This window comes from Engystomops pustulosus, chromosome 7, assembly GCF_040894005.1.
Source record: "Engystomops pustulosus chromosome 7, aEngPut4.maternal, whole genome shotgun sequence".
NCBI lineage: Eukaryota > Metazoa > Chordata > Amphibia > Anura > Leptodactylidae > Engystomops > Engystomops pustulosus.
In genome coordinates this window covers 141,650,280-141,766,279 of record NC_092417.1, presented here as the reverse complement: position 1 = coordinate 141,766,279, position 116,000 = coordinate 141,650,280, and the positions used below count along the sequence as shown (strand labels likewise).

At 42.7% G+C, this 116,000-nt stretch overlaps 6 protein-coding genes across 15 annotated transcripts; 3 read left to right on the top strand and 3 right to left on the bottom strand.

The window, feature by feature from the left end:
- Window positions 1-25,447: 25,447 nt before the first annotated feature.
- Window positions 25,448-39,879, top strand: INCENP (inner centromere protein). The gene is made up of 18 exons (XM_072118024.1): window positions 25,448-25,637; window positions 30,171-30,315; window positions 32,770-32,880; window positions 32,972-33,729; window positions 33,827-33,875; window positions 34,494-34,521; window positions 35,339-35,447; window positions 35,600-35,633; window positions 35,758-35,872; window positions 36,127-36,276; window positions 36,981-37,090; window positions 37,168-37,288; window positions 37,813-37,935; window positions 38,025-38,179; window positions 38,264-38,375; window positions 38,468-38,614; window positions 39,103-39,259; window positions 39,366-39,879. Exons 2-18 carry the CDS (start codon window positions 30,179-30,181, stop codon window positions 39,578-39,580), a joined length of 2,631 nt encoding a protein of 876 aa, XP_071974125.1. The 5' UTR covers window positions 25,448-25,637; window positions 30,171-30,178; the 3' UTR covers window positions 39,581-39,879.
- Window positions 39,880-42,973: 3,094 nt separating this feature from the next.
- Window positions 42,974-53,991, bottom strand: SAXO4 (stabilizer of axonemal microtubules 4). The gene is made up of 12 exons (XM_072118023.1): window positions 53,787-53,991; window positions 52,266-52,401; window positions 52,013-52,166; window positions 51,793-51,921; window positions 49,989-50,046; window positions 47,602-47,708; window positions 47,196-47,264; window positions 46,202-46,288; window positions 46,029-46,109; window positions 45,865-45,953; window positions 43,160-43,291; window positions 42,974-43,058 (listed from the first exon to the last, which is right to left on the bottom strand). Exons 1-11 carry the CDS (start codon window positions 53,866-53,868, stop codon window positions 43,174-43,176), a joined length of 1,110 nt encoding a protein of 369 aa, XP_071974124.1. The 5' UTR covers window positions 53,869-53,991; the 3' UTR covers window positions 42,974-43,058; window positions 43,160-43,173.
- A 2,198-nt stretch (window positions 53,992-56,189) lies between these two features.
- On the bottom strand, window positions 56,190-61,417 carry SDHAF2 (succinate dehydrogenase complex assembly factor 2). 3 transcript variants are annotated; one of them, XM_072118022.1, is made up of 4 exons: window positions 61,291-61,417; window positions 57,450-57,640; window positions 57,218-57,327; window positions 56,190-56,428 (listed from the first exon to the last, which is right to left on the bottom strand). In XM_072118022.1, the coding sequence occupies exons 2-4, from the start codon at window positions 57,593-57,595 to the stop codon at window positions 56,298-56,300; spliced, it is 387 nt and encodes a 128-aa protein (XP_071974123.1). In that variant the 5' UTR covers window positions 57,596-57,640; window positions 61,291-61,417; the 3' UTR covers window positions 56,190-56,297. The 3 variants fall into 3 exon arrangements, with proteins under 3 accessions (XP_071974123.1, XP_071974121.1, XP_071974122.1); XM_072118020.1 differs by having other exon boundaries at window positions 61,210-61,348; XM_072118021.1 differs by lacking the exon at window positions 61,291-61,417 and adding an exon at window positions 61,110-61,245.
- CPSF7 (cleavage and polyadenylation specific factor 7) lies at window positions 61,380-76,835 on the top strand. 4 transcript variants are annotated; one of them, XM_072118019.1, is made up of 9 exons: window positions 61,380-61,509; window positions 63,972-64,178; window positions 66,482-66,585; window positions 71,010-71,155; window positions 72,308-72,737; window positions 73,823-73,938; window positions 74,032-74,179; window positions 74,313-74,453; window positions 75,997-76,835. In XM_072118019.1, the coding sequence occupies exons 1-8, from the start codon at window positions 61,456-61,458 to the stop codon at window positions 74,446-74,448; spliced, it is 1,341 nt and encodes a 446-aa protein (XP_071974120.1). In that variant the 5' UTR covers window positions 61,380-61,455; the 3' UTR covers window positions 74,449-74,453; window positions 75,997-76,835. The 4 variants fall into 4 exon arrangements, with proteins under 4 accessions (XP_071974120.1, XP_071974119.1, XP_071974118.1 ...); XM_072118018.1 differs by having other exon boundaries at window positions 74,310-74,453; XM_072118017.1 differs by having other exon boundaries at window positions 61,411-61,542.
- A 9,273-nt stretch (window positions 76,836-86,108) lies between these two features.
- Window positions 86,109-93,739, top strand: LOC140070923 (uncharacterized). 5 transcript variants are annotated; one of them, XM_072118009.1, is made up of 10 exons: window positions 86,109-86,742; window positions 87,632-87,694; window positions 87,862-87,893; window positions 87,971-88,045; window positions 88,132-88,223; window positions 90,097-90,210; window positions 90,462-90,516; window positions 92,577-92,639; window positions 92,782-92,837; window positions 93,543-93,739. In XM_072118009.1, exons 1-9 carry the CDS (start codon window positions 86,637-86,639, stop codon window positions 92,833-92,835), a joined length of 654 nt encoding a protein of 217 aa, XP_071974110.1. In that variant the 5' UTR covers window positions 86,109-86,636; the 3' UTR covers window positions 92,836-92,837; window positions 93,543-93,739. The 5 variants fall into 5 exon arrangements, with proteins under 5 accessions (XP_071974110.1, XP_071974111.1, XP_071974109.1 ...); XM_072118010.1 differs by having other exon boundaries at window positions 86,109-86,730; window positions 93,562-93,738; XM_072118008.1 differs by having other exon boundaries at window positions 93,562-93,738.
- On the bottom strand, window positions 93,685-103,824 carry TMEM216 (transmembrane protein 216). Its single transcript, XM_072118013.1, has 6 exons — window positions 103,691-103,824; window positions 103,480-103,496; window positions 100,983-101,076; window positions 96,935-97,027; window positions 95,012-95,213; window positions 93,685-94,000 (listed from the first exon to the last, which is right to left on the bottom strand). Exons 1-6 carry the CDS (start codon window positions 103,701-103,703, stop codon window positions 93,985-93,987), a joined length of 435 nt encoding a protein of 144 aa, XP_071974114.1. The 5' UTR covers window positions 103,704-103,824; the 3' UTR covers window positions 93,685-93,984.
- Window positions 103,825-116,000: the final 12,176 nt, after the last annotated feature.

Here is a 116,000-nt window from a genome sequence, read left to right as displayed (position 1 = left end):
AAAACGCAATGTTACTTCAACAAGTGATCAAGGCTGAAGCCTTTGGAATGCGTCAAAAACGCATCAAAAAACGTGACGCAATATATCCTATGAATGCGCCCTTAACCTCTTAGTGACGCAGCCATTCTTATGCGCCATTTTAAGGGTCATAACTTTTTTTTGCATGCTACCTTAAAATTTTTGGCTGTTTTTTTCCGGACACATAGAGCTAGTTAAAAAAAGTACTAAAAGTTTCAACTTTTTTTTTCATTTTTATTTGGGGTTAGTAGTGGGAAAAAGGCGCTTTTTGTAATTTATAGTACTTTTTAAACTTATTTTTCAAATTATTTTGGTTCGGTCATTTTGATATATAATATGTATACTTTCGGGCAAATGTGGCGACTATGGCGCTGTTTTTTGTAATGTAGCGGGGGGGGGGGTTCCCAAAAGATAAAAAGAGAAAACCCATCTTACAATTACAGTTATGCAAGTATAGAGACCCCCCACATGTGGCCATGACTTGTTTTATGGGCGCACAGCAAGGCGCTGAAGGGAAGGAGAGCCCTGCAGCTGCCAGGATTTTAGTTTACTCATTGGTCCCTTTTGTAGGCTATAACATTGTTACATTTTTGCTTTTTCGTTATTGGGGCCATTTGATGGGTTTTTTTTTTTGCGGGATGAGATGCTTTTTCCAGTGTTACCATTTTGGGGTTGGTATCACCTATTGTTGAAAATTTAGGAACTTTTTTTTGAGGGCAGGAGTAGAAATGCATCAATTTTGTACTGGATTTTTTACTTGTTTTTTTTGGTGGTCACTGTTTAGCCTAATAATCATGATATCTTTATACTATGGGTCAATACGATTACGGGGATACCAGACTTGAATATTTTTTATTACATTTGATTAAATTTGCCAAATAAAACCCTAATGTGGAGGAAAATCTATCATTTTTGCATTGCCGTCTTCCAAGTGGCATAACATTTTTACTTTTTTGGCTATGGAGCTGGTTGATGGCTTGTTTTTTGCGAGACATTATTATTCTGGAGTACATACATTTTTTGATCACTGTTTATTGCATTTTTTTGTGGGATTCAATAGGTAAAAATCATAATTTTGGGCGGGTTTTTAGCAGTTTTTTTTAACGGCGTTCATCGTGCTGGTTCAATAATTATTTACTTTTATTCTATGGGTTGTTACTGACGTGGTGATACTATATATGTGGGGTTTGTGTTAAGATTTAGACTTTTTTAGCGTAATATGTCATGTTTCAAAACGGAACAAAAATGGGACGTGTGGCATCACCCTAAGGCCCCTTCCACACTAGCGTTGCGTTTCACGTCAGGGTGCAATGCGTGAAAAACTGCGTGTTGTTAGCGTTTTTTTGCGTTTTCGGCGCATTTTTCACGCGCGATTCAATGGGAGACTCGAGCATTTTTCAAAGGGACCATGGTTTGGGATTAAAATGTGTTATTTAATTGAAAAATAATGTCTTCTGATAAATTGCAAACATCTGCGATCTATTCTTCACTGTTCCGCGCGTATATTATCTCCCGACAAGTTAGCAGATGTGAAGAACAGTGAAGAATAGAATAAAAACATTGAACACAGTGACCACAGGATCATTTAAGATAAAAACACAGTGCAGAACACAGTGCAGAATAGATTACAGATGTTCGGCACATCTGCTTACTTGTCGGGAGATACGCGCGGAACGGCGCGAACAAAATAGCATGTGAAGAACAATATATATGTGTGTGAAGAACACATTGCAGATGTTTAAATACATCTGCAATGTGTTCTTCACACATATATATTGTTCTTCACATGCTATTTTGGGCGCACCGTTCCGTGCGCATCTCCCGACAAGTAAGCAGATGTGCCGAACATCTGTAATCTATTCTGCACTGTGTTCTGCACTGTGTTTTTATCTTAAATGATCCTGTGTTCACTGTTTTTATTCTATTCTTCACTGTTCTTCATTGTGTTTTTTTAATTAAATGCTCGATCGCGAGCAGGGGAAATAATGTTATTCTGGTCACCTAGCAACCCTTACGTTTAAAACGCATTGCACTCGCATTGCACTTGCAATGATTGCGAGTGCAATGCGTTCTTGATGCATCTCCATAGACTTGAATGGGGCGTGAAAAACGCGCGTGACCCGCAAAAGTAGAGCATGCTGCGATTTTGACGCGCGTGAAAACGAACGCAAGCACGCGCGTTAAAAACAACGCTAATGAAGAAAGACCCATTGAATACAATGGGACAGAGTGCAATGCGAGTTCTGCGCGTCAAAAGCACGCGCAGAACTCGCGCGTGAAAAACGCCAGTGTGGAAGGGGCTTAAGAGCCTCAGTTACAGGGGAAATGACCACCTATTACTGGTGTTGCTGATCAGAGCTGGACTGGGTTTGGCTAATTGTCTCTGCTCCTCTCTGCATCATGCTTCTTCATGCTGAGAAGGAAGAAGCGGTAGAAAATCCACCTGTTATGTAAAGTTGTTTCAGATGCATAATTTAAAGGTACATACCAGTTTGTGTATCTTTATAGACTCACTTCATAGACTTGTTGGATTTTTCCTATGATGGGTCACTTTGAGGTCCATTTGTTGTTAGATTTTTAATATGAGCCCTAAAAAGTTTGCCAAATTTCTTCTGTATGTCTCCTCTGGCAGGATCCACTCTTGTTTTAGCTTCTTATGCCCTAGTTTTTACAAAGAAAGGTTTTTAAAATTATGCAAATGATCCTGAGGGGTATTAATGGAGCCTGAAGTCCCTCAGGCTCATTTGCATCATTTATAAAACCTTTTTTTTAAAAAAACAGTGGCATAGGAAGTTTAGACAAGGGCAGATCCTGCCAAAGGGAGAAAACACCAGTATGCCAGCGTGCTTTGTTTACAATCCTTCATCCTGGTGGTAGATGTTCTTTAATTGATTTTGACTGTATTGCTCCAAATCGGAAGGAAATAAAGAGAAGCATCTCAAACATTTCCCCTAAAGCTACCCTATTGTCTGTGCCTATATTAATTATCAAACATCATTGCACAAGAGACTGCACGAGACTGCTGACTCATGATTACCTGTTGTGTAAGCAATGATAGTGTGAATTTAGCAGTTGAGACAGGTCTGGATTAAGAAAGCATAAAGGTGTAGTTCGCTGACTGTCATACATGGTATTTTCAGTGTCCACAAAACAGGTTTATTAAAGTGCTTATATCTAAAAAATCACCACATGATCTAGTCCACTACTTAAAGGAAATTTACCAGTAGATTCCCTCTTTACTAACCATTAACCAGCAGCATGATAAGAAATATATATTTATCAGGAGCTATGTTTATCCTGTACTTTTCTTATAAATTAATATTTTTATTTAAATCAAGGACAAATGCTTTGAGGGAGATATTACCAGAGCCCCTGTGGATTCTGGGGTCTCGGGCAATTACTCCCCCCATACACAACTTCTCCCATGCCTCCCTGCTCCTTCAGTGCCCCCAGCTCCTGCTACCTGCTGAAATCTCGGGGCAGCACATGCCGGCCGGTGCTGGGAGATTGGGGAGGAGGGAGTGGCAAGGGAGCAGGGAGATTGGGTCACAAGTGCTTTGGGTGGCATGTAACTGCCAGAAACCCTGGAGGGGCTGTAGTGATGCCTCCAAAGCACTTCTGCTTTATTTTTAATAAAGATGGAGTTAATTTTATAAGTAAAGTACAGGAACACAGCTCACAATAAACATGCTGCTGGGTTAATGGTTAATAAGGAGGAAATCTACTGGTAGATTTCCTTTAAAGGGAACATGTCAGGACTATTAGCTATTAGGCTACGGTTAACCACCATATAAAGGCGAAGTATCCAAAATTGACTTATATGAACATTGTCAATGCTTATATTAAATCTGGGGCAGCTGGAGCCAGGCAGGCATAAATATTTTAACTTTTTTTTTTTAAAGCAGCCAAGGACAAAGTTCATAAAAGTCTACCTGCAAAGGAACGTTGTACAAATGGGCCATAAAAAGCCTGCATGCAAACCAGGTGGTACTCATTCCTTATTACATGTGTTTCAATGGAAATGTATATGCAATTGGGCCAAGCCCCTCCACATTTTATTTGAACTGTGTTTCAAAACCCAACTCAAAGCCACGTGTGACCTTCCCAATTCAGCTATATTCAGGCCTTTGAGGGAAAGCATGTTTGTTGTGAGTATCCTAAGGCCACTGTCACACTTGTACCTTTTGGTCACTATTTGGGATCAGAATATATTAACAAAAACCAAAGAGGTCCATTATACTTTTTTCAACTTAGTTTTAGCTTGGTTTTGGCATGCTAACAGCAATAACAAACTATGGCAAAATGTAACCTAAATACAAGCTTTACCTCTCATCAAAAACATTACCAGTAATGATAGGTTTCCAACAGATGCACATTACCCTGGGGCCTCCACCACTCCTCCTACACCAGTATTTCTAACCTTAGGATCTTGTAACTCATAAACTCATCCACATTCTTGATCAGTGATTAGTTCAATCATTGGGGAAGATTTAACAAAAGGATTTATGGTTAGTCTAGTCCTAAACTGCACCCAGATGTCCACTTTATAAGAAAGGCCATACCTCTTTTTTCCATACTTATTGTAAAAGGGTCTAAAACTGTTTTAAAAAAAAAACCCTGATAAATCCTTTTGGCCAGTTACAACTAGTGATGAGTTCTTCTTAGTGATCTGGATCATTAGGCTCCGCTCACTAAGAACAGCCGGCTCTTCTGGTTCCTGAACGGCTACCTATTAAATATATAATAGAGGGCCTCAGGCCAATCAATCACCCCACTCCACTTTAAACTCGATTTTATCCGATGAAAGAGGGCGTGGTGATTCAATTATGGGCGGGGTTAAGTGAGCTATTGGCTCACTGAAGGGAGCTGACTCCCATTGTTCACGCCGACTCTTTGTGCAGGTTCATTTGGGAACAATCCATCAGTAGTTACAACATATTTTCTGTCTTGGACAGATATTTCTACTCCATTTTGTGTTACAGTAAACCATCATTCCTGACCTTGATCTATCCATGAGCTCTGCTGCTGTGTTTCATGGGGATATGCCCCTGAACCTCGATCTTCATCCTATGGTTTATGTTTTTAAATTATAAAAATTATTTTTGATTTTGAAATTATTTGAGTAAACCCTTGGCAAACCCTTCTCTTGGATTCATGTGAAAAGGGTATTCCAGTCATTTAGTAGATCGTAAAGATCTGCCCACTGAGGATTCTATACTGTGAGGCCACATCACACTGGTCCTTAGAATAGTGTCCCATTTTTGATGTCCCATTTTTGATGGATGAATAAAACAATTGAATGGGCAGAGGCACTGCTGCCCTATGTATTAATAATGGTACAGCTAGGGACAGTGGCATAACTAGGAGAGACAGGGCCCCCTAGCAGGCTACTGGATGGGTCCCCCTTCCCACTTAAAAAATATACATATTAGTATACTCACACATACGATTTACAATCACATATAAATACACTCATGTGCACACACAGCATACACACACACATACAGTGCCATATGCAACATACTCACATACAGTGTATACAGACACCATATACACATCACAGATACTGCATATATACATCACAGTATATGTTATATACATATTATGCTGGACAATGTGCAGTACAATATAGATATAATGGTGCACATCCTCTATATTTTATTGTGTCAGGTTAGATGATGGGGCCCCCTGAAACTGCGGGCCCCATAGCGGCTGCTATGGCTGCTACCGCTGTAGTTACGCCCCTGGCTAGGGATAGCTTTACTAGGCTATCTATGACAGTCCCTTTAGACATGACGGGAGAGATCCAGATAAAAACAAAAAAGATGTTGTCCAGCTTCCAGGCAAAAATGAAACCAGAAATAATACTATTTAAACATGGTTTTTATTCTTGTGAAAGCATAATGGCGCCACTAAGGGATCTGACATAATTCAAACTTTAAACCTTTTAGTCATAGTTTTTAGGTGAACAGAAAGAAATCACGATTTTTCTCCTTTTATGAATAGAATAGGCAACACTTCTGTGCAACAATTCACAAGAGATGGATCCCAACAATCAGCACCTTATCACCATTCTGTAAGTAGCCCCTTTTGTAAGATGTTTGATTCCCATTCATGCAAAACATCATTTTCAATTCTTATTTGGAGCTTCATTCTACCTAGAACAATTATGAAGGAAGACAGAACAGTTACTCATCTAAGTAAATTCTCTGTTGACCGGAAAAACCTGCTTCTAAGTTTTATTATTTTTCATACACTATTTGATTTGCATAAATCTATAACCTGCTCTTCAGTCAACAATGTCTAACACGTAGTGTGCCAAGTCTTTGTCTGTAGTGAATAAGCACTAGAGGCTCAGGCGGCAGGAGGACATAGTATGTACCGTATATACCGGCGTATAAGACGACTTTTGAAGACAGAAAAATCTTCTGTCTTCTCTGGGGTCGTCTTATACACCGGTAATCGTCTTATACGGCGGCGGTCGGGTCCCGGTGCATGGAGAGGGCTCACGGGCTGAGCCCTCTCCATAGCCGGTAAGTCTTTGCTGCATATTGCAGCAAAGGCTTACCGGTAACACCCGCGATCAGTGCTAGCACCGATCGCGTGTGCTTGCACAGCGATGGCTGCCGGCAGCCTCAAAAAGACATCGGGGCGCATACTCACCCTCCGTTGGCCCCGATGTCCGAGCGGCTCGTCTTCCGTGCCGTCTTCTTTCTTCTGCTGGGCGCCGCCATGCTTTTCCCCGGGGCGGCGCCTAGTATGACGTCAGCAGCGGCGCGTCATACTAGGCGCCTGCCGGGGAAGATCAATGGCGGCGCCCGGCAGAAGAAAGAAAACGGCGCGGACATCGGGGGAGCAGCGCAGCACATTGGGGCCACCGGAGGGTGAGTATATAAGTTTTTTTTTTTTTTTTAATGCTGGGCTGGGCTGTATACTACTGGGGGCTGGGCTGTATACTACTGGGGGCAGTGCTGTATACTACTGGGGGCAGTGCTGTATACTACTGGGGGCTGGGCTGTATACTACTGGGGGCAGTGCTGTATACTACTGGGGGCAGTGCTGTATACTACTGGGGGCTGTGCTGTATACTACTGGGGGCTGTGCTGTATACTACTGGGGGCAGTGCTGTATACTACTGGGGGCTGTGCTGTATACTACTGTACTACTGTATGCGACAGTTTTCCTGCTATATACCTGCATGTCATAAGAATTTAAATTAAAAAAAGGACCATGTTAAATTCAAATCTGTTTTTTTTTTAAATTTTTACCGGTGTTTTGTATGCGTTGGAAAAGGGGTAGTCTTATACGGCGAATATATCTTAAACTCTATATTTTAAACAGGAAAGTAGGGGGGTCGTCTTATACACCAGGTCGTCTTATACGCCGGAATATACGGTAGCTGTACAACAGAAACATGAACCATTTTTAGGAATATATAGTTATAACATTACTTACCAATGAAATTAGAAGTGAACAGTAACTCTTAGGTCATAAATATGTAAAGTCAAAGTATTAGCTTGTCAACTACAGTTACTATGTATCTATGTATACTGGAGACAACATTGGCTGTAATCTTGTATTGAAGTAGTTAAAATATATTAAGATTTGAAAGGAATTGTTCAATTAAGACCAATATCCATGTGCAGCATAAAGTTAGGGACAAATGTGGCACAATTGCCAGTGGTTAACCCACAGTCGGTGGAACAGTGGGTTCAGGGGGCATTTAACCTATCAAATGTACAGACATGCCAAAAGTTGAATGGTATCAGATCATAAATAGAGGAAATGTGGGGGTGGTGTAGAGCAGGGAAGGGCTTGTTGTATAGAGGAAGGAGGGATGGCCCTATGTGGAGGGATGATTTATGCAAATCTATCTACATGCTGCAGAACTGCACATTAAAGGACATCTACCACCAGGATCAGGCATTGTAAAGCAAGCACACTGACACACTGGTGTGTGTCCACTCTGTCAGGATTTAGCTTTTTATTCCCAGTTTTTTTTACAAAAAAAAAGCTTTTAAAATTATGCAAATGTGCCTTAGAGGCTCCAGGTTCATAAGTTTTAATGAAACCTGGAACCCCTCGGGCTCATTTGCATAATTTGCTAAAGCCTTTTATTCTGAAAAGCAAGGGCATAAGAAGCCTAAAGCAAAGTGGATGCTGGCAGTGGGGGCACACATCAGTATGTAAGTACTTGGTTTACAATCCTTCTTCCTGGTGGTAAATGCTCTTTAAGAATCTTAACTGACATGCTGTAGACAATTACACAGGAAACAAAGGGGTTGTGCGAAACAAAATGCTAGGGGTAGTATACAGGGGGTGGAGCTTGTAAGGGTGGGCAGAAAGAAGAGAGGAAGATGGGAGAGGGATTGGTGATGTCCTCAAGGAAGGGATCCCTGAGAGATCCAGGAATTAAATAAATGTGAACTCTTAAAATTCAACGAGGGTCTCCATATGGTATATAAAAGCGCTATCCTGTTGTCATCTATAGCTTTCAGCTCTTCTATCCTCATAATATAATTAAGGGCGGAGGCACAATCAGCACGAGATGGCAGAGCTAAGTTTCGCCAGCACCGAGGTATGACGGGCTGCAATGAGAAAATGTCTCAGTAGGCCCTTTATGATTTTGATATGGGCCCTGGGAGAAAAGAAAGTATGTCTTGTTCTGGTGTAAAACTTGTGTTGGAGTTGGTCAGAGCTGACACCCTTCTTTTAGCTAAAAATTGTTTTCCTTGCATCTCCATGAATAAACTTTATCTTATATTATCCTATCCTTTACACGTACTCCTCCCCATGTCCCAAGCCTCATCTCAGCATGTCATGTGACCAGAGTGATGTCATCAAAGGTCCTTTACCCAGTTAAGTTTTCAATATCTACCCCATGTATGTGTCTGATCACATGAAATTACAGCATGCCTGCTTGGACTCCTACTCCTCTCCATCCTCCATGGAGGCTGCTGTGATTTCATGTGATCAGATAAATACACGGGGTAGATGTTGCAAATGTAACAGGACCTTAGATGACATCACCCTGGAGACATGACATTAAGTGCCCAATGATGTAACAGAGCATTTTCTTATACTGGGCACATGGAGGCAAAAAACTATGTCTCTGTCTGCCAGTATTTTTCATTGTATACACTGAGCTTATACAAAAGGTGAGGTGTGAATCTAGTCTTATTCATCTGCACAGCCTGCCCTTTCATATATTTTAGGACAGCCGTGTCCAGTTAACTTTTAAATTCTTGATTGCTCACTGTGGTCTATTGGAAGTTGGACTCTTCTTCCTATCATCATTAATTCAATGTTCAGGAAGAGGGGGTCAACCAGATTATAGAAAAATGTTGTTTCATTTATGCTCAACATGATAACTGGGAGCTTTTTATTCAACTGGTATTATAATAATTCTGAGAGTTTGGTTACACTAAGTTCTTCATTGTGTACAGTCAGCATTCTTAGGTTCTCCTTAAAGTTCCTGCTTCTTCTGAGGTACCAACCACCAGATCACCATTTGTCAGTATATTTCAATTCTGGCAAAAAACAACTTTGTAATTGCTAAAACCTTGTCTTAATAAAGTAAGGAAATAGGAGACATTGGGGCTTATTTACTAAGGGTCCCGCAGACGCATTTTCGTTGGGTTTCCTGACTTTTCGGGGATCGCGCCGGAGATTGTGTCGCATGGGATCAGGTTTTGGAGCATCGCACTGGCTTTCATGCAACAGAAATCGGGGGTGGGCCATCGGAAGATCCGACGGATTCAGAATAAGCGCAGGATTTAACATTTAAATTTGTGTCGCATCCAATGCACTTACATACACCGGGAAGAAGATGGTGAACTCAGGCCGACCTGATCGGGAAAGCGACACAAGGAGGAAATCGTGCGCACAATCTTCTTGGATCACGGCAGATGTGCATTCCGGATCGGGGATTACGCAGGACCGGGTAAGTAAATGTGCCCCATTTATTCCTTTTTTCTCTACAGAGTTTAGCATTCTTTTAGAAATGTTTGCTTAAATGGAACACGTTGTGAGAGAGGTTATTTTTACCTGAATACAGGTTCCAACAGCCGATGGTATGTTAATTAAAAAAAAAATTCCTTTGTCAGCAATATGAATAAATCCAATGATTATTAATAAATTATTTTACATTACTTGGCTCCCTGCCAGTATCATGTGGTGAGTCCTGCAGAAGAGAGTTCAAATGGCACAAGTCTCCTCAATCTCTACTCCTCACTCATGGCCCTCCATCCCCCTCCCTCAGCCTCTGTGGAGGGGAGAAGGGATTGAGGAGAAGACAATTCAGGATGTTTGAACTGCCCCTTCCCCCCAGGACTCACCACACACTACTGGTCGGGAACCAGGTAATGTAAAATAATTGATTAAATAGTACTGGATTTATTTATATTGCTGACAGAGGTATTTTTGAAGTGAACATGACATAAGATTTTGGAACCTGTCTTCAGGTAAAAATAATCTCCCTTATGACAAGTTCCCTTTAACCATTTCTTCCTATAATTTTTTTTCTTGCTTTGTGGGTTCCATCGAAGCCTTAAAACAAATGAATGCTGTATCCAATAAACTTGTTTTTCTCCTGCCGTCCATATTCCTAATTATTTTAATGCTGATTTTCTCAAGTCATTGATCCTTCATAACATATCTGCTTCGGTGGTGTGTGAAAGACTCCACATAGATTGTAAGAAAGCTGAAATCTTTTATTTGGTAGTTTGGAAATGTTTGGAACATTAAAACATGGATCATAACATCCTGTTTCATCAAAGACGAGGGGAAGTAGGTAAAAGCAGTAATGTTATGCTGGTAGCATGCGACCATCAATGTTCGCCTTCTCTTAGTGGTCACAGCAGTTGGGTTACATACCCTTCAATTGTTCCCTGGCTACATTTCTTTATCTTTTACATTTCAGACCTTCTGTTCTCCTTTGATGATCCTGGCAAGAAGTAATGCCCTGATATGTCCAAACTTTTAATATGTTAATGGATTGTACCTTGGAGAATTATATATATGTATATATTCCTTGACTATTGTGTACTGGGCTTTGAAAAGTTGAGAAACACTGGTCTGATGTGTAGATCCATAAGACACTAGGGTTTGAATATGGTTACTAAACTACCATTGTGTGTTGCTACAGATGATACACTTTTTCAAGGATGTACTACACTGTCCTACTATGACCTTGCTTTTCCTGATAACATTACAGAGTCAATTCTTTGCAATACCACAAGAGTAGGATGTAATGTCTCAATTATATGTCTGGGTTCTGTGAATGTCTTGGAAGCAAAATGTTGTATTTAGCAATCTGCATGGCTGTGGGTATCATTAGGTATGAGACATACAACAAAAAGGAAGTGTAGGTCAGTAAATGTACAGAAAATATATGTTGCCAGGGAAAGGTACTTTTTAATGCTGACATATGGATATGAAAACTGAAAATTTGAAAAAACATGCATCTCTCTTTGAGTATAAAAGAATGCATATAGCATTAAAAAAAATCTTATTCGGATATATTCTGGCATCCGGAACTTTTTCATCCGGAACCTTTGTGAAAGGTGTAATTTTGCTTGTTTTCATTGTTTTCATTGATACCATAACAGCACTGTAAGAACTTTTGATCTTATAGTGTGGCAAAATGGAGAAAAGTGTAAGCTTTCTGGAGTTTGGACTCCGATAAAGCTAGCAGACACTGCCACAATGTACAATAGGAATGCCGGACCGAGCTCAAAGTGGTCAAACGTATTCATGAGTGGGCGGGACTAGGAAGTGGTGACTGCCTCTTCCTGGGGTGGTCCCTGGAAGAGGAAGCGCCTCGGACCGCCCCCTTCTTGAATACGCTGGACCGCTTTGAGCTTTGAGGGTTTCAATAAAGCTAGCAGTGTAACACTGCTGCATCTGAGATAGCCCTAGGACAGTGATGGGCAACCTTTTGAGCTTGGTGTGTCAAAATTCGCCAAAAAAAACTGAGCATAACTAGGGTGGTGTGTCACCTTTAGAAAAAAAACTAATTTTGTGATATTTGTGTTTAAATAACAAATATGTATAACTAGTTAAGCCATCACATGGCCCCAATAATGAAAAAACAAAAATGTTATAGTCTACAAAAGGGGCCAATGAGAAAACTAAAATCCTGGCAGCTGCAGGGCGCTCATTCCCTTCTGCGCCTCGCTATGCGCCCATAAAACAAGTAACGGCCACGTGTGGGGGGGTCTCTGTACTTGGGTTTTCTCTTTTTATTTTTTGGAAATGTGTAAATTTTAGGCTAAATGAACGTATAACCGACACAATTTGACCCCCTTCCCTAAAGCAGTGCACATTAACCCCCTCTGTCTAACGCCCTTAGACAGAGACAGGACTGGCAGTGCTCAATTCCTCAATTAAGATCCCCCCCAAAAAAATAACAAAAAAGCAGTGTACCTTTTAACTAGTTTTAAGGACATTTGTTTCCTGAGAAGTGCCCCCCATAGCAGTGTACATCACAGCGCAGCCGGCAGAGCTCAACTCAATAAATTCACTTACCTAACTGGCAGAGGTTCCAATGACGCCTCCGTTACTCCTCTTCAGCCCGCTTCAGCTCCTGTGTAGAAGATGTTCCCGCATCTGTACGAGCCGGGCTGCTCTGTCTCCACGCTCCACTCTGACATCATTGCGCGGCCTACGCAGAGCCGGATGGGAAGACAGGAACAGCAGTCAGTCAGGAGCTCTCTGACTGAGATGCAGCCGCTGACTGCAGAGCACATCACTGGCCGGACCGGCCCCAGACAATGACGACCGGCGACAGACAGCCCCGATCAGTCCGGCCCTGCATTATAGCACGGTGGGCGCCGTGTCACTGAAAATGGCTACAGCACTGACACGCGTGTCATAGGTTCGCCATCACCGCCCTAGGAGCTCCTTACTTTATTTATAGGTGATAGGTCCTCTTTAAGAGATAAATCTGGTATTTTATGACTGGGGATACCTAACATGTTAATAATTACAATTATTAATTTATACATGTATTCCACAATTCCGGATCCCCTTGGGGGGCAACTCTACTGTATTGAAGCATATTGTGTCGACATTTTTTTTTCACTGGCAGGCTGAAATGGAAATGCCTAATGACTGGCGTGAAAAACTTCAACTGTTTCAAAATGCATTGCAACAGCTGGAGAGAGATTTGCCTAATTAAACAGCTGTTAACATTGTGTTTACAAACGTTAACACAATGTTAACACACAGGTTAATGTCACGTTAATGCATGCGTTAACAGTTGCATTGTGTAAAATCTCTGTTTAAATCTCTCTTCAGCTGTTGCAATGCATTTTGAAAAGCATACGTTAAACGCCATGTGTGACAGCACCCTGACAGATTATTTACCACTACCAATTGTGACAATTAATGGCAGGTGTCTGCAATATAATCCAGGAGTCAATAAACCTCTACAGGGATGAAGCCAATAGACCCATAGTGGGGGAAAATTCCTTCCCAATACCAAATGTGTCATAACATCAAATTAACAAAAAGTTTTAGTCCCATAACCCCTCTCTCTAGGGGGAGAGGGTTCCCCTTTGCTTGGCCAATGGTATGGCCTAGTTTGATTGTTCATGTTGGCTTAGCCAGCATAGACACTTGCTAAAGTATGTACTCGGTCCGCTTACTATTGCGAATAGGTAGGCTGGTAGTGGGGCACCTACTCCATCCAAGCTTCAGTCCTGGGTTTTTTGTCAAATGACTTCATGTCAGAATCAGTAGAGAAGGCACCATCTGAATGCTGGACTGTGTTCATACAGCAAAAATGTGCCACCTCATGGCTTTAACACCCTATTCTCACCCTGTACAATGCCCCATTCCCTTCTTATTTTGGTCTCTTTCTCTGCCCCCCCCCTTTCATTGATCCCCATTTCTCTGCTTTCCTTCTTTATTAGGCCACCTTTGCCATCTTTGCTCCCCTTCCTACTGTACCCCCTCTCTGCTCCTCTTTTTATTGTGCCCTCCCTCTTTGCTCTCGTTCTTATTGTGCCCCCTCACTGCTCCTCTTATTGTGCCCCCCCTCTGTTTCTTTTCTTATTGTGCCCACCTCTGCTTCCTCTCTTATTTTGCCCCCCTATACTCCCTCTCTTATTGTGCCCCCCTCTCTGATCCACTTCTTACTGTGCCCCACTTTTTGCTCCTCTTCTTATTGTGCCTCCCCCTCATCTTTTGTTGAATAAAAATTAATGAACTTTACTCACCTTACCTCGTTCCTCAGCTGCTGTCCTGCCTCTTCCTCCACCACGTCTGTACTACAGCAGGTGCACTTTGATAACGTCACTGCGCCTACCAGGCTGCTGTGTACAGCTGATGGATTTCTGTATCTAGCAATTCATCTAACTCTATCGGGGAGCAGAGGACACTGATAATGTTAAAGTCCGGGACCATACCTCCCGACCAGGCGGGACAGAGCCCAAAATTCGGGACTGCCGTGCTGGATCCAGGATAATTGGGAGGTATGAGAAAGAGTTTATCATTAGCCTCCTTATCTTTTTGAAGTGGATGTAACTCAGAGGGCTTTCAGATGTACTGCTCACTACAAAAGAAAGAGCAGATACAAGGAAGCTTCTTTACTCAATTACGGTAAATATATTACAAAGTTTACTATTATCACTTGCTCTATCAATTTCTGAAATTTTCTGAAAAATTATTAGTTACTCTTTAAGATTTTCATGTGAAATTAGTGATTTGTTCCCACTATGTTGTTGTTTTTCAGTTGCCAAAATGGTAATCCTCGGGAAAAACTCATTGCCCAGACAGCAATGAATGAATTGCGGTTATCGTTACGTTGGTATTTATTTACAGTTCAGAAATAAAAAAACTATGACGTATTTACTTAAGCAACCGTGGCTTCAATAACGACCTTGTCCAAGAAATATCCCCCTCCCCCTTTAAGCTTTCTGTGGTCAGGAAGCTAAAGAAATGAGCAATCGCCTTCTCATATAACTTTAACCACTTGTGCAATGTTACAAGACATAGTGACTTATGAAATTCCCCATTAAGAAAGTCCCAAATTCTGCCATTCTGTATTGTTTAGAATTTGGAAAATCTCAGACTTTTCCAAAAAGTGAATGTTCAGTTTTCTAATCATTATGAGTGGGACATAAGGTCAGATTTCAGTGAGTTTCCATAGCAGCTAGTCTGCAAAACCCATTTCTGAGTTTACATTTTCAGCTGCCACAGCAGCCAGTGAAATCGATACACATTTATAATTGAAAGTGCAATCTGATGCATGTTTTTGCCTTACTTATGTACTCTAAAATATTGATTAGAAGAAGTGAATGGTAATGTAGACATGCTATGGTGGTGGATAATGACTATAAAGAGCCCCTGCAGAAACACGTCAGTCAAAATCTGCATTTGTAGGCATAACTGCGCAATTTGACCCAGTGATAATCAGTAAGTGGGTGTATTTATTATTCACTGGCCCATGATGCAACAGTGTGTGATGTTAATGCAGCCCCCTTTAAATCCCTATAGGGTTACCCTATAACCTCTGCCCGTGGGCCACCGGGAACTCCGCCACCGGGAACAGCACGTATTTCAGCGCTTAGTTTTCTGGCTCTGTGTTAAATCTAACTACCTGTATGTCTATAAACATTGATAGAAGGTAAGGTAAAGAAACTAATTCCCAACAGAATACAGACAGGAGATGAACAGAGTATAATGCACTTGGGTAACTGTACTCCATTGAGAAAGGGAAACCCCCAGTGTCATTATCTTGTTTAAGTTTGCATTCACATATTCTGCATCAAATGCGTTTTGAAACACATTTCAATCAGAACAGGGAGGTGCTTGCCCCAAACGCATATGCGTTTCTGATCACATGCGTTTCAGTTATCAATAACTGATCACTAAAAATGCAATTTAACCAGAAGATATAAACATAGCCTAGAAAATTAAATAAACAATTAACAGCAAGGAAAGTGATATTTGGCCAAGTTCTCACCTGCCTTCGGACCTCCATAATTATTTTCAGTCAATAAAATAATAAATGAAGTTTAAAAGGTCTGTTAAAATATCCATTGATTTCAATGGACTTCCGTTAGTGTCTGTTTTCACCATCTCTGTTACTGCTTTCGTTATTCGAGTGGTGCATCTCAGGCATATACAAAACACAAATGTTAACCCTGCGTCAACAAATGCATGCGTGAACGCAATGTTAGCGCATGCATTAACAATAGGACAGATTTACTTACCCAGTCCTGTCGTGATCCCGCGGTGCATTGTCCAACGAGGATTCACTAAGGTTGTGCGTCCAATTTCCTGCATGTGTCGCTTCCGCGCTGAGATCCGCTGGAGTTCACCTTCTTCTTCCTGGTGCATGTGAGTGCTGGATCTTGCGTCACAATTCCGGTTTTTAAATTTTGTGGTTTGTCCAAATCTGTCGGGTTGTCCGACGGCACGTCCCCCCGATTTCTGTCGCATGGAAGCCGATGCGCCACAATCCGGTCGTGTGCACCCAAAACCCGGGGCAATTCGGCGCAAAATGGAAATATTCGGTAAACCAGACGGAATCGCGTGTTAACAGCTGTTTAATGCAAATCCCTCTTCAGCTGTTGCAATGCGTTTTTAAACGCATGCGTAAAATGCGACCGCACCCAGAGGGTGTGAAACTGGCTGCTTCAATTAAGGCATTGTGTTGTGATTCATAACAAAATAATTATTTAGTGACATTCATGTACTGTTAACATGAAACTGTCAGTAAATAATAATTTTGTTATGAATTACTGGCACAATAACGTAATGGATGCCCAAACTCCATCATGGCCGCTATGTGGCCTCACTGTCTATTCACACCCTTAGACCCATACTGATCTGATATCAAAGACCTGTCCTATGGATATATATAAATATATATATATATACAGGCAGTCCCCGGGTTACATACAAGATAGGGTCTGGAGGTTTGTTCTTAAGTTGAATTTGTATGTAAGTCGAAACTGTATATTTTATAATGGAAGTTCTAGACAATTTTTTTTCTTTTGCCCCAGTGACAATTGGAGTTTCAAAATTTTTGATGTAATTGGACCAAGAATTATCAATAAAGCTTCATTACAGAGATCTTACAGCTGATCATTGCAGTCTGGGACTATAGTAAAGCATCCAGGGAGCTTCAGCAGAGGTCACAGTGGGCAGAGGGGTCCGTCTGTAACTATGGGTTGTCTGTAAGTCGGGTGTCCTTAAGTAGGGGACCGCCTGTATAGAGAGAGAGAGAGAAAGTGAGAGAGAGAGAAAGAAAGAGATAGATAGATGAACAATATAAAAATTGCCTGTACATTGCCATCTGCTGTTCCAGGATACTAAACGCTGTAAATGAAAACTGCTACTCTGTTCATATGTGTACAAAACAATTTTTTGTCACAGATATGTTTGCAAAAACTCTTCCATGTGAGATTATTCTATGTTACGTTTTGTCCATGTTGATTTTAAAGAGTAAGGCTGCATTCACACGACCGTAGGGGGCGTATGTATGGCTGCAAGCCATACATACATCCGCTATAGACCGACAATGGCCGCACGGAGCCATACGGTGCCGCACACGTACCGCTCCATACATGGGAAAAACATAGGACATATCCTATCTTTCCCTGTGTTACGGGCCATACGAAGTGCATTGCTATGGAGAGGGGAGGGACATTCATGTGAATGCAGCCTAAGAAGGTTTTGCAGTATAATTATTGAAACTAAGCATCCTTTATTTAACCATTGCTCAAGTACATGGATAGAACAAGGGGACAACCAGGTGTGCATGGATCAGTGTAGTTTAATGGCAACGTATTGAGGGAGGACATTTTGTTGTAAGAATCACATTGTACATCCCTTTTATGTTGAAAGAATAAGGTTCCTACAATAATATATACATATATATATATATATATAATATTTATAAACGGCAGAGGAGAACTTTAGAAGAATGTTCATTCCTCCACCTAATGCATCCCTCCCATCAGGCATAACTGTCACAATCCGTGGCTCTACACTCTCATGATTCCAAAAAGTCTGTTGCCTTGGAGTCATCTTTGACTCTACCTTATCCTTTAAGTCTGATAGTCCGTGCCCTCATCGTCTCTCACTTGGACTACTGCAATATTCTTTACCGTGGTCTCCCAGATAACTGTCTAATACCCCTCCAATCTATTCATAACTCTACTGCCCGGCTAATCCATCTATCTCAGTGCTTCACCTCTGCCTCTCCTCTGTGCCAGGCTCTACATTGGTTACCCATTGTACAACAAATTCAGTTTAAAATATTAACCATGACTTGCAAAGCCGTCCATAACATGTCCCCTTCTTATATCTCTGAACTTATCAGTCAACACTGTCCCACAAGTAATCTCCGTTCCTCACAGGACATTCAGCTTCACTGTATTACCATCTGCTCCTCTCACAACCATCTCCAGGACTTCTCCCGGGCATCCCCCATACTCTGGATCTCTCTACCAAAGCATGACAGACTATCCCCCACCTACCAAATTTTCAAATAGAATCTGAAAATCCTGATAACCTACAACACACAATGGGACTTATTTACTAAGGGTCCACAGAACGCACTTTCGTTGGATATTGGAAATTTTCGGGATTTGGGCCGCTGTGACAGCTATTTAGGAGGGTATTGTGTCTCACGCAATCGGATTTTGACGCAATCGCGCCAGCCTTCATGCGACAGAAATCGGGAGGGGGGCCAGCCATTGGACGAACTGACGGATTCGGACTGAGCAGGGGACTTAACTTTAAAATTGTATCGCAAGACAATGCACTTACATGCGCCAGGAAGAAGAAGGTGAACTCCGGCGGACCTGATCGGGGAAGTGACACATGCAGGAAGTCGGGCGCAGGATCTAAGTGAATCGCAGCAGATGTGCATTCCGGATCAGCGAAAGCGCCAGGGAGTGGTAAGTAAATGTGCCCCAATAACTGCACTGCTCTGCTCCCTCACCTCGTGTCTCCATCCACCCTCCCATATAGATTGTGAGCTCTCAGGAGCAGGGTCCTCCTTCCACTTGTTTCAGATCTCTTTATTTTTCGTACTAGCATTTGTTCTTGTCTTAATGTAATGTATGTGTATCCCTTACTAATTGTACAGCACAATGGAATTAATGTGCTCTATAAATAAATAAATGATAATAACCTCATTTAGTCACAAATGTCTTGTTGTGTAGTGTACGGAGTGAATTTTAATTTGGACAATGTAATTTTATTTGGTCAAGACTGCACCCTGTAAATGCATCCTTACTCTTGGTATGGCACTCAAAGTTTCCATCATGTCATCACATTTGCAAGGAATCCACAAGGAAGCCCTATACATTGCAAAGACATTTCAAATATGTTATATGAGTATGTGCTCAATCTGCTATGAAAGTGTATAATGCCGCTCCCGCTGTCATTATTTGTTGCTTCATGCAGGAGCCACACCTGGGACAGCAGCTGGAGTAAAAGTTATGGAGAAGCACTCTAATCCTCTTGCCCACAAGCAAGTGCAGTCAGTGTGAATATCGCTCCATGTGCTGAAGGGATCTCCCGAACTCGGACCTCTGATCACTGGAATGAACTGACATGCCGAGTCCATTCCTGTGATTCCTAAGGCTCACAGAGTGATTTTCAGTTACTGCACGCGTATATCCAGACCAGATGATGGCGCATGCTCTATCTTTTCCCTATGCAAACCGCATGCTATAGGTTCCCAGAAGCGGTACTTTGCCATATACATACCGTATTTGGCAAAGTACCGCTTCTGGGAGCCTATAGCTGTCTATAGGGATGCATATTTGCGGACGGATAAACGCCCCCCACACGGCAAGCGTGAAAGGTGCCTAATAATGTGTTTTGTGCTATGATAATTATATATACTGTAGGCGCGTGTTAATGTATACCAGTAATTGCTGACACTCAATTATTTAAATTAGATGGTGACTCATGGGTTTATCTGTCTTTATTGCCACAATCAGTTCCGAATTAACTGTCCCATGGGCCCCGGGCTGTTCACACGACAGGGCCCCTCCCCCCCCCAGCATCCAAACCAACATGTCCCCTGATGTTAGCACCTAAGTGCAACTTTATCCTTTATATACTCTATATCCTCTATATATCCTTAATCTTATACTATTCATAAATGTAATTTTAATGATGAACTACTATCATGCTCTTGTAAACCATCTATTTAGGAAAGCCAATCACATTCCGTAACTGCATGAAACCATCCACCCCGACTACTGTCCAGACCAGATCTGCTGCCCCTGGCTGTAACTAACAGCTGACACCCCAGGTTGGAGTGAGCTCTGATCGCAGGTTTTTAACTGGTTAAATGCCGCAGTCAATCCAACAATCAGATGATTGTTGTTCATGTCACATGGTGGAAATGATAAAAAAAAATGTTATTAAATAAAAAGTAAATTAATAAAAATTTCCATAATCCCTGTTAATACATAAAATGAAATGTAATGTGAAATAAAGTCAAAATCATTACACAATCCCCACACATATAGTATCACTGTAACAACCTGTAGAATAAAAATAAATAATTATTGAACCCGCACAATAAACGTCGTAAAAACAAACTGTTAAAAACCTGCCAAATATTATGATTTTTACCTATTTCATCGCACAAAAAAATGCAATGATACAAAAAAATATCTACTCCAGAATGATACCGGTGCGAGGTACTACATGTCCCACAAAGAAACAAGCCATCAGTTAGCTCCGTAGTCAAAAAAATAAAAGTGTTGTGCCATTTGGAAGACGGCAATGCAAAAGTTATAGATTTTTTCCCTATATTAGGTTTTATTTTGTGAAATTTTGTAAAACGTAAGAAAAAATGCAACGTAAGAATGGCATCCCTGTAGTCGTATTGACCCATAGAATAAAAATAAGACTAAAAAGTAAAAAAAATCAATTACATAATTGATGTTTTTTTTACTCCTCCACGCCCCAAAAAAGTTAATATGTTTTCAACAATAGGGGATACCAACCCCCAAATGGTATCACTGTAAAATACATCTTATCCCACAAAAAAACTTGCGCACACATGACCCCACTAACGGAAAACCTAAAATTGCTGCAGGGCAATCCTTCCCTTCCCATAGAAGAAGTAACAGCCACATGTGGGGTGTAGGGGTTGTCAGCCTACATTCCCATTAGCTGGCCGGTAAACAGGTGGGGGATTTTCGCACTGAATGTTCTTGTTGACATAAAATGTATTAAATTGTTTTATTAATAGCTGGAAAATATAACAAAAAAATATTTCAATATATTCAAGAATTCAATTGTTAATTTCTAATAAAGCTGTGGCCGACCCACAAGTTAACTTTAAGAAATGTCCCTGTATGTTTTATCATCGGTGGCTGTTGGTTTGGGGTTAAAGGGCTTGAGCTCCTAGTGTTTGGGCTAAATTTTATTTGTGCAGTCAATATACTTCTTATATATACAGGGTCAATGAATACAATGAATTTAATAATTTAATACATTGCCCCTCCCCCTTAATTAATTGTTTAAGATACTGCCCCCCAAAAAAAATTATTTTTAAAAAATGACCCTCAATATACTATTTAATATACTGCCCTCCCCCATATACTGGGGCCCCTTCAGTAATGAGTAAAATAATTTTGCTTCTGTCCACCATGTGAATTATTTTATATAATGGGGCCCCCACAATAATTTTTCTGCTGTTAGATTTAAAAAAAAATCCTGTAGTTGCCTCTGCTCCCACGTCTTCTATAGTCTTCCTGCTGCCAGAAAGGAAAGGGTGCATCCTGGTTCAGAGTGCGATGTGCGCCGGGGTTGTCTTAAGCCCCTTCTACACTGGCGTTTTTCACGCGCGAGTTCTGCGCGTGCATTTGACGCGCAGAACTTGCATTGCACTCTGTCCCATTGTATTCAATGGCTCTTTCTCCATTAGCGTTGTTTTTGACGCGCGTGCTTGCGTTCGTTTGCACGCGCGTCAAAATCGCAGCATGCTCTATTTTTGCGAGTCACGCGCAATTTTCACGCCCCATTCAAGTCTATGGAGATGCATCAAGAACGCATTGCACTCGCAATCATTGCACTCGCAACCCTTAAACGTAAGGGTTGCTAGGTGACCAGAATAACAGTATTTCCCCTGCTCGCGAACGATCATTTAATTAAAAAAACACAGTGAAGAACAGTGAAGAATAGAATAAAACCAGTGAACACAGTGAAAACAGTGACCACAGGATCATTTAAGAGAAAAACACAGTGCAGAACACAGTGCAGAATAGATTACAGATGTTCGGCACATCTGCTTACTTGTCGGGAGATACGCGCGGAACGGTGCGGCCAAAATAGCATGTGAAGAACAATATATATGTGTGAAGAACACATTGCAGATGTATTTAAACATCTGCAATTTGTTCTTCACACACATATATATTGTTCTTCACATGCTATTTTGTTCGCACCGTTCCGCGCGTATCTCCCGACAAGTAAGCAGATATGCCGAACATCTGTAATCTATTCTGCACTGTGTTCTGCACTGTGTTTTTCTCTTAAATGATCCTGTGGTCACTGTGTTCACTGTGTTCACTGGTTTTATTCTATTCTTCACTGTTCTTCACATCTGCTAACTTGTCGGGAGATAATATACACGCGGAACAGTGAAGAATAGATCGCAGATGTTTGCAACTTATCAGAAGACATTATTTTTTAATTAAATAACCCATTTTAATCCCAAACCATGGTCCCTTTGAAAAATGCTCGATTCTCCCATTGACTCGCGCGTGAAAAATGCTGATCATTGGCGCTTTTGGGGCACCAGGCCGGGAACTCCTAATGAAATTGCGGGGCCCGGTGCTGGTGCTCCAAGAGCGCCAATGTTTATCTGGCTCTGGTCAAGAGCAATATTATTACAAATAAGGAGGAAAATTAAGAGGTGCAAATTTGAAAGAGATTATTAGACCTTTTAGGGGGCACAAAGCTGGTCTAATGTATAGGAAGTTCCGTTCATTTGTTCCATCCATTGAATGGATTACTAAAAAGAAAGAGTGAACTGTCAAACAGCTGCATTCTGTGTTTTACTGAAACATGGCTGCATATGTAAATGATGGTATGATTTATGCCCAAGGTTTTCATATGGACAGAGGAGATCGCTCTCTAGTGGGAATAAGAAGGAAGGTGGGTTGATATCTATAAACAATGGCTGGTGCTCTGGAAATCAGGTTTCAACAAGAGGTAAATACTGCAGTAAGGATGTAGAGATTTTGGCAGCGGTAATTATGCTATACTATGCTCCAGGAGCTCCAGGCAGTGATTTTTGTGGTGACCTATATTCCCCACTCATCTTTAAGCAGCTTGTGAGGTGTTGCAGCATGAGGTGGGAAGCAGCATTCATTATAACTGGTGACTTTAATCAGTTAAAATTGTTTCCAAAATTTTGCCAGGTGGTAAACTGCCCAATTAGGTGAGACAGGATCTGCGACCTTGCCTATGTGAATGTACTAGATGCCTATAGATCAATGGCATTCTCACAGATTAACAAATCATGGGTAACCCTGGATCTGAAGAACCTCCTGAATAAAAATAATTATGTGTTTTTGGGTAAAAATGAAGATGAATATCGAGCCTGATAGATTTTCATCCGACAGCCCTAACTTCTCTAGTGATAAAGATAATGGAGAGAGTATTGTTAGATCATCTGTTAGCCAGGGTGGAAAATTCTGCTGACCCTCTTAAGGGTGATGCCATTTATGACGTTTGAACCCCTTTTTGGTCCGTTTTTAAGCAGTCCGTCCAAAAACGCATGCATTTTTTGAAAACCCACCCCAGTTTTGACAGGTTTTACCAATTACCTTAATTAAAACTGGTCAAAAACGGATGCATTTTAAAAAAAACGCATGCGTTTTTGGACGGACTGCTTGAAAACGGACCAAAAACGGGTGGCATCACCCTAAATTTGCATACAGCTCGGGCCTTGGTGTTGAAGATGCACCAATGCACGTAATTCGACGGGTTTACAGCCATCTTATTGTTAAACATCTCCAAAACTAAGGAGTTGGTAATCGACTTTAGAAGATCACGGATTAGATCTTGTGACCCCTTGTATACAAATGGAGAGGAGGTAAAGAAGTCCAAAACTACAAGTATTTAGGGGTATATTTGGACAACAAACTAGATGGTGCATACATGTAGAACATCAGATTAAGAAAGCCAATAGTAGACTCAGGGGCGTAACTACAGCAGTAGCAGCTATAGCAGCCGGGGCCCGACCCGACACAATAAAGAATGGAGGATGTGCCCCATTATATCTATACAGTATTGTACTGCACATTGTCCAGCATAATATGTATATAACATATACTGTGATGTATATATGCAGTATCTGTGATGTGTATATGGTGTCTGTATACACTGTATGTGAGTATGTTGCATATGGCACTGTATGTGTGTGTATATACACATGAGTGTATTTATATGTGATTGTAACTCGCATGTGTGAGCATACTAATATGTATATTTTTTAAGTGGGAAGGGGGGCCCCATGCAGTAGCCTGCTAGGGGGCCCTGTCTCTCCTAGTTATGCCACTGAGTAGACTATATTTTTTACAATCGTTTTGATCATTTAATATTTGCAATCACTTGCTGAAATGTTTTACATGTAATATATGGATTATAGGGCACATTTACTAAGAACAGTGCAGTGTGTACTGTGTGCAATTTGCCTGTGTAGTGTGCAGGGGGCGCCAGATTCAGGATTTCTGCACTGGAGGAGGAAGTTCTGGTGCTCAGTTGGACTGTACGCCACATTTAACAACTTCCGACAGAATTGCGTCACACGCCCTATGTGTTGCACCTTTATAAATCTGGCAGCCCCTGCACTTCTCCGACAGATTGCACCCCTTCAGTGCAGAAATTTGTGTCGCATGAAGAATAGTGCCGCAGTACAGTACCGTGAGTGAGACGGAGAAAAGTATAAAGCATGTCCAATTTTCTCCAGTATTTCCGTTCTGTACGCCCTACAGAATTCTATGGGATTTTATAAAATATGGGTGGGCAGGATCCAGGGACATTAGAACCAGCAGGGGGTGCATGCTGCCAGCCCACTGTATTTTATGTATACGGATGAAAAACATCACATATATACGGGTTAATATGGATTCATATAGCACAGAAATACCGAGAAATGACAATGCGGACCCCTGAGGAGTCTCCTATAGCGCTCGATAAACAGTATATAAATGACACATGAGGCTGAGCTTAGGTGCATCAGTATAACATATAACACTATCAGGCACATCGTGAAGCACATGAAGGGCGCCACCTTGTGCCAGCCACTGAGCTTGCAGTTATCTCACTCCCAGCATGCAGCGCAGGACAGCATCGTCCCCGATGATTTTGAGTGGCACCTACTGTCACGTGACCGACGCGCATTCTTATACGACTCTCTAGCCTATAGACAGGGCGAGTCTATGGTTTCCATAGCTCCTCCCACCGACGTCACGGCACCTCCGACTACAGCCGTTAGGATTTGAACTATTTGAACGGTTTGGGCGGGAGAGGAAGGAGCAGCTCCAGCGCCGGGGAGACTGGGACACGGGATATACACAGCGACCGGGAACGTGTAACTCGGGACACCGGACCCGGGACAGGTAAGAAGCGGAATGTGCTGTAGTCTGTTGTTGACTATGGAGACTATGAAGCGTCTGCAAGTGGGAGCTCAGCCGCTATCGCCATTACTCTGCTCCGTGTAATCCTCTCCTGGCGTCTGGAGAAGGAGGCTGTGACGTATCTTGTCACATATATACGTCCTGCAGTGCGTCTGTTATAATGTACAGCCCTGCAGTGTATGTGCAATGCATACTGTATATATCGCACTGTGTAGACAATGCCCTTTCAGATTAGCTATGTTAGTAATCCCTAACCAGATGTAGGTCCCCTCAACCCCCAGCATGACCTACCGCAGGTCCTAAGGAGCCGTCATGTATAGTGTGCCCGGACATGGTGCTCCTGGCTTCTCCTCTTTATATCGGGGTCACTGATACCTTGGGGGCTGTCAGGTTTGGAGCCCCAAACCCTCACTACACAAGTTTCCCTTTAAATCTATTGTATGTCCTATAATGTGTTAATAAAATATAATTTCAATAGTCGCCCTCTGTAATAGGCATCTGACATTGCAAGCTTCACATTGTACACTATGTTGTCCCTTATGAGCACAAACTACAATGTCCTTGCTAGAGAAACTGTCTTCCATCTGTCGCTTTTTAGGATCATTGGAATAAACGGGTAACAAGTGTCTGATCCCTGCAGCATCCACTTGTCTATATAACGACCTCATATGTTAGTGTACCCAGGATAGCAATATTGCACATTTGTTGATGAAGCTCCATTAGGTATAACGATAGATTAGTTCTTGCTGGGCAGATGTTATAGAAATATAGACCTGGACACCTATGTGCGCTGTAGCATTAGAGAAGCCGCCTGCTCTTGTTATGTGTGACGTGTATGACTAAATATTTTTATTTTGTCTAGTGGTTGGTGGCATTGTTGTGATGTGAGAGAACTGGTAACGTTGTGTTTATATAAATTTGACTTGCTCAAAACCTTACACTTGAAATGTGATCACAAAAGAAGTTGGTGACATATTGTCTACTGTAGGAAGTTACTGCCTGTATTTCTATTAGAAAAGTGGTTTTGGTAAAATTTGAATTGCTTTATTTAGCCCTTTCACTGCCAGGCATTTCTGGCGATTTTGTCATGTTATTGGCCAGAGCAATTTTTTTCAATTTTGTTTACGATTAAAACAAAAATTACAGCAAATAGCATTATGCTAAACGCCAACAAACCATATATTTACTGAAAGCAGAAACTTGCCCCATTTTCAAAACTGGATTAGTTTATAGACATGGGCGCCTTCATGCAATTTTTATTCAAAGTGTAAAATTGTATTTAAAACAAACAAAAACATAAAATTTGACTTTGGCTCCATACAGAAAATATTTTCTTTCACATCTCCGAAATATAATAGGTGGGCATGTGTATAGTTCAGAGATGCCTCATAGTATCATATCAATTTAAAAAGTAAAGGCACCCCTGAAACCTATATAATAAAAAAAAAAATTTTTTTGAAAGCAGACAACCAGGCGATTGCATTTGCCTTTAATGGTTTACAGCCTGTACCGCCCGCATGTAACTTCAAAACAAACACACATTATTAAACAAAAATGCATTGAAATGCCATTAAAACAAGTTTTTACATAAAACTCACACAAAAGCTGAGGTTTATGCACAAATAACACAGTGAGCAGATATATATATCACAATGCACAACATCAACAAGATTTTACTCTCCTAAAAATGTTAAAACAAAAACCATGTTATATTTGGTTGTAATTCACAAATTTGTTTAAAAATATATCGCACACAAATAAGCTCCTGTCAAACTTTTTTTTTCATAAATTCATACACTACCGCCTTCATGCAACTTTGAGGCAAACAGTAATAAAATGCAAATATTGCAAGAAAACTCAAAATTTCCTATAAAACATGTACTAATCTAGAATGCTTGCATAAGAATATCTACTTTCCTAAAAACAGTCAAATGTGGGGAGTTCAAATACCCCACGTGTATATTCGCCAACATATATAGCAAACGGAACAGGGTTATCTGAGTTTATATAATATAATAATAATCTTTATTTATATAGCGCCATCAAATTCTGTAGCGCTTTACAAATCATAGGGAACATGTACAACTATATTACATTACAAAGAACAAACAGTCAATAGGAGTGAGGGCCCTGCTCACAAGAGCTCACAGACTGAGGATGAGGGGGTGATACAAGAGCTTGTATAATGGTCCAGCCATTCTTTATAAGGGAACAAGATAAAATAATTTGATTTACTAAACAACGATGTTGCTGCTTGAAACAGCCATCAGCCGCCATCTTATGTACAGGGTCCTAGGTGAAAAAGACTGCAGAGAAGCCGGGAGCTTGGTATATATCTGCTGTTTGCCAGATAACAGATGGGAGATAGGACATAGGATGGATTAGTAAAGGGAGAGTTGACATTTCAAGCACTTAGGGAGTGTGATAGGCTTGTCTAAAGAGATGGGTTTTAAGAGCACGTTTGAAACTTTGGAGGGTGGGTATTAGTCTGAGAGTCCGGGGAAGGGCATTCCATAGAATTGGAGCAACTCGGGAGAAGTCCTGGATACGTGCATGAGAAGTTCGAATTAAAGTAGAGATTAATCTAATGTCACTGGCAGATCGAAGGGCGATAGACTGAGAAGAGAGATAGGGAGGTGCAGCATTATTCAGAGCTTTGTGGATCACGGTTATTATTTTAAAGTGAATACGGAAGGAGACAGGCAAATAGTGCAGTGATTGGCACAAACTGGAGGCATCCGTGTAGCATTTGGCCTGAAAGACGAGCCTGGCTGCTGCATTAAGAATAGATTGTAGAGGAGAGAGTTTAGAGAGTGGAAGGCCGATTAGTAGGGAGTTGCAGTAGTCAAGTCGAGAGTGAATAAGTGCAACAATTAGCATTTTAGAAGTTTCAATTGTCAGAAACGGACAGATCCTGGAGATGTTTCTGAGATGCACCCGGCAAGAGCGAGCAAGAGATTGAAGATATGGTGAAAAAGAGAGGTCTGCGTCCAGCACAACACCAAGACAGCGGGCCTGCTGCCTCGGTGCTATAGTGATCCCACAGACTGAGATAGAGAGGTCAGGGTTGGTTTGGTTAGTACAGTGATTTTCAACCAGTGTGCCGTGACACATGGTCGGGTGTGATGCGGGGAAAGTTCCCCAATCTATGGTGCCCCCTGTGTTTTGTTTCCCGGCAATGCGCAGTCACGGCTTCTTACAATGTAGGGGACGTGTACAATAACACTTGCACAAGCTTTGAACCTCGTGTGACAAAATGACGTCACCGAGGCCGGCGCATCATCCTGAGAGTGGAGAGACTCTCACATTTAAATCTCCTTTATTCGATTTTCAGGGCATCCATCAGATAAAATACAGGTGGCGTGGTATAATCGTCAAAGCGTCTCTAGCACATACAAGTGCTCTTAATATTTTATCTGATGGATGCCCTGAAAATCGAATAAAGGCGATTTTAATCTGCACCTAGCTGGATCCGGAAATTTCTTTTTTTGTGGACTACATCGCCCAGCAGCGGGGGGATCCGTGCTAGCGGACTAAGTTGTCGCATGAACCAGGTGAGCTGGAGGACTTTTTGTATATAGACTCTCCCATATGCCCACCAATAATGCTGACTACATGAGCTTTTGCCTGAGTATATGAACTGTTGGCAGAATACTCAGCATATGAGCTGGTACTTTTAGTACTCCAGCAGTATACTGCATATAACAATGAGAAATGTAAAATGAGAAATACTATAGTCATGAGGCTGGAGTACTAAAAGTACCAGCTGATATGCTGAGTATATGAGCTGGCACTTGTACTCTGGCCTCATGGCCATAGTACTTCTCATTGTACCCCTTTATTTTGCAGTATATGAGCCACATAATAATCAGCACCATATACTAAAAATAGGGAGAAACTGAGAACTGTTGAGGAAGAGCTTCGTGTGTGTCCTTCCACCATTCCTGCCAGGATATCCCTTTTGTGTTTATCGAAACAGGCCCAGGTTTCACACTGAATGAGTAAAATAAATTTAGAATCTAAATTATTAACTATATGTATAATATGACTGGTTGAAAATCACTGGGTTAGTAGATGGTGGAAAGACAAGAAGTTCAGTTTATGAAATAATTTTCATTGATTTAAAAGTTTAACAGCTAATCATTTTAACCTGGGACTAAAGTCATCCAGAGAGCTTCACCAGAGGTCACAGTGGGCTGAGAGGTCTGTCTGTAACTAGGGTGCCTTTTAAGTCGGGGACTGCCTGTAATGGGCTCTGTCAAGTGTCTGTTGTAGCCTGTGGTTCAGTAGGGCCCACAGATTTTTCAAAGAAATCTGCATGAGCGCTTGATAATCCATTGTTGCACATGTGAGCATGGTTGTGGTCAGAATTGAATTTGACTCTATGAAGATGCATCTTGCTTTTGTTGTGGATTCCCCCCATATTATGGTTAGATGGCATTGTTATTGTTTTGTTTTTGGTAACCTTTCTCATGTACCCTCATGCGCAAACTTGTATCTCCACTTTTTGTGTAGGCGCCATCATGAACGATCCGGAGAGCCTGTCGCAGCTTCTGCAGGTTTGTTCTCGTAAGACTGAAGATTTTGTACGACTTCTAGACAGCAAGCATATGGTATGGCTCCAAGAGATAGAAGAGGCAGCCAGAAAGATGTTCAGCAGGTAAGTCAAACTGCTTGGAAATGCAACTCCAATACCATTTATTAACGTTAGAGTACCCCACACTGTCACTGCTGCTGTGGTATAATTTATTCAGACCCGGGGGCGCATTGCACGACCCCCAAGAGTGTTCTGAGAGACAGTGATGTCACGGCTTTTTTTCAAATCTCGCGTTAGACATCAAGCCACCACCGTGTTGACTGCAGCATTTAAATGGTTAATACCTGCAATCAGAGCTCGCTCCATCCATGGTTGTTAACCCCTTACCGAAATGTGACGTAATATTACGTCACATGCCATGTGCATGAAGAGGGCTCGCAGGCTAAACCCTCTCCATAGCCGTTAAGTCTTTTCTGCATATTGCATATAGTGTTTTCCCGCCATCTTGCCCAGGTTCGTCGCACCCCATGACGTCATCGGGGAGCGGTGATCCATCGCCATGACAGCCTCAGCTCTTCCAAAGACCCGAGGCTGCTTGGTGTTAACCCTTTCATTACAATGTGCTATCGGCACATTGTAATGAATGAGGAAAATCCCCCACATACTGCCATACTGTAGTTTGGCTGTTTATGGTAGGATCAATCAGACAACCTTGGGGAGTCTAAAAAATAATAAAAAATTAAAAAGTTTTTTTTAAAAACCATACAAATTCCAATCGCCCTCCTTTCCCTAGAACTGGTATAAACAGTAAAAATTACATTAGGTATCGAAGCGGACGAAAATGCCCGAGTTATCAAAATATAAAACGTTTTTCACTGCGTTTAACCCCGCAATGAAAAATGGCGCCCAAAGTCAAAAATGGCACTTTTTTGCCATTTTAAGAGTATAAAAAAAATTCTATTAAAGGACACCTGTCATCAGGTCTGTGTCACTTGTCCTGTCACTACTACCTGTTGGAGCAGCTCACAAGGATCCCATCACAGCCTTTATCTCGTTATTTCATACATTATTCATTGTAAAATCATCTTTTCTTTATTATGTAAATGAGGCTGGTCACATGGTCAGAGGCAGTGATGTCACCCCTGTAACCCCTCCCCTCTCCTCTTCCTGCTCATGTCTGTGTGTAATGTATAGTAAAGCATTGCTGGTGTGTGCTGCATCTGCTGACATGCTGCATCCTCCTAATATACAGGTGAGAGACACAGACATCAGCTACACATGAATCTGACAAGTTCTGCTGTAACATGGGTGCCTGGAACTGCTGTATCTCTCCTAAACACACACACATGCACACACAGGCTGCAGGGGGCGTGGCCACCAGCACCAGGAAGCACATCATTATACAGCCTCACACCATTATACAGGCTGTCAGTCATGCATTGGGGGTGTGGCTGTGCCGCCCACTCATGAATAGAGTGGACAGCTTGAATATGCTAATGCTTCATTGGACATTTCACAGGTCATTTACATACAGCTTTAGGACCTCATTGCTTAGGTTTACAGGCATGTAGAGGGACAATAAAGGGATAGTGGCAATGCTCTCTAATGGCAGTTTATGAAAATATATTTAGTTTAGGGGGGTTATTTTGCATGACGGGTTCTCTTTAAGTGCTCAAAAGGTCGTACAGTCCTAAAAATGATCACATTGTAAACATCATCAAAAGTATTTAAAAAAAAAAAAAGTTATTAGCAGAAGAAGGCAAAATACGAAAACTTTTTGTGCAGGAGGTTTTAATTTTTGTAAATATATGAAAACATTATAAAACCTATACAAAGAATAAAGTAGACATGTCATGTGGGGCGTACAGTGAAATCCATAAACTCCAAGCCCACAAGAATATGGCGCGCATGCGGGTTTTTCACCAATTTCATTGCATTTTTTTTTTTTCTGCTTCCCAGTCCACGGCATAGAATATTAAATACCATCATTTTGAAGTGTAATTTGCTCTGCAGAAAATAAGCTATAACACATCTCTGTACATGGGGAAACTTAAAAAAGTTAAAAGGTAAAAATGAAACCGCAAAAACGAAAAAGAGCATTGGCAGGAAGGGGTTAAACAGGGATGTTGGCTGAAAATGATAGCTGACGCCCTTCGTTTCCTGATGCCGTTTCGGTTCCAGTGAAGAGCTGAACCGGCATTGAGTCCTTGACGTACTATTACGGAAATCTCTATACTGTATTAGTTCCCCACCTAGCACAATCGGGTTAAAGGGAATCTACTAGTTCCCAAATTACCCCACGGGTAAAAGGTAATTTCTACCTCTGTAAGAGATGCCTACCTCTAAATAAATAGCAGAAAAACTAATGTACAAAATATCCTGTTAATGGAGTCTTTTGACCCTGAGCAAGGTTATAGGCAACCTCATAACACAATACTCTATATTCGAATAGCAGCATGAAGTCTTCATAAGTCACTGGAGGAGAATTTACAGAGTGTCATGTTAAAGTATTAGTTTGGACTTCTCTAAAGGTCTATTATTTTTTTTTTTTTTTTTTTTTTTTTTTTTTTCCATCAGTGACTTCACTGCTGAGCCAGAGCTGATGCCAAAGACGCCATCTCAGAAGAGACGAAGGAAGAAGAGAATATCAATTGTGCCTGATGAAAATCGAGATCCTAGTGGGCGCAGGTGAGCGGAATAGCTAAATTTAACATGAAAAATTATTTTCTATAACTTTATTTGGTTTTCCAGGCATAATCACTTATCTTTGTTTCTGCAGGATATCCAGGAGAAGAAGCAGCGTCAGCTGGAGTACATCTGTACGAAGACTATCTTCTCGACATGTGTCTAAACCACTTGATACATCTATTCAGGAAGAGACTGAGCAGCAGCCTAAGAGAGTGACCAGAGCTAAGGCACAAGCTGGCATAATGTGTGTGCCCGTAGCTGAGAAACCACTAGAAGAAATCTCAAATATACCCAGTGATCGCCTTCTGCAGGTGAATATTAGTGCGGAGGACCGTCGTAGTGCGGAGGTGCAACTCTCAGAGCTTACCAAGCCCGACAAAAAAACTGGATTAGAAACTGTTGTGCCAACTTTGACTGCACCATCTATTCCATCTGCTCCCCCAGTCCCTGAGCAGTCCTCAGCTACTTTCACCCCTGAGAAGAATGGACGCAATGCAGCCAAATTAAAGATTGCAGACAGCTCCACACCTAAGACGCAAGCAGCTGTTGTTGGGGAAATAGATCTAACACTTGAATCTCCTCAGCCTGTTGGACAAGCTGCCAAAGAGCTAGCACTGGAACTGTCAAACTATAGTGTGACACCCACAGGCTCCAAATCTGACCGGCGCTCAGTCCGCCGCAGCATTGTTGGGCGGAAATCAACCAGCTGTCGAGCATCTCTGGCTAACCAGTACTCTCTTGCAAGCAAGCGTGAAAGTATGACCAGAGAAGCTGTGCGCAAATCCATCCGCCGCTCAGTTTCCCGGAAGAAGGCTACAGACGTTTCATCATCTTCTAGCTATAAGAGCTGTAAGTACCTCATTTGTTGATGTTGTGCTGTGTGTTACTCTCTAGATATTTTTCCAGATATTTTTCCTAACTACCTTTTTGTTCTTTGTATGTTTAGATCAGAGCTCTGTTGAAATAGTGGATGAAGAGGTTACTGTGAAAATCAGGTACAAACAATATCCTGTATTTGTTTCTCTGCCAGTAGGATGGCATGTCTTTCCTACCCCAGTATGGAATTATGACTCCGTAGCTTCAAGGATTTATCTGGACATTGCTCTGCGCACAAAGCAGCGTCTATTCTATTTTTGCTGTTAAATCAGTTTGTAGAACACGCACCCATTTGTTTATACAGCATTTTAATAGAAACTTCTATAAGAAGGCTGTATATGTCCATGTATTAGGATCTGTTATGGGGTCAAACTTCTGTGCAGTGGGCTGTAAATTAAAAAAAATAAATAAAATGGACCCTTCCCTTCTGTCTGATCTCCCTCTATCTTGGAGAGCAAAACTGTTCTAAGCAACCGATCAGATGCCAGTTTTCTTTTTATAAGCTGCTGAGAGGAATTTAAAGCTGAGCTGTCGTCATTGGGTCCCCCCCAATAAATTTTAGTTTTGTTAATCGACTTATTGAATCTAGTTAATGCTTTTGTGTTTTCATTTTTAATAGATTAGTTGAGCTGTGGGGCACCTCAGTCCTCCTGTGGCTTGGGCCTAACTTGTTTTGTAGGAAAACCCCTCTAAAGAACACCTTTATCACATATTTAATAATTGTTACTCTTTTACAGACCAGAGACTGCAGAACCTGTTGAGGAGGTAAGAAATAAGTTGCAGTAATTGGCTATTTTTTTTTTCCTTCTTCATACTTCTGTCATGTAGGAGAACTTTGCTTAACTCTTTAAAAGGCCGTTTCTTTGCTTCCCCCTGCCCCCCTCTACCCAGTGCTTGTTGTCTAAGGGCTCTTTATTTACAATATTTCTATCTTAATAGGCCTTTTCACACTCCAGGTTTTTTTCCCACTGATTCAATGTTGTCCGTGACAGGACAACATTATTCACATTCTCTGATCAGACTTGATAAGTACCACTCACTCTGCTGGGGGACTGAATTGATATATGATGCAGTAACTATTTTCCCTATATATAGCTGACAGTCCCCTTTGCTGCATATCCATGGAAATAAGAACTCTGTGCATAATATTGACATGATGCATGGAGTTGAGTCCATGGCATTAGTCATTTCCATGATCATGAAATATTGTGGAACTGACCTAAGGCAGATTTAGGCTGGTGCCACACGTAACGCTTTGTCTGCGTTTGCAAACGCACACAAAGCCACACCCACCGCCTGCGATCGGGAACGAGCCGCCGGTGTTTTGCATTAAATTACCACCAATACGATAGAAATGCCGATGTGATCGGGCCGCCCCGGTGGGTGCGGCTTTGTTTGCAAGCGCAGACAAAGTGTTACGTGTGGCACCAGCCTTATGAAACTGCATCAAAGAAAACCAGCAGCCATTCGTTTTCGGATAAGACTTGTATATTTGATATTGTATTATTCATTTACATGGATCCAGAGTTCTTTCAGTCATATTAACAAATGTAATTGTTTGCACATTTTGCTAATTTTCTAGGTTAGACGTTCTCTGCGAACAAGGGCCTGTAACAAGATTGCCATTAGCCACCACCCTGAGACTGAGCCAGAGAGAATGGTCACTAGACGGTCTTTGACCCTGAATGCCGGTTAGTATATCATGAGTACAAGGGCGTTTTTCTGTGATCCCGGAAAGTACATTTTAATGCTATATAGACTACTGGAGATCAATCAGTTTGTAGTCCACAGTTGATCTCGTTGCTTTTAAAAATCTGAAAATTGTTCTTTCTACTCTTCACAGAAACTGTCCCTGATGTGGATGATCAAACCATAAGGTAAATATTTCTATGGAAAAGATGCTATTTGATACCACTTGTTGCTCCTTAAATATGGTAATGCCATGGAAGGAGCATAAGGGTAGTAAACTTAAAGGTGTGGGGTTTTTTTTGTTTGTTGCAGGAGGAAGAGTTATAAACGAGCAGTGGATGAGTTGTCTGATGACCAATCCGGTGATGAGCAGGTGAACTCCCCTCCCAGGAAGAAGACTCCTTCTCCACCATGTCCTCCCAGCAAAGTATGTGTTTTTTTTCGTTGTGTTTTTTTTTTTTTGTTTATAACCATTTTCACACCAGTGTTTTGGTCAGAATTTTGCACCAGGGTTTGTTTACACAAAAATATAAAGTTCTGTATGTTGTCTGTGTTTAGGACCAATTTTATGACTTTTGGTGTCTGAATTCTGGAGCAAAATACTGATGGGTGAAATGGGTAAAATTAAAAGCAGTTGGGCTTTGATGTTTACAATTTCTTTATTTTTAAATTTTTTTTAAGGTTATAAAGCCGCCACCTCCACACATGAAGACTTTCCTGCACACAGTACAGAAAAATCAACTGCTAATGATGACTCCCGGATCTATTGGGAAAAGCCTCATTGCAAAATCCTTCATAAAACGTAACACTCCTCTGAAATTGGACCCCAAGGTATGTAAACCAGGCAGACTTGCACACATAACATTCTATATTAATGTAACCTAGAGGAAGCTGCACAGGTTGAATCTTCTCCATGGCTTCAGTTTGTAGAGTGTTCAAGTACAGCTCTAAATCTGAAAGCATTCCTTAAACAGTCAATACTGAAATAAAGGTGACTTTTTTTTTTTTAGTCAGAATTTAGTACTCATGTATTATCTAACAATAGACACTTTAGAATATTGTCTTGCTCCCCCATTAGTGCCATATTTTACCAGAAAATGGTGTGGGTTGATGGTGTAAACTGATGCTAGAAAGTGTTCAGAAGCACATCTCCAGCTCATCATATATGCGTGTCTGAAAACGAATCCTTTTATTTTGGGACCCTACCAGCATTTCAGGCTTCTTGTAGTTATTGCAGCATTAATTTGATGAATTGCTCCCTTTCTGAGGACAAGCAGTTGCTTGTTTGTGTATCTTTTGGGGTTTTGTTTGTAGTGACTTACTATGCAACTTTTTTTTCTTTTTATTATTTCCCTCTGCTATATCCAGACAGAAGTAAGTACTAACCAACACAAAGGTGTCAGTGGTGTAGTTCTTTCAGGTTGAGGGAGGTGCTGGTCACTGACAGGTCTTGGTGCGGCTGTTCTATTGTATCCTCAAGCTTTGTATTTTGCAGTTTGGGTGTACATATTAATATGCCTAATGCAATTTCTTAGGAGAAAGAGCGCCAACGCCAGGAAGCACTTCGCAAGAAAGAGGAGGCTGAACTTCAGCGCAAGCAGAAAATAGAGGAGGGAAAGAAACGCAAACAGGAGGAGATAAAGTTGTGAGTAACTTAATCTATCATTTTTATCTAGAAATATAAATATTGGTGAGTTTCCATATAACATTTTTGTTATGTAGGAGGAGAGAGGAGCGTCAGCGTAAAGTTCTGCAAGCTCGTGAGAGAGTGGAGCAGCTGGAGGAAGAGAAGAAAAAGAAAATGGAACAGAAATTTGCACAAATAGACGAAAAGAGTGAAAAGGTAATCTGTTTGATTAAGTGACTTTCTTTTATTTTGAATCCTACACCTTAAAGGAAACCTACCACTTCTGAAGGTAGGTATGAGATGTAAACACCGTGCACCAGCTCAGGGTGAGCTGGTGCCGGAGCTTACCATAGCTAGTGTTTTAAACCGCGATATAGCCGTTTAAAACACTAGCTATGGTAAGCTCCGGCACCAGCTCACCCTGAGCTGGTGCACGGTGTTTACATCTCATACCTACCTTCAGAAGTGGTAGGTTTCCTTTAAAATGCAAAGGGAAAATTCTGGCGTACGAGTCATAATTCCTGATAACCTATGCCACCCTCAGCCAAGTGGATTGGTATGTGGACAGGCCTAGCGTAGAAGTAATTCAGCCACACAATGCTGGTGCATTGTGTACTTGGGGGGGGGGGGGGGGAGCTGCAGATTCCACCCAAACCAGTCTGAAATTTATAGCTTTCACTGTACAAATGTAAGACCTCTGAATTCAGCTCATGTTCATTGTTGAATTCTGTCATTTACAGGTGAAGGAGGACCGCTTGGCTGAGGAGAAGGCTAAAAAGAAAATTACTGCTAAAAAACAAGAGGAGGTAGAGAGCAGACGACGACAGGATGAGGAAGCTCGGAAACTAAAAGCTAAACAGCTGGTGAGTTTTTGTAGACTAAGCCAGGGTGAAGCTTGGCTGAATTAAAATATATTTTTGTATAGCAGCTATAAATGCTTACTTGTGTATAGGAGGAGGAAGAGCGTAGACATCAGGAACTTCTCCAGAAAAAGCGGGAAGAGGAAGAACAGGAACGACAAAGAAAGCTTGCAGAAGCCAAAAAATTGGCAGAATTGGAACGGGAAAGACAACTAGCAGCTGAGCAAGAGCGTCTCAGAGCTGAAAAGTAAGCGGCCATTCTTTCACAGTATAGTTCCTATGCCTCTGATCTGTTTCCACAGTAGCATAATCTTGTTTTTGGCACCTACAGGGAAAGGGAGCGCTTGGAAAAAGAGAGAGCACTTCAGTTACAGAGGGATCTAGAGCGAGCAGCACAGGAGAGGGAGCAACAGCGCAGAGAAGCAGAAGAGCGTAAGCGAAAGGTGAGTAGTATTGAGGTGTCGCATTGCATTCAAATGTTCTACCCCCTCAAGTCTTGCAACTAAATGTAATGGTTTCCTTTTTTTTTCTCTAGGAGCAACAGGAAAGGCTAGAACAAGAAAGGTTGCGTAAAGAAATGGAAGCCAAGAAACTAGAGGCGCAGAGACAGCAGGAAGAGCAGGAGAGAATGGCTAAGGAAAAGCAGAATGCTCTACCACTCAATGTCACGGTGGATTTAGGGGTATGTGCAGGCAATTTGTTTATTTATTTTGTATGGATCATTTTATCTTCTCCCAAATAAACCCAAAAATAAAACCAGTAACATGTAAAGCGGGCTCCCATCCTCTCTGGTCAGTCCATGAAATCCAGCCTGTGCACGCCAGTTCTTCACAGGCTTCCCATGTTGATGTGCTGCCAGCCTAAGGCCCCATGCACATAACAGTATTGGAGGACGTGATCTGGCCGCACAAATTGCAGTGTCTCGCACCCGTCCTGCCCGGAAATGGCCTCCCCCCTACACCCAGCCTTCTGCTTGTCCTGGCCTGGATCAAGCACACAGTCGTGTGCATGGGGCCTTAGAGTAGGCAGTTAATGGATGTGGATGGAGGGCATGGTGTACTGTATCCCAACAGTTGGATAAATATATACAATCCATTAGTAGTGGATGTAACCACATTACTTTATGAATGACTTCCTGCATTCCTGATTACCTTATTTCTATCCTCCTAGAACTCTCCAGCCTGTGAATCCTATGAGATGACTCCAAAGGGCTACAAACCTCCATCTGTCAAAATCAATGCCGATGACTATGGCATGGACTTAAATAGTGACGATTCCACTGATGATGAAAGTAAACCACGCAAGCCTATTCCAGCCTGGGCATCTGGTGAGTTCCATTAAGTCACTCTTGAGGGGTGTGATGCGTTTTTTTTTTTTTTTCTCTCCTCTCTTCCTCTTGTTTGGTATATAATCATTTCCCCTCCTTTCCACAGGAAATCAGTTGGCTCAAGCAATGTGTCAGCAGTACTACCATCCAATAGATGTGGACAAATTCTATGGCATCATCGACAGCCCGAAATTAGAAGACATGTTTTACAAAAGCAAACCACGATATTACAAGCGCACTAGTTCTGCCGTATGGCACTCGCCTCCACTAAACAGCAACAGGCAGCATCTTGCTGTGGGCTATGGGTTGAAGAAATACTGAGCTGAGGAACTGCAGGCTGACAGTCCCACAAACTACTGCACGCTGCTCTTACACTTGTCTGTCTGAACGTCAATTTTATCTGTTTTATGTATAACTTTCTTTTTGTAACAAGCAATCTACTATATATGTATGGTAGGGATGTCTCATTTTAAAAATAAAGATTCTTTAAGGATTAGTAAAATTTCTGCATTTAATGAGTAGTAGATGGATTTGCAATCAGTAAATTAGATTGATATCAATATCAGTCCTACTGTTCATTATAATATTAAAGATGTCTTCTACACAGATCCATAAGAAAATGCATTTTGTTTAATCTTGTACATAGAACATTGTATTGGGTGCTGGTCACATGGGACTTCAGATGTGTCGCGTTTCACTTTGCTTAAACATTTTTTTCTTTGGTTAAGTAGGTAAATTAGTGTTTTTTTGGGGGGTTTTTTGTTTGTTTTTTTTTTAAATTAATAAAGGTCAATTTGTATCAATATAGCTGCAATCCAAAAATATGTTACTTCTACCCCAGGGCTGGATGTACTGTTTGAAGGAGCACGTATGCTTGCAATAATCTTAGTTCTATTAGATCAAAAGAACGTCACGAACCCCGAATGTGTAAGAATACACACAAATAATTCCTCACAGACAAATGTAAGTTATGGTACTTGTAAAGTGACAATGGAAAAATAGTTTTAATTATAGAGCTGAAGATCTAAAAAAATTAATCTTATAAATTTTGTATTGCTTTATGCATACCCAGAGAACTTATTTTGGTGTTTTTTGTTTTTTTTTTTGTTTTTTTTTTTTTTTTAGGTTAAATAATACATCTCTAAAACTTTTACTAGAAAGTCAGATTTACTTATTTTTTTTGCACATGTAGTTAATAATTAACCAGTAGGATATATGAAACCTAATATTGTGTTTATTAACCCCTGACCGACATTTGTAGTAGTACGTCACAGGCAGGGACATGCCGCTACGTTCCGCTTCTGGCATCGGCTGCCAAACGGAGCCGGTGCCAGAAGCTGCCTCTAACGGTCTCAGAAATAAATGACTTTCTCTATTAGTTGTTTTTTTTTTCAGTAAAATTATAAGAATATATGAGGTATCAACATCATAATCGTGATCTATAGAATAAACATAATATATTATGGTACAGTATATGGCCACAAAAAAAACAAAAATTGACAATTTTCTTCCATACATTTAAGAGATAATAAGCTAATGACCCACTAAAATGATCTGTAAAGCGCATCCAATGTTGCAGAAAATAAGCCCTTATTTGTCCAAATTGCCAAAAATATAAAGAATATATAGCCCTTAAAGTGACAATGCAAATCTGCTCTGAATGGCGCAGCTTCCCTTCAAGGCCCTGGCGTGTGCCTATATAGCAGGTTACCAACACATGTGGGGTATTGTTATACTCAGGAGAAATTGCGTATCAAACTTAGGAGAGTTTTGGTATTTTATCCACTGAGAAATTGTACATTTTATTTTTTTTTTTTTTAGAAAATTACATTTAGCCAAAAAAAAAAAATTTAAATTGCACATGAATTTTTTTTAACCCCTGTAAAACAAGTTTTTTTTTTTTTTTTTTTTACATATGTTGAGGGTTGTAGTTTCTATAATGGGATAATTTATGTGGTTTTACTATTATTTAGGCCCCTTAAAGTGACCTGAAATCTGAGCAGGTCCCTCAATAGCAGGATTTAGTTTTTTTATGAGAGAGTGAAAAATTGTACATAAAATCCGAAGCCCCATAGGACTGAAACGCATTACACAATCTTGATCGGCACACCTCCCGATCACGTATCAAACACCTAATATTATCACTGCACAAATCTAACCCGACTTCACTTACTATAAGGTGGTGATTGCCACATATGTACTCGACATTTTCCATAAAAGCTAATCTTGGTTGTGGGTTGAGATGGAGCTGGAAACAAATCCTGCAAATGCACTCGGTGTGTTTTGGTGTAAGACAACCACCCCAATCCGGGTGTCTGAGGTATCACATCTCCAATACATGTTACTTAAATCCTGGCTGGCTCATCAGCCTTGATAATGGTTCCCGGGCCCTCTAGCCCTGCTAATAGGTAAACCAGATTTGCCTGATATACTAGTCGCCAATACAGAGATCTTTGAAAAAAAAATTTATTTTTTTTTTTTTATAAAAGGGAGGCCGTATATTATAGAATACGGGAGCTGCTTATGTTATAATAAGGGGTCTGTATATAATATAACTTGTGGGTAAAGCATTATATGGGAGGGGGCTGTATTTAAAAGGGAGGGTGGTTTATATGGGCTCTGTATGTTATTTGAGTGGGGCCATGATTTAAATAACATTTTGGGGCAGTAAATCTGTATGTAGTTAAACCTGGGAGAATCTGGATATAGGGGTCAGATTTTAATTAAACTATAGGAGCTGTATATAATTTAATTGGGGGAGAGGAGCTTTTATAATACATTTTTAAATAAATGGAGAAGGGATTCTATATCCCCTCTGTGTGTGTGGTGGGGGGTCCTCAAAAATGGTGAGATGAGTATTATTACCTTTCTGGAAAAATGTTAGTGTGACCTCTGCTGCTTTCTTCCAAAAAACGCTGCACGCCTGCCCATGGCTAGTTGTGGTATTGGAGATCTTCTCATTTGTATAGAATGGAGGTTGGATACCACAGCTACCACATGGCTGCTAACAACCCATTTGTTATCCTAAAAACGATCTTTCCTTAGCTTTAGTATTGTTCGTTCTTGTAATGCCGGTTATATTGAACACATTAGACGTTATCACTCCATAGCTATGATGAAATAGATAACACTACCTCCTTAAAAATATTCCATGATATTATCCTCAACAAACCCCTCATGCCCCCTGGGAAACGAAGACTGTACTCTTACGATGAGCTAAAATAGGTTTCAAAACACTATTGATGTACATCATGTGAATGCGACTGCGTCCGTACATGCAGGTCTCTTTCAATTGGCACCGACCACCCATTTACAAGACATCATTTGTTTCTTTTGCTCTATTCGTGGGAGCAGGACTGGGCCTCCAGCTGTCAGAGACCCTAGGGAAAAGGCAGAAGTGGTTTATAAAAAAACTAGACATAGGTAAGCTGTCTTTAAGAAAACTTTAAACAATCACTTAAGGATAACTGCACCCATTGGCCCACATTTACTAAAGAACGTGCACCAGTTTCTGCATTTTATGTGCAACTGCTCCTTCTCTATGGAGAAGGGAGGGGTGAGGAGCGCAAATATATACGTTGTGTGAATGCACCCTAACTGTCCCTGGTTTTTCATGCATTATTTTGATGGTAGATTTCCTTTAACACATTTGGTCTATTGTTTCTCTTTTTCTCTCAAAAATTCATTTATTTTTTTTCGGAAAACACAGAAAATGTACACAATGTGAATTTTATTTTTGCTTTAGGTCGTATGAGTAAAGCAACATTGCAGAGGGTCGAGCTCAAAATCTTTCCTCCACCTGCAGATTAAAAAAATAATAATAATAAATGTTGTACACTGCGAGTAGAAAGCATTACAGTCAATGGTACGAAGAAGTAAAAGGGTATTAGGGCTTCTTACTTGCTAATATTGGTTCAGATGCCAGTAATATGACCTTCATTATTGACAGTGAAGCCGCTGTGCAGTTGTTTTTGGATGCCTCCTCGTGTCCAGCCTTCTCTGTCTCTACCATGAAGTACAGGGTCATAGAACCTAGAAGAGATCACACATGGTTACACAGAGGATATGTACTGTGTCTGGGCAGTCTGATTCATGTGTTTACTGTCAGTGCTATGTCATCTATGTAGACAGAAGCAACGTCTTTTTGAGCTGCTGCAGTTTTTCCTAAAGAGAATGTGAGCAAAATGTAAAAATAAATAACGGAGCATGTCCTATTTTCTCCAGTATTTCCATTCCTTTTGCACCATGGAAGTCTACGGGAATGTAAAATATGTGTTGCATATGTGCTGCATACAGTTCTGCACTGTAAGCTGCAGTATATACAGTACAGAAAGTTTGGACACACCTTCTCATTCAAAGAGTTTTCTGTATTTTCCTGACTATAAAAATTATAGATTCACACTGAAGGCATCAAAACTATGAATTAACACATGTGGAATTATATCCTTAACAACAAAGTGTGAAACAACTGAAAATATGTCTTATATTCTAGGTTCTTCTAGCCACTTTTTGCTTTGATTACTGCTTTGCACACTCTTGGCATTCTCTTGATGAGCTCCAAGAGGTAGTCACCTGAAAAAGAGATGCTTAGCACTTGTTGGTCCTTTTGCCTTCACTCTGCAGTCCAGCTCACCTCAAACCATCTCAATTGGGTTCAGGTTTGGCGACTGAGGAGGCCAGGTCATCTGGCAGAGCACCCCATCACTCTCCTTCTTGGTCAAATAGCCCTTACACAGCCTAGAGGTGTGTTTGGGGTCATTGTCCTGTTGAAAAATAAATCATGGTCCAACTAAACGCAAACCGAATGGAATAGCATGCCACTGAAAGATGATGTGGTAACCATGCTGGTTAAGTATAAATCCCCAGCAGTGTCACCAGCAGAGCACTCCCATACCATCACACCTCCTCCTCCATGCTTCACGGTGGGAACCAGGCATGTAGAGTCCACCTTTTCTGCATCACACAAAGACACAGTGGTTGGAACCAAAGATCTTAAATTTAGACTCATCTGACCAAAGCACAGATTTCCACTGGTCTAATGTTTATTCCTTGTGTTCTTTAGTCCAAACAAGTTTCTTCTGCTTGTTGCTTGTCCTTAGTAGTGGTTTCCTAGCAGCTATTTTACCATGAAGGCTGCTGCACACAGTCTCCTATTACTAGAGATGTGTCTGCTGCTAGAACTGGTCTCTAATCTGAGCAGCTGTTAACCTGCGATTTCTGAGGCTGGTGACTCGGATGAACTTATCCTCCGCAGCAGAGGTGACTCTTGGTCTTCCTTTCCTGGGGCGGTCCTCGTATGAACCAGTTTCTTTGTAGTGCTTGAAGGCTTTTGCAACTGCACTTGGGGACACTTTCAAAGTTTTCCTAATTTTCCGGACTGACCTTTATTTCTTAAAGTAATAATGGCCACTCATTTTTCTTAGCTGCTTTTTTCTATCCATAATACAAATTTTGGCAGTCTATTCAGTAGGACATCTGTATATCCACCTGCACAAACCTGACAGGGCACCTATGATGTGAAAACCTTTTCTGGTGACTACCTCTTGAAGCTCATCAAGAGAAGCCAAGACTGTGCAAAGCAGTAATCATAGCAAAGTCTTATAGAATATAAGACATATTTTCAGTTGTTTCACACTTTCTTGTTTAGGATATAATTCCACATGTGTTAATTCAGCAGTTTTGATGCCTTCAGTGTGAGTCTACAATTTTTATAGTCATGAAAATATAAAAATGTCTTTGAACGATAAGGTATGTCCAAACTTTAGTCTGTACTGTACGTGCAGTATCTCGGGAGACCAGAACCAGTGGGAGGTGCATTCTGTCAGTCAGACAATAGACAGGCAGCCATCATCTGCCAGCCCACCATATCTTATATGGATACGATCCGGATACAGTGAAATACAGATTAAAAAGTCACATATATATGGATCCATTCAGCACAGAAATAAAGGACAGTAGACAGTAGTACATTTCTGTAACAGAGGCATAAAATGAATGGCCATGTATGGACATACTGCATAGGTGGCCGTTTTATACGTTCTTGTGCATGAGACCTCATGCAGCACTGAAATACATGACCGGAGAAATCATACATTCTTGTGAAAGAATGAATCTGTCCGGACATGCGCAGAGGGATGCAGAGACCGACTGCCTGGTATCCGCTTCCATCTGCGCATGTCCGGCTGCAGATCTAGATAGATGCTGATCACATAAGTGCGAGAATTGCCTGACGCGGTCAGCGAGATGAGGAGACGGCTGGCAGGCATTGTATGTATGATGTCCACAGTAGGAAAGCGATGGAAGATGGGAGTTTTTTTAATTTGAAAAGGATGCATAACGGAGTGGTTTCCTCTCTAGCCATGCCCAGGGGACAAGGGACTAGTCTCTGCAAGCAGTACAGGTAATGTTTGATTAAAGTTATTTTTTTTTGGTAAATTTTGACTATTTTTATTACAAAAACTCTATGGCAATGTATAGACTATTCTCTGAGGGAAAGACAAAAAAAAAAAGGGTTCCCTGTGACAGGTTCCCTGTAATGCGAACCCCTTATTGATTGTACAGGACCATGGAGTTAATGCTGCTCTATTGATAATAATAGTAATAACCTTAGGTTGTAGTTGGTAAGATACTGTTGAGGGAGCGCCTTCCCAGACTGTACATAGGTGAGATTATTGTTACTGAATCCAGATGCCTCCTACAAAAAAAATGTACATGAATGTCAAGTTCTAAAAGCATTACTTACCGAGACATAGAATGTACATCTACTTACCTTCTTACCAACGTATGTCCTCCCTAAAACGTCATCTAAGTTCTTATCTTTATCATCTGAATAGAAGCCATTGAATGGAGCCTATGATGTCATTTTTAACAGAGAGAAAGAAAAAGTCCATGTTGACAGCAGTCAATATAAGATACGCTCAAAATTTGATGTATGAGCCTTACATTGGTACAAAGAACTTGGTCCAGTTCCCTGGAGAATCCACTGTCTCTGTCTGAGTTTCTAGCCAAAGCTGGTAGTGGCTCTCTACCCTGTTATACATGAGAAGAATAGACATTTTTTTACCCTACTGAACAATGTGTCTAGCTGGTTCTCTCCCATTATCTGTATCTCCAAACAGACAGTCCCAGCATGGAGCAACAAACTTCAGAACAACAGCTACTGTTGGTGTATTCACATTTATTATCATGGCGATAAGTAGCCACATTTTGTAGTATAGTGTCACATAGGGTAGAGGAAGGCTAGTTGGCAGTTAGGAGTCCTTGCAGAGAGGGGCATAGAACTGCCCTTCAAATCAGTCATGGTAAGTATTTAAAGGGAACCTGTCAGTAGAAATTGACCTAATAAACCACGACCAGTATGTTGTCAAGTAGCTGAACACCTTTTAGGTTTCTATCATGGTCCAGTGTGGCAGCACAATCCAGAAAATCTACTTTGAAGTGAGTACAAATTGGCTGTATAAAGTCAATGAGGCGGAGATTTTCACACTAAAGTCAAGCTCTCTCTTTTTGAGAATGCCACCATCATTGTAATTGATGGTCCTGAATCCAGAGACATTACTATCCAGATCTCCAGAAGTCCTGTTCATGATGTTAATCACAAACAGGGGAGGAGGCATACTGAGGTAGGGAGAGATTGACTTTGACATTAAACTCTCCGCCTCCTTGACTTTATACAACCCATTTCTATATCACTTTAAAATTGATTTTGTGGGTGATGGAACCAAGCTGGGTCATGAAAGAAACATGATCTGAAAAGTGTAAAACTGCTAGGCAACATACTAGTAATCGTTTTTTAGGCTATTTTCTAATGAAAGGTTCCTTTTAAAGTGGTTGTCTTGCTGCATTTGAGCAGTCAGACAACCCCTTTAAGAACATGCTTCCATAACATGCTTCTCTTTTCACAGTCTAATGGTTACCTCCAATGTCTAATGGTTACCTGCAAGATAGAAGTTGGAAGATAATCTGTCTTGGTAATGCTGTGCCCCATCCATCTGTGGTACCCCTTCTACGGAATGCAACAAAATTAACATCGATCAGTCTGGTGACTAAAGTAATACATAGCAGAAAACAAGGCAACTGATTGCTTTGGGAAAATTGGTGCAAGCCTTGGCGGGGTTAACCATTGGATAATGTAGAATTAATAGGTTTGACTTGATGGACCGATGTCTTCTTCTAACCTTATTTACTATGATATGGGAACCAATTTCACTGGTCTGAATTTTCTACATTATGGCATATACACATGTATACACCTAAGAATGTTTCAATTTATTGCATCATGTTTCAATCATTGAATGACTTTGTTAAAAAAAAAGCCGAAACACAGCATTGTAAAATTTTACCGGTACGCGGTACTGTGAATAGGGATCATGAGTTATGGGTTCCAAATTTGATTCTTCAGTGAATCCAGAATTTTCCATTTCTCCAATTACTGCTGTTTGGGATCTGCCTGTTACGGAAGAAATTGAGTTTACAAAGAATTAGGCTACATGCACACAAATGTTATTTTAATTGCACACTGTCCCATGTATTTCTATTTGATAATACACAAGACCTTGATTTCCATTGTCATGTGAGTGAGGTGAGTACCAGAGCCACAAATTATGGAGAAGGTCCTATCCCAGCCCATGCTTGAAGTTTTTCTATTGTCATCAGTGCGTGAGTGGACCTCATATGCTGAGGCACTTGTTTGCAGCTTGCATTTGCACATGTTCATGTGTGGGTAGGCTTACACACAAATGCTATGGATATTTGAGACCATTCTGTCCAGAAGTGGATATTCTGGAAAATTAACCCTAACGTTGGAAAGTACAATGCACAAAACCCACAAACTTAGAATCTTCAGAACTCAGTTAGCATGTTAAATGTTCAAGTTCAAGATCGGACAACTATAGCTTGTTAGGAAGGATTCCCAGGAGAATAATAATAATGATAATAATGATAATAATAATAATGATAATAATAATATTGAAAGCCTCTTTAAAAAAATAGAGAACATTGCAGCATGGTTTAAAGCCAAAACCAACTGATATACAAGACATTTACCCAAAGTACAGCTGCAAATCTACAACAGAAAATCTACCTTCAAAATCGAGCATAATAAACCAGGGACACTTACTTATAGATCCAGGCCCGTGACTGTAGTACTCTTCTTATATTTGTTATCCATGGCCTCCTTCCATCTACAATAAACTTTTCAAATTATGGTTTTGGGCTCCAGAGCCCTTGAGCGCTGCAGATTCATAGGCTGTTACAATGAGTAGAACATGTCTCCCCCCCTCCCCTCTTTCTCCTCCCCCTGCCTGCGCAATCTAGCAAGAGCATGAAGTGTGGGGGGGACACCTGCTCTGCTCATTGTAACAGCCTATAAAGCTACAGAACTGGGGTGCTCTAGAAACAGCCCTTCAGGGTCATTAGTATATTTCAAAGGTTGACTTTGGAAGGAAGAAGTCCATGGATAACAAATATAAGAAGATTACTACATTCACAGTGCCTGGATCTATGATTAAGTCCCTGGTTTATCATGATGGATTTCCTTTAGCCCCTTACCAACATGTGACATATTAGTATGTCACAAGTTGGCTGCAGGTGTATGGGACTGAACCCTCTTCTTGCAAGGTGGGTGTTTGCCGCATATTGCTGCAATTGTTAACTCTTCGTTTGCCACCTGCAAAGCTGCAGGCAGCAGCAAAAATCCATACTGGTTTGAATCATTGATCCCCGTATTGTCATCAGGTAGCGTAGATCTGTCTTCATGACATACACTGGATGTCAGAAGGGCAGTTCCTCTATATATTCAAAAATCCAAATGTATTAGGAAAGCAGAAAACCTGTTTTTACAACACCAAGGACCCAAGAAGGGTGAAAAAACCTGTAGAGCCACTCTGGCTAGGTGCATAAAGCTGACAGTTGAAAAATGATATTCGCTAAGTTGACTCCAGTCCCCACTGTATGTCAAAATCCATAACAACGTGTTACGGCCGCATGGTGGGCAGAGTTGGGTCATATATCCTTGGAACAAATTTATAAAGCGACCACATGGTCTTCAGGATCAACCATCATAAAGCACTGCAGGCTTGAAACTCTCTTAGCAGAAGGGGCTAACTTTGGAAAAAAAGGTGTTCAAGTTGGCATCCGCTATCCCACCCTCTTAATTATTGCTTCCTAAATCCCAAGTGGATGTGCTACTTGAGGGCGATCAAAATTCTTTTTACCTGAACTTCCCTTTCTTGGAGTCTGAAGGCAGCACAAGACTCCCTTCTTCTAATAAAATCTTTATTGCTGCATTATAATACACTGTGGCTGGTCTCTGTTCGCTTTATATAGGGTTGTATGCTGTGTGATTGGCTGTAAGTCAATTAGTTAATTAAAAGTTCTATTGCTTTAACCTGTCTATTCTGGTTGTACCTAGGGGGCTGAAACCCAATTGTATGTGCTGCCTTCAGACTCCAGAAAATGAAAATTCCATTACAATTCCAGGAGAATTTTACACTGTTCTGTTCTTCATGTAAAGTTGTATTTGCATTAAACTTTCCAAGGACCAGATGTTTCATTTTAAGTTGTTTTTTGTCCTTAAAAGTCAAATCAAAGACTTCAAATAGACTGAAGTTTATTTTCTTATTACTATAAGTCACTGAAGGACAAAGGAAAGATGATCGGAGATAGAGGAACATAGTTATTTTGAGTATTTTTCTGAAACATCAGCTCCAAATACCTATGTGAGTCTCACCTGGAGTTGCCTTTGGTGTGAACCTGGTTTTGTATTCTGTAGACATAAAGGATGGACCCTGCAATGATAAGATAACTTTATTATTGCTAGAAAAATGCAGGAGAGCCATCATTCTTCTATCGCATAAAACACAGTCTCATAATTGTGAATCGTAGCGTATGAGATATTGTGGAGTATGTAAACCTATATTTATTTCGTGTTTGGTAAGAGATTACATAACCCGGAGTGCGTCCGACTGATGTATAATAACATAATGTATATAACTCTATATCGCCTAAAACGCGGCATCTAGGATTATAAAAAAAGAGAAGCTCCGAGAACAACAATTCATCACGAGATTGTAAGTAGGATCAATCTACCATCAGTGAAACTTTAAGAACTTTTAGTGGCATAAGGTCTCCTTCCCAAGACCATGTGCGACCAGATCACTGCCCCGAAACGGCCGTGTGAATGAGCCCTAGGGCAACTACATGGAATGGCTGTAGAAGACCTTTTTGATTATTAAATTACCCTGCATTGGGGCTATAGGAAAATGAACCTCATGGTGCCAATGAATATTAGCATGTGGATAATACTGTATAGGTTTCAGCTGCAAAACTAGCCACTATTTATGTGGAACTGTTTGCAGAAAATAGAGCAATTTCCTTAATCTGGGCAATGTCTAGGCACAGTGGGGGTCATTCATCAATTGTGGCGATTGGTCCGTGTTTTTTGCGAATAAATTGATTATTTACACACCCACAAACAAACATATTCTCTCTCTCCTTATTCATAAAGGTGAAATAGACCATTATTAAGCTAATCTTTTTGTGCACTAAAAATTGTAAACGCAAAGTGTCAGGAACTTAGAAGCACAAGTAAAGTGTTGGGAATACCAAGCTGGGACAAATAAAGCAACAAAAATTCAAAATAAGGCGTGAGTGTCGGGAAAGGACCAATATTGTGGTGCCAACACTTCATAAATATGGGGCAGCAAGGGAAAAAAATCACAAAAAAAATGTTGGAAAACCAATAATGAATGCCCCCCAGTGTCACCAGATTTTACCTAAATAAACTAGCAGCCACCTCAGGTAGGGTATGATATTTCTTTCCTTTCATGTCTAGAATTCCCTGTTTTATGTTAAACCATTACCTGCAAACAATCACCTCCAAAGGTTTATGGAAATGACCTTAAAGAGTCACTTTTTGCCTGAGATGAGTCACGCTGAGAGCTTCCCTTCAGATGCCCATATCTTGTGCTTTGTTGTTCATTTGTATTGTATAAAAGATAAGAGAATCAGCTCACAAATTGCAAGTGGTTCTGAAAGCTACAGAACCAGAGATTTGAGCTGTTAAAAACATAGTTGCAGATACAGATCTTACTTACTCCTTTAACTTTGTGTATCTCAGGTTTTGTAGAACAAAGAACGACAAGAATGATGCAATTTGTTTTGATATTGTTAATATGCAACCAAGGGCATTGTTTGAGGTACTATAGAACGTAGGATTGGGGTGTCTTTAGTGATGCTTCCCCTCCAGCCTCTAAAATTCACCTTGGGCAAAAAGTGACTCTTCTCAGCTCATTTGTACTATAACTATAGAGGTGTTTTTTAATATGTAAACAAGGTACATTTCATATAAAGGGGGGGATGCTAGAAAGGACACTTCATCCCCTACATGAGGGGACATGTAGTTTAGTGGGGTAAAAGTTGGTGACAGAGTTCCTGCAATTATAAAGCATTGTAAATTGTCATTTGACAGTGAATATTTCCACTATACTTAATAACTAGTAGAGCGATTGATAAGAACTTTGCCATTCACTTACATTTTGGAAGTTTTCGCTGTCAGGAGAACCCTTCCCTTGTGGCACAAACAGCAGTGGTCGATGTTTTGGTAGGATCCCAGGTATGACTTCAGAACCATGATCCCGAGTGTCAAAATGAACCGATTTAACCTTTTGTATACAGGAACAAAGAACCCCATTTAATATATCCATACATTAGTATTACACATTTAATAAATTTGGCATAATTCACATTATTTACAGCTCTAGACTTGGGGTTGGTAACTTCACTGCTATTGATGTATCCACTTTGTGGGTTGTAAAGCTTATGGGGTAAGGGCTCGGCACCTGTCACTTGTTGATGTGGCTTGAAGTCTCTGTTGGTGATTGATGTGTAATTGTTCCGCAGGATCAGACTGAAATAGAGAAAGAGAAGACTCAATATTTCTATCTGATTGTGTCATACATGTGATCAATGTGTATATTATAAAAGGAATAGAAAGTAACATTCTCACCCCATATGCGGGTTATCCTTTCTGTCCAGGTTGGGGGAGTAGTACACAGCTGGTCGAAAATTGGACTGGTACCCAGTACTGCGATGGGAATTAGTGCCGGCATACAAAATGCTGGCAGGAGGAAAGTCTGGCCGACCTGTGTGACAACATTAAAGACCATGTAAACTTTAATAAAAATCTATTTAATTAAAAAAAAACATGTAAACAGCAGATACAGGCAGTCCCCAGATTACATAGAAGATAGGTTCTATTGGGGACATTTATCATACGCCAGTGTATGTCTATAGATCTTTACCAGATGTCACAGTGACCAGAGAGTTCAGTTTGTAAGTATCTGTACATTTTGTTTTCCAGCTACAGCTGAATGAAGGGAAAAATCGAGTGTGAGTGGCCGTTACAAAAATAAGTAAATGGCAGAAGAATGAAGATGAATATAAGGTATACAGATGAGATATGAAGAATAGGAGGAGCCAAAATAGTTTGCTAAACTTGAAGCTTGAAGGGGTTGTCTGAAGGTATAAAAAAACCCTGAGTGGCCGGGAAAAAAAATAAACATGTACTTACCTCCCAGCGCCCTCCCGGCCTCTGGTGCTACGTTCTCTGCGGTTCCGCATTGAGCTCAGCTCCGGAAGCTGAATGCTTGCATGCCCCTGTTTGTTTACATGGGGCACGAAACCGGAGAAATCGCAGAGATCGCAGTACATATTTAGTTTTTTTACCCGCCCCATCCCGGCCACCTAAGGATTTTTTTATACCCTCGGACCCTTTAACATGTTTGTTGTGGTCAGGTGGAAGTGAGGCATACTTGTTCAAGGGTTCAATGCTGTATCCTAGATAGTGGGCCTCATTTATCAAAACAGAACTGCTGTAAGTTGCTCCTGGCAACCAATCAGATCACTAATTTCAATATATAAGCTGCTGCGGCAAAATGAAAGCTGGGCTCTGATTGGTTGCCATAATCAACTAAAGCAGTTTTGCTCTGAGACACCTAAATCTCCCCCATTATGTCAAATGACCCTGTAAGCAAGAGTACAGATGTAGCCAGTTTCTCTCTCTGAAGACAACAGTATCCACCATACATTTCAAATATATTAGATGTGATATTTGTTTGCCTATTTGGAGACTTTGTTTTTGTACATGCATGTTTCCTGCCATTTTTCAAGTCATATAGAATCTTATAATTAAAAACACCAGAAAACAGAAAACAAACTCTTGGGTTTCTGAAATCAACAATTCACTAGAGATGAGAGGAAGCCCCCCCCCCCCCCCCCCCCCCCCGTGTGGCCAATCCTAGCGCCATTCTTTAGCCGTATTGGCTGTTCGGCCAATTAGTGACAATATAACATATATAACACCATAAAAGCAGAAAACAAATGATAAATGTCTCCCCTTGATTTCAACCAAAAACAATGGAAATCCTAGAACTATATATAGACTAGAATGTAATCTCAAATATTAATAGACTTTGCAGATAATTCTAATTGAAATTATCTCAAAATTTTTCTCCTCTCGTTCACTCACCATATGAGGTGTTATAATTGGTACAATAGAAGTTAAGAGGGTCACAACTTCCTCCTGAACTTCCCCGAATCCCTGGAGACATTATTCCAACAGCAAGACGTCAGTGACAGGGAGAATGCTCAGACCTTTCATTTACACAGGATGCCTCAGCACATTGTGGCAACATGAATAACCAGGCTACGGTGACTATGGTAACTCAAACAATATGGCAACTGCAGTGTAGGATTTCAGTCACAAGAGGTCAGACTCCACTTCACACTTCTGTCTTCACCACAAGTGAAGAGTAGAAAGATATTTCTTAAAAGGGTTTTTCCCACCAAGGAAAGTTAGGCCCTATCCACGGGACCGCGAGCCATAAGGAAAGGGGGGAAGAGACATCAAGGTTGGTCTGAACCCTGGACTAGGGCCATGGAATGCAGACCCACAACCCAGTCTAAGCATGAGGGCCCATAAATAGACCCACAGAGTCAAAGGCCTTACAATTGTCTAAGGATAGAATAAAACCAGGATCAGGTGAGCCCCCAGCCTCCGATATGTTGAAGTGTAATCTCTCTATGTTAATGCCAGTTCCCCTACTGGCATAAATAACGTCTGATCCCAATGTACTTAAGTCTTATGGCCAAGATTTTCACCAATATTTTAATGTTAGAATTTAAAAGGGATATTTGGCGGTAAGAATCGGTAGTAAGGGGTCCTTTCCTTGTTTAAGGAAAACTACTATAGGAGCCTCACTGTCAGTATCAGGGGTAGCAGACCCACTGTACCACTGCAAGCAATGTCGTAAGCCAGGGGTCAGGAACCTTTTAGGCTGAGAGAGCCATAGCAGAACCTCAGCACATTGCTAGATAAAAATGATAGACAATAGCCCCCTATGTGCTGAGGTTCTGCTTTCTATCTAGCTGCGCACACCTTTAGGGATAGTAGTCTGTGGACAGGTTGGCTGCTGCTAACCTAGTGTGATATTTTGAGCATAGGGCTAGATGCGAGTTAGCACTGCGATGCATGCCCAAATTAGGGCTACTGCAGCTAAAGAACAGTGACAGTTTTCTGTATATAATTGGGATCGATCACGATCTCATGTTACAGAATTTGGTGCATGGGTTTAGATGATAATAATCCAATGCACTTTTCATCAAAACATTTAAACTGCCAACTCTGATCACTCGTTACCGCATCTCTAGCCCTGCAAGCACCTCTGCAAATTTCTGCTCTAGCACCACAGACGGATCAGGAAGGTCTAAGACATCCGGGGAAGCATCTGGCTGCACAGGGCTTTGGGAGCCCTCAACATGGGCGAAGTGGAGCACGGAGACCCCTGACGAGAAGACAGTTGCATACAGCTTTAGGAACTGATAGTTTGAGGTTAACTTGCTTGACAGGTTCTCTTTAAAGAAATGAAGACTTTGCCCTGTGTAAAGCATGAAGGGGGTCCTGGGTAAAATTGTGTTCAATATTGTGGAAAATATAAAAGGTTGCGTGCAGCAGTTCTACGAAAACTATGCAACGGTGTGTGTAGTTTCGAGAAAATTTGCAAGGAATTTGTAAGGGAGTTAAGTCTTAATATAGGGGTTGGTAGGGGCCAGTCAATCCGTTTTTATCCTGAAAGCGGTTTCCAATAGTTAGCACGTTAAACCAATTAAATAAGCTTCTCATACAGTACAGTTTTTATACCTGTTTTTTCTTACTCTTATTTACCACAATGCTGCATAAATCACACCACATATGCACGGCACAACAGACATTAACCCTTTGGCCCTTTTTTATTTTTGTGTTTCCATGTTTTGGTTTTATTTTTCTGTGTACATAGCTGTGTGAGGGGTGTTTTCTGCATAATGAATTGTACTTTTTAGTGCCAGCATTCAATATTCCATATTCCATTCCATATAAGGAAGAGGGGGAAAAAAATCCAAAATCAATAAAACTAGTGGAAAAATGCATTTGCAACATTTTTTTGTGGCTTTTTTTACAGCTTTTTCACGGGGCACTTAAAATGGTGAGCTTCCTTATTTTTTGGGGTGGGTACGATAACAGGGATACAAAATTTATATAGGTTATATTTTGTTTTAATACAATTTAAAAAATTAAAACCTTCTGTACAAAAAAAATATCTCTTCTGCTGTCTTTTGACACTAATAACTTTTTCATACTTCAGTGTAAGGTGTCAATTTTTGTGGGACGAGCTAACTTTTTAATGCTACTAGTTTGGGGACTGTATGACATTTTGAATACTTTTCATAAATTTATGTCTTGCAAAATGGCAAAAGGGTGACGTTTCGGACATTTGTGCTCCATTTTCAGCTATGGGGTTTTTATATATTGATAGGTCTGGACTTTCGGGACGTGGTGATACTAAACATATTTGCATGAAAATAATAATAATAATTGCGCCATTCACAGATGATATATTGTGTATATATATGATTTTATTTTTTACAGCTTTATTTCAGGTTTATCCATACAAGATACTAGTTACAAGGTACAGCCATCAGCTGTGAGGATCCCTTCTCTTAGTTACTGGGCCTCTTTAAATAAATACTCCAGGTCTGGTTGTCTCAGACGTTGTTCCATATCTCTGTTCTTGGCAAATTCCTGTAGTAAGTTCATGATTTCATTGTTGAACTCCTCAGGTGGTTCCTGCGCCCCTGTAAAGTAATGTACAACCGTTGAGTAAACCTGTGCTCAATGGGGTTCATACAATAAGTACACACTTTTAGTATATCCTGTTAGTTCTGTTTATAAGAGAGAATATACAGCCATATTCATGTCTAGGGATCTTGTAATAAAGGTATACCTTTTAAACATATTCCTTAAAGGGAACCTGTCACCAGGCTCCTCCATGTCCCCACAGACAATAAATAGCTTATCCCCAAACATTTTTTTTATAAAACTTCTGGCATAAGTGGCTAAAACAATAACTAATATTAAAGTTTACATCGCTCACTGCCGGCTTGTGTCATGTGTCCCAGAGGAGTGTTCAGTACGAAGCAGGGTCCCCCCACCCACCATCCATCCTCCTCTGAAATTTTGAATCATGGTCGATGAGATTGTCAGACATAGTTGAGCGCTTTGCTCTGCAATTTCTGATCCTCCCATTGTAATGAAAGGAGCAGCAGTATGCATGCTCAACAACTCATCAATCAGTCAAAATTGGGGATTTGAGATCCATGGGAACCAAACCAAATTGTTACCCTTTTAAAACCCATTTTATCTGGCTATATATATTAGACTAACTTTGGCCAAATTCACCAACTATCCAATCCATACGTGGGGTGGCAGACTGGTAGGTAGATAATGATTGCGCTGTAGGACATCAATATGCCTGATCTGTTAGTTCTGAGGGATATAAGCCACCAAAAGGAGGAACCAGCTGTAAAACTCTACCTCATTGGTTACTTTTTATAGCTGTAGTAGATTCATAATTCTAACTGTACCTGTGACCCAGTAGTATATATCCCAGTCGTTGCTAGGCTCATTGATAAGTCGGTCATACTGAGCCATCTGTGCATCAGTCATGGTGTTTAGGTACTTTTTGGCAAATAGACTGTAAAGACAGAACATTGTGCATGTGTTTTTAAGGTTTGATAGTATACAAGAACATTGCTAATACTAACAGTCTATCAGAAAATCAGCTAAAGCGGAGAGACAAGCAGACTGAGGCGCTACCTGAGCAGGATACAGTTTTCCAGCATACCCCTCTTCCGACTCTCATACAATAGTCTCGCTCTCTTGACTTCTGAAGTTTCATTTTTGCGCTCCTTCCAAACAGGCAATTGGATTTCGGCATCCCTTCCCGTATCACCACTTGTCATAAACCGTGGGGATTGGCGAATAAACGTACGTGTGAAAAGTGCACACTGTTAAAACAAGAAATAATTGGTTATTTCCATGGTCCTTGAAGGTAGATATATAAACTTTTGCATTTTAAGTACAGAGGCAGCAGCGAGGGCTTGGTTGTCTTGAGTGTCTGTTCTATTTTTATCGGTCTTACGCAGGCTCTGTATGGAGATGAACTATATGCAGAGGATATAGGTAATAGACATTATGGGGGCTTAGGCCTCTTGATGTATCAGGTAAGGAGCGAGGCCAGTGGGCACAACTGCGCCAGTTCCAACCTGGTCTATTTTTGTGTAAAAAATTGCAAACCAAAGTTTGCAGGTTTTTCAAAAGTACGCAGGCACGTGGCGGGAACACTCAATGCCTGTCTACTCAGTTTTCTGGCATAGAAGCAGTGAGAAATCTCCCCCCATGCCACCATTGTAAGAGAACTAGGAACATTTTAAATGTTTGGATGCCAACTAATTGACTGTTTTGTGACCCCCCCAAATAAGCAGAACTGTGTCTATGTGAAACAAATGTGATATATGTGTGAAACATATGCTGAATATGTATAGTGAGATAGACTATTCGCAGAGGGAGCAGTTTACACTTTTATCCACCAGCATCTAGCAGGTTACCACCTCCCCCCCCCCCCTGCCCCCTTGCCCCCCGGACTATCGGTTTCGCTTGCTGCTAGGATTCCCTCTTTTACGTGAAATCTCTTCCACTTCTCTTAGATCATTTGAAAAATCTGTTAAAGAAATGGGCGGGCATTGGATCTTTATTTGTAGAGAAATTTCAAAATTTATCATGACCTGCGTCTGTAGCTCACAGAACCACAAGCCTGATGTTATCTGTTTCTTAATATTGATCCGTTTCTGTTGCAATCAGGTTTTTTTAAGGATAAAACAGGGGAGATTTCATAGAAAAGAACATACTAGAAACATCATCTTCTACCCGAGGGTCTGGTGGTAAAATCTGGTTCTCATCACAAAGCTTCAATAATAAAACCTGTTCCCCTGTAACCATTAGCTTTCCTTATCCACTCTATAGCGCCACACGGAGAGGAAGAAAATGTAGACATCACTATATCCCCCATCATACACATCCTCTTATTGATCGCCAAACGGTGTCTATTGAACCACTGGCTAATGACAACTGTCCCGACATATGCGTTTTTAACGGACTGCTTAAAAACGTCCCAAAAACGGGTTCAAAACGCCACGTGTGCCGCCGGCCGAAGGCTACTTCCCCTGGCTTGTTATATGATTACGATTATATTATTTTATTCCCATTACTATACTTCTTGATGTTTATACTCAGTAGTTTAAATGTTGTTAAATTATTTGTGGTGTTAAAAACCTTGACAACAAGAAATAAAAGTGCCAATTCGTACTTAATGGTGCATAAAGCACTACAACAAGGAAACGAATAGGAGGAAAATTAAAGAAAACAGAGTGGGAAGCGGCACGAGAATAACAACGCATGAAATACACTCACCGGCCACTTTATCAGGTACACCATGCTTGTAACGGGTTGTACCCCCTTTTGCCTTCAGAACTGCCTCAATTCTTCGTGGCATAGATTCAACAAGGTGCTGGAAGCATTCCTCAAAGATTTTGGTCCATATTCACATGATGGCATCACACAGTTGCCGCAGATTTGTCGGCTGCACATCCATGATGCGAATCTCCCGTTCCACCACATCCCAAAGATGCTCTATTGGATTGAGATCTGGTGACTGTGGAGGCCATTTGAGTACAGTGAACTCATTGTCATGTTCAAGAAACCAGTTTGAGATGATTCCAGCTTTATGACATGGCGCATTATCCTGCTGAAAGTAGCCATCAGATGTTGGGTACATTGTGGTCATAAAGGGATGGACATGGTCAGCAACAATACTCAGGTAGGCTGTGGTGTTGCAACGATGCTCAATTGGTACCAAGGGGCTCAAAGAGTGCCAAGAAAATATTCCCCACACCATGACACCACCACCACCAGCCTGAACCGTTGATACAAGGCAGGATGGATCCATGCTTTCATGTTGTTGACGCCAAATTCTGACCCTACCATCCGAATGTCGCAGCAGAAATCGAGACTCATCAGACCAGGCAACGTTTTTCCAATCTTCTACTGTCCAATTTCGATGAGCTTGTGCAAATTGTAGCCTCAGTTTCCTGTTCTTAGCTGAAAGGAGTGGCACCCGGTGTGGTCTTCTGCTGCTGTAGCCCATCTGCCTCAAAGTTCGACGTACTGTGCGTTCAGAGATGCTCTTCTGCCTACCTTGGTTGTAACGGGTGGCGATTTGAGTCACTGTTGCCTTTCTATCAGCTGAAACCAGTCTGCCCATTCTCCTCTGACCTCTGGCATCAACAAGGCATTTCCGCCCACAGAACTGCCGCTCACTGGATGTTTTTTCTTTTTCGGACCATTCTCTGTAAACCCTAGAGATGGTTGTGCGTGAAAATCCCAGTAGATCAGCAGTTTCTGAAATACTCAGACCAGCCCTTCTGGCACCAACAACCATGCCACGTTCAAAGGCAACTCAAATCACCTTTCTTCCCCATACTGATGCTCGGTTTGAACTGCAGGAGATTGTCGTGACCATGTCTATATGCCTAAATGCACTGAGTTGCCGCCATGTGATTGGCTGATTAGAAATTAAGTGTTAACGAGCAGTTGGACAGGTGTACCTAATAAAGTGGCCGGTGAGTGTACATTGACTGGATTGTATCATATGTTTAATGCTCGTTTTCAATGACAGAAAATGTATATATCCGCCTTGATTTCTCAATTAAAAAGGTTTAAAAAAAAAACAAAAAAAAAAAAACATAAAACCTGTAGAAATATATCACTGTGATTGTACCGAACCGAAGAATAAAGTAGATGTGTCATTTGAAGCGCACAGTGAAATCGTAAAATCTGAGCCTGCAAGAAAGCGACTCAAATGTGTTTTTTTGCCAATTTCACCACTTTTTTTCCAGCTTCCCAGTAGACGGCATGGAATAACAAATAACATCACAGAGAATTGCAATTTGTTAGGCAGCAAATAAGCCGTCATACAGCTCTGTGCACGGAAAATGAAAGTTATAAATTTCTGAAGATAGGGGACAAAAAATTAACAAAAAACCGTTGTGATGCAAAGGGTTAAGGTTGACAGTTTACTGTTTAGGAGTGGGGCAAGCAGCGTTATAATTGGGGCGTGGTTTCTGAAAGGTAGGGACTTTTTTTTCACTTTCTCTAACCCAAAAGTTAGATGTAACATACAACATGTGACTGACTGCGGCTACATCCACATACTTCAAACTTACCATCTGGATTTCTGACCAGTGTATTACAAAACATCGTTGTCTAAGGTTTAAAGCATTTGCCTCCAACCTATTGCTCTAAAACACATTCTCAACTACAACTCCCAGCATGCCCCTGCAGGGCTGTCATAGCCACAGACAGGCAGTGCATGCTGGGAGCTGTAGTTTTCAGCACACTGCCTGTCCTATGGGTAATCACCCGTGAGGAGGGCAAGTCAAGGGCTAATCTCCAGGGTCCTCTCTGTGTGCAGTGGGATTAGCAGGACGTTAGGGAAAGCAGATATACAGGAGCTCCCTACCCGGGCTCGGATCCCCGGCAGCATCCTGACGTCACTCTCACCGTTCGACCCTTAGAACCGGAAGTGTCGGAGTGTGGGTACCTCGCAGGCCGGAAGTTCCGGTGAGCGCGGGATTGTGGGAGCTGCAGAGTTCCTCTCACGGTGCCGAGAGACGAGCGCGGGATCTGAGAGCGGCTGCAGCCCGGCGTGACGTCACTCACACGGGGAGACAGAGCCGGACTCGTACATCCGGGTCCCGTGCCGGGTATGGCGGACGGGGCGGATCTTATAGATATTTACGCCGATGAAGAGTTCATGCAGGTGGGGGAGACCCGGACCGGCGCACGGAGAGATGTACTCATATTTTTATTCTTCTTGTATGTTGGGGGGAATGGTCATGTATCTGCATGCACACTGCGCTGGCTTTTTCTGTTATCAGCCGCCCGACCCGGGGGAGTGGCTACCTGTAGTGATGGGCTGAGCTGCACCCACTGCAGGAGGGGCACCCCAGGATATTTTTTTACAATATACATCATGTGATTCTATTAATCCCCCATATTGGCTGCGATGGATCACATGATCCCTGCTTCTACCCAGTCACATAAGCGAGTACTAGCCAGTTGTGTTTACCTGCGCCTTGTCTGTGTGTGTTTTACCTCATCCGTATTTTGTGGAAAGAGGCTGCAGCAATGTTTACAGATTCCAGATTTACAGCGCCACGTGCCACACGTACAAATGGTGTCCATGTGTTCTCTTTGCCTTCCCATTTACCCATATCCAAGTCTAGGATGCAAACCACACTCATGCATTGACAAAGCTTGTATAAATTTGCACCATCCGCTATGTGAACCACTATCATTCGCCTATTGGAAATGAATGGAGCAGGTCATAGTACACTGTGTAATATATTTCATTAAGTAAATCTGCTCCGCTGTGTCTTTGTCTTCTTCTTCTTGCTCCGTGATCAGTGCATAGGAAATCCTGCTGTGCTCTGTGCACTTCAGAGAGATACGGAGAGTAATAAATGACTCTTTCCAAAGTTAGATAATATTTCCCTTAATGATTCAGTTCTGTGAGATTATCCAAGGACTGTCTGTAAGGAGTTAGGGCTCATTCCTACGGACGTAATGGGAACCGATATGCAGCTGCCATTGACATCTTTGGTGTCTGGCTACGGTGAGGGGAGGACACGTTGTCCTGTATTACGCCCTGCTCTGCTCCAGTGCGGTGACGTGTGCCCGCCCGGCTCGTGTGAATGTAACGTTATAATATATTATTATGGAAGGAAATCTACTGTCAAAATTGAGCATGGATATGCCAGGGACACTTACTCATTGATCCAAGTAATTTTCTAATATTTCTTATCCATGGCCTCCTTTGTAAATAAATCAATAGAAAAACTTAAAGGGGTTGGCTACTGTTTAACATTGCCTATGTTCCTTTACTGCCTTTATAATAATCCCTGAATTCTCACCAATTGATTCATGATCCCTGATGCTTCATTTAGTGCTGTGTGCATACTATCTGTGCACTCTGTAGGATGTTTGTTTACCTGCAGCAAGAGATTGACTCATCCTGCCCCCCACCTCCCTCCTCCCTGTATCTGTCAGTAAGATGGAAAGAAAAAAAAAAGAGACACACTGGAGTCTGCCATTACAGACGGACTGAAGTAGGGAGTTGTGTGGTGTTGCAAAGTGCAACATGGGGAGATCAGGTAAAGGCTGAAGCTCTCACCAGAGGCAAAGGTACATATACATTCAGAGACCTGTCTTATAGAACAGATTTATTGAAAAGTGGCCAAACCAAAAAACTGAGATATATTTGGTCAGAGAGTTTTCTTCTTTGATTTTTCATCCCTTCAGTCTTGCCAGCAGGACAGACAGAATCTTACTGAGGTGTTATATTGCATAGGGGGTGGGGGGCAGAGTCTCCTCACAGTAGCTCAAAATCTATTAGTTAAAGAAGACCTGGTAATGGCCAGAACCTACTAATATCCACGTATACACACTGGACTCCAGGTTTCTGCAAATGTTGTTTTCAGGTCCGCTACCCTTTAAGGAGTGTCATTCTCCATCAGTTCATCATATGATGATTAGTTTGGTGGGAACCCAGCTTTCTCTAATACAATCTCGCTAGTTTGCCACCTTGTGGAATGAGGCTGCCTCCTCCCCGCACATCCCTACGCATATAGCTGAAAATTAAAAAACAATCCGCACAACTCAAGGGGAGGAAAGGGACAAGACCCACAAAGTCCTCCATTAACAAATTAGAAATTAAGCAGCATATGGGGTGATCCACACCCTGAAATGGACAGCTCCCGGACACCTAACGATAAAAGTCCACATTTGCAAGTAATTTACATGATGGCAGCAGCCTATGTACAGGGCAGAGCTTTAAATAGACCTGACATTGCTGCTTAGGAATCAATAGAATAGTCAGGGCTCTCAGTTGTATTTCTGTCCAGAGGGAGAAGATACAGTTGATGAGACCCCATGATCTTTGCAATGGCTCCCTAAGTTTAGACCTAAAAGTTAATTGCAAATGTCTTCACCCTTAGGAACCATATTTTATCTACTATCTACAGCAGTTTTCATTTCAAGTGCGCATGCGTTCGCCCCCCCCTCCCCCCCCGTACTACTAATACCATATCCACTAGCAGAATAACACCCTCTTCCGCCCAGAAAGTCTTGCCTTATGGCCTTATGGCTCATTTTGGGGTCCTCTGCATGTTGCCAAGTCCTTCGATTTCTGGAATCATAATAGTAGTTTTACCTTTTCCCCAGGAATCAGAATTTGCTGCCGAGCAGGTAGACTTGTATGATGATGTCTTGGCAGTCGCATCTCTCGGCTCATCTCACGGTGATGGAAAGACTGACCCAACCTCCCCGGTACATACTAACTCTGGCGAAACCAACAAGAAGCCTGCTGTCTTGTACACGTACAATAACATACGCAAGAAGGCCTCTGTATACATAGGGAACTTCACATGGGTGAGTATTGGATATGGTAGCACAGGAGAGAGGAATTCCATCCATTCTTTTAATCGCTTAGTCACAAATAACTACCGTATAAGCCGAGGCCCCTAATTTTACCACAAAAACCTGGTAAAACCTAGATTTTTTTACTCAAATATAAGCCGAATTTGGGTTTTCAGCACATTTTTTTGTGCTGAAAAACTAGGCTTATATGGTATATTATACACACATTAACTACTATTCACTAAATGTCTTTTAGCTAAAATCCCTCATAAATTTTACTTTGTAATCTTACCTAGTCACATCTATAGCAAGTTGAAGGGGGATCAGCTCCTCCCCATGTCTCTTCTGGGCATTCAGGTACCTGGTCGGGTTAATTCAATGCTAAATGCTTAGTCCCAAACCAGACATAGGGAAAAAATCTCTATATCCTTTGATAAAAAATGGAATTTATAATTTATTTTTACCATAAACCAATGAACATTTAGCCCATAAAAAAAAATTGATATGTGAGACGTGTTTCTGATCTGAACTAGATCCGTCATCAGTTCTAGTGTATAGACGCCCCTGTATGCAGCTTTTTAAAATCTTGCTCGAAAACTTTTTTCATATTAAATCAGTGTTTCACATTATAATTCTATTTTGAAGAACATAAAGTATTTTTAGCAAGTAGTGAAATGAAATTTGTAGGGATGCACATAGTGTATTCCCTCATCAGCCACTAGAGGGCAACGTGTACATTGGAGGAGATACAATGTTGTTTCCATCATGTATTTGTAGTGTAGCTCAAGTTATTAATTAAATATATTCATTCAGGAAATATATATTTGGGTTATATATTAATATATATTTAATGTGTGCCTAATGAACTTTAGATGCATAGAAGGGGAGAAGGTGGGATTGTCTATGTCCCATGATGATGCAGATTGCAATATAGGTAATACATATTGATAAATATAGTTGTACTTGATGTGAGACATTTTTGTTGTGAGTATTTTTATTTGTTGCATCTCTTTAATTAAATTCCAAGGGCATATGTAAGAGGGCGTAGTACAATAAATATTTACATTGTATCATTACTTAGGTACAGAAGGATGGTCAAAATGGGTATAGGTACTCCCTATGGTACCTATTATTCACTACCCCTTCCCCCCCCCAAAAAAAAAAAAATTGTAGATGCCACTCAGTTTGAGTGTTATAAATATCCGTGACTTTTATCCGCTATATCTTTACTAATTTCTTGAATGTTGCCTAAGCACGTTTGGGGCTTGTCTCACATAAAGTACATTTATATTTAGCAATATATACCCACCTATATCGCAATTTACAGCATCATGGGACATAGACAATTCTCTGCATCTAAAGTTCAGTATTCACAAATTAAATAAATATATAGAAGCCAAATAAATATATATTTCCCAAATGAATATATTTAACAACACAAACTACACATTAAATGGAAATAACATTGCATCTCCTTTAATGTACACATTGCCCTCTAGTGGCTGAAGAGGCAATACACTATGCACGTTCCTACACATTTTATTTCACTACATTTGCTAAAAATACTTTGTGTGCTCTTTATGACAATATAATTATGAGATAGGGAGAGAGATAATAATGTGAAAAACTGAATTTATATGAAAAGTTATGAAATATTGATTCAGATAATATACCAGTACGTTTTTTTTCATGCCTCAAAGCTGTATATGGCGGCATCTATATACGATCTAGTTCATATATCCAAAACGCGTCTCCAATATCAAGGTTTTTATGGGCTAAATATGGTTTATGGTAAAAGCTCTTTAGTTATGTTTCTTATGTACTTTTTTTTTTTATAACTTAAATTAAAAGCGGCAAGTGGATATAGAGGTTTTTTTCCCCTTATGGTCCTGTTTGGGACTGAGCATCCAGGAATGCTGAGGCATAGAACGTGGGGAGGAGCTGCTGGATTCCGCCGAGGAGGACATGCTTCCTTCTACTCGCTCTAGATCTGACTGTATAAGATAACATAGTTGATTTTATGGGGATGTGAGGGAAACTATTTTTAGCTAAAAGAAGAGTGGCATATATTGAATAGGATTCTCTGAGAACATGTTACTAGTTGTATTTGTTAAAAATGTAGTGAAAGGTTCCCTATAATGTTGACATAGCAGGTTTCTGATTTGGGAATCGCTATGATAAGCCAGAGCACTATGTGCATTGCAAGTATTATCAACTCAACGGGACAAACCTGCTGACAGATTCCATTCAAGCGGAAGCAGATCAGTACATTGTGTTAATTTTGTAATGAAAATAATTTCTCGTTCTTTCACCAGTGGACGACAGATCAGCAGCTCCTCTCCGCCATTCGCTCGGTTGGCATCCATGATCCTGTGGAACTGAAGTTTGCGGAAAACCGAGCAAATGGAAAATCAAAAGGGTGAGAATAGAATATATATTGTTAATCCAAGTACCAATGTACATTTTGTAACATTCACAAATAAGTTTGGATCCCTTAAAGGGATCTTTTGCTGGGTCATGTAAACCTCATGGCCTTGTTGGTAAAGAGTCCTATATAAGGAGATATTTTTTGCTATAAGTCTGTAGCAATAAGGCCTTGTGCACATTAATGCCTGGTCTGTGGTTTGCAGCCGCTCTGTCATTGGTGTTTGATGTCTGCTCACATGGCAATGATTGTCCGAGCTTGAATAGGACCTGCTCTGTTATCTGTGCCTCAGCATGCAGAATACATTGGGACTTGTGCGAACCATTGAAACAAACTTATGTTTCTGTGGATGAGCCCGTAGTGCTAGGAAATGTACCTTTTTATATGCAAATAAGCATTTAGGCACAATTTATATGAGGCGCAGCCCCATTGGCTGGTCTCTCAACTGGGCAAAGTCGTCCAAGACTAAGTGATATGTGCTGGATGGTGTAACTAGGCAAGAGAGGGTGTAAAAATGAAAACTTTTTGTACAGAAAAATAAATTTGTCTTGCCATATCCTGAAACACATAACTTTTTCATATTTCTGTGGACGGGCCCGTGTAATTTTTTGCGGGACGGGCTGATGTTTTCATTGATAGAATTTTGGAGACTGTATAACCATTTGATCCCTTTTTAGATAATTTTTTGAGTGTTGCGAAACGGTGAACGGCATTTCTAGGGAAAGGGGGTGATTTACCAATCTTTTTATACTGTTACAGATTGTGTTGCATAACAGGCCCTGGAGTCTCATAGAGACTACAGGCTGTCATGGGAATAAGTTTTCGCCCCCTGATGACCTCACACTGGGTGACAAGCCCCAGCAAAGATGGCTCTGCAATTCCAGCACCGATCCTGGGTGTTACCTTTAAGTGTTTGCTTCATAATGCAGCAAACACCCAGTATTTTTGTTACATGTTAAGGTGTTAAATGTGACGGAGGAGCTGACAGATTTCCTTTATTCTAAATGTTCACCTGGACCATTAAAAAAAACAAAACATTTGTATTAAGAAATACCGTATATACTTGAGTATAAGCCGACCCGAGTATAAGCCGAGGCCCCTAATTTTAACACAAAATACAGGGAAAGCCTACTGACTCGAGTATAAGCCGAGGGTGGGAAATGCATTGGTCACAGCCTCCCCAGTATATAGCCAGCCAGCCCCTGCCCCAGTGTATATAGCCAGCCAGCCCCTGCCCCAGTGTATATAGCCAGCCAGCCCCTGCCCCAGTGTATATAGCCAGCCAGCCCCTACCCCAGTGTATATAGCCGCCAGCCCCTGCCCCAGTGTATATAGCCAGCCAGCCCCTGCCCCAGTGTATATAGCCAGCCAGCCCCTGCCCCAGTGTATATAGCCAGCCAGCCCCTGCCCCAGTGTATATAGCCAGCCAGCCCCTGCCCCAGTGTATATAGCCTGCCAGCCCCTGCCCCAGTGTATATAGCCTGCCAGCCCCTGCCCCAGTGTATATAGCCTGCCAGCCCCTGCCCCAGTGTATATAGCCTGCCAGCCCCTGCCCCAGTGTATATAGCCTGCCAGCCCCTGCCCCAGTGTATATAGCCTGCCAGCCCCTGCCCCAGTGTATATAGCCTGCCAGCCCCTGCCCCAGTGTATATAGCCTGCCAGCCCCTGCCCCAGTGTATATAGCCTGCCAGCCCCTGCCCCAGTGTATATAGCCTGCCAGCCCCTGCCCCAGTGTATATAGCCTGCCAGACCCTGCCCCAGTGTATATAGCCTGCCAGACCCTGCCCCAGTGTATATAGCCTGCTGCAGCTGGCGGACAGATCGCACAGAAGATATGCAGGGGTATTTATTTTTTTGACTCGAGTATAAGCCGAGTTTGGGGTTTTCAGCACATTTTTTGTGCTGAAAAACTAGGCTTATACTCGAGTATATAAGGTAGTTACTCCCTAATATTACGCAGTTATCCACATCTCTCTCTGCAACTGCAGGAAAACAAAGTATTTATAAAGCATTTACAGTATATATCTTGGCATTTTGCAATGCGTTCATTACCATAAAGTCACGTTTGGTGAGAGTGAAGGGTCGTTGCTTTCATTACAAGACGTAAAGGGATCAAATAGTTATTTTTTCCTGGTTATCAATAGTTGGTGTTAAAAAAGGTATAATGCAAATAAGCTGATGCAACCCTCTTCCATTTTTTTATTTGTTCTTTTCTAAAATGTCTATTTTGTGTCTACTCTTATTCCTCCTGGAATAATATGAATAAATTAACGGGTTAGTACCATACCCATTGTCCCATAAGTGAAATAGTAGCAACCGGTTATGAGAAGAAATACTTCATAACTGTTATTTTACAGATAATACCATTTATATCGCAGATATACCAGGAGAGGCAAAAGCCATGCCTCTTATGTGCGTAGTAAGTATCATCAGGACTGTAAAAAACCTGGGCAGAAAATCCGCACAAAAAATGTAACTCTAAATAGACAAATCTGCATGAAACCCCCATGAAAAGTGCACATAAATAAGTGCATATTGGACGCAGATTTTCTCCAACAGAAGGCCTAATGGGTATCTCCAGCAATGTCTCCTTACCACGCCTCGTAGGCCCCATGCCCATGTCTGTGCTGTGAGCCGCAAGCCGGCTGGAGAAGGAGGGGGTGAGCGCTGCTCTCTCCTCTCCATAGAAATGCGGCACAGTGCAGTCAATGGCTGCCACCATGCATGCTCTGGGCCTTCACACAATTGTCCTGCAACACAGTGGGAATTACTTAATGTAGTACTTTACCCTTTCGTGATTGAGGGTCATTGATGGCTGAGTGTCCAGGTGAATTTTAGCAGTTCTGTTATGGGCTTCTGTAAATGACGATATTTCTAAAAAGCTTTACATATTGAAATATTTTAACTTTTTTTCATGACATGTGAAACTTTAACTTGATAGGATAGTTTTATTAATTATATATTTTTTTCTTTATAAAAGTGGTTCATAAATTACTACAAATGTAGTCATTTCCCCATTCGTTTTTTCTAATAGGTAGAAAAACAGAATAAATTTTTACCAAAACATGTTATAAATATGTACAGTGTCATTCCATCATCCTTTCCCCAAATTTAGCTACAAATGCAGAGGGTGCATGTACTTACAATTCTTCAAACTGTAAGCTAAGCTGGACGGGGCACATTTCAAATGCTTATATCTCCTGCACCTTGGCACATAAAAACACAATTCTGAATACACAGGAGATGTCCCCTCTTAAAGGAGTGTTCCCATTTTAGCAAATTATTGTTATTGTTTGTATGATGAAAAGTTATACAATTTTCCAATATACTTTCTGTATCAATTACACATGGATTTCTAGATCTTTGCTTGCTGTCATTCTATAGAAAGCTTCAATGTTTACTACTAGTGGACAGCAATCTGACCATGGTCACACAGGTGCACGGCTCGTTATATCACAGACAGTAATCAGAGCTGTGTGGTATAATGAGCCGTGCACCTGTGTGACCATGGTCAGATTTCTGTCCACTAACAGTTAACATTGAAGCTTTCCATAGAATGACAGCAAGCAAAGATCTAGAAAACTGTAAGAAATTGATACAGAAAGTATATTGCATAACTTTTTATCATAGAAGGAATGACATTAATTTACTGTAACAGGAATACCCCTTTTAAGATACAATCAGAACTCTTGGAACTAGAAAACTGTTTATAAAAGTAAATTAAAATGTACTACAACTTTCAGAGTGGATTTCTCTAGTACTGTGAGGCTTCCATACACAATATATCACATTAAAGGGGAGATCCTCTTCTTTAATATGACACCAGAATTGTGTTTCTAGGTGCCAGGGTTCAGGATTGGTCATGATGTCTATAAAGGTCCTATTCGCACAGGGTAATTGCAAATAGGATGTATATAGCTGTATGGCATTTGTGAGGGGGTTAAAGCCTAAATTGTCCTGCAAAGTTTTTGAGGTAGTTGCTGGTAATGCAGCTCTAAGCCTGTAAAGATCTAGCGAATGACCTTTCTAGGAATAATAGAAACTTGTTAATGCAGTTTTCTTTCTGCTTATTTTTGTAGCCTTCCAGAGAAAAAAAACCTGGAGGTTCAACTAAAGTGTCTTCATTTTTGTGTTTAGTTGTACTTTGAGGCAGTTGAACACAAAGGAAGCAAATGTTCCTTTATCCTTCTCCGGTGAGAGTCTATGAATGTGCCCATAGCCAGTGAGAAGTACAAAGGAAACCCTGACTTCGATCTGGAAGCCACACAGAGTTCTCTATTTCTTAAATCTCTCTGAGGTATGGAGACGAGAACGTGCACTTTTGTGAATGTTACCAAATGTAAAGCGGGAATACAAAGCAGAGATTTGTGGTAGACTTTTTCCTGTGTACACGGTTGTTAATGGTCCCTGTAATGTAGGTATGCTGAGGTCGTCGTTTCTTCAGAAGCTTCTTTGAGTCACATTTTGGAACAGTTGCCTACAAAGAAAGTAAATGGGAAGAAACTTGATGTTCGACTGGCCAACAGGCAGAACCTTTCATTCTTTGAGGCAATTGCACGAAAAAGTAAGAACCTTTCACCCACTTGAAATATCATTGAAAAAACAAAATGGTCCCATGCTGCTTTTAAATCAAAGCTGTCAGGAGGTTTGTTCATCTACAGGCACCATCTCCCTCGATGTTAAAGGCTGTATTAAAGGAGTATTGGTTACTTCAAGGTAAAATTGAGCCCAAGTAATGGGATTTTACTTGCCTGAACCCCACTCAGTAGAAGTGAACTGATGACATTGGCTTAGTCCGGCTGAGTGGTTTCCAGGCTGATAAGTCCACCCAATTCACGGAAAGGGCTTCATGGTGACCCCGCAGGCCACAATCACACGCCGAATTTGAATTGCATATGGAAACACAATTCAAGTGCATCGGGCAGGACTATTCAAGCGCAGCGTGTGAACGTGTCCTGGGGCTAAGAGAAAAGGGTAATGCATGAATACTTGGTAACTGAAGTGAACGTGGTGCTTGGCCAGCAAGATGGTGATGACAATCTGCTCATAGATAGCCCATTGCTATGCTACTAAAGTAGATTATGTTTTATAAAAGCTCAAGTATGGCTCTTGTTATGGAGATGTTGTGTGTGTTTTCTTCTCATAAACCCTGATAAATACTGTACACGTCTTCCCAGAAACCTAATGCTTGTAGATGACTACTGTGTCACCATTCTCTGTCCCAAGCTTTATACTGTGTTTTACATCAAGAAAATTCATGTCCATCTGACCTCCTTTTACACTTGTGGATGTACCGACCCAATCTGTGGACGGATCTAGAGCCCCAAAGGCCACAGGAGAAAAAGATTGGTCCAGCTCCAGAAGAAACGATAATTATTATACTTTATTCAGATCCATTAAAACAAAACACCAGGACAAGAAAGACACGTTTCACTTTATCACTGTCTATGATTAAGCCGTAAGGTGAAACACGTCAGTCTTTCTTTATCTGCAGGATTTTAATGGATCTGAATAAAGTAGTATAATTATCGTTTCATCTGGAGCTGGACCACTTTCTTTTCTCTGCAAGCTTTATACTATAACAACTAAATTCATAGTCATTGGGGTGATCTTCTCAGACTGGATTTTCATTGTTGTTTTCAGTTATTTCTCAATGATTTAGTTTTTTTAGGTATATGCTGCTTCTCATACATTCTTTTGTTTTGTCTCCTTACAGCTGAGGGTGTCCCTAATTCAAAGGACTCGGTTGACCCTGCAGATGGTTTCGCCAGCCCCACTGAACCAGCGCTGTCATCACCACGACCAGAGACTCCCAAAAATGTTGTGCCGTACTTTGCACGCCCACCGTTTATGGAAAACAATTCCCGCATCCCTGTTATGTCCATCCCACGTCCCCCGATATCAGTTCCTCCGCCTCCTTCATCTGCCTTACCTGCTGTATATCGAGCCCCTCCAATTCCCCCCCTGCATTACGCCCACCTTATGCCCCCACCTCCAAGGCTGCCACCTCCACTTGGGATGCCTCCCCCGGGCGGTGTGCCTCCAGCTCTTCACCTAAACCCGGCATTTTTCCCTCCTCCGAATTCTTTGGTTGGTCCCCCACCTGATCCGTACAAGATGCTTTCTAATCCCTATTTACAAGTCCGGTAAGTGTTACATACGTAGGCTTAAGGATGTTCAACAGAGTTTTATTTGTGTCTTGTGCAGCCTATTTGATCTTTCTTCTCATCTTCTAAAATCTTCTAAAATGGCAAACGTTACAAAATCCTTGCCCACATCTTGGATGGGTAGTATTCTTGTAGCACCTGGATAGACAACAGTTATGGGGCTATCCTCCTATATTAAAGGGGTTGGCCACTAAATATAAGACCCTAACAGGGTCACCGATATCATACTTACCAGGATAAAATTTCTCTGTAGTCCATGGGAGTTGCGTGTCACATGACCTGATGGCAAAAGCGCTCAGTAGTTCTTGTTATGTCCCGTATCCTACTGGCAGTGGTTATGGGGGTAACCACTCCCATATCAGTGGATGGAGGATTGTGTGATGTCGGGCCCCTCCAACCACTGACATGAGAGTGGTGTTATCACTGAGGGGTCATGTATATAGGAAGGCCCACTTCACCCACTGGAAGCCAGCACTTGAGACGGACATTTGGCAGATTTGCACCACCAAAAAAAACTGTATAAAATGCCTTGTACCACATTTATCATGGCTTTTAGACTTTTTTGGCACTTTTTAGACATGTCCGCCTTTGAAAAACGGATGTGACCTCACAGGAATAGGGCTTTGTTAACAGAAAATAGTGTGTGTGCGCCTAAAAATTCCAGTGCACAGTGACCAACTAAAACCAGGTCTAAAGTAGGAACCGACAGTCTAATACTGCACCAGAATTCATCACAGTGATAAATCTGGGGCATCAGGAGAACAAAAGCAGTAGCCTTATGTGGCGAATTAAAGCTTATGTGCCTCATAAGATGAACTGTTTGTTGGTGCCTTGCATTGAAACGCCAAAGGCCAAAAAATTCACAAAATTAATTTCGTATTTAAGAGCCACGTGCACGGTATATAGCGCTGCTGTATATAAAATGGGCTTGTCTTGCCAACTCTCGGAGCGTTGCTAGTGACAGCCCGTGCATCCAGTGACATGCACCACCCCACCTCACACATCAATGTGTTTCCCTCTAAAAGAACAGCACAGCTTATCCTCTGACCTTTTTATGTTTCCAGGGACATGAAGCTCCAGCAGCCCCCAGTCAGTGAAGCAGAGTTTGAGGAGTTAATGAACAGGAACCGAGCGATATCAAGGAGTGCACTTTCTAATGCTGTATGTGGGGCTACATCAGGTACAAATTTGTTTCTTTATGTATGTACTTATTGTTGTCTCTCTTCTTTACATTTTCATTTTTTTTTCACAAAATGTTTTTTCTCTCTTACAGGAGATTATGCAAACGCTATAAAAACCCTAGAGACGGCGATTGCTGTAATAAAGGAGTCTCGTGTAGCTAATGATGATCGTTGTCGTGTCCTCCTGTCCTCTCTCAGAGATTGCCTACATGGAATACAGGACAAGGCCAACTCTTCAAGGTTAGCAATGCTCTAAGCTTCCAGTGTCTGGACCAGTGACTCTGTGAAGCTGCACGTTCAGACGGTAGTATTTATGCGACCGTATAAACAAGGAACTGGGTATTAAAAAAAGCTTTACCTATTGTCACAGCAGGAAGCGGCACCGTTCCAGGGATAGGTCACCTAGTAGGTCACGGGAAGGCAGCAGTCGACGTCACAGAGACCCACATGAGGATCGATCAGATGATTATTATCATGACCGGCATCGTGACAAGGACCGACATCGTTAGTACAGGTGATGAGGGTTGGATAATGTTATTTGCTGTAAATGTTTTCACTGATCTGAAACTGGGAAGGAGTATTTATCTATTTTGCCCAGGCCTCAACTTTTTATGTAGGATTTCATTTAAACTGATAAATTTTTTATAAAGATGGACATTTAGGGAAAATTTCCACAGTCCACATTACATCCTACCATAAGGACTTCTGCAGGAGGCAAATATTTTGCTGTGGACATGCTCCAGATATCCATAATTCCAGAGGGGGGGGGGGGGGGGGGCTGCCTTATATGCCCAAACAGATTTTATAACATTTCTGCCATTTTTTTTTAAAATCGACAATAAACTTTATTTAAGGGCATCTGGAGATGCAATGCACATGGTAGATGAAGGGCCCCACATATGTGCTGTAAGGCCAAAATTTAAAAAGAGAAAAATACAGGATACAATTATACAGTATGCATACTGTCCGCTATCATAGACGGATCATCTCCACGGTAAAGAAAAATACATGCAAGAACATCAATCATGCGTGTAAACAATGGGTTCAAATAAATTTGCCCTTGTAACGACAAACAAACCATGTCGCACCATGTCCACACCCCAGGCCCGCCTCTAATGGTATAACCAGGTAAGGGCAAGAGAGACCCATACATATAGGGGGAGTGTGTCTAGGATGGAATTTGGGGAACAGCAGTAAAGAGCGATTCAAGCCATTTCTTCAAGATGGCCTAGACCCCCCCTGTCCTTCTTCCTATGTATACATAACCACTTTTTTGAGTGGGAGAGTATTAACTGTCTTGATCCAGTTGCAGAAAGAGGGGGGATGTGCAGACATCCAAAATCTAGTTTCTGTCTTCCTAGCATAATTCAAAGTTTCAGTAAGAAAAAGACTGTTTTGCTGTGGACTGGAACAATTCAGGGTCTACCTGCAGGAGACGGAGCTTAGGGTCATCAGCGACAGCCACTAGTATTTTATCGAACAGAAATTTGCAAACCTGTTCCCAGAACCCTTTAACCACGGCACTTCACAATAGGTGAGGAAGGTACCAGAGGTCTGAGCACTTGGGATAGAGGTCTGGAAACCCTGTGCAAAATCTACTAACCCTACTAGTAGTTAGGCAGAAAAATACTGACATCCTGCAGAAGTCCTTATGGTAGGATGTGATGTGGACTGTGGCCATTTTCCCTAAATGTGCATCTTTATAAAGAATTTATAGAAAATGGAGGTGCTCTGCGCTACCTAAGTTTGAAAAATTGTGGGTTCCCTGGTTAGATACTGATCCTAGTCTCTGGTATTACTGAGGATACACTTTTTGCTGGCCTGAGTGACCATTGCACTGCAGCATGTTACTATACATGTATCGCCCACTGTGGTACAGTATTGTATCTAAGCTTGCCGCTCCCTGTAATACATTATTGCTGGATATCGGGAGCCAGGATGGGGGGAGGGAAGGGGCCGTGGGTGATAGTTGGGGGATATCTATGTTATGTATGTTTGTAAATGTGAAACATTTCTTTTAATAAAAGCATATTTGACCTCCAATCTTCTCTCCACAGGATGATGCACAGTTTTTTTTTTTCTTTTTAATTACGAGGGACAATTCTGTTGTTGTGACCTAGAGATTATGCTTAACCCTTCAGCTACAAATTGTCGCAGCCCCCTCCTGGGATTTATTCCATTTCATGCAGGGACCATGACGTCTCCATGACGAAGCACAGCTCTCTCCATCTGTTCCCACGTGCACCTTCCCCAGAATCTCTCAGAAGACGCAGCCTCTCCACCGGGCCAGGACTTTCTCTATCGATTCTCTAGAAGAATTTTTTTGCTTCTGAAGATCCGTCACCATCTCACCACACGATAGTTGATTTCCTTCTCCATGTGTTTTCTCTTGTTCTTGTTGCAGTTCGTTCATATAAAGAGATTATTTATATAACGTGAATCTAACTTCTATCTGGTGACCCATGTAACCTGGACCTCTGTCCCATCCGTGCACTGACTAGATACTGCTTTATTCCTCCTCCTAGCCTTTGTCTTCTGGTTGTCAGACTGGTAAGATATTCTGGTGGAAGTCGCGGAGTGTTTTATAATATAAGGGAACTGGAGAACTGAACTAAGTCCCTGTCCCTTTCTAACCATATTTGGGGTGTATGGAGGGAGCGCATTGACCAGGTTGGCTATGGGAGGGGTGAATTTATTGCTTGGCCCAAAACATTTTTTTTTTTTTTAATAAAAAAAAGGAATCAGGATTTTTAGTTGCCTATCTAGGGTTGGGAGTTTTAGCTTACAAGGCACCATTAAATACCCTTGCCTTACAGCAGTGGGAAATTCACCCCTCCAATAAACCTTCATTATCTCTACCTGGGAATTGTGAATAAACTTGATAATGTTGTCAATATTTTACATGGGTTGTCGTCTTTTTCATAGAATGAACTGGAGCAAATATATTGATTGTAGAAAGGAAATACAACCGTGTCGGTGCAGTCAGAAGGGGAGCCTTGTAGTGAGTAATTATGGTTGGTAAACCCCTTGGATGCTACAAGAAGTAGTGATAATGGCATCTTTAAGGTTCATGAAAGTCAAAAATTACCAACATCCAGGGGCTGAACGTTTTGCGGTCTGCCATTGTTAACACGTGTACGTCCTGCATCACTCTAACAACAACACATTAGCAGTGACTATTTGGTGTAAACAAGTAGTAGCCGGGACAACCCCATTTACATCTAACTGATTAGGGCTTCAATCAGCCATTGGCTCTCCGAAATTTATTACTGACTAGCTGACTCTCTTATTCACTTGCTGTCTAGTATTAGGGCAGAAGTTGTTACTGTTTTTTTTTCTCTATGCTTGCTCTCTGACATTTTATCAGAGACTTGATAGTGGGCTTTGACCTGATATACATTGTGGGGTACAAATAGACAGATCTCTGCGGCGGCAGATTAATCTCTGTCTGATGCTGAATGATAAATCTGATACTGATGAGTTGTACTTTGCATCTCCTTTTAGTTGATATGCCCCTTACACGCTGCAGTTACGCTTGACCGTGGCGTTTAAGGGTTTAACACCTGCGTTCAGAGGTGTTAGAGGCGGGTGTTGGCTGTATAATATATAACATACAGCTGCCACCTGGAGTAATAGTACTGCAAAATGCGGGAACGCACCTCCCTCCACGCAGTACTATTACGTCAAATGTCAGGAAGGGGTTAATGATAGTAAAACCCCATAAATGATCCCACTATAGAAACTATACACCTCAACTTATGTAAAACTGCTTCTATTAACTCTTTAAAGGGGTATTCCAGGAATCAGCATAATTCATATGCAAATTGATACTCAAAATATAAGCTAATGTGTAATTAGTTGTTATTCAAAATTTTGCTCCCCTTAGCAGAAAATGCTGGTGACATAGACTGTGATGGAGAATTAAAATGCTACTGGCCCTTTAATCAGTCCGTTAATTTCCTCCGCGCGGTCCGTCGCAGCACAGAAGATGGCCGCTGGTCACATGTCCACATCACATGTCCTGCACCTGCCTGGGCAGGTCATGTGATCACCACAACGTTTGGCTGTAGTCGGTTGGTTGCAGTGCATCCAGTATGGCCAGTGTTGTGGTAATGGCAGTTACAACTCATTACTATGGTAACAGAGCAAGAAAACCTGTTACATCATCACTGGGAGCAGAGCATAAGAGGGAGGAGGAGTTACTGAGAACTAAAGGATCATGGGACTTGTTTTTTTCAGTGGCAGCCATCTTGGTGATAACTCCACCTACTTTAGCGAGGCTATAAATTTTGTAAATTATAAAATCAAACTATTTAAGCTCCGTTTTGTGACTAATGACATTGAGTATTGTTGTATTCATTTATTTATATCATCATGGGTTTTTGTGTCAGACGTTTATATTCCCGGAATACCCCTTTAAGTGTTTCCCTGGGGTTAAAACAAAATGGAAGTGCAATTTAGAAACTTTAGAATTTTATTTGGAAAATGCATTCATTTTGGCCAAAATTACAGTTTTAAAATGAAATGCCCTGCTAAATTCTCCCAAACACGGCTCGGCATAGAATGGAAGCAGCGCCATCCAGAGCAGATTGAATTGGCTCATTGAACAGGCTATAACATGTTTTTTGGTAATGCGACCTTATTAGGGCTTATTTGGGTGAGGAGATACACTGTATAGATAATTTGCCACTTTTTTTGCCCGCTCCCCGTAATGTAAAACTAATTTTTTATCTTTATTCTCTGGTTCACTACAATTACGGCGATACCTCATTGATATATGGGCGCCGTGCTAAGCGGCTGCCTGTGCACTAGCTCCAGTATTTTTGTTAGTTTTTGTTAGTTTTAAGGTAGTTTTAATGTTCTTTTTCTTTTCGTGTAGATTAGTAGACTAGTGTATAATTCTAGTTCTGTGTGTAATTCAGCTTTTTGCTAGCTATCAGGGCTTCAGTGCCGGCCGGCAGAGCCTTGATACCAGCATCTCACTCGGCAGCTGCTGCAGCTCCACTGTTCCGGGCCTGACACAGACCAGTGGCAGCCCTGCCCTCAGAACATAGACGCCAGCATGAGACACTAAACCCCACCAGCTTTACCAGCCAGCTCAACCCTTGAAGTGAACCCACAGCTGGACCCTTCTGAGGCACCAGCAGCAGTATCATCAGCAGCAACAGTGTACAAATGTGAATGTTACCAACACTGTCATTAGTCACCATACATTAAAAAAAAAAGGAAAGTGGTAGGGAAGTGATGTGCCCACCACTCAGTTCCCTGCCACCCCAGCATGGACACACTGGCTTATATGGAATGTGTAGGAGGTGGAAGACCCACACCTTCACCCATAATAAGAGGTCCTACCTTGAAATACACTTGAGATCAGATACTATACCTTAGGAATTTTGGATGTGAAGGTCACCGAGCAACCATCCCTCATGTCATTAGGAAAAAACCCAGGGGCTGTAGGGCCGGCAGGAAACATAAGCTGAAGAAGAACAGGTGTATAAACAAGCGGTACCGTCGCTGGTCGTAGAAAATGTTAGGTCCATAAAATAACGGGGCTAGACAAATAAACTGAGCAGTTCTCGGACATAAGAAAGCAGATGATAGAGGACATGAACCTCTTTTTCAATCGGTTCTCAGAAGGGCACCAGGACAAAGCAAGCACTGGAACAAGAGCTTGCAGATCCGAACATACGTCAAGTTGGTACCGAACCTAAAGGTGCGGTACCAACAGTGAGCACAGGGACGGTACTAGATGTACTGAGGGCCCTCAAAGTTAACAAAGCTAGTGGGCCATATGAGATATGTCCACGCCTACTCAAAACTGCCATGGAGCTGTGTAATGTGCTGGCGGATCTCTTCAATGTTAGCTTAAGGAAGGCTCAGGAACCCGTGGGCTGGAAAACCTCGTGTATCAGACCATTGAATAAAATCAAGAAACCAACTAGTCCAAACGACTACAGGCTGCTTGCTCTGACATCGAATGAGTCATTCGAAAGAGTTCTGATTAAGCACCTAAAAGGGGAGCTCAGGGGACATCTGGACCCACTCCAGTTTGCCTACAATGATGGGATAGGCGTGGATGATGCGGTGCTGTTTCTGCTGCACAGGACATACTCTCACCTAGAGAGCAGTAAAACCTCAGTCAGAATTATGTACTTTTATTTTTCCAGTGCCTTCAATACAATAGAACCTGGTGGCCTGAGAGAAAAAATGAGGGCACTGCAAATGGACACCATGACTACCTGAGGAACCGACTGCCGTAGGTCCAAATTGGGAAAATCCACTCCAATACAGTCATCAGCAACAGCGGAGCACCACAAGGGACTGTACTGTTCCCCTTTCTCTTCACCCTTCGGATTTCAGATATAAATCCTGCCATCTGCAAAAAATTTCGGATGACTCGGGTATTGTCGGTTGCATCAACAAGGGCAACAATGAGGAGTACAGAAATACCATCAGCGACTTTGTTAAGTGGAGTGAAAGCAACAATCTAGTGATCAATGTCAAAAAAACAAAGGAGATGGTCATCGACCTAAAGAGGAACAAAACGGCCGCAGTACCAATTAGGATAAATGGGCAAGAAATAGATCAAGTCAACACCTACGAGTACCTGGGGGAGCACATTCATGACAGGCTTGAATGGAGGACAAATATCGACTGGTTATGTGGAAAGGCCATGACCAGGTTGCACTTGTTGAGGAAACTGAGGTCATTCCAAATCTCCACCTTAATATTAAAAATATTTTACCAAACAATGATGGTGAGCGTATTGTTCTATGCAGTTGTCTGTTGGGGAGGAGGCTTAAACAGTAGAGAAAAGAACCGACTCAACAAGGTCATCCGGAGAGCCCAGAGCACTATTGGGGAGACGATGCATCCGCTAGAGGAAGTCTGGCAAACCAGATGCCCTAGGAAATTTGACGCCATTGCGCAGCAACGGAGCAACAGAAGTTATCGCTACCACCAGGTGTATTGCCACGAGGTTCCACAACTCCTTCATCCCGAAGGCAATAGAACTATTCAACCATACGCTGGCTAAAGCGGAGGACTAAGTCACACCCTCATTCCCCCCCCCCTCCCCCATTCCCTCTCCCCCCAAACCCTCTCTCCACCCCCCAAAATTAAGGTAGTAACTGTAATGTTATTTATGTTCTTTATTATGTGAAACCCTGGAGTAATGATGCACAAAACTATTTCCCAACAGGATTAATAAAGTTTTATTCTATTCTATATAGTTTTTCTTATCTTTACCAATCTCTACCAATATTGGAAAAAATCGCATATTTTTCTGTTGACAGATCTGGTTGAGGGCTTATTCTTGGCAAGAAGAGTTGTTCTTTTCAGTCGTATCATTTTAGGGGGCAATGCCGGGGCCGGTGAACAGATCGACATGAGCTAGCAGACAGAGGGCCCCCAGCAACTCAACAGTTGGTGAAGGCACAGTAAACCAGGGAAGATGCATATGACCAAGATGGCGCCAACGCACCGCAGAGCGCAGAGAGGATCTAACAGAGGAGTAAGAGGGTGAGCCAGACAGCAGCTCATATGCCAGTCAGCAATTATAAGCGTCTGGCAAAGGAGGTAGTACGCAGAATGACCCCTAGCATCCAGGAAGCTGTGGCTTCAGTCATTGCATAGTCCCTGCGCACCTTGCAATATGACATAAAGGACAACTGTGAAAAATTAAGGGAGGCGGAACAGTGCGTATCATCACTAGAAGACGACACAGTTGGAGTCATTGCCAGTGTCATGACTGTAACAGCAGAGAGTCGCAGGTTGTCCGGAAAACTGCATGACCTAGAAAACAGGTCAAGGAGAAAGCAATCTTCCCTTGATGGGTCTGTCCGCGACAGTAGGTGTTCACCAGCACATTGGCACAACAGCTGGGTACGGAAAATCCGGTGATGGTAAATAAAGCCCATAGAATAGATCCGCCTAGTCTGGCACGTTCCACATCTACACAAACCTCAGGCAGGCACAGGCAAGTCATTGCAAGGTACCTCAACTGTGCAGACAAAGGATCCATTGTGAGGGCCTCTAGTGATAGAGGGGACCAAGATTTTACTATTTTCCAATTACTCAGCAGAACTTGCCAAAAAGCAAAGTGCACAGAATTACCGTATATACTCGTGTATAAGCCGAGTTTTTTAGCACAAAAAATGTGCTGAAAAACGTCCCCTCGGCTTATACACGAGTCAATACACACATCTATATACTAAAAAAATATTTTAAAAATAATAAACTTATATACTCACCCTCCGGTGGCCCCGACGTGCAGCGCTGCTCCCCCATGTCTACGCGGGTCCTCTTCTGGCTTCCGTGCCCGTCTTCTTTCTTCTCTAACTTCGTGCTGGGCGGCGCCTAGTATGACGTCAGCAGCATCATACTAGGCGCCGTCTGGGGGAAAACAATGGCGGCGCCCAGCACGAAGTTAGAGAAGAAAGAAGACGGGAGCAGAAGCCAGAAGAGGACCCGCGCAGACATGGGGGGAGCAGCGCTGCACGTCGGGGCCACCGGAGGGTGAGTATATAAGTTTTTTGTTTTTTTTTTAATGCTGGGCTGTGCTGTATACTACTGGGGGCAAGCTGTATACTACTGGGGACTGGATGTATACTACTGGGGGCAGGCTGTATACTACTGAGGACTGGCTGTATACTACTGAGGACTGGCTGTATACTACTGGGGGCCGGCTGTATACTACTGGAGGCACGCTGTATACTACTGGGGGCAGGCTGTATACTACTGGGGGCAAGCTGTATACTACTGGGGGCAGGCTGTATACTACTGGGGGCAAGCTGTATACTACTGGGGGCAAGCTGTAAACTACTGAGGGCAAGCTGTATACTACTGGGGGCAAGCTGTATACTACTGGGGACTGGCTGTATACTACTGGGGACAAGCTGTATACTACTGGGGGCAAGCTGTATACTACTGGGGGCTGTGCTGTATACTACTGGGGACTGGCTGTATACTACTGGGGACTGGCTGTATACTACTGGGGGCAGTGCTGTATACTACTGGGGGCAGGCTGTATACTACTGGGGGCAGGCTGTATACTTCTGGGGGCAAGCTTTATACTACTGGGGCTGGCTGTATACTGCTGGGGGCAGGCTGTATACTACTGGGGGCAAGCTGTATACTACTGGGGGCAGGCTGTATACTACTGGGGGCAAGCTGTATACTACTGGGGGCAGGCTGGCTACATACTGGTGGGGTCTGTGACCAATGCATTTCCCACCCTCGGCTTATACTCGAGTCAATAGGTTTTCCCAGTTTTGATGGTAAAATTAGGGGTCTCGGCTTATACTCGGGTCATCTTATACTCGAGTATATACGGTATTTCAGCGCAAATGGAATTTCCAACTCATTTCTCCTTAACTGCTGAAAATCACACATCGTGATGAGTCCGCATGCATATTCTGCCCCCTTTTAAGAATTTAGATAATGGCCCCCCTCATTATATTCACTGCCCCCATTTATGAATTTAGATAATAGGCCCCCTCATTATATACACCGCTCCCCCTCCCCATAAATTGTATATACTGACCCCGTACTTGAATTTATACAATGGGTCCCCTCATTATATACACTGGGCTGCCCTTTATGAATTCAGATAATAGGCCCCCTCATTACATACATAGACCCCCCCTTCATGAATTATATACACTGTCCCCTCTTTTATGAATATAAATAACGCCCCCCCCCCCCCCTCATTTTATACACTGTCCCCCTTCAGGAATTTAGATAATGCCCCCCCCCCCCCCCCATTATATTCACTGACCCCCTTTATGAATTTTAATAATGGGCCCCCTCTTTCTGTTGCAATAGAAAAAAAAAATCATACTTGCCATGTCCTGTCATTTTAGCTTTGGTACATCCGGGTCAGAGTGTGACATAGAATAGAATAACTTTATGATCCCCATAGGGGAAATTATTTGTGTCACCTAAGCAGACATTTACATACAAAATAATGTGCCAGGAAAGCTGGATCACATCGAGTACTATTACAGCCAATGGAAGGGGCCTCCTATGCGTAAAGCTACTGTGGAGGATTTGGCCCAGTAGAGACCGTGGTAGCGGGGTGCTGTGATGCAGTTCACGACAGTGACACCAAAGTACAGTCCAAAACAGGTCTCGCCTGTGTTTATTTCAGCAGGAACAAAATAAAACAGCCTTCACATTCAGGCATCAAAAACAAAATAATATCTTACCCGTCAGGGTGCTAACTAAACAATGGTTCTCTGACTCACCACTAACAAAAACACTTTTGCTGCTCCAGGCACAGAGGTCAGGGCTGCGTGCTCTCCAGCCTCCTTCCAGAGAGACAACACTTTCAGCTCTGCTGAGCGGCTTTATGAGGCTGATTGGGCTGTTCACACCACCAGTGTCCAAGGTGCTGGACAACACAGCCTCAGCACTAAGGCCTTGCATAATAGCAAAACCTAGGGGAAACATACCGCCCATCCACAGTTAACCCCTTCAGTGTCTCACACTACACATACACTTGGTTGACAACAGACAGTCACAGAGGGAAGACATGGTCCCCTGGAATCTAGGTGCACAGGTTGAATAAACTAGCTTTTTATTTGGGATTACAGTTCTATACAAACATATGCATCTCCATGGTAACAGACAGCAAGCCTGGGACACTTGGGATTAGCCCAAATCCAATCTAGCCAATCCCTCTCATACACAGGATCCTTTCTTATTATTACATTGTGTGTTTGCTTGTTGTATATGGTGATAATCTATATCAGCTTCCTCTTTTCTATTGTAAACTTGTGTAATGCACCATTCATATGTCCCAATAATGTACAACCCTGTTTATGACTATTTGATTCATTCCATTACATACGACAATTCAGGGTGTTTCTGTAGGCTCACATTCCTTTCAATAAAGTCTAAAAGAGAATTACATTTTGGGTTCCATCAGGATGGAATTCATGTTAGAGATTGACTAATGTGGTCATATGTATTATTCTTGAATGACACGCTATCAGGTGGGTAGGTCTTCACAGGATTTCCACACTCTCCAGTACACACACAACCTTCCCCCAACTTAGGGCATATCTACCGGAAATAAGCTTTGTATAGATTGAATTGAGCCAAAACTTCCATATGTGTGTATGTTGGGGAACCGGACACCTACTTTGGAAAGGGAAAGGTGACGAGAAAAAAATAATCCATTGGCATGATCCTACATGCAAAAACTAACAAACCCAGCAAAGATTGCACCTGACGTGTAGTAACCTTAGACGCTCCCAGGCAACTTAAAACAAAACAACACAGAAGCAGAATCAACTCAATATCTAAAAAAGACAAGACCATGCAAGGGCCTACAGTTTTTTCACTTGACAAAAGGACACCAAACCACTGCACCAAGGAGCAAAAAGAAGACAGTAGAAAAGATCATTGAGAAGAATCCTGAGCAGGAATAAAAAGTCATCTAAATAATGAGTCACCAGTGTACTAAAAGTGTACTAAACACCTCAAAATAATAACAGGAAATCGGGCAGACATGATAAACACATGTCGTAATAGAAATCACTGTCCAGCTGGTATCCCAATAAACTAAAGCAACCCGCATGAACCGGGTGCAGAGGGAAGGCCGATTTTACATCCGACTTTGCCATAAGTGCATCTAAACCAGCTGCGCCGAAGGCAACGTATGACACCAAAACTAAGTCCCTATGAATAAGCCTTCTTAGGGACCACCCCCAGGGGATGAATATGAAATTTAGGGAAGGGCAAAACCCTAAATTTTACCCAACTTAATCTCCTTTCTCACCTTAATCTGAGCTACCTTAGGCATCTCCTGGACTGATTTCAGATTACGGGAGAAAACAAGTTCACAACTGGGGGAAAATGGGAACACAACCAACACTGAAAATGTCTTGGCAACTTTTGGATTCTGTTCCATGGTCAAAGCGACGTTCCCTTTCGACTATCACTATCCTCGGACATCAAGGACCAAATATCAACAACATCATTCCATACAATTTTGTCCTTCCTGTCCTTGGACAGGTGAGCGCTGAGAGGCAAACCCCCACAAAAATAAGTATCATAGTATATAAGGCTGGAAAAAGACACAAATCCAGGTGTCCCTGAAAACCGGGACCAAGGGGGTAGACGCTGAAGTGGAAACTGCCACCATAGATTTCTGTAATGAGAGACGCAAGCAACACAGAATCGTTACCCGACCCACCGCAAGCCTGCAAGCAAGCCAACTCACCAATTGTGGGAGGAGACGCAATTGCCACTGGAGACAAGACCGAGGCTGGATAGGGAGCAGGAAACCGAGCAGGAGGTGTCTAGAGGCATCGGAGCGGTGGCTGTGCCTGGAGGTGGCCATAGATTTCAGAGAGTGAACGCCTAGGAACGGGAGGCACTATGTAACCCAAAACAAGTTCCCCTGCTAGTAAAGGGGCAACTAACAGGGATGGAACAACTTGCGTGCCAGCACCCAAAGGGGTGACCCCAAAATTGACACCATCTTTGGATTTTGTTTTTCCTTACTAGATAATATTACAGATGCTGTCGCTTTAAATTTTGGTAAATTGGTTTACATTTTTACATTTTATAAATTTGCAGTCACCACCATGAACAGCAGATGGCAGTATAAAATGCTTTCCTTCCCTCTGTTACTTAGAAACAGATTTGTTGTCCTGCACTTAAAAAGTGTCAACTGTGTGGAGTAAAAATGAAGAAGAGCTCCGCCAAGAAAGGCAAATCAGACAAGAAGATAAAAGAGCTGCAATGCACTGAACCAGAAGAGAGTCACCCAGAGGAACGAGGTGAGAGCAAAGGTGATGGTTATTACATACGTAAGAACATAAAAACTCATGACCTGGTCTATTGAGTCTAATTTGCGTCTTACTCTTTTTTTACCCTTGATTTTTATCTTGTCCCTTGCACACTAGCGTTTTTCCCACACAAGTTTCAGGATTTCTGGCGCCCCCTGCACTTTTTTTTGGTGCACCTTTAACATGGGGCGTGCAAGGTTATTTGTGGCGCATGGTCTGACTGTGCACCGGAACGCCCATTTCAGTGCAGTATAATGCAGCTGCGACACAAATGTGTCTCGGACACTTCATAAATACATGTGAATGCAGTTTGCACTGAAAGGAATGTGCAAAGTCAGACATAAAACTGGCGAGGGGCTTTAATAAATCTGGGCTATTGTATTTAATTAGTTTTTTTCCTATTTGCGTTTTTGCAGACATTTTTTTAAAAGTCACACACATGAAAAACGCCCAATACAAGTCTATGGAGAGGCATTAAAAAACGCATTGCTCTGAGACGCCTCTTTCACACTTGCTTTACTGATCACGTCAGAGTGCAATGTGTGAAAAAATAACATTTTAGGCTGCATTTTTGGTCAGTTTTTACTAGGAGTCATTAGTGTTTTTGCATTTTACATGCACATTTTTTGTGTTTTAATGTGTTTTTCGTGCACAAAGCGCATATTCAATGCACATTTGTAAAGGGTTTACTTAAAGCAAATCAACCACTCCAGAAACATAAAAAACCCTTTGGGCTGCTAATTATGCACGCCCCCGCTACCTCGCTCTCACATAAAATCACGCATCTCTAGCATGGGAGAGGGAGGTGTGGGGGTGTGTATAATTAGCAGCCTAGAGCGCCGGACATCTTGTCCCCACGCACCGTGCTGCTAATTCTAACTTTATTTTTTAGTTGATCCCGGTGTGTCAAGAATAGAGACAGACAGTGCCGAGATCAAGGTGAAGAAAAGCAGAGGTGAGGATTAATAGGATATTTTATGTTTCTGAAGTTGTTGATTTCCTTTAAATTTGTGAGAAGACATTTACATGACAAAGGTCACATATAGCTCACCGATCTGTATACCAACATCTTGGTGATGTACATAGATACTGAATCCATTATAACTATGTTCTCTTTTGTAGGGGAAGAACATTCTGAAGAACTGAAGAATGTAGTAAGGAGATTACAGTTTACAAAAAGTAAACCTATCAGGCAAATTCTGTGCATTCTGATATCTCTGATGTCTTCTAGGATCCCACCATGTTCGATGGTCTTTGTGATCGCATGCTGTCGGCTCTGTGTCTTCTTCAAACCAGTGTATCTGAGGTGAGAGTATACTGGAAAGACGAGAAGCTTTTCCATTGTAAGGATTCAGGGCAGTGGTAAACGCCATCTATGTTTCTCACCCAAAGGTTTTAGACGTGAAGGACGAGTTGATTCTACAGAATGTTCCGAGCTGTGTACAAGCTCAGCTTTCCCTCTCTACATCAAGACTTTTCAGAAGGTGATTGTATAGATTTTACTGGCAATACATGGTGCATTATTATAAACCTTAGAGGGTAGTTTCATCCAAACCTGGATTGCAGATATTGATGTATATGAACTGCCATCATTTGAGATCAGGGGAGGCCTGACCTATGATGACTCAAAATCAGAAAAACAAACATGGTGGTAAATTCTACCATAGAAAAGGCCTTTTCTTTCTAGTGATAGCATTCAGATTCCACTCATTAAACAATGATGTTCTCACTGTGTGCCCATCTTATATTGTCCCATTTCCTGATGAAGCACTCTCTCTGCCCCACTTACATTGTCCCCTTTTCCTGTTTGATGCTTCCCCCGCTTCCATTGTCCCCTTTCCTGTAAAATGTCATCCTCTTTCAATGTCCCCTTTCCAATAGCTGCCTGCATCCTTTTCCTGTAGCATGCCCCCCTCCTTCAATGTCCCCTTTCCTGTAACTGGCTCCCTCCCATGTCCCTTACCTGCAGTATGCCCCCCTCCTTCAGTGTCCCCATTCCTGTAACATGCCCCCCACTTTCAATGTCCCGCTTCCAATGTCCTGGTTCCTGCAGCATGCCCCCCTCCTCCAATATTTCTGTTACTGTAGCATGCCCCCTCCTCCAATGTCCTTGTTCCTGTAGCATGCCCCCCTCCTCCAATATCCCTGTTCCTGTAGCATGCCCCCCTCCTCCAATATCCCTGTTCCTGTAGCATGCCCCCCTCCTCCAATATCCCTGTTCCTGTAGCATGCCCCCCTCCTCCAATATCCCTGTTCCTGTAGCATGCCCCCCTCCTCCAATATCCCTGTTCCTGTAGCATGCCCCCCTCCTCCCACGTCCTTGTTCCTGTAGCATGCCCCCCTCCTCCAATGTCCTTGTTCCTGTAGCATGCCGCCCTCCTCCAATGTCCTTGTTCCTATAGCATGCCCCCCTCCTCCAATTTCCTTGTTCTTGTAGCATGCCCCCCTCCTCCAATGTCTGGTTCCTGTAGCATCCCCCCCTCCTACAATGTCCCCTTTCCTGTACCTGGCTCCCTCCCATATCCCCGTTCCTTTAGAATAACCCCTCCTCCAATGTCCCTGTAGCATGCCCCCCACCTCCAATGTCCGGGTCCTGTAGCATGCCCCCCACCTCCAATGTCCGGTTCCTGCAGCATGCCCCCCACCTCCAATGTCCGGTTCCTGCAGCATGCCCCCCACATCCAATGTCCGGTTCCTGTAGCATGCCCCACTCTTCCCATGTCCCCTTTCCTGTAGTATACCCACCTCCTCCAATGTGCCCTTTCCTGTAGCTGGCCCAACCCCCTGCTTCCAATGTCCCCTTTCCAGGCTGAACAAAAAGAAAATTAGAACCAATAGTCACCTTTCCCGTTTCCCGGAAGCTACCTTCTATTTCTTCACCTCTCTTCCACATTAATACACGACTCTATTATCAGCAGACGAGGATCGCAATGTGATCATCACACGTGCAGGCAATAGGGCCGTTTATTAATATGGAAGAGAAGTGAAGGAAGAGAAGAAAGCTGCGGGAGAACAGTATTGAATTTTAGTTTATTTTACAGAGTTTGGCTGCGGCCCAGGACCTGGTGCTCGACAGCTCAGTCTTGGGCCATGGCCTTGTGGTCGGGGAACACTGCATTAGAGGACCGGTGTCATTTTTCTTCACGTGGCGTGTGCTTTGCCCTGGTTCTGGCCATGGTCGTGTGCATGGGTCTTAGATTTACTGGCAATCACAGTATTTCTGCCATGTCAGTAGACACAAATGGCTAAACCAAATCTACAAAGTGTGAATACATTGCTTCTGTCTGCAAGTACAGGGTATAAACTGGCTGGAATGTGGTAGTTGTTCCATTACATACTTTGTATTGTATGTTTCAGCTTGACAGATTTATATGTGCCTACCACAGAACTGGCCCGTCTGGTTCAGATCTTCGGGCCTCAGTGGGAACAAAAACGGCAGATTCTAGAGCAACTTCAAGGAGAGCATGAAAGGTATGGTGGTGGCAAGTGTATAGGGTTAGTACGAGAGGTCACTGACCTTATGATACATTGTACAGGGGTAAATCTTCAGGCTGACAGTGTGGCCCCATGTGTGCATTATCTAGCAGTTGTACACATAACGTCACTATGAGCAGATCAAGTCTCTAAGTCTCAGTAATCTCACTTATCCCTATGGCTACAGTTCTGCTTTACATGTAGGTACTATGTGGATTATGTTTAGCTCACATTTGTTTTATTATCAGGCTCCACCGACTTTTGGCTTTGGCTCTCCAGCGTATACAACATTTAGAGTCTCAGGTAAATATGTCTCATCCATATCCACAGGAAATATTATCATTTATGTCTTGGCTGTTGTGGGATAGTATTTATTTAATGCTGAAGTTTCATCAGTGGACCTATAGCAGTGAGAGCAGAGTCCACATGGAGCTTCAGTCACCGGGTCACTGAAAGTGCAAGGCGATTCACTAAGATCATGCACCAGAAATCATGAATGTGTCGCTTCCCCACAATGGTCCGACAAAGTTCGCCATCTTTTATGTGGTGCACCTATAACATAGGGCGTGCGACACAATTTGAAAGTTATATCAGTCGGACTGTCCAACGACACGCCCCCTAATTTGTGTCACATGGAAGCCAGTGCAGCTGTGCCATAATCCCATCGCACACACTTCTTAAAGGGAACCTGTCACCATGTTTTCCACAAATACAGCTAGTGGCAGGTTCTTATGGAGCCCCTTCTTTTAGCTGAAAATAGTTTCCCTCAGATCCCCATAAAATTAGAGTTATCTGATGCCTGGTATCTTTGCATCTTTGGAGCGAGTCGAGGAACGAGGCCTAATGTCATGTTACCAGGGTGACATCATCACAGTTCCTTTAGCTACTTAATATTAGCAAAGTATACCCCATGTACATATCTGACCATATAAAACAATCACAGGAGTCTGTATAGACTTCTTATCCTCTCCATGCAGGCTGCTGTACGTTCATGTGATACAAAATGCTGTGATTTCATGAGATATGTGCTTGGTGTACAGTTTTCTAATGCTAAAAAGCTAAAGGACCTGCAATGATGTCACCCTGGTCACATGATTTTACAACTACAAACAGAGATAGGATGGAGAGGAGCTGCTGGATGCAGCACGAGGAGGCCACGTCCACTTCTACTCGCTGTAGCCATGCTTAGATACCAGGTAAAACTATAAAGTTGAATACATGGGGAACCTCAGGGGAACCATTTTTAGCTAAAAGAAAGGTGTCAGTTAGTTACTAGAGCTCTATGGGAAGCTGTCACTACCTGTATTTGTGAAAAATGTGGTGACAGGTTCCCTTTAAATACCTGTGCAAGTCGTTTTAGCCATGAAGAACGTGAACAGTACGACTAAAGTGCGTCCCAAAGCCCTTAGTAAATGTGGCCCACTGTCTCACAATATAACAGGGAGTAGTCTTGAGAAGTTTTATTTCACGCTAATTCCAATGCATTCTTTGGTACCAGTAAAAGCATACCTCCTAATCTCTGAGTTGAAGAAAGAGTGACAAAAAGAGTGGCGTGCGTAGAATGCCACAACATTTTTTGCATAACAAATGCCCCTTATCCCACCCCCATAGTATGCCCACACACAACAATACCTAGATTAATCACTGGATATTCCCCCTCCCCTTTTGTGGTCCCTTTTTATGTTCCCCCTCTCATTATGATCCAGTCTTTGCTTCTCCTCCCCTTTCATTCGTCCCCATTTCTCTGCTCCCCCCTCTTATTTTGACTCCCTCTCTGCTCCCTCTGTTATTGTGCTCCCCTTCCTTAGTATGCCCCTTATTTGCTCCCTCTATTATTGCCCCCCCCTCTCTCTGCTCCACTTTTTATTATGGTCCCCACTTATGGTTCCGCCTTCTTTACCTGCCTCTTATTTTGCACATGTGCCTCTGCTTCTTTCTCTGCTCCCGGTTGTATGGACCCTCATAAAAAAATAACGGGTGTACTCACCTTTCCTTGTTCCCCTAATTCAGTGGTGTCTCCACCACCACGTCTGTACTACAGCAGGCACGTTGTGATTGCGTCACTGCACCTGCCAGGCTGCTGTATACAGACACAGCAGAGACCCAGCGGTGATGCAGAGTGCTGATGGCTTTCTGTATAACCATTGCAATTCATCCAACTAGAGTTGATGTCCCGGGCCATACCTCCCGCCGGACGGGACAGAGCCCAAAATCCGGGACAGTCCTGCTGAATCTGGGACGGTTGGGAAAGTATATAAAAAGTATAAAAAGCAACTACCTGTGAACAGCCATATACATTATAAAGAAATAAGACAATTTTACAGCATTGTGCATTGTGTATAACATAACTCCGGGTTTTGCAGTTACATAAAGATGCTCGGTCCCAACAGTACAGAAACTGGGAGAAGCTTTTTATAAGATTAATGGTGAGTATAAAATGTCCTTTCATGTGGTGATTATAATAAATAGATGTTAGAATGGACTCGCTCAGGGGTGGCATCCATTATGTCTTCTTCTGGGGTGACCATTTTGCTTGATTATTAACAATATGTTTATTTTTATGTAAAGCGAATGGAACAACATGAACCTTCTGATAAAATCCAGAAAGATTTAGAAGGATAAAGGTGAGACATGAATTTCTCCACAATATTAGATAAAAATTGTGATTTATATCCAATGCAAACACACTGCAGATTATTGAGTGTCACTCATTTCTACTGCTCTTGGTGCAAGGGGTGAGACATGACCCCGGCGTTACAAGCGTAAGAAATAATGCCATTGTGGAGATACCTGCGGGATTATTGTACTGCCATAAAACACACGGCTATTCTGCAACTTGTGCAGAAATTATGGTTATATATCACTCCTTGCATACGATTTTGGGAAAATAATAGTTATGGACCCGTAAGGTCAGCACCATTAGAAGATAACAGCAGACTGCAACATAAAATAGCATTGTGTATACGATCTTGTAGCAGTTTGCTGTAAAAACTTAAATAAAAAAAAGATTTTGGGTGCCCTTTGTTGTAGGTTTACAGATTTATGTGGCAAGATTGGCAGTGTATCTGACAAAACCCTAAAGTAGTAGCAGTCTTAAATTAACAATACCCATCCATATCCATATGCCCAACTGTAAGTTCCTGGCACGGGTGTATAACAAGTTTGGCAATTATGAAAGTCCTCAAAATTTCTTGTAAAATATTTTTACCTGTCAATTAATATAGGGTTAGTGTATGATGATATAATATTTATCAGAATTATTCTATAACTCTCTTGAATGCACATGATCTATATTCTAAAGGTCTGTTCACGCTAGTGTCTATTTACAGTGGATCTGTTTTACCACAGATAATGATGAATCTCATCTCCCCACCCTTGTGGAAGCCATGATGGAATCCCAACGCAATGGTAACACCGTCAACCAAGTCTCGGCACTCTATGATTTGTGACTTGTAGAGTGAGGTCTTTCACACATGGCTGCTGTTTCTTTCCTCTTCTTATGTAAAATAAACAATTTTGTAAGAAAAAAAATCATTTTTTTTATTTTGTGGAATCACATAATGGAATAATACACAACCCCCTCCCCCTAATACACATAAACCAAGGCTGCTATTCAGTGATGCTACAAAGTCCCTTCCAGCAGTGAGGAGTCACGTCGCGGCACCGAATAAGAGTCTTGATAGAAGCTCAAGGCTCCGAGATTTGCACAGCAAACAGAGATGAGACATTCAGGAATCCAAAAGAGTCATCCTGGAATGGGTGATAGGACACTCAGTAACTTGGTTCTCTGTAAAAACCCAAAAATACATAGAAAAATTATTATCTTACACAACAAACCTAAAACAATAAGGAAAAGCATGCACTTGTTTTATAATATAAAAACAAAGCTAAATGTACTATTATCATGGAAATCAAGTAGGTTTGGGTGGGGGCAGGGAACACCCTATACATGTAGGATTGGTGATATTCATACCCAGGGTACATGAGCTCTACAGGGATCCCATCTTGACCTCAGCGAGAAACTGCTGCTATAGTTGCATAGCTTGTAAGGGAACCTTTCACAAAATGTTACCCCATTAAACCACCAGAAACCTCCAGTAGGGTATTAAATGTAATTCCTAGAATTCCTCTTGTGAAATATCAGCCATTTACCTATTAAAAATCATTTCCAAAGTCACATCAAAATGAGCAGAGAAAAGTCAAGTTTAAAGGCTGCAGCAGGTGTCACTATCACCCTTTCTCTGTTTCTATAGTAAATAGATACCTGGGGGGAAATTTATCATGAGTTTCTGAGGTAAAACTGTTCTAGTTGCCCATAGAAACCAATCAGAGGTCAGCTTCAATTTTATAAACAGCTGTTGGAAAATGAAAGCTTTGCTCTGATTGGTTGCCATGGGCAGTTCTGCTCTAAGAGACTTATGATGAATCTCCCCCATTGTGTCTTTAGGTGTCATATTAAAGATAAGAATATCATCTTTCAGTTCTCATCAGGCTTGTGGTTCTGTGAGCTGACAGTTAAATGGATGGTAACTGAATGCAGCTTACATGCAACTATGTCTTTACCTACCTGTGTCTATGGTTCAGTAGCAGAACCTCAGAGCTGAGACAGTCTTAAAGATGAGATTCTTATCTTTAATATGACACCAGCACCATGTTTCTAAATACTATACAACCGAAGTGTCTAAAGTTACACTCCCCCAGCAGCCTGTATACTTGACTGATCTCAGGCAAAATATGACTCTTCTCTCATTTGCACATGACCTGTTTAGTTTTTTTTTTTAGAATTGCATGCGATTACCTGCAGAACGTGATGAGAGCAGCACAACTAAGAATGGCCTCTAAACCATAGAAGAAGAGCAGAATACAGCTCAGCACCGTCTCCAGCCTCAGCGCATACGTCTGAAGGAATAGGAAGTATAATGCCAGCAGACCAGTAGGAATGGTTAGACCAACACTGACAACTAGCGGGAGCTTTCTCTCACATTGGTTCCCACGACATCCTATCAGATGGAAAAATGGGGGAAAAAAAGTTACGTCTTCAAAAATGTATATAAGGTCCTTACGATATAACTCCCAATGTGCTTATTATGTAGTTGTTACAGGAACTATAAAGAGGATGGAGATGGAGGCAGAAGATGTGTCCAATATACAGCCGCCATGGTATAGACCTGCCAGCAAGTGAATGGGAGGAGAGCTGCAGTTACCTTGTATGGCCACAATACAGTTTGCAGCTCAATCATCTGTATAGATATCACAGCTGATCTAAAACTGAAAACATAGCCTCAATCATTAGTTCACCAATAATAAAAGTTACTTTTGTTTGTCAAATCTTTTTTATTCTTTTTTTTTTACATTTTATACATAACCAAATATCCTGTACAGCTCCACCCTCCCCCACTGATGTCAGTTCACCAGGCTGTGAGGTCTGTGAAGGAGCAGGAGGGAGGAGCTGCATAGGAGCACAAAAGTGGGGACTGAGAGCCGAGGAGTGAGCAGCACAGACACGTCACATGGTTATTTTTGGAAATTCAGCCAAACCAAAGCAAACTTGGGACTTGGAACAGGATTCTGTCAGGTCAGGAATCCAGGCAAGTTAAAATACACAACTATATTGTAATGCAAATGCACAGAAAAGGTAGAAAGAGAAGGTTAGAAATAGAAATCAGTCCCTCAAGTCCGTCTTTGCAATCCAGCTGTAATGGGCTCTGCAACCTCTCTTTAGTGAAAATTAGGTCCCTGGTGACAGGTCCCCTTTAACACTATCATACTCTCAATAGTAATACATTCCTTTGGTGAGGCATCCAATAATTAGGTATGGTACCAGGAATGTTTTCCAAGTCACATTAATGCCATATTTTCTTTGTTGATTTTATTGGAACATAATAAAAGTTTTAAATAAAAAGTTTAAACTCTTTGCTATAAATTATCAGTGAACTATACTACTTAAGAGGAGGAGAGAGTACAATCAGTGAGATGCCTATATCCTCAATCATTAGTATCAAAAATGGTCAGACTGAGCTTCTCAATAGCAGACACAACCAATGGATGAGTGTGGTCCTGTTACATTGCCTGATATTTTATCTACATCCAATCTACACAATGGTAAAGAATTAGATGTATTCTATTGTACTGGCGCTGTAAGAATCTGTAACCATTGCACCCAGTGTGGATCCTGGCGTTAATGGAAAATGTAATGAATTAATAATGGCTTTGAGAGATTATCAGCTGGTGACATCTTACTACAGTGGTGTCGTGATCACATTACATGAGCGTATATCTAGGGTCCAATATTATTACATTTACTTAAACTCTGACATTCGGGAACAAGCAACAAGTGTTTTCCATTATTTACCAGTGTTGATGTGTTGCTAGTTCCCAAATGCAAGAGTTTAGGTCTAAATGCGTTGGCATTTAGGAGAAGCTCCTCACGATTTGCTTAAATTGCATTTAAAATGTGAATGAAGCACAATGGGTGAACGCAGACTAAATATATGGGTGCGCTGTTTCAGCACTGGCGTTCCGAGATCAATGAACAATCAGTGACATGTTATGTTTGTAGTGCACTGCTGAATCCAATGTTGAATTGTACCAAGGGGCAGCCCTACACTCACATAACTGTATGGAGCTACATCTTCAGACGTACCACAATGATTTAATACAAGAACGCAGAGAATATTATGATGTATTGACCTCCACACCCCCATATGCCTTGACTACTCACCAAGGTACAGACGTGTGACTTCAATGCCAAGATAAAGAAATAGCATCACCACCTCCAGTACCAGATTGGACGTAGGGTAGGGTAAAATCAAACCTGTGAGCAAAAAGAAAAGAATGAAAATGCTTTATATAGGAAGGGTTCCAGGGGCGTGTGTCCCAGGGCCCCCACCACTTTATTGATAAGGGGCAACGTTCAGCTATGAGCCGACTGTCTCTGGGAGTGATGTGCATTGGCGGTGTTGTGACAGTCACTCACTGGCTCTGTCAGTGAGAGCGTGCTCGCCCATTCATACTCAATCACATTCTGCATGCAGAGTGACACCGAGTCCCCTTATCCTTAGTACCCAACACTGGTTGGCTGAACTTGTTCAATCAGTGTTAAATTTAATTCCTCACAGATCACTCGGTGAGAGAGGACTGTCAGAGAAGCAGAGGCACATTGGACTGGCGTGGTAACTAGGACTAGTAGTCAGTACTGCTGCCCCTGTGCCAGGAAGGCCAACAGCTAGGCTAACACTACTGCCACTATGCCAACCAGGCCAGCAGCTAGGCTAATACCCCTGCCACTGTGCCAGCCAGGCCAGCAGCTAGGCTAATACCACTGCCACTGTACCAGCCAGGCCAGCAGCGAGGCTAACACCACTGCCACTGTGTCAGCCAGGCCAGCAGTGAGGCTAACACCGCTGCCACTGTGCCAGCCAGGTCAGCAGCTAGGCTAACACCACTGCCACTGTGCCAGCCAGGCCGGCAGCTAGGCTAACATCACTGCCACTGTGCCAGCCAGGCCGGCAGCTAGGCTAACACCACTGCCACTGTGCCAGCCAGACCAGCAGCTAGGCTAACACCACTGCCACTGTGCCAGCCAGACCAGCAGCTAGGCTAACACCACTGCCACTGTGCCAGCCAGACCAGCAGCTAGGCTAACACCACTGCCACTATGCCAGCCAGGCCAGCAGGTAGGCTAACACCACTGCCACCGTGCCAGCCAGGCCAGCAGCCAGGCTAACACCACTGCCACTGTGCCAGCTAGGCTAATACCACTGCCACTGTGCCAGCCAGGCCAGCAGCTAGACTAACACCACTGCCACTGTGCCAGCCAGGCCAGCAGCTAGACTAACACCACTGCCACTGTGCCAGCCAGGCCAGCAGCTAGACTAACACCACTGCCACCGTGCCAGCCAGACCAGCAGCCAAGCTAACACCACTGCCACCGTGCCAGCCAGGCCAGCAGCCAGGCTAACACCACTGCGCCAGCTAGGCTAGCAGCTAGGCTAATACCACTGCCACTGTGCCAGCCAGGCCAGCAGCTAGACTAACACCACTGCCACTGTGCCAGCCAGGCCAGCAGCCAGGCTAACACCACTGCCACCGTGCCAGCCAGGCCAGCAGCTAGACTAACACCACTGCCACTGTGCCAGCCAGGCCGGCAGCTAGGCTAACATCACTGCCACTGTGCCAGCCAGGCCAGCAGCTAGGCTAACATCACTGCCACTGTGTCAGCCAGGCCGGCAGCTAGGCTAACACCACTGCCACTGTGCCAGCCAGGCCGGCAGCTAGGCTAACATCACTGCCACTGTGCCAGCCAGGCCAGCAGCTAGGCTAACATCACTGCCACTGTGCCAGCCAGGCCTGCAGCTAGGCTAACACCACTGCCACTGTGCCAGCCAGACCAGCAGCTAGGCTAACACCACTGCCTCTATGCCAGCCAGGCCAGCAGCTAGGCTAACACCACTGCCACCGTGCCAGCCAGGCCAGCAGCCAGGCTAACACCACTGCCACTGTGCCAGCTAGGCTAACACCACTGCCACTGTGCCAGCCAGACCAGCAGCGAGGCTAACACCACTGCCACTGTGCCAGCCAGGCCAGCAGCTAGGCTAACACCACTGTCACTGTGCCAGCTAGGCTAGCAGCTAGGCTAATACCTGTGCCACTGTGCCAGCAGCTAGGTTTTCATGCAAGTTGGAGAAAGTTTAGAATATTAATGATAATTTAGAACAGTAATGTGTACCACTGTCTGGGCTACATTCAGTGGGGTTCCAACCCCCTGATAACCATTACAATGTATATGGGTGTACTTCTTTCAAAATTTTACTTAACCCTTTAGTGGCTAAGCTAATTTTCCCTTTGATGAACAAGCCATATTCTTTCCTTCATTTTGCCATATTCTGATGCAAATAATGTTTCCATACTTTGGTGTATGGACCTGATTAAGGTGTCATTTTTTATGGCATTTTCATTGCTGCTAATTTAGGGGCTGTATGAGGTTTTGATCACTTTTTATATAAAATTTTAATTAAAAAGTGGCTATTCGGACGTTTGGGCATGTTTTCTGTAACAGGGTTCCGTTTTTATAGATCGGGTTTAGAACATTGCGATACCGAATATGTTGTGATTTTTTTTTAATGGTTTCCAGAAGATCGTTTTATAATGTATGTATTGCAGGATTTTATTAATTTTTTTTATTCTTTAATGTGTTTTTATACTTTTTGTATTAGTTCTAATTCTAATAGGATTTGAACAAGTAATATTCTAATCACTTGTTCATACTAATGCAGTGCAATAACCATGTAAAGCAGTGCATTTATATTGTCAGCCTAGGACTGCCCGGTCCTGTCAGAGACTGGATCAAGCAGTAAAACGAGCAGGACAGACCCGGAAACCTTTATTAGGATCACAACCACAGCATGGGAAATGCAGTATACTCCTTATTGAGCCAAACGGCAACAAAGTTGAATACCTTTTATTGCAGGCAGGCGCAGGTAAAGTAACCCCGCTTGCTTTAGATGGGAAGATGTATAGTAGGAAAATAGCAATTCCTACACCAGAATTTCAGATAAAATCCAAAGATTTATTTAAACATCTTTATAACGTCTACAACAGCTGTTATGCGGACGTTTTAAAGATGTTCAAATAAATCCTAGCATTTTTTCTGAAATGACTATATTTCTACTATGAATCTTTATTAGAACCATTGTTGCACTGCTGCAAGGATAGCACCCTGGAATATGAGTGAGGGGGCCCCCTCCTCAGAAGGTATGTAGATCTTAATGAATGTAGGATCCAATGGTTTAACAGCTCGGATAAGAACTATTTTCAGTCTAAACTGTTAGAGCAGGTGCCCAGCTCTCATAAGACAGACAAGCAACTGCTCCTTCCTGCACCGTTAGATTAGCCTAAGACCCCTTAGTGACCGACATAGAAACCAGCACGGGTGGTCACAAAGGGGTTAATACATCTGGTGGTGGGGGTTGGTCTCTTCATTTGTAGTGGGGTTGACTGGGGTGCTTGATGTGCAATTACATCTCTCTCCCAGGGTGCATTCACACCATGTGTTTCGTGTTTTTATGCTTTTTTGACGATTCCAAAGGCTTCAATCATTATCACATGTTTAAGTAACATTGCGTTTCCATTGCATTTGCTAAAACGCACTGTTACTTCAACAAGTGATCATGCGTCAAAAGTGCATGAAAAAACGTGACGCAACGCATCGTGTGAATGCGCCCTCAGTGTTTGAACAAACGCTCTGGCTTGTTGGATTTAGCTTCTTGTTCTCTCTGCTGTTCTCTCCAAATGCAGACCAATAAGAAAACAAAGGAAGCAGCTACTAAGATATGATAGAAAAACGCCATGTGTGACCATGGCCTTATTGGGGAGGGACCTATGAATATCCAGTCCTGCCATTGGATTTCTTGGTTATCAAAGAAGTATTTACATACCTTCACAGTCCCCATTTCAGTAAAGTGAAAATCTGATTTAAACCAAACGTCCTATGTATTACTAAGGGCTCATACACTCACCTGTGGTCTCCATAGCCCCGTGTATGAGCCAACTGCCCAGGCACCAAATTACAGAGCAAGTCCTATTGGTGCCTGAGGTCGACCTCACACGTCAATGGCACATGGGCAAGAAACAACGCACCACAGGCCCCTTGTTTGTGGCTTGAGAGCAGCTTATGTTTGTGTGCATGAGGCCTTAGCTATACTTTGCTCCCCTTCTGGATGTAATTGACGGAGACTTAATTATGAGATGTACAAGATCCCAACACTCACCTTTATAGATAAATATGAGAGCTTCAATGAGGAAGTAAGAGGCGCAGTACCAGCCATTGAGGAAGAAGAGAACTTCTAGAGGGGTGGAGGAGAGCTGCTGCTGTCAAGGAAACCACTTTACAATAATCTACAATGCAAAATCCCCTAATCCAGATTGAAGTCAGGGCTCCTCGGTGTAATACTCCTATCACCCAGGTAAATGGGGTGAGATATTAGTAATGGGTTTCTTTAGGATTGGGCATCACACTATACCAAATGCAATTTGTTACCATCCAGACGTCGCACACACTCACACAGCGCACACTCACACAGCGCAGAGCACACACACTCCCTCCCTCGCACAGCACACACTCACAGCATTCACACACTCACAGAGCACAGCATTCACACACTCACAGAGCACAGCATTCACACACTCACAGAGCACAGCATTCACACACTCACAGAGCACAGCATTCACACACTCACAGAGCACAGCATTCACACACTCACAGCGCACAGCATTCACACACTCACAGCGCACAGCATTCACACACTCGCAGAGCACAGCATTCACACACTCGCAGAGCACAGCATTCACACACTCGCAGAGCACAGCATTCACACACTCGCAGAGCACAGCATTCACACACTCGCAGAGCACAGCATTCACACACTCACAGCGCACAGCATTCACACACTCACAGCGCACAGCATTCACACACTCACAGCGCACAGCATTCACACACTCACAGCGCACAGCATTCACACACTCACAGCGCACAGCATTCACACACTCACAGCGCACAGCATTCACACACTCACAGCGCACAGCATTCACACACTCACAGCGCACAGCATTCACACACTCACAGCGCACAGCATTCACACACTCACAGCGCACAGCATTCACACACTCACAGCGCACAGCATTCACACACTCACAGCGCACAGCATTCACACACTCACAGCGCACAGCATTCACACACTCACAGCGCACAGCATTCACACACTCACAGCGCACAGCATTCACACACTCACAGCGCACAGCACTCACTCACTCACAGCGCACAGCACTCACTCACTCACTCACAGCACATGGCAGACACACGCAGCACACACTCACCCAGCGCAAACACAGAGTGCAGTGTACCCCCGGCCACGGCTCACACTCACCCAGCACTTCTCTGAGGTCCCGCCGGGATCACATAACCGCTGGCCGCTGCTGCGGGCATTGAGAGCTAGAGCAGCAGCATCGCGGCCCACATGTCTCCCGTCTCACCCGGGGTCGGCGCTCACAAATCCCACACATTTCCGCATCCTGCTGAGCGGCCCGGCGCGTGCTGCTATCGAGCTACTGACATTCCCCTCCTTTGCAGCGTGCGCTGGGCCGCTCAGCCTGCGCGCTACACGGAATAATTGCCAAGCGTATCTTTACGCATGGCAATTATTTTGGGGGGGTAATGACGCGTGGTGAGGCGTTAATGCGAACTCTGTTACCATCAATTCCCGGTGTTATAAAAAATATGTGATGCTGTGCAGTGCCCCCTAACATTATCCAAAAAAATAAGTTTGAAACAAATATATTGAAATATATCCTTAAAATAGAGGATCAGGCTAAAGTATCTAATCAACAGGGATATGAATACGGAGATCCTCGGTCTGCTGGAATAGAGAGGGAGCAGAGAGGGGGACATAATGTTAGGAGGAGCAGAGAGAAGGGATTGTAATGTGAGGGGGACACGCAATGTGAGGGGGGCGGCGCAATGTGATGGGGGGCTGAGAGGGGGTGCAATGACAGGAGGGGGCGCAATGTGAGAGGGGGGGCGCAATGTGAGAGGGGGGGCGCAATGTGAGAGGGGGGCACAATGTGAGAGGGGGGCACAATGTGAGGGGGGGCACAATGTGGGGGGGGGGGCTGAGAGGGGGCGCAATGTGGGGGGGGGGCTGAGAGGGGGCGCAATGTGAGGGGGGGGAGCTGAGAGGGGGCGCAATGTGAGGGGGGGAGCTGAGAGGGGGCGCAATGTGAGGGGGGGAGCTGAAAGGGGGCGCAATGTGAGGGGGGGAGCTGAGAGGGGCGCAATGTGAGGGGGGAGCTGAGAGGGGGCGCAATGTGAGGGGGGGAGCTGAGAGGGGGCGCAACGTGAGGGGGGGAGCTGAGAGGGGATGCAATGTGAGGGGGGGGAGCTGAGAAGGGGCGCAATGTGAGAGGGAGCTGAGAGGGGCTGTATTTTGAGGGGGAGCAGTGAATGGGGGCACAATTTCAGGAGGAGCAGTGAGGGGAACAGAGAGGGGGCACAATGTGATGAGTGTGGTTGTTCTACAGGAAAGAGGGGCATTAAGGTGGGTAATAGAATACTATTGGGCAGCATTAGGGCATACACCATCTTCTCTCCCCCCTGCACCATTGCCCCTCTCTCTCTGGCACATAAGGTGGGGGTATGGGGGACTACCTGGGCTCTACAGCAGTACAGCGCCCCCTAGCCGCACAGCCCCTCGTAGAGACACAGAAGGATACCACTCCACGTCTTCTCCCTGTGAAGAGAGGTGAAGAATTACACGTCTATCAGCTTCACATACAAGGAGCAGACGTGTCTGTACGTGCGGCTCCCCGGCTGATATTATATATATACACCCCCGGCATGAGCCGCAGGAGAGGAGACAGGAAGGTCCCGTCTACCGCGACCATAACGGACGTCATTCATAAGCCGCTCCGTCTTATCTCTCACCTTTAGACGCCATCTTGTTGCTCCAGGGACGCGGGTGACGTCACTTCCTGGATACCGGCGTCTGCTCCTCCAGTGAGCCGGGGTGTGCAGACACCAGACACTAGGGGGCGTCGCTGGCTGAGCACATAGGAGAGGTGCTCCGTATTCTCATTCTGGGTCCCTGTAGGACACATACAATGGAGCTACATACTGACGGTACACTGGCTAGGAGCAGGGCAGCCATCAGGAAATTCGGGGCCCCATACAGCAAAAGTGTCTGGGCCCCATACAGCAAAAGTGTCTGGGCCCCAACACACCCCAAAACCGAACAAGCCTCCTGCCCCCCGCAGTGACCTTTCACAAACAGGGTTTGAGGCCTGTTGCTACGACAAGGCACACTCTTCTGGTAGATTGCCAATAGGAGTCATACTTTTGGTCAAGTATATTTATTATAGTGCAAATATGGCATCAAAAACTAAAGCATGGTGAACAGTAAACATATAAAAGTGTTTAACAGACAACATATAACAAATATAACATTATAAAGTGCAATTGCTAGGGCCGCCACTATCTTTTAATGTTTTAATAAAGAATTGTGTTAATTACCAGTGGGGGTGCTCCAGTGCACCTAAGGGCTCTTTACGTCACCCTGCCACCAGTCCTGAGGTAATCTGAAGTCCTGGTACCTGTGCCTGCTCAGCAACCTCTGTGAATCACTGCATAAGGGTCAGGACTTCATATTTCCTCAGAACCAATGGGAAGGAAAAGAAGGAGCGTTCATTGCATGCCCCAAGGAAACCTAAAGTCCCAGCACCTGCACACTGATTCACAGAGGCTGCTGAGCAGGCACAGGTATCGGGATTTCGGATCACCGCAGGACTGGCCGCTGGGTGACATAAGGAGCCCTTAGGTGCACTGGAGCACTCCCACTGCTCCTAAGCTGGTAATTAACATAATTCTTTATAAAAGTATTAAAGGATAACCATAGAGGCCATTTTGATGGAACTTACAGTGCTGAAGTCAGGGTCATCAGGTGCATAGCATGATACCTCTGCCACATACACTGTGCCCTCTGTATATAGTGCCATATGCCCTCTGTGTATAGTGCCACATTTTAACAAGTCGCATCATTGTGTTTATTATCTCTGTACAGTGACATCGCTGTGTGTATTATTCCTGTACTGTGACATCACTGTGTTTGTTATCCCTGTACAGTGACATCACTGTGTGCATTATCCCTGTACTGTGACATCAACGTGTGTATTATCCCTGTACTGTGACATCGCTGTGTGTATTATCCCTGTATTGTGACATCACTGTGTGTATTATCCCTGTACAGTGACATCACTGTGTGTATTATCCCTGTACTGTGACATCGCTGTGTGTATTATCCCTGTACTGTGACATCACTGTGTTTATTATCCCTGTACAGTGACATCACTGTGTTTATTATCCCTGTACAGTGACATCTCTGTGTGTATTATCCCACTGCAGGAAGAGTATATACCCCTCACACTACAACTGACCACACTGTTCCCCCACATATATCATATATACCCCTCACACCACAACTGATCACACTGTGCCCCCCACATATATCATATATACCCATCACACCACAACTGACCACACTGTACCCCCACATATATCATATATACCCCTCACACTACAACTGACCACACTGTACCCCACATATATCATATATACCCCTCACACTACAACTGACCACACTGTTCCCCCACATATATCATATATACCCCTCACACCACAACTGATCACACTGTGCCCCCCACATATATCATATATACCCCTCACACCACAACTGACCACACTGTGCCCCCACATATATCATATATACCCCTCACACACACTCCAAAATATCCAATGTAAGGTGAAACAAGTAGTCTTCTTTATTCCATGTTTAAGCAAGAGTACAATAAAGTAGAGCGATGTTTTGGCTCACAGGGAACCTTTATCAAGCTTGATAAATAAGAAAACGCTGAAAACCATAACAATAACTGATGACAATAACCCCACACCACAATGCTGGCTCACTATAGACACTAGGAATATAACAGGACATGTACAGTACAAGCTCAGAGATGTCTCACACTAGAAGGTTAGTCAGTTAATACATTACCGGTACTGCAGAAGTGGCGTCTAGTACCTCACAGGTGACTTCTACTTCTTCTACTTCAGGGCCAGAATCGACGTAACCTATGGCTAAAGAATCTTCCACCAGATGTCTTTTGCTCCTGGCAGCGCATGCCCCACACTGTTCACCTAAAAATACCACAGTTACTCACAGTATAATGTCACCTGATTAACAGAAATATGCCCCCCCAAATATACCCCACAATAAAACCTCTGTGTTCCCTGCATATATTACTATACTACAGACCCTGAGTAATACTGTACCCCTAATTATATGTCACCCCCCAATTACACAATATATGGTTCCCCCATGACTTCATTTATATATTGCCCCCTTTAATGAATTAATTTACCGACTTATGGCCCTTTCTGATATACTGGGGCGCCACATGAATTTTAGAGACTGGACCCTCTAATTTAATTATTTAATATACTGCCCCCTCACCCCACCCTGTGAACTATTTTACATACTGGGCCTCACCCCCAATAAATTTCATACACTGGCTTCCTCTAAACTATTTTATATTCTGCCCCCTCCATTAATTATGCAGTATACTGGACCCCCAAATGAATTTTGTACACTTTACTCTTTGGTTCAGTAAGATCACAGGGAAACTACATTTATACAGGTTTTATTGAATTTTAATACATCTTAAAAAATTAAAACCTCATCACGAGTATAAGCCAAGTTTTTCAGCACAAAAAATGTGCTAAAACCTCAAACTCAGCTTATACTCGAGTCAATAAAAAAAAAAGAAAGTCAAAACCCACCTTTCCTGCGGCAGGTGCGTTTTGACTTTCTTTTTTTGAGTGCTACAAGGGGCAGGAGCTGGCTATATTCGGGGGCAGGAGCTGGCTATATATACGGGGGCAGGAGCTGGCTATATTCGGGGGCAGGAGCTGGCTATATTCGGGGGCAGGAGCTGGCTATATACGGGGGCAGGAGGAAGGCTATATACGGGGGCAGGAGGAAGGCTATATACGGGGGCAGGAGGAAGGCTATATACGGGGGCAGGAGAAAGGCTATATACGGGGGCAGGAGAAAGGCTATATACGGGGGCAGGAGGAAGGCTATATACGGGGGCAGGAGCTGGCTATATTCTGGGGCAGGAGCTGGCTATATTCGGGGGCAGGAGCTGGCTATATATACGGGGGCAGGAGCTGGCTATATATACGGGGGCAGGAGCTGGCTATATTCAGGGGCAGGAGCTGGCTATATTCGGGGGCAGGAGCTGGCTATATACGGGGGCAGGAGGAAGGCTATATACAGGGGCAGGAGGAAGGCTATATACGGGGGCAGGAGGAAGGCTATATACGGGGCAGGAGGAAGGATTTATAGGGGCAGGAGGAAGGCTTTATAGGGGCAGGAGGAAGGCTTTATAGGGGCAGGAGGAAGGCTAAACGGGGGAAGGATCTGGTTATATGTACGGGCAGGAGGAAGGCTATACAAGGGCAGGATCTGGTTATATATATACGGGGCAGGAGGAAGGCTATACAATGGCAGGAGCTGGCTATATACGGAGGCAGAGGCAGGCTATATCGGGGGCAGGTGCTGGGTATATATGGGGGCTGGCTGGCTGTATACGGGGCAGGAGGAAGGCTATATCAGGTTGGCTTATACTTGAGTGTATAAGGTACTGAGATGTGTGAGGAGTCATGAGCTGACGTCTTCATTGCTACCATTTTGAGGGCTGTGCGACATTTTGATCAGTTTTTATTACATTTTTTATGTTATGTAAAATTGTGTAAAAGTTGCGTTTCGGATATTTGGGCGCTATTTTCAGTAATGTGGTTCAACACCAGCAATAACCGTTTTTATATTTGATAGATCAGATATTTTGAGATGCGGCGATACCTAATGTGTTTGTGATTTTTACTGTTTATTAAATTTAATATCAGTTCTAGGGAAGGGGGGGATTTATTTTTTATACTTTTTTTTACTACTTTTTAGAGTACTTTAACCCTAGATGGTGTTATCATTCCTACCATATACTACAATACTACTGTATATGTATTGCAGTTTATGGCATTTTTATAAAGTATTCATTACAATGAGCCACTGGTACATTGTAACGAAACTGCAGATGCCATGCAGCCTTGGGTCTGATGAAGACCCAAGGCTATTATGGCAACCAATGATAGGAATAAAGATGGTGGCGCCGCACCTCTGTGCCATACATGTAAACCTCAGAGCGTGAGGGAATTAATATTCTACCCCCCCCCCCACACACACACAATTAACTATTTAATATGCTGCCCCTCCCAGAATTAACTACTTAATGCCCCCATAATAAACTATTTAAAGGGGTTGTCCGAGTTTAAAAAAAAAATATATATATATGTGGCCGGGAGGGGGCTGCCTAAAATAATAAAGATGTACTTACCTCCGGTGCCCTCCGGTATCCAGCGCTGCTGTCTCTCCGGTCCGGGCGCCATGTAAACAAACATGGCCGCCGGAGCAGCGCTGGACTCAGCTTCCGGCCGGCCGTGGCCGGGTATGCCTATCCGTCCCTATACACAGTATTGTGTATGGGGGCCGGAAGGTTGTCGGGTCCGGCCGGAACTGAGTCCAGCGCTGCTCCGGCGGCCATGTTTGTTTACATGGCGCCCGGACCAGAGCGACAGCAGCGCTGGATACGGGAGGGCACCGGGAGGTAAATACAGCTTTATTGTTTTAGTCAGCCCGCTCCCGGCCACATATAGTTTTTTTTTTAAAACTCGGACAACCCCTTTAATATGCTGTCCCCCATAATAAAATATTTTATATGCTGGCCCCCCCACAATTAACTATTTTATATGCTGCCCCCCCCCCCCCACAATTAACTATTTTATATGCTGCCCCCCCCCACAATTAACTATTTTATATGCTGCCCCCCCCCACAATTAACTATTTTATATGCTGCCCCCCCCCACAATTAACTATTTTATATGCTGCCCCCCACCATTAACTATTTAATATGCTGCCCCCCCACCATTAACTATTTAATATGCTGCCCCGCCACCATTAACTATTTAATATGCTGCCCCCCCATAATAAACTATTTAATATGCTGCCCCCCCATAATAAACTATTTAATATGCTGCTGCCCCCCCCCACACACAATTAACTATTTAATGTGCTGCCCACGACAAATTAATTAATTTAGATATTTATGCCCCCACCATCTTTTAATACTGTTTGATAAAAAAAAAACATTTTACTCACCTCAGGTCCCGTGTCTTGCTTCGTCTTGCCGCGTCCGGGAAGGAAGGGGTGCGCGGCCGCGTGGTGACGTCATCACGCGGCCTCGCATCCCAGTTCATGGAGCGATGTGCGCCGGGGTTGTCTTCCGGCCACATCGCTCCAGTAATAGTGCTCGAGCGGCCGGAAATGGCCGCATCGAGCACTATATAGTGACGGGCAGGAGCTTCCGGTCCGGACGGACGGAGGCCCCTGCCCGACTGCCGATGGTCGAGGCCTGCCGGGGGCCACAGCAGGAGCCGGATCATTGGAGCGCCAGCCCGGGGGCCCCCAATCAATAAATTTGCATCCGGGGGCCCGGCGCTGGCGCTCCAAGAGCGCCAATGATGATCCGGCTCTGTGTGCAGCACAGACCGCACAGTCTGCGGCCCACCGGCCGGGCCCCCGGGCCCCCCCCCCCTAGTGTCTTAGAGTCCGGGCCCCATAGGGCAGTACCAGTTGTACTGCCCTATCGGCGGCCCTGGCTAGGAGGACATTATTGTAGTCTCTATACCACACTTTTCTGACTGAGACGCGGCTAAAGCTCTGAAAAAAACTCAACAACCGAGCAATTCTTTGCATTTTTTCATTGGCGCTTCCTTTGCCCATAACTTTTTTATTTTTATTTTTTATTGCCGTCACTGTATGAGGGGTTGTTTCTTGCGGGACCAGTTGCGTTTTTGAATAGAGCTTTATTTAAAGGAAACCTACCACCACAAATCTACCTATAAAGGTAGATTGGGTGGTAGGTGGATCAATGGGACGTGAGGATAGCCCTTTTAAGGGCTAATCCTCACGTCCCCACACTTTTTTGATAACTTTTATTACACATATATTCAAATTTACTTATGCGGCTACTGGGGCGTGGAGTAGCCGCATCTGAGGTTACACGAGGCGGCTACTCCACGCCCCGGTAGCCACTTTACCCCTCCTACTCAGCCATCTTCGGCGCGCAGCTCCGCGTAGCTGCGTGCCCTCGTCCGGCGGTCCTGCCGTCTGCGCATGCGCAGAAGAGCAGGCCCGCGCCTGTTTCGGAGCAGTGACCGCGCAGGCGCAGGCCTGCTCTTCTGCGCATGCGCAGACGGCAGGATCGCCGGACGAGGTTACAGAGTAACTTTTCTTAATTCTTTCTGTGAGAGAATGGACAAAAAAAAACCTGCGGGCAAGTTTATTATTGTTGTTTCACTACATATTCACTGTACGCCCTAATAACATTCTACATTTATTCTACTTGTTGCTATGATTATGGGGATATAAAAAATGTATATATGTTTTATACCATTTGGACAATAAAATCATTTGAGTAATGATAGTGAGCGTTTCACTGGCAACACATATGCAATAGCTCTGACCTCGTCGCTGGGCGCTTGCCTTGCGTTTCTAAGGCCCCTTTCACATGGACGTTTTGGTGACATAGATCTATACATTCTTGTAGGCGCCTATGGCCACCGGCCTCGGTGTGTGGCACCGAACTGCACAGCGTATGAAAGAGGCCAAATAAAACTGTGTGAGGCTGATGTAAATAAACTTTCACCATCCATTTCACAGCCAGGTCCTTTTGACTTTTGTTTGTTTTTTACAGGCAAGTTTTAACATACGAGAGAGAGGACATGTCAGGGAGGACATTTCATACCCTGAGGGTGCTGTTAGTTTAGCAATGTAAAAGCTGGGGACATATTACTTTTAAAGAAAATCTACCATCAAAATCCATCATGACAACCCAAGGGCACTTACTCATAGATCCAGGCACAGTGACTGTGGTAATCTTCTTTTTATTTGTTATCCATGGCCTCCTCCCTTCTAAAATCAACTTTTATAATTATGCTAATGAGCATGAGAGCTACTCTAGTCCCTCTGTGACAACTTCTGCAACCTATCAGTATGCAGGATCTAGAGGCCCATCTGATGGCACGTGCATACAGATCGACACCCAACCATGGCTCATCTTATAACCAGGCTACAGTAAGCCAAAAACAATACTAGAATAAACTAGATAATTATGTAGCAGTTGAGTAATGAAGCAGCACTCTGTATAGGTAAGATGAAGGATTTTTTTATCCCACCATAGTAACAGTAGTAACCATAGTAACAGTGCGACGTTTTGCCAATTCAGTCAAGACATTATTGGATTTTGTGGTCATAGTCGGACCCCTTAAGAAGACCTGAACCCGATCTTTTTGTACACATGTTGCTGCTCTACATACATCCTTGGATTTACATAATTATGTAGATGAATCATTACATTCAGTTTCATTGAACTTACGACTCCTTTTAGGTTTGTTTTTGGTACATATCATTTCCTTGTAGTAGAAAAGGGCACAAACACTGATCATAACTTAGGTGAATGCTACATAAGGCAAAGAGGGTATTGAGACCAATATTGGTACATTCCATTGCATGGAGGGGGGGGGGGGTTACCATGGCTTTTACTGGCGTATAAGATGGAATATCCTGGTGCACAGCCGGTAATTGCAACTTTTCCACTCCTTTCCACTCCATGCCTAGCGAGCATTGATGAGCTTGCAGTGGGCCGTGTCTGGTACAGGTTATAGCACAATTCTACTGTCTGGCCACACGGTTGGGCTTAAAATATACTAAAATATCACAAACTTCTAATGTGAGGGGTCGGCAACACATCAAAGCGCGTTGACCTCACTTTTTTAACTTTGTGATGCATGTTTTATACTTTTTTAGTTTAAAATGCAGTTTTTATACTTCAATAAAGCATCTGTTGTTGGAAAGGTCCCAGAAGTTGTCCATGAGAGTTGATTTTCCTCTCTCTTCACCTAATGCACCATTGCGCTTGATAAAACCAATGAGTGTATATCATAGTTTGCTTGTGTGAATGCATGTTATGTTAACATAAGACAGAAAGATGAACCTTTGGTCTCATGCCATTCAGACTTATCTATAACACAAGACAGTTTTATACTGCACCTGATTTATCAAATTGTCTGATGCTGGATAAGTGTGGTGTATACTTCTTTCAAAAATTTATGAAACTACATTTCCCCGTCCACGGACTTACCTCTCCTGGCTGTGCGGACTTCTGAAGATTTAGAGGGCCAGCATCCTCCTGGTTTGCGCTGGTTAATCCAGCTCACCCTTGATAATCCGGCACCTCCTTTCCTTCCTGGACGGATCTTCAGCATTGTTACAGCATCCTAAGGAACTTCCAAGGTTTCCACACCTAGCTTCCCACAGTGGTTCCTGTTGAAGTGATTGCCCATCAGCGTTCCCAGACGCTTCCGTGTCTCCTGCTTTCCCATACGCTTCCTGCTGTGCTTTCCAGGGCTTCAGATAAAAAATTGGATACAGGTAGTGGGGTTTTGGGGAGAAAAAAATCATCCCCGAAATGTGTATACCGGGGCCAAATGTGGGGCACTCTGTACGGTCACCCTAACTAATAAAACACTGGTCCTAAATAGCCAATATTGAAAAAACTTTTACCCCTCAAAAAGGGGAGAAAAAAGGACCAACTAAGAGGATGCATGTAAAGCAAAGAATCTTTATTAGTAACATTTTACATTTAAAATTACAATAAAAACCATGAGTGGTGGAATATAGAAAGATACGGAGCGATCCAATCTGGACAGAATGGAATGGTATGTATTGGAATAGGAAAAACCTGGGTAGGAGATAAGCCAAATACATGTGAAGTGGCTACTGATAAATGGTATTTGTAATATACCCTGTGGTGATTAGCATACAAAATCGTATTTGCTCTTGTGCAGTGTAGGTGTTTAGAATTCCGCTGTCCAGAGAGGGCCGCGTCCCCTTTCCAGGGCTTCAGTCCAGTGTCTACAGTCCGTGCCAGCTTCAACAGTGTTCCTGCTGTCATCCCAGGCTTGGACTGTTTCCTGTACATCCCTGTACCTTGGCTGCCAACGCGGGCCGCATACCATCTGCTGCGGTGGTCCAGAGGCTCCACTGGTCCACAGACTCCTCCCCCTGGACTTTTCCCATAGAGACTTTCCTCCCGGGTACTCCCAAGTACCATCCTATTGTCTGTGTGACCCATTACAATTGCTAGTGTCTGTGCTGTATCTGCTGACATGCCCTCCTCCTGATACACATTTCTGAGACACAGAAATCAGCTACACATGAATCTGTCATGTACTGCTAAAACATGGCTGCCTGGAGCTGTTGTATCTCTCCTATACACACACGGGCTGCAGGGGGCGCCAGCACCAGGAAGCACATGGAGGAGCCATTACACCATTATACCTCACACCATTATACAGGCTGTCAGTCATGTGTATAGGAGTATCTCATACACAGGCTGCAATGGGCACCAGGAAGCACATGGAGAAGCCATTTCACCATTATACATCACATCATTATACAGTCTGTCAGTCATGTGTATAGGAGTATCTCATACACACACAGGCTGTAGGGGGCGCCAGCACCAGGAAGCACATGGAGCCATTACACCTCACATCATTATACAGGCTGTCAGTCATGTGTATAGGAGTATCTCATACTCACACAGGTTGCAGGGGGCGCCAGCACCAGGAAGCACATGGAGGAGCCATTACACCATTATACCTCACATCATTATACAGGCTGTCAGTCATGTGTATAGGAGAATCTCATACACACAGGCTGCAGGGGGTGCCAGCACCAGGAAGCACATGGAGGAGCCATTACACCATTATACCTCACACCATTATACAGGCTGTCAGTCATGTGTATAGGAGTATCTCATACACACACGGGCTGCAGGGGGCGCCAGCACCAGGAAGCACATGAAGGAGCCATTACACCATTATACCTCACATCATTATACAGGCTGTCAGTCAAGCACTGGGGGTGTGGCTGTGCCTCCCACTCATTAATAAGCTGGACAGCTTGAATATGATAATGACTCAGTGGACATCTCACAGATCAGATTCGCTGGTGATTGATTTATCAGAAGTGTCTGAGAGCAGAACTGTTCTAGTTGCCCATGGAAACCAATCACAGCTTAGTTTACATTTCAGCATAACTATTTATAAAATTAGAGCTGAGGTTTCCATGGGCAACTGGAAAAGTTTTACCTGCAGACACTTCTGATAACTCTCCCCCACTATGTGCATCAGTTATGGCTTCCGCCTGCAAGATGTTCTGGGGATACTGTCATAATTATTTATGGAGCTGCTGTATAGTCATGCAGGACCATAATTCCTGTAGTTTCACCTGATGACTATTGTATTACTCTAATGTCTTGTATAGTCCGGTGCCCCTGCTATATACTATAGTCCAATTGTTTCTATCAACATTGAGTTTCTCCATTTTCTTTATAATAGATTGAAGCTGAATCATATAAAGAGAAGAGTTGGTTTAAAGCTTGTCCATCACACCTAGTGCGAGAAACTCCGGCGTGTAAGATTTACACAAGTGATCCCTTGTTTCTTGTTGTATTATTACAGAATGCACAAAAATGGGCAATAGGCCGAAGTCCAGGCTACATTCACATGAACCTATGGGGGACGTATATACGGCCAAGGTATATACTGCGTATATACGTCCCCCATACACTTCTATGGCCTCACGGCGCCACACGTGCGGCACCGTACCATTTCGTAGCCTGTAGAAACATAGGACATGTCCTATCTTTCGACGGAATACGGCGCTGTGCGCTGTGTATTCCGATGGAGGGGGACGGGGGTGAGCAGCGCTCATCCCCTGCTTCACTCCCCAGTGCCGATATATGCCCGCCGTACTACGGTATAGCGGGCATACATCGTGTGAATGGAGCACCTGGGTTGATCACTACATTAGAGATCTTCACTAGGCTCCTCCCATTTCCACATCCTTCTGAGACTTCTTGTTTTCTTTTTGTGGTGCTGCTCTCAACTTCCATGCTGCGGGTACATTTTTGAGGCACACTTGTATCTAATATTCCATGCTGTATACTGTGAAGCGGAAAATAAATCCAAATATGGTGAAATTGGCAAAAAAAACGTTTGTGCAACATTCTTGTAGGCTCTGTATTTTATGCCTTTCACTTTTCGTTCCAACTGACGCCTACACTTTATTCCTTGGGTTGGTACGATCATTGGGATACCAAATTTATATAGGTTTTAATATGTTTAAATAGATTAAAAAAAAAAATCAAAACATTTACTATAAAAAAAATCTTAGATTTGCCCAGGGCCAGATTATAGGCGGGGCTCTCGGGGCTCGAGCCCTGGGGCCCCCACCAGATTGCGCCCCCGTGGCTCCCCTCCTGTGCCTCCACCTCCCTGAAGCCCAGCTGCCCCCGCCACAGGTGACTTCCATCTACATCTTCCGCTACAATGCTAGTACTCCCGCCGCCCCCCGCCCAAAAAGTGTGTGTATATGTGTATGTATGCATCTACTGTATATACGTGTATAAAACTAAACTATTTATGAGTAGCGAAAAGGTGAAAAAGTGGCGATTCCGACATGTTGGCGCTATTTTCCATTACAGGAATAACTGTTTTTATACTTTGATAGTTCAGGAATTTTTGGATGCGGTGATGTTTTATTTTTTTATTTTTGTATCAGTTCTAGGAAAAGGGGGGTGATTTGAACTTTTAGATTTTTTTTCCTACTTTTTACCACATTTTTAGACCTCCTGTAACCCTTGGGTGCCTGATCGCTTCTACCATGCAGTATTGCAGTACATGGTAGCTGTGCTAGTGATCTCTAAGAATCTGCCTCTAGTATAGACCCTCAGCTGTCATAGTAACAATTGCCACCAATTCAATATGGCGGTGCGCATGCCTGTGGCAGCTTAGCTGGATGCATTTACATTGTTAACACTTGCGATCGGTGCCAGCAATATGCAACAAACACCCACCTGGTACAGAGAGGGCTCAGCCTGTAAGCCCTCTCTATTCTCCCGAGCCCAACGTGCTGTAAGGGGTTAAATGAAATTACCATCAAAATCAAGCATGATAAACCAGGGACATTTAGTTATGGATCCAGACAATGTGGCTGTGGTGATCT

What these genes read in the sequence shown, in the direction of transcription:
- INCENP (XM_072118024.1), top strand. Translation starts at nt 30,179, where the DNA reads ATGAACGATCCGGAGAGCCTGTCGCAGCTTCTGCAGGTTTGTTCTCGT. An exon ending in GTGGATGATCAAACCATAAG is followed by an intron (nt 35,634 to 35,757) that starts GTAAATATTTCT and finishes TGTTTGTTGCAG; the next exon opens with GAGGAAGAGTTATAAACGAG. An exon ending in CACCATGTCCTCCCAGCAAA is followed by an intron (nt 35,873 to 36,126) that starts GTATGTGTTTTT and finishes ATTTTTTTTAAG; the next exon opens with GTTATAAAGCCGCCACCTCC.
- SAXO4 (XM_072118023.1), bottom strand. Translation starts at nt 53,868, where the DNA reads ATGTCTCCAGGGATTCGGGGAAGTTCAGGAGGAAGTTGTGACCCTCTT. An exon ending in ACAGCGAAAACTTCCAAAAT is followed by an intron (nt 50,047 to 51,792) that starts GTAAGTGAATGG and finishes TTATCATTGCAG; the next exon opens with GGTCCATCCTTTATGTCTAC. An exon ending in CTTACCAACTACAACCTAAG is followed by an intron (nt 43,292 to 45,864) that starts GTTATTACTATT and finishes GATCTCTTCTAG; the next exon opens with GTTCTATGACCCTGTACTTC.
- SDHAF2 (XM_072118020.1), bottom strand. Translation starts at nt 61,233, where the DNA reads ATGCTGCCGGGGATCCGAGCCCGG. An exon ending in TGCCGGGGATCCGAGCCCGG is followed by an intron (nt 57,641 to 61,209) that starts GTAGGGAGCTCC and finishes TTGTTTTAACAG; the next exon opens with TGTGCACTTTTCACACGTAC. An exon ending in GAAAACTGTATCCTGCTCAG is followed by an intron (nt 57,328 to 57,449) that starts GTAGCGCCTCAG and finishes CTGTCTTTACAG; the next exon opens with TCTATTTGCCAAAAAGTACC.
- CPSF7 (XM_072118015.1), top strand. Translation starts at nt 61,456, where the DNA reads ATGGCGGACGGGGCGGATCTTATAGATATTTACGCCGATGAAGAGTTC. An exon ending in GCAAATGGAAAATCAAAAGG is followed by an intron (nt 66,586 to 71,009) that starts GTGAGAATAGAA and finishes CCTGTAATGTAG; the next exon opens with GTATGCTGAGGTCGTCGTTT. An exon ending in AATCCCTATTTACAAGTCCG is followed by an intron (nt 72,738 to 73,822) that starts GTAAGTGTTACA and finishes TTATGTTTCCAG; the next exon opens with GGACATGAAGCTCCAGCAGC.
- LOC140070923 (XM_072118009.1), top strand. Translation starts at nt 86,637, where the DNA reads ATGAAGAAGAGCTCCGCCAAGAAAGGCAAATCAGACAAGAAGATAAAA. An exon ending in GGAACGAGGTGAGAGCAAAG is followed by an intron (nt 86,743 to 87,631) that starts GTGATGGTTATT and finishes TTTATTTTTTAG; the next exon opens with TTGATCCCGGTGTGTCAAGA. An exon ending in CTGAAGAACTGAAGAATGTA is followed by an intron (nt 87,894 to 87,970) that starts GTAAGGAGATTA and finishes GATGTCTTCTAG; the next exon opens with GATCCCACCATGTTCGATGG.
- TMEM216 (XM_072118013.1), bottom strand. An exon ending in TCTCATATTTATCTATAAAG is followed by an intron (nt 97,028 to 100,982) that starts GTGAGTGTTGGG and finishes TTTTGCTCACAG; the next exon opens with GTTTGATTTTACCCTACCCT. An exon ending in AGTCACACGTCTGTACCTTG is followed by an intron (nt 95,214 to 96,934) that starts GTGAGTAGTCAA and finishes TCCATCTGATAG; the next exon opens with GATGTCGTGGGAACCAATGT.